Source organism: Equus caballus, chromosome 1 (genome assembly GCF_041296265.1).
Source record: "Equus caballus isolate H_3958 breed thoroughbred chromosome 1, TB-T2T, whole genome shotgun sequence".
NCBI lineage: Eukaryota > Metazoa > Chordata > Mammalia > Perissodactyla > Equidae > Equus > Equus caballus.
The window spans coordinates 145,075,764-145,219,942 of NC_091684.1; the positions used below are offsets into that span (position 1 = coordinate 145,075,764).

The following is a 144,179-nucleotide window of genomic DNA, read 5'->3' on the forward strand; positions in this document are numbered from 1 at the left end:
ATTCTTGGCACTTTTTTTTCATTTTGGAATATTTGAATTATTTAAAATTTTGTACATAAGGAGAGAGTCAACTTATATTTTTGCTCTATGTGATTTCAAATTAGTGTATTTCAAATTCACACAAAATGTGAACATGTTGTGCTTTTATACAGTTATATGCAGAGTGATTAAGAGAACGCACTTTGGAGCTAGTTAGCCTGGACTCAAATCTCAGCTCTGCTAATTACTCTCTGTATAATCTTGGGCAAATTACTTAACCCTTCCAAGCCTCAGTTTTCTCATCTGTAAAATGGGCACAGTACTTGTACCTATCCTAACGGATTGTTATGAGGACTAAGTGAGTTACCTCTTATAAAACATTTAGAACAGTGCCTGGCACAGCACAGGAAGTCATCTAGAAGGTTTTCTTAATTTCTTTTCTGTTGGTATTATTAAGCTTGAAGAGACTTTGATAAGTCGCCTGATTCAGCTTTTTTTTCCTTTTTTCTTTTTTTTTTTTTTCTGAGGAAGATTAGCCCTGAGTCCTCCTCTTTTTGCTGAGGAAGCCTAGCCCTGAGCTAACATCCGTGCCCATCTTCCTCTACTTTATATGTGGGACACCCACCACAGCATGGCTTGCCATGCGGTGCCATGTCCAAACCTGGGATCTGAACCAGCGAACCCCGGGCTGCCGGAGCGGAACGTGCGCACTTAACCACAGTGCCGCAGGGCCGGCCCCCAGATTCAGCTTTTTAAATCCTTCCTAAGCCAACTGATGAGACAGCAACATCAGCGACCAAGCTAAGGGAATAGATCGCAGCTACTTTTTGCAGTTTAAAAGCTAGTACGATACTTTGAGATGATTGTTTTAAAAGAAATCAAAATAACTTCGATGTGTTTGTGTCAGATTCCATCACTTAAAATGCTCCATTACAAATGACTGCGCTTCAACATTTTGACTCTACTGTGAAATCCATTCTTCTAGACAGGTGTCCCTCAAACTTTAATGTACGTGCAGAGAACCAGGGACTCTTGGTAAAATGCAGATTCCAATTCCGTAGGTCTGGGTGGTTCCTGAGATTTTTGCATTTCTTACAAACTCCCAAAGGATGCCAATGCTGTTGGCCTGCAGAGCACACTTTGAGTAGCAACGCTCTAAATCACTGAAATTCATTTCCATTTCCACTTCATTATTATCTTCCCCTGTCACTCAGCAGAACATGGTAAGTTAATTACAAGTCAGAGAAAAGCCATAGGCACCAAGATAATACCTTCCATAGTCTTGACTTTCTCTAGACAACTTAACCTTCTTCTTTCGTGATGGCAAAGACTGTCAATGTAAGGGAGGGATGAATGCTAACACAGAGCTGGGGAAAGCGTATAAGGAGCAAGTTTTATCACAGTTGTTGAGTTCTACCATCCAGAGAACTGGAAATGGTTTAGCTCACGTTTATACGGAAATGCCTCATACGAGAAAAGCAGAAGGGGCAGTGCAAAGCCCAGCAAAGTGTAAAACAGGGACGCCATCATCCTGGAGACCTCACAGGTGTGGGAATCACACAAGATGTATGTAACAGTGCTTTCTAAACCACTCAAAAGGAGATTAAGGGTTTTATTATTTTCAAAGCAATGCCAAAAATATTGTAACTTTAAAAATTCTTTGGAAATTTACATAAGCTTATCTAAAATCAGTTAGTTATGTCCCAGGCAAACCAGATGCACTTTTATTGTCAGAGTCAGAGATTAGAAAATTCCAGATCAAGGAACCTGGCATCATGGAAAAGACCCAAGAAACTGAGAACTTTGTGGGGAGTCTATTGTGAGGTTCTGACAGCATCAACTCACACCAAATAAACAGTTTAAATAATTTCCAGAAGCTAGAAACTTATCCTTAACCACATCTATGTGCTTTCCCCCACATATATATAAAACAGCTGCAATATTCTAAATTCAGTAAAATCACATGTTAGTAAAAGAAAATATTATAAATATATGTACAAAGAAAACTAGAAAGCTATACAATGAAATGTTGAGAACAATTAACTCTGATGGGTGATTTTTTTTCTTTCTTTTTTTTTCTTTTGGTAAAGAAGATTGGCCCTGAGTTAACATCTTTGCCAATCTTCCTCTTTTTGCTTTAGGAAGATGTCACTGAGCTAACATCTGTGCCAATCTTCCTCTATTTTATGTGGGACACCACCACAGCACGGCTTGACAAGTGGTGCTAGATGCTGCCACATGGCTTGATGAGTGGTGCTAGGTCCGCGCCCAGGACCTGAACCTGCGAACCCTGAGCCACCAAAGCAGAGTGTGCAGACTTAACCACTACACCACCAAGCTGGACCTCTGATTTTTATTTTCTTTTTGATTAACTGTACTTTGTCATGTTCCCTAATCAATGTATATTATTTTTGTAGTATCAGTGGGGGAAAAAACCCCAAATTTTACTTTAAAAAAGGGAATCATCTCCTGAATGTAAATAAAGTATTTTAAAAGTTTACTATTTAGCAACAGAAAACCATATATAATATGACTACAGCTCATGATACACCTTCCTACTCTCATTGCTGTTGGCTGAATCTCTGAAAATACAATTGAGCTCATTTTTAAAAAACAATAGAAGCATCCAAAATAGCACTTTAGAGTATTGAGAATTTTCCCTGCTAATAATTAATTCCGTGTGTTCACTGGGTTCTAAATTGCTATGAGGAAAATCTGAAGGAGAGAAAAACCCATTTTTGTTACTGTCAGGGTTCTTGTGGCTCCTGACCGTGTTTCCACTTCAAGCGCACTTGGACCTTCGAAAAGAAATTTCTTAACTTTTTTGACTCTAGAAACCTTTCTAAGGAGCACTTGCAAGAAAACTGCTTCCAATTGGAATCCTTCCGCTCCGGTACAATCATGCAAACAGCCGGCAGAATTTATTTAACCTTCAGCCAACTGCTCAACCAACTTGAAATTATTGATAGCCCATCAGCAATGATCAAGATGGAGAGGCTAAATGAAGAGGTGCTTTTTTTTTTTTTCCACAAGAGAACCATTGAGCTGGTAACAGGACTTGAAATGCCGTGTCAGCTCAGCCGCATGGTCAGGGAGCTCAGCTGCTGGAGGGAAATAAAACTGTTCAGTTCCGGGCGCCCTCCCATCCGTCACAGGGGTAATGGTGTTTGGCTTCAGTCAGGTTGTATGTCAGCAAATATACATCTCTTAGACAGCCCCTAAGAGTGCCTTAAGATCATGCTTATTGTTTTATATAGAGAGGGGTCGGATGCTGATAGATGGTGGTCATAGGCCACCGATATAAATTTTACCACATTCGGCAGGTAAAGTTAATCTCAATCCTGGAGAGTGAGAGCCATTTTGATAGAATATTCATTTCATGGACAGCAATGGGACATTTTTCCTCTGTTAATGTCTGGTGCGTGTCATATGAAAGTCGATGTCTCTCCTCCCCACTCCGCAGCCCCCATGGTATGAAGTCCACCTACGGAAAAGAGACCTCAGGCACCATTCGAGAGATTCACTAAGGTTGAACTTCAAAGACCAAGTTTGGTTGAAGGAGCTCTCCAGGGAACTGAACATACGCCCGCACTACCCTGCGATGGGCAGAGTGACACAAGAATCAAATATAGAATTAAAGAGCCACTGGCTGTTACACTAAACTGATACCGACCCTGATATCAGTTTCCCCACATTAAACCCAGCATATATGGGGTTAAAACCAAAACACGCATTCCCTGCTTACTTTCTGGCTTCCTGGCTTCAGAATCCACTATCCTCCATGGAGACAGATACTGTCAAGGACAATCACCTGGACTATCTCCTCCCACAAAGAGATAGGGCTGGTGGGAAAGCTGCTGACCAGCAAGGTCATGAGCTCCCTCCTCTCCGCAAGTGTCTCAAGGCCAAAGACAGGCTTGTGGGAGAGCTCCGACCAGCAAGGCCATATGCTCCCCCTCCCCTGCCTAACCCCCCCAAATAAAAACCCTCCCTTTTAGCTTTTCGGGGAGTTTGGGATTTCAGCGTTAGCTGCCCTCTCTCCTTGCTCAGCGCTGTGCAAAAATAAAATTCCTACTTTCTTCCGCCACACCCGGTGTCAGAGATTGGCTTGCTGCGCCAATGTGAACTCACTTCAGGTTCACTAAAAAACTACTCACGCCCTATCCTTAGTCCAAAAGAGGATTGGAAGCAGCATGAAGGGGTCTCCAAGTCATGGATGGAAATAAATGGCACAAGGGTGGCCACCCTCTCCCACAGCTGTCAAACAGCAGCCGTCAGCTACAGCACCCTTTCCCCACTGAGCCAGGTGAAACTCTGAATCTCAATCCAGTGTTTCAGGCACTCAGATTAAAACAAGCTTGCCACCATCCTACTAAGTCTTTGAAATCTCAAAACCTGCCTCCAAGCATTTGAAGAAATATAGTGAGTCCTCTAAAAGTTTCCTGAAGGGCAAGAAGAGGGTGACTCCATGTTAAAGCCTGTGAAAAACAGAGCATATGACAAGGTTCCTCAAAGACAATCTCTGTCTGCAAGAGATTTTCCTTGAGAATGATAAATGAGGCCCAGCAGAAGCAGGATGCCAGGGTATTCACTGGAGAAGTGAGAAGACTTTTTCAAAGGATTGGATCATCTTATCCCCAGACCAAGAGTCAGGGAGACTCAAGGATCTGCGTCAGGGTGCCCACAAGAGCCCCTCAGAGCCAATCTTCATTAGAAACTCTTAGAAAGTTCGAAGGGGGAGAAAGGAAAGAAAAAATATTAAAAGAATGTTAACCTTAGAGTGACTTCTTGCTTACACTATGGCAGGTATGCTTAAAGAAACCAACCCATCCAGCTGTGACTTGTAAGGTATGCTGTAGAATATGGGGCTTACCTCGTCTCCCCAGCCTATCGCTGTGTTTATCAGACTGGATTCCTCAGATGTTATGACTTAGAGCTTGCTTGGGGATGAAAAAAATAAGCCAGACTCTTACTTTCTTAATTTAGTGAGAGTAGGTCTTTATTTTACTAACTTGTTCGCCTTCTTGTTTTCCACCTTCTTGAGGGCAGGCTGTTGCTTACATATCTTGGTGTCTCCTAGTGGGCACCCAGTCCAGTAAAACCGGTGAATTCATCATTCAGCACCTCCCTTTCACTAAGAAGCCCTAAATTAGGCCACTGTCTGGATTTTTAAGCATAGTCTACCTTAAGTAGGCCAATTTCTGCATCTAGGCCAAAGTATGTATTTATACTAAGTTCATGTTCCCTAAAAACAAACAAACAAACAAAAAAAAACACCACGTGACTAGACTGCCCTAGAATTTGAAAAATCAATTTTTAATATTTTGATTCACAATTATTCTGTAAGACCAATTCTTTTTTAATAAGAAAAGTGTGCTACAGAATATAAAGGAAGGGCTGTTCTGAATTAGTGTCAACTATAGACTTTTTTTCAATGCCCTTTAAAATTTTTTCTAAATCATGAAAATTAATCCTTAATGAAGTCCTGCCAAACTGAGGTCCTAGAGGGCCTTCCTTTGATGAATAAATTAAGGATTTTTAATTCACTAATTTAATGGCTTCCTTGCTACTCCATGGGGAAGGAATTGGCATCTAATGCCACCCTATGTCACCAATAGTGCCCAGCAAGCTGTCTTGAACAAGGCTGACATTCAGGAACTAGCTACTGAATAGAATGGAAAGGGTGTGACAACCATTTGCTCTCTTCAGGAAACATTTCTTCTATAGTTTTCATTTTATGATGTAATTGCCACTTTTTTAGCCAGGGCAAAGTTCAGTTTTAGTACAATCCCTGAAAAAGTCATTATAAATTCCGTGTAAATGGACTCCAAGTTCATGTAGTTTTACTCGACTTTAAAATGTGGCACTATAAGTTGAGAGCCTTAAAAATATGCTTGCCTTCCATGCAGTAATTTTACTTTTAGGAATAGTAAATAATAATGGATTGTTACACACATTGTAACAATGGGTACAATGGATTGTAACCCACAATAAGGGTCCAGATGGAAGGATGTTCATTACTTGGAAGCAACATCAGTGTCCACGTATACACAGTGGAGTAATATTCAGCCTTTAAAAATGGTCTTGTAGATAATTATTTAGTGACTTGGAAAGACAATAATAATGTATTATTAACATGTTTTTTAAAAATTAAGTTAAAGGTGACCAGGAGAGGTTGAGAGATTGGCCACCTAAAGGCAGATTGAGCAGTGGATTAAGAGAACCAGGTTCCTTGCTGTCAGAGAAGAGAGTTACAAATATGAAAAAGGGAAGGATAGAATTAACCCTGCAGTGTTGGATTGGAATTGGAGAAGTTGTGAACTCACAGTTTTCAATATACGTAAACATAAAACCAAATATAAATATAAATGTATTTGTATTATATATAGGTATATATGTCTATTTTCTGACTGTCCACCCTGAGTGCCTGGGAGCATCAACACTCCAGGAGCGATAAGCACAGCACTGCTTAGGTCTTGGTGTCTACTTACGGCTCTCCATTAAAAAGAACCACTGGATCCTTGGAGAAAGAGCTTCCAAGGCTAGGGCAGGGAAAGTACACAATAAGCCTGGAACATCTTATTCCAGAAAATAAGGCAGTACTCAAAGAACAATGGAGACGTGTCAAAAGGACATGGAAGCTTGCTTGTAGGGGATCCCACTGGCCAAATCTGGGATAACTTAATTGTCAGAATAATTAATAATAGTAACAGATTATATTCCATGGAAAACAATAGAAATCTATGGACCCACACTGATATAGATAAATGAATGAATAAATGGAAGAAGAAAAATCTCTTCCTTACAGCAGGATGTCAGCTAACAAATGTAGAAGAAATAATGGATTTAGAAAATCACCATTTGGTGACTATCATAGTAATAACAAATTTAGTTAAGAAACATCAAGGAATGCTAAAACTAGTGGAAGAGAGTTGGATGAAGGATGGGATATATACACAGTTTCAGAGTATTTCCACCCAAAATAGTTACTAATTACAAAGGGAAAACAAGTAACTTCATAGTGGAAAAACCTGGCAGGCACTACCTTACTCAAGTAACAGAAGTTAACACCACCAGTAGTCGACAAATCAAATCGTGTGTCATCTTGTAAAACGCAGTAAGAGAGCACAACCTCCCTGTGTGATATTCCTGTTAAAGGGGCATGAGCTGAATCTAATCATGAGGAAACATCAGACAGAACCAAATAGAGGGACAGTCAACAAAACAACTAACCTGTAATCTTCAAAGGCATCAATGTCAGAAAAGTCAAGTTAGGACTGAGGAATGGTCCCAGAATGACGGAGACTAAAAAGACATGACAGTTAAGAGCAACATCTGTTTCTGAATTGGATCCTTTTGTGTAAAGAACATTTATTTGCACAGTTTCCAAAACTTGAACAGGATCTTTGGATGATGGGTTTAGGCAGTTCTTTGTACTGTACTTTGAAAATTTCTGTAAGTTTGAAATCATTTCAAAATAAAAAATCAGGATACAAAACAATATGTAAACTATAATCCCATTTTGCAGAAGTTGTACATTATGATATACATGATACATAGAGAGAGGTCAAAGAATATATATCAAAATATGGTTATCTCTGAGTCATGGGACTATGTTTATACTTTTTTAATTTATGTTTTTATTTATCTACATTTTAAAATTGTTAAAAAATAAATAGGTATTCTCTTTGCAATACCAAAAATTACTTTTGTTTTGTAATGTGTGTTCATGCACTTTGGTAGTTTCCAGCCTTAAACTGGTAAGATTATATTACAAAGAATAATTGTTTCATCTATAATTCAATTAGCCTCCAAAATATATAATATACTTCCAAGTCATTGCAAGATTGCCTTCCATTTCTAAAATGCGGAAAATAGTTGTATTTGGGAAATGCTATTTATCTTTTCTCCTTATTATATTACCTGTTGTTCATTGATCATAGTTCTGAAAAATAATCTACTGTAATTGAATCACTTCTTTTTTCATTTTTACAATAGAACCGTTAAAATAGATTAGCTCTTCTAACTACTACTTATCTAGATATAAAAAAATACTAAGATAACTGTCTTTTGCTATTGTGAGACTCAACATCTTTTTATTGCTTTTTTTAATTCATTCAGGATCATGTCATGATCATAAACTTCATTTTAAAGAATAATTAGAAATACTAACAAGACTGAAATAGTAGTAATGTTGCCAGAGTACACAATATCTCTTGTCTAGCAAATTCTTACTAAAATAATTTGAGGTTCTTGTTGAATTGAATTCATTGAAATGAAATATGTTCAATATTCTTATCATTTGCAAAGGCAAAACTCTTATGTATTTGCCTGGGCTCTCAGAACAAGAACCTGAAAAATGAATTTGCAAGTCATCCAACAAATGAGATTCTTCATCAGATTCGAATGAGTAAATTTGCAGTTACAGTCATTGGACACCTAATGCATAGAACACAGCGTTGCAAATGTACACTAAGAGCACCTTTTTGCATGAAAACTTATAAAAACATCCCCCGAGTCACTTTAGGTGATAAGAGAATAAATAGTGGGCCTTTCCGATCTATTCAACCCTGGACGCACACACATGTCTCTGATGAACTGGATCAGGAATTCCCGGCATGCTTTGAGTGACAAGGATATTCTTTAACCATGTCATTGTATTTTGGCAAGTATTTTTTTAATATGATTCTATTGATTTGTCACCTTGGAAAAGCCAGTATTATGGGCATAAAAATCCAATCAGTGGTTGCCACAGGCTAGGCTACAAAGGCACATGAGGGAACTTTTTGGAGTAATGGAAAAGTTCTATACGTCGATGGTGGCAGTGGTTCACAGGCGTATACATTTGCCAAAACTCCACAAACTGTACACTTTAAAAAAATGAATTTTACTGTATGTAAATTTTACCTCAGTGAACCTGGCCTAAAAAATTACACAAAAATCTTTATGAAATGATGGAAAATGATGAAGACTATCCTTGCCTCTTGCACCTACAGATTTGTATTCCCTCCTACTTCATTACCAGAAAACTCTTCAAAGAGAATGTCAGCAAGACTTGAGGAACTCAAAGGAGATTCCAGTATTGTTTTCATTACAGGGAACTTAGTAGTAATGAAAATAGGCAAGGAAAATAACTTACAACTAACCAGGATTTTGGCAAGTGTTTTTAACTACATAAGTCAAACTGTTATATAATGAGACCAGAAATTTAACAGCAGAACTGACTCAGAGACATAGAATTCTAATATCAACTTTAACACCCCCTCTCTGCAGAGGTCTCTACAGCACACTTTACCTTACTTCCCGGATCTGTAAAACAGAATCAATATTACCTGTGTGGTGGGAGAACCAATTGAGCTTGGTTTGTAAAAATTGTTATATTATATATATCATCTCATAACTCAGTAACACTCTATGATACTGTAGCTGCTTCTCAAGCCAAAGTTCCAATCAGAGAAAGATACTAGGTGAATGAAATTGGTCTTACAAATACCCAAGGCAAGAACAAATTAAGATAGTTAATTTAAAGATTATGTTTAAGTTTAGGATTATTTTACCTGCAAATACAGTGATGAACTAAAAATAAATAAGGTGACAAACAAAAGATCATTTACTATCTCACATAAAAAGAGGTTTAAAGGTAGCAGCTGCAGGAAAGACACAGGGAAAGTTAATTCAGTACCTCAACAGTGACATCAATGGCCCAAGCTGTTTCTGTCTTGATACTCAGTGATCTTCAATGTGTTGTCTGTCATCTTCAGGCTTATCCCCTCATTGTAGCAGGGTGGGTGCTGCTACTCCAGAAATCAAGTTAGCAACCATGTCAGAAGGCAGAAAAAGCAATGTTTCTCTTTTTACCAGGGAGGAAAACTTCACGGAACTTCACAAGTAGACTTCCCGTCAGGTCCACTGGCCAAGACTTATTGGGTCACACGCCAATGCCCTAGCTGCAAGGAAGCTAGGAAAGTACATTTCTGACATTTCAGCCTCTGAAATAAGAAGCAGCTCTGCCAGTAAGAAAAAAATAGGGGAAGATGGAATGGCTGTTGGGTGGGCAATCAATGGTGTCTACCGCTGGAAGACCAAGGACAAGATGAGACTTTAGTCTGAAAAGAAACTTCTCTAATCGGAGGTGAACAGATGAAGATTTCGCAATCAGGATCAAGGTAGAAATCTACATATAGACTTAAGACTCAAGAGTATACAGAAAATTTCAGCAAGTGCTCAATAAATTTTTATGAAGGAATGAGATACCAGACTTGTAGCAGAGGTGATTTGAGACTAAGTCATTGCATGTTGATCTAGAAGAACTTAGTGTTATTCCTAGGAACTGAGGGCCAACTGGATCTATAATAAGGGCTCAAAAGCACCATGTGGGAAATGGAAGGAGGAATGAAGCCAGTTGGGGATTTTACTAATTCAAAGTTTACTGAGAATAAAAATTATCTGGGAAACTTCCTAATTATGTGGATTCTCAGCCACCTCCCTTAGAAATTCTGATTCAGGGGGTCTTGTGTAGAGCACAGAAATTTTTAACAAGTACCCTAGGTGGTTCTGATGCTGTGGCCAATGGAATCATCTTATATTCCTAATCAAATAGTGAGCCCCTTAAGGATAAACAGCATGCTTTACATTCTTTCTGTATCCCCCATAGATTCTAACTATATGACGTAAATGCTCAAGATGCATGTCGATTGAAATCGCTCCCATTTTAAATTAGGTCACTGGAATTGACCACTTAGGATGATCATAGAGAGTCACTTGCTGGAGAAGTTAAGATTATTCAGCTTAATGCTAATTGATTACTCCACCTTTAAGGTGCTAGACATAGCAGGGGAAAGAGAGTGAGCAGAACACAGAGTCTGCATTTGAGGTCATTACAAACTAGGGGGGTAACAGATTTGTAGAGAAATAACTTAATACAAAGCAGAATTTGATGAGTGCTATGATAAAATAATGCTGGGAGAGTGAAATGATTAGGGAAAGTTAGCTGTGCCTCGAAGAACAAGTAAGATTTCAATAGATGGAAAAAAGAATGGTCATTGACACAATGACCTCCTATGTGCCAAGCACTGTTCTGGGAGTTAAGGATACAGCAATGTACAAAAGTAAGTCCCTGCATATGTTCTAGGGGAGAGGGGAGATAGTCAATAAACAAATAATAAATAACGATATATTATGCTGTACTTGATAAATACTGATGTTCTGTCTCTTGCATATGGCAGCCATATGAAAGCTGAATTGGAAAGGAGGAGAGATGGGAGCAGGAAGCCCATTTAGGAGACTAGGGTAAGAACAGAGGAAGACATGACAAGAATTCATCATACAGACAATAAGAATGGAAAGAAATAGATTCAAGAGACATTTTAGAGAGAAACTGTAGCAAGGGCATAAAAATGTCAGACTGTAAATCACTACAAGGATAGCAAGAAAAACAAATATGAGAAAGTTACAGTTTTGAGAACCTAAAGACCCAGGTCCTGACCCCGCTCTGCCGTCCATTTTCATCATCCCTAGAATGATGCTCCCCAGGACTCCCCTGTCCACCACACGGCCCTGGCGATGACAGTAGATGCTCCCTTCTCTCCAGGGGGCAATCTGCTTCCGTGGGGCCAATCCCTTTTGAGGGACACTTCTTTCTGTATCATTTCCTGATTATTTGTCTGTAGGGCAACCTGTAGAATAAAGCCTCAGGTCACTGACTCCGAGCATGGGGAGGGAGCATGGGAACTGGCATCTCACTAAGAAGAGCTACAAGGTTGAACTCGCCCAAAAGGAGATCCAGATGCCAAAGGGGGAGTGGAGGAGTGCTGGATAATTGTTGGCAAAAAAAATCCAGTCCAAAAATGTTCATCACGGAATTGTTTACCATACTTAAAACGGGGAGGGGCCTGGGAACAATATTGCCTGACAAAAAGATTTAGTTAAATTATGGTTTGGTGCATATAATGGAAAACCCCAAAGCTATGAAAACAACGTTAAGGAAGAATATTTAATGATCTGAGGAGATAGTTATTAAATATTGTTAAGAGCAAAAACAGATTATAAAGCAATATTTAAAAGAGGATCCTATTTTGAAAATAAGAACAATGGAAGGCTATGTACCCCAAAGTTAATAGTAGTCATCTCTGGGTAATAGAATTAGGAATGATGCTTATTTTCTTCTCAATGCTTATCCCTGCAATAGCATTTTCTTACTTTTAAATTTTTCAAAGCTAGTTTAATGTGCATATTCTTTCATTAAATAGGTAACTATTTATTTCCCGCTTAAATATTCGTATCCATTATTTGTGTTTGCTTTAACTTGTATATGTGTGTATGTGTATATATATATATGTATAAATGTATATACAAATATAGTGTGTGTGTATATATATATATATATAGTATGGGTGTGTGGGGGCATATATATATTCTATAACTTCATCCACTTTCTTCCTTCCAATATTTTACTAAATCTACTCAATTGTAAACTCCCAGAGGAGTGCAGCCATCTCTTTACACCTTTGTAGCCTACAAAGCGCTTCCCACACACATTGTACGTATTAAGCATTCAACTGTTAGTTATTGTTGAGGAAAAATCTTATTAGCCAGGAAAAGAGCACTGTGGAGATTTAGAAAAAGCACAAGTTATGCTTGAATTCTGGCTTCAGTGTTTAATAACTGTATATCCTTGAGTGAGTGACTTCACTTCTCTGAGCCCTTTTGTGGGTGAAATGGTACTGTGGTCAGAAATAACCCATACTCTTTGACCCAGGTACTCTAGTTCTCAGAATTTATCCTACGGGTAAACTTAAATTCTTAAGAAACGATGTATTTACAGGTTTATTCATTGCAGCATTGTTGGTAATCACAAAAGATTTAAAATAACCTAAAAGTCCATCAATAAAGAACTGATTGAACAAATTACAGTACATACATACAATATCATAAAAAAGATCAGGAAAGACCTTTTTGTATTGATATGGAACAATCTCTAAGATACATCACTAAATGCAGACCGTGTGTATAGTATACAACCATTTATCTTCAAAGGGTAGGGAAAATATGTATTTGTTTACACATATATGCATAAACTAGCTCTAAAGAAGATAACATTGAGTTCCTGTGGAATGAAGTATCACAAGAGACGGGTAACATTAGTTGCCTGTGAGAAGGGCAGCTGAGAGGCTGAGGGACAAAGGTGACAGGGAATATACAAATATACAAGTATACTCTTGCACTTTTAAAATTTTGAAACTTGTGAATATATTTTCTATTCAAAAATAAATAATATAATTTAAATTTAAGAGATTAAGAATCAGGAAATAATGTTGTGACACGTTGTAGCACGTGGCTGGCACTTGGATACCAGCCTCTGATCTCTCTCACTGCTGTGAGGGGTCGTGCAAGGCTACTTGCTTTTCTCTCCAAACATTACCCTCGCTCCCTCTGGTGGAGATGCCAAGGAGTCGCACTAAGCAGGAGAATAAAAAGTGAAACATGGAACTCAGGAGTAAACGCCAAGATTGGCTACCTACCCTTCTTAACCATCTAAGCATCTTCCCTAACCGCTCCAGTCCTTGCCTTTTCAAGGTAGCCCTCAACTGAGAGAGACTGGCACCAGAGTTCTTCCCCAAGGCACACAGAGAGTTAAAAACATATGGGATCACAGTGGCCAGGAGGAGTAGCTCAGTTTACAGAGACCTGTGGATGCACCTTATAAAACTTCGGGACAGTATATTTTCAAATAGACACCCTAGAAATAAACACCCAAATATTGTCCAATGACTGGGGCAACTCAACCGCTGCTATTCAACCACAAGTATGATTTTGAATGAAGATGAACAATAGCTTCCCCAATTCAAGATGTCCAAGGCAGTTGTATTATCATGTATTAGTTGATATTTGTGTTGCTGAAAGAAGGATATTCCATCTACACCAGAATTTTTCCTACTGTGGGCCCTAATGAAATCTCAGGAATGTTTAAATCCCATTAGCACTACCCCCACTGGAGGTGGAACTGATTTAATTAGGAGTCAACATTTTACACCTCTTTGGGGGGAAAAAAATCTCAAGACTTGGCTATGATTAACAGAAAAGGCTTTGTATGGCACAATGAGGCATAATTAAGCTATAAATTTTATCTTTACTTCCCAAATGAGGAACGCCTTTTTTTAAAAAACATGATCCACTCTTCACACCGCCCCCCCCCCCACCCCGCAACTTTATCTGCCTAGGTAAATATAATTAGGTAATGGATGATCATTTGTTAGCATTTTATTTCCTGTGTTTGCAAGGGCATTAACAGTAATCATAAAGCTCACAACAAATATGGTCAGTTTCTGATTTTCAGAGGCAAGAACGTGACTTTTGAGAATCAGAAGGGCCAGAAGCAGGCATTCTTGCAAATTAACTCTTCCTGCATTCTGAACAGGATCAAAGAGACTTTTGTCTTAGCTGATTTGCATGCACTAATTGCTAGTTCTAAGTAAATATGGAGTGATCACCTACACAATTACATTCATAAATTAATATTTTCACTTCACAGTTATTTACACATAGGAAGAAACAGTACAAATAATTTTAAGGCTGTGTCTACACTTACATAATGAAGTGGTTAATTAAAGTAATGAGCTAGTTAACGACAAGCCCAAAAATTTTTTCATGAAATATCTATGTAAGGGGGGAAGAAATGTCCTTGCCTGAATAATTCTCATAATTGCCTCAACATTTGATTTCACTTTCTATGCACAGAGATACGTCCTAAATGACGCTTTGGTTATCCATCTGAATTTTCCTTTGATTTCTCATGGGCAGTGTGGATGCCAAGGTAATAGGATTAAAGCAGAGGTATCATACAGAAAGAGGACAGCCCCAGCCCAGGACTGGAGACAGGCTGATTCAGGCAAGTAGGTGGCACTGACTATACAGAAACAGAGGCTTAAGCTGAGTCTAGAGTAAATGAGTCTTCGACTGGCAGTACCAAGGGCTCCTTTATCACTCCCAGCCCAGAATGACCCATTCCACTTTTACAGGGGCCCATCCTTTTAGGGAGGTCTGATCCTTTGGTCCAGTAGACTTGAACCTTAGTGTTGGAGACCAAATTCCCTCTAACCGCTTGCTTCCCATCCGGAGTCAAGGGGCCTACAGCAAACCCTAATCACCTGGGTTTGGACAATCATCTCACTCGTTCGGGAAAACATCCAGCTTTTTCCCTATTTCAGTGAATAGCACCCCATCCTCCCAGGTGCTCAAAGTGGAAGTCTGGCAGTCATTCTTGATTGTTTGCTTTCCCTTGTGTTAGTCTGAGCCACCCTCATCTCTGGCTTGGATCGTTACAACAGCCTCCTCACTGGTCTCCTTGCCTGCACTCCTGCCCCGCTCAACCATACCGCTGACCCCTAAAGCCTAGTCTCAATGCAGCAGCCAGAATAATTCTTTAAAACGTACGTCATTTAAAGTCAATCCTCTGCTCAAAACATTTAATTTAATTAAACTACAACATACTCCACCACATGACTATTAGATTGGCTCAAATCAGAACAAGCTGACAATACCAAGTGCTAACAAGGAGGCAGAGCAACTGGAACTGTCACGTGTTGCAGGGGGAACAAAAAATGGTATAGCCACTGTGGAACATGGTTTGGCAGTTTCTTATAAAGCTAAACATACTCTTACCATACAACCCAGAAATTTCACTCGTAGATATTTACCCAGGAAAAATAAAGATATATATACACACAAAACCCGTACTTAAATGTTTACAGGAGCTTTATTCAAAATCCTCAAAAAATAGAAACAACCCAAATATCCATCGACTGATGGAAAAATTATGATACATCCATACAATGGAATACTACTCAGCAATAAAACAGAACCAACTCCGATATATGCAACAACACGTATAAATCTCAAAAAAAGCCTTATAAGTGAAAGAAGCCAAACTCAAAAGACTGTATGATTCCATTTGTATGACATTCTCAAAATGGCAAACGATAGGAACAGAGTGGATCCGTAGTTACCAGGCGCTAGAATGGGTCGGATAAAAGGGAACTTCCCAGGATAACAGAAGTATTCTATATCTTGTTTGTGGTGGTGGTTGCAAGTCTACATTTGCCAAAATTCATGGAAATGTACATCTAAATGGGGTGAATTTTAATATATATGTTATACCTTGATAAGCCTCACTTAAGAAAAAAACATTACAATATACCAACAAGAATTTTGTAGTAGCTTCAATATCTGTCTAGTGAAATAGGCCCCCACACACATCTTTAGAGCTTTCAAAGGCTGGGGGTAAAGCATAGTATATAATATCCTCCCTTCTCTCGCCTCCCACTCCCTGACCTCTGCAAGAAATATATATGTATCAAATTAAGTAAAGTAATTTATTTTTACACAGAGAAATTTGACAAAAACAACAACAGCAATGGTTGTACTAAAGAGGGGAAAGAAGACAAGAAAATATTTCAACAGGTCATGTTCAAGGTGATGAAGAGATGTGAAAGCAAGGAGGGCCTGCCAAGCCCAGATAGCATATTTATGCAAATGTGTGTCTGGGCTTCCGGTCTGGTTTTAGCACCACCTGGTAGCATCCCTCCATCCTCCACTCTCTTTGGGGCCATGCACAGCAGCTTAAATGCCAGAAGAGTTTAGAACCACTCCAAACACAGGACGCCAAGCTATTTTATCCCTACTTTCCATATCTGAGAGAGGTCTCTGCCTGTAGGCCTACACAGGTATCAACCACAGGTAATGCCTTAGGAAGGTCTGTGGCAGTGTTCCCGTGTTCATACATCTATTGATATAAAATGCAGATACAACTGGTAATTTCCTGTTTATATTGGACCTGACTTGAATGTAATTTCCATATAAACAGAGCAAGTGGACTATTACAAGACCCATCTTTAATCTTAGGGAAAACGTGGATTTACCCTATTCTCTTCTTGCAGTTTCAGACACAAGCACACAAGACTTCCTCAGGCACACAAATGACACAGTTTAGGAAAGTGTGTGAAGTGAGAAGTTGGTGTCATGGTGGGGCAGGAAGGAACAGTAACAACAGTACTAGTATTTGTGAAAGCAGTAATACTAAGAGGACATCAGAAATAAAAGGCAAAGAGTTCTATTTTAGCACGATGGCACCTTATATGTTTAGGAAGACGTAGGCATTCCTGTTTTACTATATTGGTTGTCTTTCTTAAGTTTTATCTTTAAATTCAAGATAGGGGTATAAATTTTAAAAAATGATTAAGCACTGCTCCCTTTGAGAATAGAGGAATTTGAATTTAAGATTAACAGTATTTCCAATATGTTAAAAGTTAACTACATCCCATGTTCAATATTTTTTTAAATAACGATTGTCTGTAATGGGCCATTCTGAAGTATAATAAATGACGTCTTCTACATTCTAATAATGGCTGGCATTACTTATGACCCTTTCTGTAGCAATAGCCAATAAAAAAGATCATATTTTCAGTATATACATATCATTTTGAAGACCCTAACATTCAGAAGTGAGTAATTTATTTAATTTATAGGAATATGAAAACCCTTCTAGGAATAAGATTTTATGATTCTACTCTCATCAATATCTGATACTCTAAATTTTCTTTTTAAGCATCTCCATTTTCTATTGTCAAGTCTGAATTACTTTTATTATTGTATTTTACCTATTTCAATGTCCACTTATTTTCTTTTATAAATGAATTCACCAGTTGAAGCCAAAATGAGGCTAGAAACTCTTAAGATTTAAAACACACTTTAATTACCATATATCATGCCATTAAGAAAAATCAGATATCTCTCTCTGATAAGAATTATGTTTACATTTATCTCATCATTAAATTTGACTTATTAAAAATAATTTTCAACAGCAATAAAGATGAAAATAAATACTAAACACTGACTGTATTCTTATTTTATTATTTTAAAAATTTTCAACAATTTGAATGCTGGTGCAACTGTATTTCCATCATTCTCTCTGCTTGTTTTACTTAAAAAAAAAATTGTTACCCATTGAAAATGTACTTGTAACAGAACCTATACATAAACAAATATATGCAAAATAAATACATATACATACATATATAAGCAGACAAAACTGTAAAATGACTCTGTAAAATCTATACTATTAAAGATGCTTCAACACCAGTGATCAGAAAATTATCAGAGATTTCTTTAGTTTAGAGAACAGCATAATTAATTTCAGATAAGCCCTGTCTGGTCAATTAAGTCCATGAAAACTTTCCTCCGGTTTTTCATTCATCATTTATGTTTCCCCATTAGACATTTTACAATAAATCAGAAGAATAAATTCAATTTGTTATGATCCCAGGACTGTGAGTGTTTACAGTGTCTTAATTCACCCCCAAACTGTAAAAAGACCCACACATTTGCCTTCTATTTGAATGGATATTAAGAGAATTGAGAGAGAGAAAAAAAGAAATAAGTACAGCTTTCTTTCATAAAGACTAAATATCATGAAAAAGTTAGTTTATTGTCCATGGTTAAATATTTGGCCCTCATAAAGAAATTGCATGATATGCTTTTGAATCACTTTATATTATTAATTGCATTAAACCTTCAAGCTTTCACTTCTATATTTTCAATTCTCACTCATCCCTTCAATTACTTTTTCCCTTTTACTAGTTCATTTTCATTACCATGTTCACTTTTCTCAAATTTTGTATTTTCCATTATAAATTACGTATTTCCATAGAATAAATGAAATTATTCTTACCCTAATAACCTAAATATGTTACAAGAGTAGATATTATTAAATGTGTTGTGGAATTTTTATGATTAGATATCAGAGACAGATATCGATACCAAGTTTTAAGAATTTTACTGGAAAGTTTCATGGCACTATACTCTGGTCCCAATTTATGGCTTAGAAAATTAGAGCAAGATAACCCAATATATAGATCAACAAATATATAACTAAGCCTAATATAAACACCTTACTTATGAAAGTGTCTCATCCCCTTATTAGATGACCAGCCTCTCCAGCAGAGAGCCAAAGTGATGGCCCCAGCAGCTAGCATACGCCTGGTGAATATTAAGAAATAAATGTTTGAGTTGGTTTTGTAAAACCAATGAATCTTTGCTCTGTATATTTATTTATCCCAAAATGAAATGTTACACCATTTAAGCTGTACAGCTACTAAGTTATTTGCACATCATATAAGTTCTGGCCAAGTCTAACCAATCAATTAACTTCATTTTCTATTGCGAGTTCCTCCTGCATTTACATTTCTTCAGTAACCAATCACAAGGGATGGGGTTGCTTTTGTTGCCCTTTACTGAGATCGTATGACAATCCATGCTATCATGCAAAGCAGAACGTTCCTTTTGGAAAATAATTTTTGTTTCTGACTTACCTTTTTTTACTTTTGACATTGTTCCACATTTTAGACTGGTAGAAAAAAATAAAATTATTTTAAATGTGCAAGTGAAATAAAAGCCAACAAAAAACTGTTCTCTGCACTGGATAATACAGTTTTAATGTATTTCTGCTGTCGGGTTGGTGTATTTGTGTGATAATTTTATGTGACAGTGTAATTAAATTGTAAAACAATTCCCATTTCCTATGTATTTTATCTATTTATCATCATTTATTTCTTTACCTTCTTTTTCTGCAATAAATATTATTGTAAGGAGAGTTAAATAAGTTAAACCAATGCAATTACTTTTACAGATTGAAATTAACTTCATATATCAATTTGTACACATTTATACAAAGTACCTACAACTTGCCCGGTATAAATAAATGTGTTTATTGCAGTATATTTATGATGTCACTGTGGTTTCCATGTTTGCCTTCCCTTTGAGTAATGATCTATATGTTTAAAGTTGACATTTTAACAGTATTTTCAAACAATTTCATTCATTATCAAATAACCATTTATTACACTATGGCAATTTCATACCATTTACTGAACCCTTTAGACACTCCTAAACAATGATTTATCAACCAATATACAGATTTTAATGCTTATCACAGCAAATATTGAAAGTAACATTAAATAGTGACTTGACAAGAGATAACAATTATCTTTTAAAAAAATCTTGATGAGTCATGTTTAATAATAGCCAGTATATATTTATAGCTGTACTAGAAATTAAGAGTATAGTACATTGTTATACTCTTCATGTATTAAGATGGTTAATTATAAAATCTATGCAATCATCAACCATGTAACCCTAAACGTTCCTTTTAAAGGAAAGAAAAAAGAAAGGGTATTTTAAATGTTTTGGCTGCTGACCTGCTTGGTAGCTTTTTGTGTCTAGGCTTCTCCAGATGAGGGACAACATTCCTACTCAGAAAAGTCGCCTCAGGGTGACAAATCTGGGGTGACCCAGATGGATCATGTTGTGTGAAACCACTGGCTACTTACAATAATCCTATCTGCTGGCTGAATGCAAGACATATCCAGATCATCCTCATTAGATCTCACCATATGGTCCTCCTTGGAGCATCCCACAGAAGTTACATGTTTGTGAACTTTATTTAGGGAGAAAACTGGATTTCTCCACCCAAGGGACCCAAATCAGTGGCAGAATTTATCTTTGTAGGATCACACAGTTGATCCAGTGAAGACTATAGTCCTCAGAGAATTCTGAAAGTTTAGGTTTAAAAACAAACAATTAACGAGGATAGGGAGGAGGGAGAAACAAGACAAGCTTTCTTTCAAGTAGGATCATTTACATAAAACATTAAACCTGATAAAGGTTTCTGTCAGTGTGTGGGAGGGTCTGTATTTCTTTAGTTATCTACATCCAGAATGAATTAATTTGACACTAATTGCAGAAGGATTAAATTTATTCAATCTCTATAGACTACTCCTTGACTATTAAAATTAAATGAAGATAAAAATGAATTATTCTTTCCTAGATCAAAAATTAAACACCAAACCAATTTATGAGGATGTGGGGGAAGATGGGTAGTAAAGACCACAACACGTGACTATTTTTTTCTAAAATAGATTGAAACAAGAAGTTTATTTTTTGATAGATTTATTCATTTAACAAAAAGTTCCCTTATTTAGGAGGCCCATGGGACACCTTTAGAAAATATATTCTAGCTATAAAAGCTTAAAAATATATTCATTTTTATTAATATTTTAAAAATATATAGCTAAGCCAAGAAATTGGTTTGCTAGAGAATGGCTTTTTTAACAGTCGAAACACAAAAAGAATTATTAAAATGAAAAAGAGGAATGAGTTTCAAGTGATTTCATTTCAGCATGTGTCCCCTATACCTCCAGATGGGACACAGAACCGAGGCAAAAACTATTATAAGAAGAGGTAGTCTTATAAACTTAACTTTGAAGAAACTCCTCATTTTCAGAATGATCCTTAAACAAAAATTATCAATTCAAAGCAATGCCTGAAACTCCCTGAGACTGCCATCTGTACCTTCATTTGCTGTAGCCTGTTTCCTAGTCTTAGAGAATGCATATTGCACCTGGTGAGGAGGACCTACAAATTCAATGATGAAATTGGAATTTTAAAGGAAATTTGCTGATTCTGAGTTCAGGGCTCTATCTACCATATTGTGTAAACCTGAAAACTGTAAATATCAATATCACTGGTAAATATTCAGATTCTTTAAAGTATCTTTCCTATCATTTGGCATGGATTTTATGTATATATTTGGGTTGTCTTCTTTTTTATGTCACTTTTTTAAAAAAATAGATGATAGCATGTAAGATGTGTAATTTTCAGATGTTTGTACTTAAACATCCACATAATATTTTAGTGAATTACTAAAATTTAAAAAAATGAGAAGCCCAGCTTTAGGCAAAATGCTAAATTAGGTAAAATAAATCTTTGATACCTCATAAATTACTGACTGGGAAACTGAAGGTCTCGGGAAGATAGGACACTTGCCCAAGGTCACAGAGACTGTAGCAGAATAAGGACCAGAATGGCTCTCCTAATTCTAATCCAGACCCCACCTTCCATTTCAGCATAAGTTTCATATGTTAAACTCTTCTATGAAAAATAATTGCATTTTAACATGAATCAGTGTTATAAGCTAATTAAGGAAAAACTAATAATGTAATTTCAGGCATTAGTTATCTTATTGATTCAAATTTGCCCCCACACTCTCTCATATTCCAAACTATATACAAGGCATATTAGATTCAATTTTTGTAAATAGTGCCTAGGTAAGGTCATTGTCAGATGGAATAGTAGCTCACATTTATATATATATTACATACATATATATAATACAAACTATATATATTTATAATAAATATATGTAAAGTTCCTCATATTAATGGGTGACCTGCTGAAGAATTAGTACTCCATTTTTTAAAAAATCTAGAATTTTAGAGATTGTGTCTTTTAAAGATGATAGTTCATGCTAAACTTCTGTCATTTCATCTCTCCCCATTACATAAATACCTGAAACCGGAAAGTGTTCTTTTTATTAGTAAGTATAATCTAACAATTATATTAGAAGTATTGTCTTTAAGTATCTTAAGGGAACGATGTAAATGAAAAAATGTTACAATATTAATATTTTCGACTAATTTTTTCTACTCAATTGTACTGAAATTTATTAAAAAGAGTTGTTAGTACATTTTACCTATTTACAGTAATAGGTATTTTAAAAATATAATAGGTATTTTAGAATATAATCATCTAGATTCTCTCAGTTGAGGTAGTTACTTTTGGGAGGTAAAGTATTTTTGGAATTATATTTGTTGAACATTTGGCCGATTGCAATAGTGAATTAGATGATATTACCTCTTAATTTTTATATTTGTACTAAATAAAAATGTGTTTGCCTTACATAGCACTTTTTGTTAAATAGAATGAAACTCCAAGTTGAGCCAACAATTGTTCATGCATTTTGAAGTGTACTTGTTTTCTTGAAGCAAGTAAGATTGTACTTTGATTCTAAAGATGCAGAATAAACGATTAATGCTTTGGTGAAAGACAGTGTTATATCTAATTCAGGGTTAATCTGGATGCAGGGACTATAATTGACCTCAGAACAGTTCGCCTTAGCTGATCAATTCTCATTTTTATTTACCCAGCCCGGAAAGAATGAAAAAAGCATTATCACTGGTAAAAATCATCATCATCAATCAATCAATCAATCAAACTCATTTTTTTCTAGTTGGAAGCCATTACTTATTGGTATATTTTTAAATATAGATGGTCATACTGCTACTAACATTTCATATATTAAAGGAGAGAAGAAAGAGTGAAATTTACTCCCCTCTTCAAAATTAATCTTGATTTCAGTAATAAACCAAGCATGATGATACTATGTCTGCTACTTTTGCAAGAGCATTAATTATAAGTGCAGTGATTTTTTGTAATGACCCCTATTCAGGGTAGATGGGTCTCTGTCCATCATCTTTTTTCCAAATGAAACCATGATCTCCAATCTATTGGTTGCTATGATTTTGCCAAATTTTATCCTTTTCCATTATAAAATGTACACCCTCAGTTTTAAACTCATATTTGCCATTTCTTTTATGACATTGCAGAAACATCACACAGAACTTGAAATATGGATGCTAAGATTTGCTCACACTTAGTTTGGATGAGCAATCTAAAGTAATACTAGTCGTTCCTAACTTCTACTGAAGAAAATGCACATCTTCTCCCTCTCCACAAAAATGACTATGTGCAGATCTGAACTCTTGCTCTCACATGACTTCAACCCATAACCTACTTCCCTGAATGAATTGAATCCTTAAAGTCCTGGTGACTAAAGCTCTCTGGCAAATAAGCCTAGTTTTCCTCTTGAATGGCCATAATCTAACCCTGCATATGGAAACATTTCCTAGACATGTGTGCTGCTGCTGTCCTCTGTGTACTCGGTGGAATGTGGAAGCATCACGCAACGGTGATGTGTGATATATATATATATATGTGCAGTCCAGTTGGATTTTCTGAAATAGGGAAGCACAAATTCTGTCTGGAACAATTTCTTTTACTGGTTCATTGTAGAAAAGAAACTTGTCACCAAGTCAAAGATAAAGCTGCTGCTAGGTTTAGTTTTGAATTTTATAAAGTGAATAAGTGAAAAATATATACACATTCATTTCAGACTGAAGTTATGAATAATTAAATGAATATATAATTGTATCCAGTTTTACCCTCAAGCTTAACCAGCAAAGACATCTTCAGCCCATGTAAAAAGGATACTTATTTTTTCAAACATCATGAGTGAGCTGCCAAACATCACTGAATTTATATGCTCATTAGCGAGAATAACAATCTGTCTATAAAATTATACAGTGAAGAGTGAAGCAGCATTCAAGAGTTTTGTTTAATGTACATTATGCCTTCTGAAATTTGAACTTACACATTTTCTTAGTATTGTCTCAAATGTCTTAGCATCTCCCATCTTACTTCTAGTCCAAGGTTGGAGTAGGGGTGGGGAGCAAGTACAGACTCAACACCTCTTGGAGTGTTTTTGGCTTTTATTTTGATGTATGAAGTATGATGAAGTAATATGAATAATTTTAACACACATAGCAAAGTACATATTCAAATGAGTGTTGTCCCTCTCAGAGCTGTTCTCTTAGGAATCATCCTAATAATACAGTCATTGTGCAGGCCATGTTTCGAAGTCTTCTTTTGGAGTGCAACTATAAAGTAATAATTGATGGCTTTTCCATGTTGCTCGTTATATTGGCTCTTAACAAATTCCTAGCATTTAAAAGTTCCCTTTTTAATCTGGTCTTTGACTACCTATTCTTGTTATTGGCCACTCACACTCACTCATGTTCCCACTGCTTTCACCCGGTCACGATGAGCAATGTGCAGCTCCTAGAAGCCTCTGTGTATTTGCGTATGCCCTTCCCTCTGCTTGGAAGATCTTTCTCTTATTATTAAGCTTGAGATCACCTCCTTCAGAAAGTCTCCCTTTACTGACTCCGCCTCCCACCCTCCAATCTGTTGAGCTCCCTTCTATTTAGCTGCACCTTGGAAGGAAATTCACCAAATTATTGACTGTCTTTGCCCCTCTCCCTGACTAGTCTGTGAGCTCCTTGAAGGTATATACTGTGTCATTTTTATCTGTACCCTCAGGGCCCAACGCTATTGACTCACAATGCTGTTCAATAAAGAGTTGTCCAAGGACGGTTTGTGAACTGATACAAAGGTTTGTCAAAAGGTTTGTAAATGGATAGTTGAACAAAGTGAGTAACCCAGGATGACAACTTTGAAGGTAAAGATTCATTTGATTCGGTCCTAGTTGAGTTCAAGAATTTCTGGATTATTCAATAAATAATGTTAGGCAAACTATTTTGTCAGTTTAGCAAAATCAGATTCCCTACCTGATATCATAAGCATATAGACAAAATTCCGATTAGATTTAATGTTCATACTTTTTAAAGAGGAAACTATAAACAACTATGACTACTTGTACAATGCTGGGGTGAGGCGGGCCTATTTACACATAACACCAAAGCCAGAAACGACAAAGGAACAGACTGATGGTGGCTTTGAGCTAATGTATCACTTTCTAAATGATACCTTCTACTTAGGGTCTGGAAGCCACACTTTCTTTCCCTCTGAATTATTTTACAATTTTTAAGAGACTAAATATTCGCCTATTCAAAAAGGCACATAGAAAAAACAAGTAATTGCAAAAATACACTAAAGATTATCAGAAAAGTCTAGAAACACAGGGAAAATAGTGTCTTTTTTATATTTTTTTCAGATTAACAATTAGACTCATTGATTAGAGGTATTTCACCTAAAAATATACTGAGTGTATTATTTTACTGTGTAATTAGTATATCATTTGAAAATAAGTCAGTCCTATGTTTCTGTCTTTTTGGATACTCTAGGAAGTGTTGTTTTTAACTATCAAAAAAAAATGGGGCAACCTAACAGTTCAATAAGGAGCTAATAGTACATAAATTATTTATAATAAAAATGATTGTTAAAATAAACTTATTGACCTGAGGAGTTCATGATATATTTTAAATTAAAAGAAAAAAGTTATAAACTATTAGTTACATTCATTTTTATAAAAAACATTTATGTGCTATTTATATAGTTATATGTGTAAAAAATCTGAAAAGATATACACAAAGGTACTAAGTGATTATCTTTTTTTGCCTTATCTGTAGTTTCTAGTGTTTCACGGTAAGTATGGACAACTCACGAGACGGAGATAAAAAGACAAATACTAAATGGCTTACTCAAAACCAAAGCAAACATTGAACAAGCTTACCAAACAATAAAGTTAGTGAAATGAAACAGAAACTAAAGATTGCAAAAATCACACAATTGCCTATGATTTCAAATGATTTTCTGCCACCCTGTGGGGAATATTACTCATTGCAGGACTGAAACAAGCAAAATACGGAACCATGAAAAACCCGTAACTGAACATGAAATTGCTTACAGAAGCATGGCCCAAGAAGTTGTTCAGCTAAGGCTCTACTGGTCAGCTGTGTTTGTTTTCTCTACCAGTTATTTTTTAAATTGCTAGAATAGGAGGAAAAATAATAATACCTAACAACTCCATATGATTACAATATGCCAAGCGCTGTTCTAATACATACATGACTATCTCAAAAAACCCTACGAAGCATGTATTATTTTTTCCCATTTTATAGATGAGATACAGAGAGTTTAAACGCCACCCTCCCCTCGGGCGCCGCCCCCAACAGTGAGTAAATGTTGCCAAAGCAACGTAAACCTGGCAGCTGCACTTTGGGTCAATGATTTAAATTTTTGAGCTTTTGCGTTCCCCCTCAAGCCCCATCATTCCCTAATGCATTACCCAAATAGTTGACTGCTGGGCTGATTTCCTGGAGGGATTATGATGTTCTCCAAAGTAATCTTATTTCCTTCAAGCTGTAGAGCAGTCTTGCTATTCAAAAGTGTGATCCACAGACCTGGGCCCTTCGTATTACTGTTTGTTACTGGTCCACGAAACAAACACGGAAATTGAGAACGAACGTTTCGAAACCTTTACGGGTCATTTTACGGCGGTTGACTCCAATGATAAAATATTTCCAATATTTTTACTTTCCCTTACCAAAGCATGGTTCACAACTAACTGGAAATTTAAAAAAATAATTTGATCATTCCCTACATATAATTTGAGAAGCACTGTTGTAGAGTAAAGCTGTTCACTCGAGCATTTTACCAAACTCTAAGGATTCTTCTGAGGTTTCGTTCCCCCAAATGAGGCCTCGGATATTTTTCCTCCCCTACTTTCATCCACTTTATAACATATGATCATTGTAATGATCAATACAGCTAACATAAAGAATATAAAAATGGCTCTTTGAGACTCGAAGACCAAGTCCCAGGACACACACAAAATTACACCTGCACCCTCAGAGGCACCGCCCAGAAGCCATCGCGCCACGCCCGCCCAGCGGGAACGCAGGGCGGCGGTGCGGGCGCATGCGCGAGCGTCAGTCTGCGGCGGCCGAGGGGGCGGGGAGAGGGACTTCGGGGTTTCAAGAAGACGCCACGCCTCTGCCGTCTGCCGCGCCCGGAGAAGGTCGGGATGTGGTCACTTCCGCTGGGGCAGCTCTCTGCATCCGGGTCAGCTGCTGCCGCTGCCGGTACCGCTCTTGCTGCCGCTGCTGCTGTGGCCGGGAAACTGGGCCCGGGTCTCCACCGCCGTCCGAGGGGAGCGGGCTCCGCTCGGCACTACCTTCTACGACCTGGCCGTCAGCCCCACGTCGCCGGCCTGGAGGGGCGAAGAAGACGAGGGAGCCAAGGCTTCCTCCGGGGTGAGTGCGGCCCGGGAAGACTGGGCACGGCGGGTCCCGGCTGGGAACAGGCCTGGGGGAGGACGTCTGACGGGCGCGTGCCCCCGGACGGCCCGACAGAGGCAGCCCAGAGAGCTCTCTGTTGTAGGGGGCGCCAAAGAACCTGCCCGGGACGCGCTTCCCGGATCCCCGCCCAGCTCAGGCCCCCGCCCTTGGCTCGGCTCCTGTTTGCAGTTGCCATCCTTGCCCCCACTCCCACCCCCTTTTCCGTTTGTGGTGGTCGTGCTCGGGATGGAACCTGCTCCCCCTTCTCGGCCCTCCTGCACACACCCCGGTCTGGGCGCGCAGACTGGGCCACGCTGGTCCGGTATTTATGACCAGCGTCCGTCCTGGTGCAGAACAAAGAAACTTGGACGTCTGATGTGCTTCGTACCCTCTGGGAACAGACACGGAAGCGGCGTTTGTAATCAGAGCTTTCATAGACCTTCGTACGTGAAAAGCCGAGTTCCTTGGGTGGATTCAGACACTACCTTTTGCTTAAATGGTTTGGGTCTCCTGGATGCATCCGATGCCACCGGAGATGTACTAGATCAACTCATGTTAAATCAGACATTTATTTGGGTCTGTTGCCTTGCTTTAAACTTCCCTTGTGTGCCTGTTCCGGGAGCTCATTGAGAGCACAGCTTTTGTCGTGTTCATGCAGGTAGTCATAGTGCCTTCCATGTAGTTGGTTGAGTGAAGGGTGTGATTGCATTTTAGTGGTTTTTTTCATCCTCACCTTCTTTGGTTAGGATCTCTGTTTCTCCTAATGCTTAATCAATTAACTTTTTTTTTTAATTAAACGTATTCTTTTAAAAAAATTTGAGAAGAATTTTGCAATTTGTAAATGGATGTTTCCTCAAAATTATAACTGAAGTTTCCTGGTTTAGTTACCCTGCAGACCATTTTTTTGATGATCTTGCACATCTTCTTAGTTCTTGTCTTTTTACATTTTCTCTGAACTCTATTTTTAGTCTTCATGGTCGCCTCTGTTGCAGCCTAATATTGTTGGGCTTAGACAGGAAGTATGACAGATCCACTTCTGCAAACATGGAACTTGAAGTACATCACCATAAGTCAGTACTGTTATAATCTTTAGGCATTACAGGACCTTTGAAGGTAAGTAACCAAATCTGGCATTACAAGTTTATTCTGTATAAAGTTGCCAGCGAACTGGGGACAGTATGCTATATCAGAAACAGTCTAGGTCTAATCAGGTCTAACCAGGATATAGTGTCATTTGCCTCGTATATAAGATAAAATGGGGATAATAACACTAGTGTTTTATACTTCACATAATTGTTGGTTGGAACATACGAGATGATGAATATACAAGTGGCTGGTAAATGTGAAAAGCACTCTTTGGGGAAATGGTTCTGTTCATTCCACCTGGAATAGTGCTGGTAGGAGGAGCAGCGATGGAGGAAGGCTTCTAAGAAAGGAAGTGTATATAGCCAGGTCCAATAAATTAACCTTGGCTGACAGTGAATTGAAAGATGTCTTTTTAGCTTACATCCTATAAAGCAATACTAGTATAATATGATAGTATTATTCCAAAATTATAATTTTATATTACAACTAATATTTGTAACTCTATAACAAAGTGTTAGAGGTCAATTATTAGACTTCAACATTTTCAAAGATCTCAGAGCGTCTCCAGCATGTTCTGCATACTGATAATTTAATAAATGTACCTTTTATAAGTGGCATGATTATCCTTTGCTTTATTTTCACAATTTTGAGAAAAGTTGGCATCACTGTAATTTTTGTACGTAATTGACATATAACGTATTAGTTTCAGATATACAACATACTGATGCAATATTGCAAAGTGATCACCACAGTAAGTCTACTTAACATCCATCACACATAGTTATAAATTTTTTTGTGAGGAGAACTTTTAAGGTTTACTCTCTTAGCAACTTTCAAATATATAATACATATTCTTAACTGTACTCACCATGCTGTACATTACATCCCCATGACTTATTTATTTTATAACTGGAAGTTTATACATTTTGATCCCCTGCACCCATTTCACCCACCCTGCACCTCTGGCAACTACCAGTCTGTTTTCTGTTATCTATCAGCTTTCTTTCTTTCTTTCTTTCTTTCTTTTTTTTTGATTCCACATATGAGAGAGATTATATGGTATTTGCCTTTCTCTGTCTGACTTATTTCACTTAGCATGATGCCCTCAAGGTCCATCCATGTTGTCACAAATGGCAAGATATCATTCTTTTTTATGGCTGAATAATATTCATGTGTATGTTTGTGTGTGTGTATCACATTTTCTTTATCTGTTCACCCATCAAAGGATGCTTAGGTTGCTTCCATATCTTGGCTGTTGTGAATAGTGCTGCAGTGAACATGGGGTTGCATATCTCTTTTTAAGATAGTGATTTCACTTCCTTAAGATAAATACCCAGAAGTGGAATTCATATGGTAGTTCTATTTTTAGTTTTTTGAGGACCCTCCCTACTGTTTTCCACTGTGGCTGCACCACTTTACATTCCCACCAACAGTGCATGAGGGTTCCCTTTTCTCCACATCTTTGCTAGCACTTATTTCTTGTCTTGTTGATAATAGCCATTCTAACAGATGCTCTCAGGGAAGCAAGCCTATAGGATTTTTCTGTAGGTTTTCTGTAGTTATGTTTTTCATACAGGATTTTTCTTCATAGACACATAGGCCTAAATTATTTTCCTGTAGCGCGACCAATGTTGCCAACCTCATAGGAAAAAGTGAACACAAATATTTAGAATGAAGTCCTTTCTTTTAAATAGGGAAGTGAAAGGCTTGCCCGGGCATTTCCTTCAGCCAACTGTAATTGATTTCAGCATAGATGGTGGTTACTAAGTGCACCTATTCCAGTGGCATTGTTAAACTACATAATGGCAAAGTTGCCATGTAAAATTATGAGTTATAATTCAGACGGTTCTAAATGTGATCTTAATATTTAATTTTTGCTTATATTGCTAAGCTGCATAGGGAAATATCCTTCTTTATCTTGGTTGAATTTACCACCACACCTCCCTTCTGAAGATGTGTCAGGAGGAAATCCATTATCTCCTTGATTTTCACCCTCACTGAGGTCAGCAGCTGTTTTGAGTTTATCTCTATGACCTCCACTGATAATTGGCATAAATAATGATATGCCACCACTACCACAAGTCTATTGAGAAATCAGATTATTCCTGTTGCATTAGGTTGTTTTAACAAATAGCATGTTAAAGTGTTGTTTCCCCATTCTATTTTACCAAATCTATGAACAAAAAATGGGAAACAACCACCGTTAACTTGTAAGTCAGCAATATCCTGATTTCCTTCAAAGTGGTTGTGCTTATATTGCTCTTTCTTGTTCGTTTCCTGTTCTTACAGCTGCTGATGATAAAGTGCTTCCAAGAACAGTACTCTCTCAATTGTTTAAACTTTTTATCTACCTAGTGTACTTACAACATGATAGTCAAGTAAAAATTGAGTGAACCGGCTGAGAGGGCTGAAGGACTTGAGCTCTCTCTGTTTAGAGGAGCTATTTTCGAGTGACAGGCTTGTTCAAGTGTTAAAGCAGCTAAAAGACATAGTTTGTTTTCTAGAATTTCATAAGATAGATATTTTCTCTTAGAAACAAGGAATAATTTTACCAACAGAAATTGATGTTGCATGTATGTAGGTTGCCCCAAATATTTTCGTTATACTTTTTGAGGGGTAACACATAACAGGAAGTCTATTTAAGTAATTTAATAAGAAAAATAAGCCTAAGAGATTGAGCAAAACAAAGGCTTGCTATCCAGGGTTATACCTTTCAATTAAATATTTATTCATTTAACTAATATTTAAGGGCTGTTGTGTGCCAGGCACTGCTAGGTGTTGGAAATATAATGGGAGCAATTTGTAGTCACTGCTTTTATTTTTGAAATATTTTTCTGAGTCTGTGGGATATTTGAAAAAGACACCCAGAACTCCTATTTTTCCAACACCCAGTGAAAAGGTGAGACAAAATAATGGAAAGCTTTTCTGATTATTGAATTTAGGAAAATATATTAGTTCACTTTAGAGTGAGTATCAGAGACTTGAGAAAACATTGAGAAGTATAGTGAATCAAAAATTTGGAAGAGACTGTCAGTTTTCAACATTTAGTAATAGAATGCTTCAGTCTCACTTGAGCATTAATTCTAGAGTAAGAAGTATTAAGTATCTGAGACTTGTTGGCCATAATTTTGGGGTCTTTTCTAGTTCTATGTTCTAAATAGAAGAGATTGTTTGGTTATAGAGAAGACTGGTTGCTGTCAGGGAACAATCTGTGAAGTCATCATTGAGGGTGTGTGTTAATTACTTTAAAATGTAGGCTATGTGTTAAAAACAGAGAAGGTACTAAAGTCAAGATTATTGTATTTTAAGTGTTTTCCGTTAATTTCTCAAAATTGCCTGGCTCAGTGTTTTCCCAGAAAATTAAAAGTGCCTTGCTCATATATATAAATTAACTGACTTTCCAAGCAAATATGTTGGTAAGGAAAAGACAGCATTTGCCGTGTGCTTCTGTGATTGCAAGTGGGTCCTCAAAAATTTAAACCTTTCGAGAATGTTTGAAGCCTTCCCTTGAGCGTAAGTAAGAATTCACAGTGGCAAGAGCGCCTCCCAGTCTTGGTGGAGATAGGAATTTAGTTTACCATATGAAATCTAACGCTTTAGAAGATTTAATGTAGTTTTGTTGTTGTTTCTGTTCTGGAACATAATGTGTTTTTTGTACAACTTTGTGCATCTTTTGAGTGTTGTAATAACGTAGCAGATAAGACAACCATAAAATATGACCACGTCTTTGTTTTAGGAGACTAATTGAAGTGAATGAATGGCTGGCACCATTTGTTTTATTTGATAAATATTTTTAAAGTTATACATACATGGTTTTAAAAGTCAGATAAGTTAGAAGGATTTACTATGAAAAGCATCAGGGTCCCCATCCCACCCTCTTTCTTCTTCCACTGGTGTCAACCACTTTTAACTTTATTTTTAATACTTCTGGTGATATCTAGTGATACTTTCTATCTCTTAAGAAATATATATCTTACCTCTTTTAAAAAAAATAACTTTAGTCATCTATTGACTTACTCTAATGTAGGTGAACTAAATTCTCATTTGTACCTCTTGCCCCCTAAAGTTGTCACAGTTTTTATTGCACTATTAACCAGTTCATCTTCATGGCTTCTTAAATAATATACTTAAGCCTCTCTTTTTTTTTTTTTTAAATAGGTGTTTTTTTTTTAAAGATTTTATTTTTCCTTTTTCTCCTAAAGCCCCTTGGTACATAGTTGTATATTTTCAGTTGTGGGTCCTTCTAGTTGTGGCATGGGGGACACCGCCTCAGCCTGGCCTGACGAGCGGTGCTATGTCTGCACCCAGGATTCCAACCGGCAAAACCCTGGGCCACCAAAGCAGAGCGCGAGAACTTACCACTCGGCCGCAGAGCCGTTCCCAAACCTCTGTTTCTTATTCCATCAACCAAACCAACCTCTAGATTCCTCATTTTGTAAAATGAGGATATTGGCAACCACACCCTTCCTTGGAAAAACTAAAACTAAAATTTATAGCCTAAAACATGTAGTTGCATGAATAGAAATAATCTCTAAGTTCTGTGTCTGAACACTTATGTTGAACTATATGAGAAAAGCTTGGTATAGATATGAAGCAAATCAAAATTTAGCATAATTATTTTATTGGACAGTTACTAAATAGCCTTCTTCAAGTGGCTCAGGAATTATGGCTTTGAAACTATACAGAAGGGAGTATAAAAGACAGTACACCACTTGCCTCTGCTGAATCGTGAGAGTGTAAAGGTATTGTTTTCTAGTGTTCAGTTTCTAGAATCAACATCTATCCAGAGGACAGATAATTTAATTATGGATCTAGAGTAGAGAATATATTTATTTACTTTTATTCCTTGTGCCCTAATTGTTTTTTTGTTTGTTTTTTCGGTGAGGAAGATTGGCTCTGAGCTAACATCTGTGCCAATCTTCCTGTATTTTTGTATGTGAGTTGCTGCCACAGCATGGCTTGATGAGTGCTGCAGGTCCGTGCCGAGGATCTGAACCTGTGAACCCCAGGCCACCGAAGTGGAGCATGCAAACTTAACCATTACGCCACCTGGCTGCACCCCCCTAATTGTTTTTATATGATTCACAATACCTAATAAATTTTAAATCACAACCTGGGACACACATGCATATATGCAACTGAAACAGATATTTTCACTGCACAATAACCTTACAGCAAATAGTACTTACTTTACTAGAATTTGTACTCTATTTTCTATTTTAATTCTTTAAAAAAAAAAATGGTAGTTGCAACTCAGTAAATTGATTTCATGTCCAAGGTAGAGGTGTGAACGAAGGTATAACATTATTGCTCCTTTTCAGCAGATAAAAAGTAAGGTGGAAAATAAGTGGGTATAAATTTTTCTCTTTTCACAGGACATTGGCTCTCTGGATTCCCAGGAGTTTGTAGTTGACATTGAATCCAAGCTGAGAATGGAAGGTGTGGAACTTAAGGAGGAATGGCAAGATGAAGATTTTCCAATGTGAGCAATGCTTTTAAATGAAAACAAAATTTCAAAATTCCTTTGTTGAGATATCATTTATCAAATGATTATTTGGCTTCTTAAAAAAACCCAGTATTGCAAGGTGTTCATTTGATACTAGGAAATGGAAGTTCTTTTCCAACAGTTAGACTAATTCTCTTGTATTTTACTTTCCAACCAAATATATGTGTGTTCTTCTATAATCTTTCTTTCATTTTTGTTTTGAACATTTAAGTTTCAAAACTTTGCTGTTATAAACAATGCTTTTATGTCGTATTTTTTAAACTAGAATGTGAAGGGTTCCTGGGAGAAGGGAGTCTTTATAAGAATTGTTAAATTTCCTGCTTTTAAAAAACGACTTATTAAATAAGCAAGAATTTTCTATATCATGTGGCCAGCTACCTTGACACGTTTGCATTTGTATTTACAATTGTATTGGCAGCAGTCGAGTTAAGAGAGAAAGAGCAAAGGCAGACCTTATATTTAAATGATGCTGCCATGCCATCATGGTCAGAAGACCATCTCAGTACACAGGAAGATCCCTTAGCAGTTGGAATATGAACAGCTGGTGGGAGTAATGAGTCATTACATAGCACATGTTGATAGTAGTAATATAGAAATGCTGAGCTCAAAAGAATTGTAGTCATCGTTACCATAGTCCCATTGTGAGTAACAATTTAGCTTCATCATACATTGTGTCATACATCACATTAAAGTCATATAAGCAATTATATTTGTTTTGTAGGTTGTTTATACTTTTTACATTTTATAGTTGTATTTAAGAGCAGTTACATAAGGAGTTTATATCTACTTTTATGTGTTGCTTATATAAATATGTAAGTCAATTCTGACAGTCTGAAAATTTTTTCTTTAAAAGTGGTTTGTAAATTGCTAAAACTTAAGAAACACTGCTTTATTCAGTTTTCCTCATCATTGTTTCTATAAGTTATTTTTAATAGATCTTTGAACTTGAAAAAAATTTTTTTTAATTTCTGGGTTAAAAATTATGTCTGTGTCTTCTAGACCTTTACCAGAAGATGATACTATTGAAGCAGATATATTAGCTGTAACTGGACCAGAGAGCCAGCCTGGTAAGAACTTGACACCTTTACTTTCAGTGAAATGATAGATTTTGTGTTGTTTTTGAACACGTTTCTTTGTCAAGGAAAAAAATATGCTCAGTTTTTGTTTCATCATAGGGAGTCAAAGGATAAATTGAGTGTTTAGGAAAGCATTTTTGGAATGCTTTGGAAGTTTAACTTTCCAAAAACATACCCTTGGTTTTTGTAAATTTCTACGATAAAGGGATGAGAGGAAATCATTTTTAGTAGTAAGAAGTGGCTATAAAGTCTGCCTCTCTTATTTAAGAAGATGTATCCTTGCTGGGAAATGTCATCTTGCCATGATGTAGAAGCAATAGTGATCATTGGTGCTTTGGGATTGTATTCAATTAATGTTATTTTTCCCAAGAATGAAGTGGTTAAAATTTTTCTCTTGTTCAGTTTGAACATCTAAGCATTCCTTCTAATATCTTTCACTTTGGTTATCCATTCCAGGCTCACTAGAAGTTAATGGAAATAAAGTAAGAAAGAAACTAATGGCCCCAGACATTAGCCTGACCCTGGATCCTAGTGATGGCTCTGTGTTGTCCGATGATTTGGATGAAAGTGGGGAGATTGACTTAGATGACTTAGACACACCGTCAGAGAACAGTAATGAATTTGAGTGGGAAGGTAAGTGTTTGATTGTTTTCATCTGACCTTTAATGAATGGTTGTCTTTATATACATACATGTTTTTACAATGGCATTCTCATATTAGGAGAACTGGAAAAACTTAAAACTGGATCATGAAACCAACTGGCATCAATGCTTAAGGGGTTTTGTTGAAATATGATATTCTTTCTAAAGTTCATATATTGATTACTAAGATACGACATTCTGCTAACACTGAATATTCTCATGGCTTTCAAAACCATGTATAGTAGATTACATAGGTGGCTTTATTTTTTTTTCTTAATTTCTCAGTGCTGTGAAGGTATGGTCTTTTCATGTTGCTCCCAAAATATTGCTTAATAATTATGGCATGTACTTTTATTTAGTTGATCAGCTAAGAAAAAGAACTTTGAAGAGATAATTTAGGGAATGTGCTAAAAGTAGTTGAGTCTGCAGAGAGGAACTTCTAGAGGGAGTTTTTTGAGGGTGATCTTTTAAATAGGTTTGCCTGAGGGTGCTGCACTTTGTAAACAGCCAACATGAGTGAATGTATACTCTGGCCCCCAAACCTTGTATTTCTTATCATTAGTTATTTAGAATCCGAAGTTCTGCCTGCTTTCTTTAATTAGATATTACTATCTGCAGTATCTTTACATAGTTGTTAATAGTTTATTTATATTCCATCTTTAAAATGATTTTTACTTCAAAGCAGTGTTTAGCTCTAGGTATCTTATCTGCAGTAAAGGGTAAGATGCTTGATATACTGTATCTTTTGTTCCTTTTTTCTTTCCTGTTTTGCTGGTTCAATAAGCAGTCCAGTAATAAGCAGTATTTTATAAAGATATTGAAATAGTTTTCTGCCTATGTGTTTTGTCTCTTCTTTCTTTAATGCTGCTGTAGTCATTTCCTGGAAGGATATTTTCCGTTAACAGCTTTGTCTTGGAAACAAACAACTAACATGCAGTAGGTTCCCCCTCCCCCCATCTTTTGGTAAGGACTATCATACTAAAATTTTGAAAATCATTACTTCATTAAAAATCAGCTAAAATGCAATCTTAAAATATAAATTATACCTAATCATTGGTGCTTATGCTTTGGCTAATGTTAATTTAAAATAGACTTTTGCATGTACACTTCAGAATATTATCAATACATTTCTGCTTTATAAAACTGATCAAATGAGAAATAATCATTGACTAGTTAACCACTTTCTATCTGGTATTATAATGTTTGGGGAATAATTTAAGTGATCAACAGTAACAAAAAACAATTGGCTCCTAGATAGTTACTTTAAGTAACCTATAGTGGTAACTGTCAAGGACAATGTTGTTATAAATAGAATCTGGAAGGGCATTGTAGGGCCAATGTACTAAGATTTGATGGCTCTGTAAATTATCTTTTCTGAAGTTATGGATATACATTGCACTGTGATTAGGTGATTTCTGAATTAGGCAATACAAAAAACTTTAAAGAACCATGATTTCCAAATACAAAATGGCCCTTATATCAAGAGCAAGCCTTTTCCTATACTGTGGAAGAAATATTTGAAATCCCACAGAAGGTGTAATGAAAAATTCTCTGAACAATCTAATTAGATAGTAAAGTGGTTAACATGTAATTTGATTTTTATTGTACAAATAACAATTTGTGATTCAAAAACCTTTTATTTTGACAGATGATCTTCCAAAACCCAAAACTACTGAAGTTATTAGGAAAGGCTCAATTACTGAATACACATCAGCAGAGGAAAAAGAAGATGGACGACGCTGGCGTATGTTCAGAATTGGAGAACAGGACCACAGGGTTGATATGAAGGCAATTGAACCTTACAAAAAAGTTATCAGCCATGGAGGTAAGAGTTACCAAAGATTATTCCAATTTTTTAAAGCAATATCAGAAATCTAAATGCTTAAACTCCCTTGAGATGGTACATAATTTTGAAAGCGTGATAAAATTTACCATGTCATTTTAGAAACATAATAGATTTCAAGAAAAAGGATAAAACCAACGTTCAAAAATAGTTAACATATGCATACAGTAAATTCAAAAGGTACATGAGTGTGCAGTGAAAACTGTCTCCCTCTTACCCCTGTCCCTAGGCCCCCCCCAACACTGAGACTTTACTTTCTCCCCTGTTGACCCACTTAGAGTTTATATAGAGTGAAATGCTATAATCTTTTTTTTGGTAGCATTTGCAAATTTTTTTTTCAGCTTTATTGAGATATAATTGACATATAACATTGTGCAAGTTTAAGGTGTAAAACATATTGAACTGGTACATTATATAATGCAAAGTGATGACCACCATAGCATTAGCTACCATCTGCATCACGTCACATAATTACAGTTTCTTTTTTTGTGGTGAGAACGTTTAAGATCTACTGTCTTAGCAACTTTCAAGTACATAATACAACATTATTAACTCTAGTCACCAAGCTTTAGACTAGATCTCCAGAACTTGCAAGTTTGTACTTTTTGACCAGTGTCTTTCCTTATTCCCCACCCCGCAGCCCCTGGTAACCACCATTCTAGTCTCTGTTTCTCTGAGTTCAGCTTTTTAAAATTCCACATATAAGTGATATCATATAGTATTTGTGTTTCTTCTGACTTAATTCACTTAGAAATGCTCTAATCTTAAGTGTTTTGACAAATGCCCATGCAGTCATATATTCCCATATAACCTGCACCCCTAGACATATGGAACATTTCATTTGCCCCAGAAAATTCTCTTAATACTCCCAATGAATACCCCCTCTCCAGCAACTACTACTCTAATGTCTACACTGGTGATTAGTTTTGCCGCTTCTAGAATTTCATGTAACTGGAATCATATGGTATACACTCTTTCGTCTACTTCTCTGGATTCATCCATGTTGTTGCATGTATCTGTAGTTTATTCCTTTCTATTGCTGAGTGGTATTGCATTATATGGATAAACTGTAATTTGCCTGTCCATTCTTCTTTTGGTGGACATGTGAGTTGGTTCCAGTTTGGGCTTTTATGATTAAAACTGCCGTGAACATTGTCATACAAGTCTTTTGTGGATATAAGTAAATCCTGGCTTTTTAAACTATGATTCTTAATTTACCTTAAAACCCTGAAAAAATCATATAGCTTTACCACAAGTAGAGAACTGGTTCATTCTACATTTTTATGGAGCACCTACTTTGCGTATTTGTGGGATATACAAAAATATAAGGCTTTGTCCCTTCCCTTAAAAAACTTACAAGTCAAATAGGAAAAGCTGTGAAGTACAGTTATAACTTATATCAGTCTGACTGTGGCATATATAGAAGTTTACCTGGGCACTCTGTAAATAGTGCCAGAATGTTAGTGGTAGTCAAAATGCAACTCATTCTGTAGAGCATGTCAAATTACCTGAAATCCTCCTAGTACAGGACAGAGGGCCACATATGTCAAGCAGATAGAGTCATTTCCACTTAATTAACTCTGCCAAATGCATTCCCTGGCTTATTTCTATAGTCTTCATTCATCTGAAAGCAAATCACTTGAATATTTGCAGTTATGTTGTTCTGCTTAATTTAGTCTTATTCAGATGAAGAAAACAGAATAATCTGGATCGGGAAGTCCATAGACATACATTAATTCAGCTAGGACATAGGAGGCAAGTTGTGAGACCTGCCTCATGGTTTAAACCTAATATCTTTCAGAAATAGCTCTTCATTTTTCTTAGGGGAAAATAATTAGGACCATTTTATCCTGTTGAATTATCACAGTGTGCTATGTGACTTAAGGGATTAAGAAAGGTGGTGAAGATTCTTTTCAAACGTTCAGACCTTTTAGTGCATGTTTATAAACAATAGAAATGAAAGTTAAAGCAAAAATACTTGTTACTGAATACAGTTTAATATCTAGAGCTTATAATTGAAACATCACATTTTAGTACTGTTTTCCCTTCACTTAGAATTGTGTCAGGAATGTAATCTTTTTTTTAGTACCCTAAAATCTACAAAATGCTAGGCATCATTGAATGTAAAAACTTTTTTAAAAAGCACCCATTTTAACTGTAAGATGCATAAAAATATTTTATTGTAGTTCTTCATCTTGGATTATATTCACTATATTTGTCTACTTGCTAAAATAAGGTTGGCTTTCTGATTATGCTACTTTAAGTGGGCTTCTTGTTTTTATGCTTACCCTTTACTCTTAAAATTTTATTGTTCTCTTTTTGAGAAGAGGAGATTTAAAGACATATATAAGACTATATAAAGTAACAAAAACAAAAAAAATACTTTTTGATCCAGAATTTTGTGAAAGGTAAACCATTATAATCTATCAACCATACAGATGTCCTCTGAAAAATCTTCAGAGTGAAATCATGCTGGTGATTTTATCTTTGGTTTCTTTTTCAGGATATTATGGGGATGGATTAAATGCCATTGTTGTGTTTGCTGTCTGTTTTATGCCTGAAAGTGGTCAACCTAACTATAGGTACCTGATGGACAATCTCTTTAAGTAAGCATATCTTCACAAAAATGTTTGCACAGAATTTTGAGTTAATTAGATCCCCAATTTACGGAAGTGAACTTTGGCTGGGTAAAAATTATAAATATCCCAGCTCTGGTTCTTTAAGTCCTCATTCTTTGGTATTATGAAACTATCCATTTTCCACCCCGACAGAAAAATTGTCATTTTAAAACTAGAAAGGATATTTCAGGTTATCTGTTCTAACTTCTTTATTTTATATTGGAGGACACATTAAGTGTAAAGAAGTGACTTTTATCTCAAAATCATATGGCTAAATTATATTTACCCCCCAGAAGCCAAATGTAACTGAGCTTGACTCAGTTCTGCCATATTTCCACGGAGTCATTTTATTTCTCAACTTAGTCCAGTTTTTTAAGACTTTATTGTGGGAAATTTCAGACATATACAAAGAAATATATTGAATGTTTGTGTACTATCGCCCACTCTCCCAATCATCAATTTATACTTCATTCTCGCAATTTGTACTCCCCCACTTTATAACTTTGAAGCAAATCCCAGACATCATGTCATTTCATCTATAAACATTTCAATATGTATTTATAAAAGATAAGAATTTTTTTTCTTTAATCATACTACCAAGTAATGCAGTATTAAAATTTTCATTGTTTTTGCTCATTGAAGGAGAGGGAAGGGAGTATATAATTTGGATAACCTAGTTTGGTTATGCAAAGCAATCTTTAAGGCTTAAACTTAATTTGTTTTTACAGATATGTTATTGGCACTTTGGAGCTGTTAGTAGCAGAAAACTACATGATAGTTTATTTAAATGGTGCAACAACTCGAAGAAAAATGCCCAGTCTGGGATGGCTCAGGAAATGCTATCAGCAAATTGATAGAAGGTATTGTAAATACAAGTTGAAAGCTAGTCTGAATGATTTTTATAATGGCCTTATTAGATAAAATTTTATTTTCTGTTGCCATTTAAAGGCATCATGTATCCACTTTCTAAATTACATTTGTTAATTTCCTGACAAGTTTCTATTTTCTCAAGACAGTATTTTAGAATATCATGAAGGAAATCAGTTTTGATGTGTTTTATAAAGAATAACTTTAATTCCCTAAAACAAACTTATAAAATGGTTCTTTATTTCTCCTTTTTTATACCACATTGAACATTTTCCTATAATTTACATTTGGGAAAAGATGAAGAACTTAGTACAATTCCTATTTTATTACATTCTGAATTTTGCCTGCTTTATAGTGCTTAGCATATTTTATGTTCTTAAGATGCTTGTTTAGCTGTAGCCTTTCTTTGAAATGAGCTCTGGAAGTGTATTCTCCTAGGAATCAGTCATCCATGCCAGTGGAAGGAACTTTGATCCTCCCATTGGTTTGCTTTGACCATAGCTAATGTGAACTAGTCTAATCAACTCAGACCCATTAATAGATTTCTCTTCATACCTAAACATAGTATTGGCTAGTTCTTGTGATTTAAACAAAAATCCTAATACCAGTTTAATGTGAAATATGCATGATAAAACGCCAGTTTTTAAGGGTCATTTTAAGTTGTCTATGTTAATGCCTTTAATTTTAATCTAAATTTTAGACTTCATAAGAATGTGTTAGACTTGATTCATGTTGTCTATTCCTGTGGCGATCTCCACTCCCACCTTTTTGTCTGCACAGTGCCTTTCATGGTGTTGAAGAAGTTCATACCAGTTTCCCCCAACCCTGAAAAATGAAAACAGTTTACTTCTGTATTCACTATTGGCCTCTACCCCAGGTTAACAGAATCCTGAAGACAAGCGAATGTATGCTAGGAGACATTTAGTAACAGGCTAAACTGTGGATCTAAATTTAGTCATTCCATAGCAGTAGGAGGGACCATCAGAATTCAAGAGTGCATTTTCTTGTCTTTAGATGTGCATCACATCTAAATGAGAACTCTTGGATGAGGGATTTTCAATTAATTTTTTGTATAAACTTGCACATACTGATGTCTTAACTTTTCTTCTGGCATTAGAGTTTGTAGAGCTTTTTAAATTCTATTTCTTTTTTTTTCAACTCCAGGTTACGGAAAAATCTAAAATCTCTAATCATTGTTCACCCCTCTTGGTTTATCAGAACACTTCTGGCTGTTACAAGACCATTTATTAGGTAATGTTCTGAGAGCCATTGACTTCAAAAAAAACCCACAAACTCCTTGTGTGAATTTCTTGTCAGTTCTGTTGGTTAGAAATAACTGAGATAATTATTTTTATTTTCTTCCGTAGCTCAAAATTCAGCCAAAAAATTAGATACGTCTTTAATTTGGCAGAACTAGCGGAACTTGTCCCCATGGAATATGTTGGCATACCAGAATGCATAAAACAGTATGTTTTGTTTTATTTCTTTAATTGTATTGGATCTTTATATTTTGATATGCAAAAGGTAAATATTTTTCAATATTCATCGTTTCTCACTTCATATATTATAAATATTTTGTAAGTGCTCTTGTCTTTGTAACAAAGAAAAAGGGGAAGAAGCCATTTTTCATCACTTTCCCCATAAGTCACCATTTTCTTCAGGTTGTCAGTTGAAGAAGTGGGAGGAATTATTTCTGGTTGTGATTCATTTATATTTTTAAAGACTAGTTATAATCTAAGAGATGATTTCCCAATTGGTCAGTACTAAAGAATATTCTCCAAACTTGAACGTACTACTCTCCAAATTTGAGTAAGTTCATCATGGCATTGAATAATCATATTAAATATTATTTATATCAGCCTAACCTTTATACTTTCCAGGGGCTAGAATTTGTTCTCTTTACCAAATTCACTTACTTCCATCTAACCTTTAAAAGGACTTGGTAGAAGGCTATTAACATAAATACTTGAGTATCACAGTGCTATAATATAGAAAAAACTTTCTTTGTTCTGTTAATCTAAGATTTTAGTCTGTTTGTGTCAAAGTCAGATTTCTTAAGTCAGTTTTGACTTTCTACGTAGTGTGTTAAATATTTTTGAGTTTGCCTGAAAATTTATGAGTTTATTTTTAGTGCCTTTTTTTGTTTTTGTTCATCTTAATAACATGTATATTTACTGAAATAACTCTTCCCTACCAAGGTATGAAGAAGAAAAGTTAAAAAAGAAACAAAAAAGGTATATGCACACCTTGACTGGTTGCATCTAGACTAGTCCATTTGCATTGCACAGACTAACTTTTCCTTATTGGTTGGTTAGCTTGTAGACAAAGATAATAGCATTTGTAAATATAAACACACCACAGAATCCAAATACAGAGTGAATCCAAAGTTCCAGATGCTGAATATGGCTTGAATTCACCCTGTTTTATCACCATATATAATACCAATTAGGAATTAAGACCACAGCCCCTCCTCTCTCCTATTTGGTATAAATACCAATGGTAAAACCAGAGGAATTACTAAGAATACTGTTTGAAAGACCGATTACTTTTAAGACTTTATCTGTTTCACCGTATTCTTTAAATCTCTGACTTCTGCTTTTGAAATATTTGTGTACTTTTAAGGAATCAATTGATTTCCTTGGGATTGATGGTTATATTTACAATGCACGTATTCTTTGGCTAACCAACATTGATTTCCTTGTACGCTTAAATGGCCTGCTAACCAGTCAGATACTACATGTCGATAAAATACCTGGAACTTCAATGTACCATTTAATAGTTAAACACTCTGCTTTCCATCTTAAATTTAATTTTGAATACTTCTGCTTTGAGCATAACAAATATTATCTGTTAATATCTTTGCATAGAAGATGAAAGGCAAAGGTATAAAATAGTTACCATTTTATATAGTAATTTAGAAAAGTGTAGGATTTGGATTTAACTTGTTAATGGATTTCTAAAATATTGACAAATTAGCAAAACAGTTTAATACAATCTTACTTTCTTTAGAGTTAAGGTGAGAGATTTATATGTAATTATTTTGACCATTCTAAGGAACCTATTTAAAGGAACTGGAACTGAAAACATTCTTAACTTTGAACATGTTTTAGCTCTGTTGATGAGCAAGAATTCAGTTGACCGCACAATGGAATCATTGCTTTGCATTTCTGTATGAGACTTTACAGTTTAACAAACTAATTTGAACATAGAGATATGGACAGTGATTTTAGATCTTGCTGATTTCTCGTTCCTTTTTAGGCATTGGTGTGCATTTTCCAGACACTGGCTGAAATTAAAAGTAAAATCTGTAATTGTAGAATACTTTGAAGCCAGCTACTTCATGGATTTCAAAATGAATTGCCTTTGTTGATGTAATTTGCTGTATTGTGCCTTTTTACAAAGTTCTTATATTTAATTACCTGTTAGGTAATTTAGGTATTAGAAAAAAAGTGGACCTATAGTTTTATTTAAAATTATTGTTTGAAACCTACCACTACTATTTTATCTTGATTTTTTTTTTCCTTTTTTTTTTTTACTTTTGTTTAACCTTAGAATCATTTCATGTATCTTTCAGGCACTTCTTAGTTTTTGTAGAAAGTTTCTTTAGCCTTAAAAATCAATAAATCCTTGTCAGCTTGAAAATAACATTCAAGTTTTAAAAATAGAAGGACATGTTTTTCAAACCAATACTTAATAGAGGCGACATATGGGGAGCTTACTTAAGGTGAAATCTCTGTGATGAGTACTGGTGATACGGAGAATACAAAACTGAGTGTGGAAGTGCAGCAGTTTTTAAAATGTTTTAGATGTTTCCTTCAAACAACTGAGTGCAAGAGTGGCCAGGCAGATAATGATTGTTAAAATGTTTGAACGGAGTTTAAAAATAAAGTAATTATGAAATTAGTTCATAGGGATATTCACGTGTTGAAAGGATTGAATGTATATTGCATGCCTTATCAAGAATATGTACCTTTCAGATTTTCGATACCAGTATAAAAAATATTTTTAAATGTTGTTTATCTTGGCTTTACCACAGGCCAGGGCTGTGAGATCTGATTCACTAATGTTCAAGTGATTATAGTAATGGAAACAAGTGTGAAAAGTATCTTCATGTATCATACCAAATTGTTTTAAACTCCCCTCCATCAGTAATTGAAACTGCTACAAATATAATAGTAATAGACCATTGTACGTTATCTTTGAAAAGTTGTATGTAATTGTTGTGTGGTGATTACGTAATTCTTTTAATCCCCACTTGCCTAAATTTTGATAGGATCTCTGTGCAACCCACTACTAATCCTGTCAGATTTTTAAACTACATCTAGATATTTCTGATTATTAAATTCTATGGCTTCTTACTATTAAAATAAGTGAAAGCCATTCGTATTTTAAGTGTACCAATAAATTTTGGAGAATAATTATGGTTTCTATAAATATGCATTTTTATCACTGAATTTAACAATATTAATTGATCAGTTGGTTTCATTAGTTGCATTTTAATGTTTCAGTTAACAAAATCATTTTTGAGGGAGTTGTTTTTCCTGCTTATCTCACTTATCACTTAGATCCCTGCCAGAATACTACAATTTGACATTTTAGTATGCCTGTGTGCATCTGTATGTAGCGTGTTTTATAATCTTTAAAGAAACGACAGTCATGTTTCTTGCCAGTGCCCTCTTGCCTTTAAAAATTATCTTTCCTGGTTGGGGAAATGTTTGGTAACCTTTTTACTATGTCTGCTTCTTTGCAAAGCTTTGTTTTTAACAGAATAATATTCTGTGCTAAAAATAGTCATTATTTTTAGAAAGAAAATTATTCACTTGCTCGTGTCTTATTATCTATATTGTTTTTCATTAAACAGAGTTGATCAAGAGCTTAATGGAAAGCAAGATGAACCGAAAAGTGAACAGTAAGTTTGGCGTCCAGTCCAAACCAGACTGAAGAATGTGCTGATGAAGCAGTGCTCTTTTTTGCATTTATAATGCATTTATTGGCCCTGATTTTTATGTAACCTGTTACAAAATTGACTTGACATTTTCTTCATGGACTTTTGTATAAGGGACTGTTCACTGCTGTATTGGTTTGCGAATCTTTTGAATTTAGCTCTTTACTAGCTAATTATATTGCAATCATTTTATATTTTATATTACTAAATAGCAAAGAACCACACTTTATATAAAGCAGTTTTTGCATCTGTTTATTGAATGATGCATCTTCTTCAGTAAAATATTTATATGCCTAACTGGTAAAGGAAAGAGATAATATATATTTTTATGTTTTTGAGTAATATTTTTTAATGTATACCTGTCTTGTGGAAGAGTATGCAGGTAAATAAGACCATGAATTTGTAAAGTGCATGTTAGAATTTTTGTTTTTGTAAATGGTTAAATACGTTTCCTGGGTAGCTTAGAAAATAAAGTTGCCCTTAAGATGAGGGACAGTTAAACTGGTTCTCATGAATACCCAAAGGTCATGTACATAATCTAAGTAAATTAGTACCATCCTAAGTGTTTTCCTCACTTAATGTGTTCTGTTTCTTAATTCAGAAGTGCAAATACAAGTGTGTTACACACGTTTTCCTTTTTAAACTTAAAGACAAGTCAAAAAGCCATCTTTAGAACTAGAGAATGTAAGAGGCTAAGAATTGGGGTTTGTATATATGTATATGTGGGACATTTTGTCTTCTGGCCGAAAGTCAGAACTTTATAAAAATCTTAGGTTTGTTCACTAATGTGAAATAAGCTCTGTGTCCAGGGTATCACTCTCCTGAGTCTGTGTGAGTGCAGTGTAGTATTCAGAGAATGTGAGGAGTTATTCACTGTCACTACTTTTCTGTAGAAAACAGGAGCTGCTTTTTTAACTGCTCTCAATGTGGGCACTTTACTAAAATGCTTTCATATCAGTTATTTGAACTTGGTAGGTGTTTGACCTAGTCAGATATGTTTTCACATTTTCTGTTCAATCATGTTGACAGTACTGTAAATTAAGTTGTTTTGTAAGACTTAGAGCATCATTATATTACATGGTCTTGAATGACACATTTGATGTAAGCATATAAACTTTCTTGTTCACTTTGGTAAGTATCTTGACTCTACATTGAAATAAATACTACTTAGGCCTCAAAACAGGACTTAATTACCCACAAAATCATCCTAAAACAACAAATTGGTCTGGTATTTTGTCGCATATTTGCGTGACTCATATATATTTGGTAAACTTAGGACCCTCCTGATAGGACAGTCACACCATGCTCCAGCCTTTCCTTTAAGGTAATTTACAAAAGAGTGTCCTGGAGTAGCAAAATTGAAGTGGATGAGAGCTAAGCTTTAGTATTCTGTCTTAGACTGAACACACATGTGGCTTTTACTATTTTCATTTATTATGGAGTTTCTATTGCAAAAGAGAATTTTCCTTCACTTTTTGTCCGCCTCAGTCTTAAACTTGGCATGCTAACCTAAGTCCAATTATGGGAGGTGCTGGAAGATTCCCAGGATGAGGCCTTCTCCTTGACTTAACTTGGATCCAGGAGATGTAGGCAAATCCTGAACTAATGTCATTGTGGTGAAGAAAGCCAAAACCATCATTGCTTGCTCAAATCATAGAAACACTTTGTGTTGAAAAAGGAAACTAACAATAACAACGTAGGCATTCCTTCTGAATTTACCATATGAGGATTATGAGTAAAGGATCATATGGAATTTAGCTGTGATCAGAGTCGGTGTTTGTACAGTGTTTTAGGGAGTCTTTCCTCTGTCTATAAGTCTTTATCTCACTCAGAATACGCTGAGCTTTTTAAATAGGTGGTTTTCCTCCACATTAAGTACCCAGTTCTTCAGTTTCAATGCTTTCGGTGTTTATTGACTTTTGCTTTTGCAAGCATTGTTCCTAACTATGGATACAACTTGTTGCAAAAGTGGTACATTTTCCTAAATAGTTTTAAGGAGAAGTGGCCTGTATTCTATTAGAACATTAAAACTCAGAAGGAACAGCGATAACACTTGGGATATGATGAAAGGGATGTGTTGTGGATCACTAGATAAAAAGGATAGCTGCTCTAACTTAGATTTTAATGGGATCTGGTATAGGGAAGTGCCCCATAATAAATGTTTCATAACTATAACACTTAAGATCCTAACTGGTAGGTTTGAGGGAAAGTGTTTATTAAATTTGTTATTTGTAATTGGTAGCCATGTGACGTTTACCCTGTATCAGTCAATTTGAATTTTCCATTACTGATTGAAGCGAAAGTACATATAATTGTATTAGTTTATCTTTCTGCTGGGGTCATGAATCTAACTTAACTGGTTTAATTTGATGCTTCTGTCACTATTATTTTGTTATAGTTGGGCTCTGAGTGCCTCTTTTAAGTCAAAAGTTTCTTGTATAAAGTAGTTTGATTGTGTTCTGCTTGATTATATTCCTCAGTAGCACCGAGGAAAATCACTATGTTGACCCCACAGTTTAAGCTTAATAGTCTTTAACTTGAGGAGAGGAGTATAAAGAAATGATTCTAAGTAGGGCCTAGGAGGATAGTTGGAAAGGAAGATAACAAAACAAGGAAGAGAAAGAAAACTATGAGGGGGTCAAGAGCTGTTACCTAAGATGCCACTGAATGTGTCTTGTTAAGGGAAGTAGTGTGTATGGCAGCTGCCATTACGAGTTTTGTATCCAGCAGGACAGCCTGCAGGTGACACACAGAATTTGTGAATAAGGAGACTGAGGAGTGAAAGGGGAAAAGGCTGATGATACCTGGAATGAGAATTGATATTTTCTTCTGCTTTGTCCCCTCATACAGAAGCAAGTTTCAACAGAGAGGGTCAGCAATTACAGTGCTGGATTAAAGTTTAGGACCAGGTTATTTTTCATATTTCATGGTTGGTAAACATTAAAGCAGCCTTCCAAAATGGGCATCACTATTTGGTAACTGCACTGAATTCTGAAATTTGCTGATTGACAAGTATATATTGGCAGCTAGAATTTCTTCAACTGCGATTTCAGAGTTTAAAAAGGTAAGGAATCTGCTTTTGGCGAGAAGACTTGTAAATGACTGTACAGCATTACTATTTGGCTGTTTTAGGAGTGCTCAGGGAATTTGGGAGTGTTTGATTTAATACAGAAGTGGCTTTTTAGATTTCTTCAGTTGATAGAGAAACTAGTAATTAGGATATATTGGGTAGAACAGGCCAGTTTCCTGATGAGATTAGTAACGTAGATAAGGTGACAGTAGCTTCTTTTTCCCGTGTTATATGTGTAAAATTGCTGACGTTGCAATTGCTCAATCAGAAGGGAGGAAGGCAGGCTGGAAATAATTAATTAATTGCTACCCCATTCTATTTTTTCCCCATCCTGTATGGATATTTGAGAAATGGATTACAAATCTCAGAAGAATGAGATAGACAGGAATTAATGTACTTATTAGTTAGACTGACTATTCTGTTAGAGTTTATCTTGTCATAGGGAACAGGAAATGTATAACTTGAGTTGCTGGGAGAGTGAGTCAGAAACTTAGACTTGCATGGGAAAGTGAGCTGGAAAGGAAAGTGGGAGGTTATCTATTCAGTGTTCTAATAGCCCAGAAAAATTGCCTAGGGAGCCTTTCACCCCCTTTTCCTGTCCCAAGATTCTAAATGAATTAGACTCAGATCAATGGTGAGTCCCAGTAACGTAACTTTTCTTTAAAGTTCTAAGTGGTGACTGAAAATAAGGTGATGAGTTGAACAGTAAAGAGTGGCACTAAAATTTGAACGGAACTATTATTTTGTTGCAGCTATATATGATAGATCTACTTAATTTCGTATGTTTTGAGAACTACTTGGAAAATGCTAGGAAAGTTCACATAAAGCACTTAATAACTAATCTAACACCAGATGAAAATATAGGGTTTAATGCTTCCAAATTAATATATTAAGCTGTTTGCTTCAGATTGCTATCTGATTCTATCTTATAAGACATGCTCCAAGAGGTTTAAACATTTGCATTTTGAAGTTTTTATGCATTTTCACATTCAGTGTGGCTAAGGAGGAACTTGGAAAATAATATTAGCTACTCCACTGCAGTTTTTGTATACGGACTTCTAAAATTATGCCCCTTAAACAGTTTATTTTCATGAACCCAGCTGGTAAATATTGGTGGTGTTCAGGGCCACTGACTTGCACAGCCCTTGGAGCACCACCCACACAGAACACAACTCAGAGTTTGTTCCACACTAACGCACTTTGATATGTATTTCAAAACTTCAAACATTTTTCTTACCATAAATCGCATGTTGCCATTTAGACACAACTACCATACTGTGGTCATTTCACTCCTATTCAGATGATATTGCTTAACCCAGTGCTGTCATTTTCCAGTGTGAGGAATTCAGTTCTGATGACTGTGTGCAAGATGTTAATGTGGTCCCTGTAAGAAATACTAGAGTTGGTCTTGACTTCTTGAGGAGATGTAATATTTTATTTTCCTTTCACTTGTTAGGAGTACAGTAACTTGTATTGTTGCACATCGTATTCTTGCAACGTTAATGAATTTAAATAAATTAATTGGAAAATTTGGTTTTGACTCATTTTATCACATTTTTCTATCTTCCATTTTCCCACTAAATTTTTATGCTCAGTGATCTTGTAAGCTTTTCAAATCGTTTTAGACCCTTGCTCTTGTTTCTCTTTCTGTAGTCTGGATGCTGCTTCCTGTTCTTCAAGGGGGTGAAGAGTTCACCCTGCTTTAATTTTAAACATCATCTTATCTATAATCAAACTTCGTATTTCATAGTTTAGAATTATTTTAGTTAGTGGGGAATCCAGTGGTGAAATCAGTAAGTGGCTGAAAACATGTGTAAATGAGAACTTGTTTAGCTGATAGACCTGCTCAGAGATTCCAGTTGGTAGCACTTGTTTTTGCATTTATGCCTTAATCACTGTTCAGTTGCTTCGTGGCAAACAGCTGTACACATTACTTCTGCCTTTAATCAACAGTTAGGATACCATTTGGGATTATGTAAACTCAAATATATATTGAAGTATTTGCCTTGCATTAGCCACACATTTTAAATACAAATTCTCCCTAATTAAAGTTATTCATGAATCACAGACTGAACGCTTTCTGGGCTAAATGAATTGCAGCCCTGTTTTGAATGGTAAAGAAATACCTGGTATAATCTTTGCAGAATTTGTCTTCAATTTAGTATTGCAGGGTCTTCAGCAGTATTACCCTAAACACGCCTCAGGCTTAAAATGTGACTGCCCTGTATTTGCTAATTGTGCATCTAACAGTGGAGAAGATGAGTCTCTAAAAATTATAATTCCCTTATGAACGATTTACTAAACCTGGTGAACTACTCGGAAAGTAAGCGTGTCCACCCGTCTAGGGCTTGAAAGCTCCGGGCCCCATGCCCCTCCTCTCTCCACGCCCCCGCCCTCCCCTCGCAAGGTTTGAATGGCGTGCGGGAGCCGGGGGTGGGCGGGGCCTTCCCGCCCTCCCGCGTGGTGTCACTTCCAGGTTCTGCGAGCGCTTCCGGGTCGTCCGCCCAGTTCTGCGGTTTTTGCGGCGGCTGAAGAAGTGATAGGGGAAGTAGGTACCTCCCGCTGGGCTGCTGGCCGCGCCGCTTCTGTCGGCTTCGCGGCGGGAAGCGCCTTACCCACAGGTACTGGGTGAGCCGGGCCCGCGCTCCTGGTCGGAGCTGGGGTCACGGTCTGTCGGGTCTTCTCCAAGGGCTGCATGGAGGGTGAGGGCCCTTCCCGCCCGGGGCCCGGGGGCAGCCCGTTACCGACTTTGCTGCCGGGATGACGCCGCAGCGGGTACCCAGGAAGGGAAGGGAGGCGGCTGGAGGCTTCTTGTCCATAGGGCGAAGGCTGGACGGTCCTAGGGGCAGGTCCTCAGGCCAGCACCGTCTTTTGGGTGAATGTCTAGAGCGTCCAGGGTGATTTGATTTTTGTTTTGTTTTGTTTTGTTGGCCGAATATGGGGGAGCGCATACCTTGAGTGTCTCCAGTCTTGTGCTCCGTCCCTTGGTTGAAGTCTGCCTTCCAACTTCATGCGAACTCTGATGAGGGAATGAATTTAGACCGGATGATTTGATCGAGAAGGACTAGGACTATTGAGTTACTTCCGAATGTGGAGCCTTCTAATTTAATTTTCTAAACTGCAAAATGAAGGAGTACTGAATTTGTGTGGCTGATACATCTAAAAGATTTGAACACTTCACGACGAACTTTTAAGAATCTCAGAGCATTAAAGCAAGTAATTTTAACTAAGTTTAAATAACATAGCTATTTTTAAATTATTTTTATTGCGGTTTAATTGATTTGTAACATTAGTTTCAGGTGTACAACATAATGATTCGATATTTGTATGCATTGCGGAATGATCACCGCAATAAGTCTAGTTAACGTCCCTCACACGAAATTTTTTTTCTTGTGATGAAGACTTTGAAGATATCTTAGCAACTTCCAAATATACTATGCAGTATTCTTAACTGTAGTCACGATGTTGTACATTACATCCCCAGGACTTACTTATTTTGTAACTGAAAGTTTATACCCCCTTCACCCGTCTCCATCCCAACCACCAATCTGTTCTCTGGATCTGTGAGCTGTTTTTCTGTTTGTTTTGTTTTTTGGATTCCACATGTAACTGAGATCATAGGGTGTTTGTCTTTCTCTGACTTCTTTCAGTTAGCATACTGCCCTCAAGGTCCCTTCATGTTGTCGAAAATAGCAAGATTTCATTCTTTTGTACTGGCTGAATAATAATCCATTGTGTATGTATGTATACACCATAATTTATTATCCATTCATCCGTCCCTGGACACTTAGGTTGTTTCCATATCTTGGCTGTTTTAAGTAATGCTGCAGTGAACCTGGGGGTGCATATATCTTTTTGAATTAGTGTTATCGTTTTCTTCAGATGAATAGCCAGAAGTGGAATTACTGGATCAGATGATAGTTCTGTTTTTAACTTTTTGAGGAGTCTCCGTACTGTTTTCCATAGTGGCTGCACCTTTTACTTTCCTACCACAACGCACAAGGGTTCCCTTGCCTCCACATCCTTGCCAAAGCTTGTTTCTTGTCTTTTAATAAAACCATTCTAACAGGTGTGAGGTGATAACTCATTGTGGTTTTGATTTGCATTTCCCTGATGATTAGTAATGTTGAGCATCTTTTCATGTGCCTCTTGGCTGTGTGTATGTCTTCTTTGGAAAATATCTATTTAGATCCCCTACCCATTTTTAAATCTGGTTGCTTTTTGCTCTTGTGTCATTTCTTTTTATATTTTGGATATTAACTCCTTATCAGATATATAATTTGCAAATATTTTCTCCCATTCTGTAGGTTGCGTTTTCATTTTGTTTGTTTTGTTTTTTACTTATAACTATTATTTATATATTATATCATTTTGAACCCCTTTACAGTATTTGGTTATATTCATTGTGTTCAGCATTCTAGTTCACTTATCTTCTCATCAGCTCGATTTAGTTTAATATTTAACTCATATATTGTGTGTCTTTTTAACACATATAAACATATATGTTTATATATAAAGTCAATATTATGAATATGATTCAAAATTTCTATGTCTGTTTTACATCGACTGCATTTGTTTTCTTTTTACCTCTTGACCCCCTCTACCAATTTTCTCCCCTCAATCCCTTGCCTCTGGCAACCACCAATCTGTTCTCAGTCTGTGAGCTTGGTTTTTTTTCAGATTCCACTCCACATATGAGAGAGATCATACAGTATTTGTCGTTCTCTACCTGACTTATTTCACTTAGCATAATGCCCTCAAGATTCATCCATGTTGTCGCAGATGTCAAGATAGCATTCCTTTTTTTTTTTTTTTTTTTTTCCTTTTTCTCCCCAAAGCCCCCGGTACATAGTTGTATATTCTTTGTTGTGGGTCCTTCTAGTTGTGGCATGTGGGACGCTGCCTCAGCGTGGCTTGATGAGCAGTGCCATGTCCGCACCCAGGATTCGAACCAATGAAGCACTGGGCCGCCTGCAGCGGAGCACGCGAACTTAACCACTCGGCCACGGGGCCAGCCCCAGATAGCATTCTTTTTTAATGGCTGAATGGTATCCCATTGTATATGTATATACATCACAATTTCTTTATCCATTCATCCATCCATGGACACATAGGTTGTTTCCATATCTTGGCTATTGAAAATAATGCTGCAATGAATATGGGGTACATGTATCTTTTCGAGTTAGTGTTTTTGTTTTCTTCGGATAAATGCCCAAAAGTGGAATTGCTGGATCATGTGGTAGTTCTATTTTTAATTTTTTGAGGAACCTCCGTACTGTTTTCCATAGTGGGTGCACCAGTTTACATTCCCACCACCAGTGCAGAAGGATTCCCTTTTCTCCACATCCTCACCAACACTTGTTATTTCTTGTCTTTTTGTTAACAGCCATTCTAACAGGTAAGAGATGGCTCATTGTGGTTTTGATTTGCATTTCCCTGATGGTTAGTGATGTTGAGCATCTTTTAATGTACTTGTTGGCCATCCGTATGTCGTCTTTGGAAAAATGTCTATTCAGGTCTTCTGCCCATTTTTTAATCAGTTTATTTATTCTTTTGCTATCAGCTTGTATGAATTCTTTATATATTTAGGATATTAAACCCTTATCAGTTATGTGATTTGCAGATATTTTCTTCTGTTTTGTAGGTTGTCTTTTCATTTAGTTGATGGTTCTCTTTGCTGTACAGAAGCTTTTTAGTATGATGTAGTCACACTTATTTGTTTTTGCTTTTGTTGCTTTTGCTTTTGGTGTCAGATTCAAAAAATCACCAAGACCTATGTCAAGGAGTTTACTGCCTATGTTTTCTTCTAGGAGTTTTATAGTTTCTGGTCTTACATTCATGTCTTTAATCCATTTGAATTAATTGTTCTGTATGGTGTAAGATAGTAGTCCAGTCTCATTCTTTTGCCTGTAGCTGTCCAGTTTTCCCATCACCATTTATTGAAGAGACTGTCTGTTCCCCATTATATATTCTTTGCTCCTTTGTAGTAAACTAACTGACCGTATATGCCTAGGTTTATTTCTGGGCTCTTGATTCTGTTCCATTGATCTATGTATCTTGTTTTATGCCAATATCATGCTATTTTAATTACTGTAGCTTTGCAATATAGTTTGAAATGAGGGAGCCTGATGCCTCCAGCTTTGTTCTTTCCCAAGATTGCTTTGGCTATTGGGGTTTTTTTGTGGTTCCATACAAATTTTAGGATTATTTGTTCTGTTTCTTTGAAAAATATCATTAGAATTTTGATAGGGATTGCATTGAATCTGTAGATTGCCTTGGGCGGTTTGAACATTTTAACAATACTGACTTCCAGTCCATGAGCACAGAATATCTTTTCATTTGTTTCTGTCTTCAATTTCTTTCATTAATGTCTTGTAGTTTTCAATATACGGGTCTTTCACTTCCTTGGTTGAATTTATTCCTAGGTATTTTATTCTTTTTGATGCAGTTGTAAATGGGATTGTCTTCCTTATTTCTCTTTCTAGCAGTTCATTATTGGTGTTCAGAAACACAACAAATTTTTGTGTATTGGTTTTGTATCCTACAGCTTTACTGTATTTGCTTATTAGTTCTAACAGTTTTTTGATGGAGTTGTTAGGGTTTTTTATATATACGATCATGTCATTTACAAATAGTGACAGTTTTACTACTTCCTTTCCAATTTGGATGCCTTTTATTTCTTTTTCTTGCCTAATTGTTCTGGCTAGGACTTCCAATACTATGTTGAATAGAAGTGGCAAGAGTGAGCATCCTTCCTTTTCTTTTCCTGATCGTAGAGGAAAGGCTTTCAGCATTTCACCATTGAGTATGATGTTAGCTGTGGGCTTGTCATGTGTGGGCTTTATTGTGTTGAGGTACTTTTTTTCTCTCTGTATCCACTTTGTTGAGAGTTTTCTCATAAATGGATGTTTAATTTTGTTATGCTTTTTCTGTACCTATTGTGATGATCATATGATTTTTGTCCTTCATTGTGTTAATGTGGTGTTATATCACATTGATTTTTTTTGTGTGGATGTTGAACCATTCTTGCATCCCTGGAATAAATCCCATTTGATCGTGGTATATGATCCTTTTAATGTAGTGTTGAATTTGATTTGCTAGTATTTTGTTGAGGATTTTTGCATCTATGTTCATTGGTGATATTGGCCTGTCATTTTTTTTTCAAGTGGCATCCTTATTTGGTTTTGGTATCAGGGTAATGCTAGTGCCATAAAATGGGTTTGGAAGAGTTTTCTCATCTTCTGTTTTTTGGAAGAGTTTGAGAAACATTGGTATTAATTCTTCTTTCAATCTTTAGTAGAATTCACCAGTGAAGCTGTCTGGTCCTGGACTTTTGTTAGGAGGTTTTTTTGGGTTTTTTTGTTTGTTTTTGTTTGCTGAGGAAAATTCACCCTGAGCTAACATCTGTTGCCAATCTTCCTCTTTTTCTTGAGGAAAATTCACCCTGAGCTAAAATCTGTGCCAGTCTTCCTCTATTTTTTATGTGGGTTGCCACCACAGCGTGGCCACCTACAAGTGGTGTAGGTCTGTGCCCAGGAACCAAACCCGGACCACTGAAACAGAGCGTGCTGAACTCAACCACAGGGCTGGCCCCTGTGTTGGGAGGTTTTTGATTACTGATTCCATCTCTTTCTTAGTAATTGGTTTGTTCAGATTTTCTATTTTGTTGTAGTCAGTCTTGGTAAGTCGTATGTTTCTAGGAGCTTATTCATTCCTTCTAGTTTGTCCAATTTGTTGGTGTATAATTGTTCATAGTAGTCTCTTATGATCCTTTGTATTTTTGTGGTGTCAGTTGTAACATTTTCTCTTTCATTTCTGATTTTATTTGGGTCCTCTTTTTTTCCTGGTGAGTCTAAGGCTTGTCAATTTTGTTTATCTTTTCAGAGAACCAGCTCTTATTTTCATTGATCTTCTCCATTGTCTTTATAGTCTCTATTTCATTTATTTCTGCTCTAATCTTTGTTATCTCCTTCCCTCTGCTAACTTTGGGCTTTGTTCTTTTTCTGATTTCTTGCAGTGTAAAGTTATGTTGTTTGAGACTTTTGTTTCTTGAGGTGGGCATTTATTGCTATGAATTTCCATCTTAGAACTGCTTTTGTTATATCCCACAAATTTTGGTACCTTTCCGTTTTCATTTGTCTCAAGGTATTTTTTGATTGTCTTTTGATTTCCTCTTTGACCCATTAGTTGTTTGGTATCATGTTTAATTTCCACATATTTGTGTATGTTCCAGTTTTCTTCATGTAATTAATTTCTTGTTTCATACCATCATGGTTGGAAAAGATGCTTGATATGATTTCAGTTCTCTTAAATTTCCTAAGACTTGTTTTGTGTCCTAACATAGGATCTATCCTGGATAATGTTCCATGTGCACTTGAGAAGAATATGTATTCTATTGCTTTTGGAGGGAATGTTCTGTGTATATCTGTTAAGTCCATCTGGTCTAATGTGTCTTGTAAGCTGATGTTTCCTTATTGATTTTCTGGATGATATATTTACTGATGAAAGTGGAGTATTAGAATCCCCTACTGTTGTTGTCTTGTCTATTTCTCCCTTTAGGTCTATTAATATTTGCTTTATATATTTAGGTGCTCCTATGTTGGGTGGATAAATATTTACAAATGTTATGTCCTCTTGGTGGATTGACCCCTTTATCATTATGTAACGCCCATCTTTCTCTCTTATTACAGTCTTTGGTTTAATCTATTTTTTCTGATGTAGGTATAACTACTCCAGCTCTCTTTTGGTTTCCATTTTCATGGAATATCTTTTTGCATCCCTTCACTTTCAGTCTGTATGTGTCCTTGCATCTAAAGTGAGTCTCTTATAGACAGCTTATAGATGGGTCTTGTTTTTTTATCCATTCAGCTGCTCTATGTGTTTTGGTTGGAGAATTCAATACAGTTATATTTGAGTAATTATTGATAGGTATGTGCTTATTGCCCTTTTGTTAATTGTTTACTGGCTATTTTTGTAGTTCCTCTCTGTTCCTTTCTTCTTTTGCTCTCTTCCTTTGTAGTTTGAGGACATTCTTTAGTGGTATACTTATATTTCTTTTTCCTTATCTTTGGTGTATTTACTGTAGGTTTTTGCTTTGTGGTTACCATGAGGCTTACGTACAACAACATGTAACAGTCTATTTTTGATGATGATTTCCTTTGCTCTGCAGAAACTATTTAGTTTGGTGTAATCCCACTTGTTTATTTTTGCTTTTGTTGCCTTTGCTTTTGGAGTCAGATCCAAAAAATCATTGCCCAAGACCAATGTCAAGTAGCTGGCACCTGTGTTTTTCTAGGAGTTTTATAGTTTCAGGTCCTAGATTCAAGTCTTCAATCCATTTTGAGTTAATTTTTGTGTATGATGTAAGTTAGTATGGCATGTGTCACTTGACAGAGGTACATTCTGAGAAATGCATCATTAGGCAATTTCATCATTGTGCAAACATCATAGAGTGTGCTGAAGAGGAACAAAATTTGCCACACCGAATGTGTGTGTCTTAAACATGAGGATTATTTTAGGCTGGTGTTTTTTTGTTTTGTTTTGTTTTTTTGAGGAAAATTAGCCCTGCGCTAACTACTGCCAATCCTCCTCTTTTTGCTGAGGGAGACTGGCCCTGAGCTAACATCCATGCCCATCTTCCTCTACTTTATACGTGGGACGCCTACCACAGTATGGCTTTTGCCAAGTGGTGCCATGTCTGCACCCGGGATCCGAACCAGCAACCCCCAGGCTGCCGAGAAGCAGAACATGAGAACTTAACCGCTGCGCCACCGGGTCGGCCCCCTAGGCTGGTTATTTTTAAGGAAAAAAAAGACTGTTAAAAGTTTTTCTTGTTACCTCCCCCTTAACTTTCTAAAAGAATTCAGATGAAGAAAGCTATCCCAGGAAGTGAACCATCACCTTAGTATAACATGGACAAGGCAGTAGACAGGGAGGAACCTAGAGAAGCCTGTTTGTTGGGCTCCCCTCTGTGTTCTTCTGTTTCTGTGTGGCCAAACACTTGTTTTCCAAACATTTGCTCCTTTTCACCCACCTGTGAATTGCCTTCCTTCCCTTTGAAGTCCCTGACTCTCCTCACTCCCAACATCTTCCTTTGTCTTTAGCTGAGGATAGTATTTAAGGTGAGGGCTGTGGCCATTTCAGCAAGTTACTCAGTTTTCTTGGGTTTTTCCTATGTGTACATATTGCTAGACTTTTGTCATTCTCTTGTTAATCTGTCACAAACCTAGATGGTATAGCCTACTACACACTAGGCTATATGGTACTAATCTCATGGGACCACCATCATATATGTGGTCCATCATTGACCAAACATCGTTATGTGGCATGAGACTGTAGTCTAGTTTCATTCTTTCACATGTGGCTGTCCAGTTTCCCCATCTCCATTTATTGAAGAGACTGTTTCTTCCCCCTGTGTATTCTTGGCTCCTTTGTCATAAATTGAGCATATACGCGTGTGTTTATTTCTGGGCTCTCAATTCCGTTCCATTGATCTGTATATCTGTTTTATGCTGATATCATACTGTTTTGAGTACTATAGCTTTGTAGTATTGTGGGAAATCAGGAAATGTGATACCTCCAGCTTTATTCTTCTTTCTGAAGATTGCTTTAGCTATTGGGTTCTGTTGTGGTTCCATATGAATTTTAAATTGTTTGTTCTAGTTCTGTGAAAAATGCCATTGGAATTTTGATAGGGATTGCATTGAATCTGTAGATTGCTTTGGGTAGTGTGGACATTTTAACAATGTTAATTCTTCCAGTCCATGAGCATGAAATAGCTTTCCATTTATTTGTGTCATCTTTGGTTTCTTTCATCGGTGTCATAGTTTTCAGTGTAGAGGTCTTTTACCTCCTTGGTTTAATTTATTCCTGGGTATTTTATTCTTTTTGATCAATTGTAAGTGGGACTGTTGTTTTTTTTTTTAAAGATTTTATTTTTTTTCCTTTTTCTCCCCAAACCCCCCAGTACATAGTTGTATATTCTTCGTTGTGGGTCCTTCTAGTTGTGGCATGTGGGATGCTGCCTCAGTGTGGCTTGATGAGCAGTGCCATGTCTGCACCCAGGATTCGAACCAATGAAACGCTGGGCCGCCTGCAGCAGAGCGCGCGAACTTAACCACTCGGCCACGGGGCCAGCCCCGGGACTGTTTTCTTAATTTCTCTTTCTGATAGTTCATTGTTAACTTATGGCTGTTTTCTAGATAACTCAAACTTTTGTCAAATGGGCTGACAAGATTCTGTACTCCTGCTTTTGTCAAGTTTATATCTCCCTTATTGGGAACTCTTCTTGCCCTTTTTAATTCCCTCTCCCTTTACTTACTTACTGATTTATTTACTTATACTTCTAGATTTTTTTGCCTTCATTCATTTATTGAACAGTATTTATTTGGCTCCTATTATGTGTCAGGTACTATTCTAGATGCCTCATTTATTTCACTGAACAAAACAGAGAGAAGTCCCTGCCCTGATGCATCATACATTCTATTGAAGGATGCAGAAAAGAAACCTAAAATAAGTAAATTATATAATGTGTTAGAAGGTGATAGTGCCATCAAAAAAAACCATTGGAGGAGGGGTCAGCTAGTGGCATAATGTTAAGTTCACGCACTCCACTTTGGCGGCCTGGGGTTTGCCAGTTCAGATCCTGGGTATGGACCTATGCCCTGCTTATCAAGCCATGCTGTGGCAAGTGTCTCACATATAAAATAGAGAAAGATGGGCACAGATGTTAGCTCAGGGCCAGTCTTCCTCAGCAAAAAGAGGATTGGTGGCAGATGTTAGCTCAGGGCTAACCTTCCTCACAAAAAAATAAAAAACCTTGGAGGATAAAGGGAGATTGGGAAGTTCCAGAGTGGAGTTGGGAGTGGTATTTTCAATATGGTGGTCAGCTTTGGCCTCATTAAGTATGTGCTGTTCTTGAAGGAATTAAGAGAACCAAGTGGATATCTGGGGGAAGAACATTCCAGATAGAAAGAACAGCCTTCACAAAGGCTTGCATAAACAGCAATATGTCTGTCGTGTTCTAAGAAGAACCAGGCAGTATGTCTAGAGAAGGGCGAGAGCGAGGGAGGTGGTAGATCAGAGAGATAATAGGCAACCAGATTATTGTAAGGACTGAGTGAAATGGAAGCCATGGGAGGTTTTGAGCAGAGAAGTGAGATGTTCTAACCTGTGTTTTAAAAGATCATCTGGCTGCTGAGTTGGGATTAGAGTGTAGGGGGAGCATGGAAGCAGGGAAACCAGTTAGGAAGCTGTTCCAGGTAATCTAAATGACAGATGATAGTGGCACAGACCAGGATGATAACAATGGAAATGGTGAGAAATGGTTGGATTCTGAATGCGTTTTGAAGGTAGAGTTTACAAGATTTGCTGGGTATTAAATGTGGAGGTGAGAAAGGAGGGAGGGAAAGGGGGATGACTTCAAGGGTTTTGCCTCTGCCCCTAGAAGTATGGAGGTATATCACCTGAGATGGGAAAGACAACAAGGAGAGATGTTGAGTAGGCAGTTGGATCCAGGAGTGAGTTACTGGGCAAGGTCTGTGCTAGTATATGAATTTGGGAATCTTCAGCAATGGTATTTAAAGCCATGAGACTGAATGTTATTACTAAGCAATGAGCATAGACAGAAAGCAGCAGAGGACCAAGGACAGTGTCTTGTAACATTGAGAGTTCAGGAAGAGGGTCAGCCAACAAATGATGCTAAGAAAGATCAACAGTGAATTTAAGAGAGCAACCCAAAAAGTATGTTGTCCGAGAAGCTAAGCCAAGATCCTTTATCAAAGAGGAGGCAGTAATCAGCTGTGTCAAATGCTTAAGTCTAGTGAGGACTGAGAATTGAGGATTAGCTTTAGCAATGGCTGTTGGTGACCTTCACCATGTGTTTCATTTGAGTGCTGGAGGCAAAAGCCTATGAGGAGTGAATTTAAGAGAAAAGGAATGACAGATAGTAAGTAGAGACAACTCTTAGGAGTTTTGCTACAAAGAAGAGCAGAGAAAGCGTGTAGCTGGTGAGGGAAGTGGGTTGAGACTTTTTTGTTAAAGATGGGAGAAGTAGCCACCTGTTTGTTTGCTGACGGGAATGATCCATAGAGATGGGAAATTGATGGTGAAGGAGAGAAGGAATGACTAAATTGTTGGGACAGTATCCTTGAGTGTACTGGAGGCTAGGACCTGATGCACTGGTAGAAGGATTGTACTCAGATAACAGTGTGGATGGTTCAACTATAGTGACAGGCAGGAAGGCATAGTCTAGGCACACAGATATTGGTAGGTGGTTAGATGTAGTTTTGAGAGTCTAGAAGTTTCCATTGCTTCAGTTTCCTCAGTAAAGTAGAAAACTTTGTATCTCACTTAGGTACTTTTATATTTGATATTAACATTTTGACATACGACCGAGTTATTTATTCACTAACAAATACTTATTGAATACATACGTTATACTAGGCATTGTTCCAGATGATAAATATATAACTGTGAGCAAAAGTCCCTACCATCATGGAACGTCTATTTTAGTGGCTGGAAACAGAATAAGCATATATATGTCAGCTTCAATTAATGGTATGAATGAAAATAAAGCATTGTAAGGGGGAAGGAGGGCAGATCTTTTTTATAGCTTTGTCACAGAAGTCCTTTCTGATGAAGTCATGTTTGAGCAGAGATATGAGTCAAATGTAGTGAACCATGCAGGTATCTGGGAAGAACATTCAAAGCAAGAACAGCCGGTGCAAAGGCCCTAAAGCAAGAACATCTTGCCATATCGAAGAGCAGCAAGGGACCAGTATGACTGGAGCAGAGTGAATGAGGGAGTAAGTGGAAAAAGATACATTCAGAGAGGTAGTGGGGGGCCCAGATCATGTAGGCCTTGCAAACCACTAGAAGGACTTTGTTTTTTACTCTGAGATAGGATGCTGCCATCTGAGGTTTTGAATAAATGGGTGATGTGGTTTGATTTATGTTTAAAAGGCTTAGTGTGGCTGGGGTGGGGGTTGGGTAGGCAAGGGTAGAAAGCTATCACAGTAATCTTAGTGACAGATGATGGGCTGATGGTAACTTAGTGCTAGCGGTGGAGATGGTAAAAGTTGTCAGATTCTGGCAATATATAGAAGGAAGCACTGACAGGATAGGCTGACAGATTGGATGCAGGGTGAGAGAAAAGTTAAAACTAGAAGGTCTGAGGGCTGTCTTACTGGAAGACTAGATTTACTGTTTAATGTGGTGGCAAACTGAGGGCAGAAAAAGTTTGGAGGGGTGGTGCAAAGGGTTTCTGGACTCAATTCCAGTGTGTGGGTGTGGAAACTTCCCCACACCAACAAGCAGTTCTTGGACACCAGCAGGGTGTCGGAGAATTCAGCTCAATTCTGACCCAGAGATAGAATCAGATTCCACAGGTAAAGGGCTCAGTCCCACAAGACCACCTCCCACTTCAGGCATCACTTGCAAGTCCCCGGTTGTCACCTGTACTTCTGGCCAGCTGGCTATAAGTCAGAGGTTTCCACGACCCCCTTTCCTCAGGTTCCATTAATTTGCCTGAGCGGCTCACAGAACTCAGAGAAAGGTTACTTAATAGATCACCAGTTTATTGTAAAAGGATATTAAAGTATACAATAGTCAGATGAAGAGATATGTAGGGCAACGTTCAGAACAAAAGAGCTGCTGTCATCATGGAGCTTGGGGCCCGGCAAGGTGGCAAGAGGAAGCATTCTGGTTCCCCAACATGCAAGCTCTCTAAAGAAAGATTGACAGGCTGTCCTTTTGGGTTTTTATGGAGTCTTCATTACATAGTCATGATTGACCAACTAAGTCTTTGGCCATTGGCAATTGATGCAACCTTAAGTTCCCCCTTCCTGGAAATGTGGGGGTGGAACTGAAAGTCTCAATCCTCTGATCACAGGGCTTGTTCTCCTGGCAACCAGCCCCCGCCCTTGGGTGGAGTCCAGAAGTCACCTTCATTAACATAAACAAGAAATTCCAAGGGTTTTGGGAGCTGAGAGCCAGGAATTATGGACAAAGATCAGATATATAAGAAAAACATATTTTGGTCATCTGACCAAATATATATTTCTTAAAAATCACAATATCACAGGTAGTATCAGGAGTTGGTGTTTGACAAATTTGATTTGAGCTACCTACTTGATATTTCTGTCCACTGTCGAGTAGACAATTTTATATATGGCAACAAGGGGAGAAGTCAGGACTGGAGGTATAAATTTGAGAGTCATCAACAGATACGTAGTATTTAAAGCTATAAGTCTGGGTGAAGTAACTACAGGAGTAAAGCGTATAAAGGGCAGGCATCGGAAGCCTTAGGGCACTCAAGTAATTAGAAGTCCGGTTGCTGAGGAGGAACCAGCAAAAGACAAACAAGAAAAATGGTAGTATCCAGTGATGTGGGAGGAGAGTGGGGTCCCAAAAGCCCAAGAAAAGGTTTCACGAGGCAGAAGTGATCTAGTGCATCAAATGCTCACAAGGTGTGTAATGTGACGACTGCTACCTGACCATTATTTTTGCTGAGCTTTGCCTGATGATTGCTCCTTGAATCTATCTCCTCCTGTCCACCTCTAAACTGAAAGTGCCGTGGTCAGGGATCTTGTACGTGACACGTAGTAGCTCAGTGTTTGTTGACTCTGTACTACTGCTGCCCTCCTCTCTCCCTAATCTTGCTCTCAAGTTCGTTCTTCCCCTTGCTACCCATATGTCTCACCTTTCCTGCCTGGAATGCTTCACTGGCTCCGCATCGCCTGCGCTGTAAACCCTGGCACTTCTCCTGATGGAACATATCCCTCCGTACCATCTTTTACAGCCTCATCTCCCACCGCTTCCTATTCATACTTACCCCCTAATAATACAAAACAAATTGTATTATTTCATCCTTCTATGGCTTTACTCATTCTATCCTTTCAGCTTAGGATGACTTTCCTCCTTTGCTTGGCTAAGTCTAGCTTGAAGAATCAGGAAGCTTTTGGGAGCTGACTCATTCAAGTCCACAGACAGCCTCCATAGTACACTGTGTATATCTCTATCACAGGTCTCATTCTCTCTTGAATTTAACTTTTTTGTATGTCTGTTACCCTGTGTAGAGTATACATTTTTTAGGGTTAGGAGTGTATCTTTATTCCTCTTCCTCTCCTATCACAGTGCTGTGCTGTCTTCTTGGTAGGCACTCTAGAAATCCCAAATTTTAAGAGAACAGGAAAATGAAGGGGAAGGCATGGAGTTGCGAGCTGAAGATTGTCTGGATCAGTGACTTGACACTAAGTAGAAAGGAATGGTACGTGGTAAATTCTAGACTAGGTCAAAAGGCAGACTTTTGAAAGAAATAGTAAAGATGTACATTTTAATAAATATAATATCTGTACTTTGTATAAAGGAGTATAAATGCGTATGTCAAAATAACAATTATATAGTAATTTGCAATTACAAGAGTTCTGATAGTTTGTATTAGAATATGTGAAGTAGACTATATTACATACATGATTTATAATATTTTCTTTTTTTAATGCTTTCATATGAAACTTATAGGACATCAATGCAAGCCTGAATAAGAAAAACAATTGCTTCCTCCTAAGCCATGGCATATCAGTTATACAGAAATACCACTTTGGGAAACAGTCTTCAGGAGAGCCTCGATGAGCTCATACAGGTGGGAGACTGAACATTGACATGTTAATTTAGATGGGTTTGTAATAATTCTTGTTACATCCCTTGCCCCAGGCAAAGAGATATGAGGTCAATTATCTTAGACTGTTCAGCCTGGCAAGTCAGTGTTCAGCTGAATGACTTCAAATTCCTGAGCATTATACCGTCCTGACGACAGGGTATAAAACAGTGATTAAATGATACAGTTGAATATATCTAAATTTTCAAAGATTTTTGTTAACATAAAAATTGAGATTGTTGGCTTTCTCCTATTTATAAGACAGGCATATTCTATGTAGCTTTAAGATAATTTTGGACAATTTGATAAAGTCATTTTGAGATTTAAATAAGAATTTTGAATTTATATTTCAATTTTAAGAGAATAACCTTTTTATATAAACCTCTCATCTAAGAACATAAGTATTTCTATGTTTTCATATATTTTATGAGCTTTGATAAAGTGTATTTGAATTTTTTTAATACATTGTTGTCCTTTGTTTTTTATTTAAAAGAAACTTGGTTCCTTCAATTTATTGAATGCCTCTTTCCAGACAGTCTTGAAGGAATGACAGAGTTTTGTCCTGGCGTTGTAACATCACTGCATGTTTTCTTTTCAAAATTATGTTTGTGTCAACACAGTGCAAGAAAATATTGTCAGCCTTTGCTTCTTAATTGTCAGTTATAGCAAAGAAAAATAAGGAATTCTAGTTTAGAGGCTCTGGTTAACCTCAGTTAAATTTTAGATGATAATTCATATATTTTTGTTTATTTTGTCTTTAACGTTCTTCCCTAAGAGGATGTGTGACCTTTACTTTTTCTCAGTCTCAACAGATCACCCCGCAGCTTGCCCTTCAAGTCCTCCTTCAGTTTGATAAGGCTATAAATTCAGCGTTGGCTCAGAGGGTCAGGAACAGAGTCAATTTCAGGGTAAGGATATTTTCCTAAATCTAGAAGCCTGTACCAGTGGTTGTTACAACAGTGCTTTTTAGGACCCCCTCAATATTTATTAATCATAAAAGGAAGAGATGGCTTCATCAAATTTTGGAACTTGTTTTATAGTAACTAAATTATACTTTACTTTTTATACTAAATTCATCCCACTTAATGTGAGATACAAAGTTGTTTTTAGATTTTTATTCCATTGTTTCACAAATCAGCCTATGTGTATTTGGCTACCTTCCCTGAAGAGTTACTGAGTTTTCCAACGCCTGAAACGTTATCTGCAGGACTGAAGATAAGTGACAGAGTAATCCCTAAGTTCTGTTCTGTTTTTCAAACTCTGACCTTCAACCATTCTGGGAAAGTACAGTTATTTCTAGAAACTTCAGGTTGCCTCCCATCTACTCTTAGATAACATAGCTTATAAAGACCTGAACTGGTGGTAGATAACAGTCTGTTCTGATAGCTTCATTTCATTTGAGTTATTTATACTTTGAACAGTAATCCCAAACTGAACAAAATTATCTTTCTCAATTTGATGGTGAATCAGATTAAAAGGCCCAATGAAAGTATCATAGTGAATAGAAATAATTTACCACGTTATGATATTGATGGAGTTATATAATATAGGGTACAATACTTGGTTATTATATTTATCTAATAGGTATGCTTATGTTATAAGACATAACCATAAAGTAGAAATTAAAAAGTTGAAATATATGAAAATCAATACATGAAAAGAACATACAAATTAATTTTTATTTAAGAGAACTTTAGTGTTTGGGGGTTTTGGTTTTTGCTCATGATGACAAACACAAAAGAAAAATTTATCATTTATTCAGCGAACATTTCAGAGCCTACTACGTACCAGGCATTGTTCTGGATATTGAATATACAGAAGAGAACAAGACAGACAAGGCCTTGTATGACTTAGATTTTAATGAAGGGATAAAATCTGCACATATTGTATATTCGTATAAATAAGTCTGTTAATTTCACATGCCTAAAAATTATCTGGAGTAAAATGCATCTTTAAAACTATAAAATTTTATCAGATTTTTTAACATTGGCGATTCTGACAAAATTAGTTTGCTTTTGTTTTTGTATAAATAAACCTAAAACTTTGCCCGGTTTGTCATTCAAAGCATGATGCTTTCATTCTAAATTGATCCATGCTAATATATAAACTTTTGCCCATGTAGGAATTTTGTTTGACTGCTTATCAGACTTGGTAGGGTTCACAAGGTCTGAATAGTCTTCTAGTTGTATTGTGGTAGGCTTCTAGTTTGGATCTGTTTAGCTAAAGTTAAAGTAGTCTGACATTTGCATTTCTCTTAGAAAGTGTTTTGTAAATTTGTCTGTTTTCCAGAAGCTATAAATAATTACTCATATTTTGATCAGATCTGATTTTTCATTCCTACTGCAACTGCTCAGGCTTTCATCACCCCCCCACCACCACCATCATTACCACAAACTTGATCAATTTTAAGTCCAGAATGTTTGCAAATAGCCTTCTGTTAAGCTTGAGTGGGCATATGGCAAAGACAAAAGAAATAATATATTGGTAATACCTAATTTTTAAAGCCATATTGCTAGATCACATTTAAATATATATTTTTTACTGGCCTAGCAGTAAGATCAAGGACCCATTGAAAGAATAGGATAATATGCTACATGCTAAATTTGCTTTAAATCCTCATGAATTTCATATAACAGATCATTTAATAGAATGTTATATGTTGACATTTATTAATAAAAAAGTCAAAATATGTTTACCAAGGACCTTGAACTGAATTAATTTTTAGGGATAAAATTCAGCTTGAACTAGTATGCTTTTGCAAGCATTACTCTCACTGGCAGATGAGAGTAATGATTAAACATTATTATAATACTAAACTTCAAACAGTAATTAAGCAAGGATTAAAAGACTTAATGGTCAAGGAAAAATAGCCCTTCTATTGACACTGACAATTTCTTTTTCCCTGTTATTTGATGTTTCTACAATGAACATGTATTATATAACTTTTTAAGATGATGTTTTAACTTGAGAAAAGTGTTGCCTAGTTGTAGATACACGTAAAAAAAATTAGAGGTGTTTTGAAGATAGTTTGGCCAAATGAGTGTTAAAATCAGTTACTGGACCAAGGCCAAACATTATATAGAAGGAAGTTTTTGAATATAAAGAATAAATCCAAAATCTTATTTTTAAAACAATAATCATTCTTTGAGTCCCTATATTTGAGATGCTAAATAGATTCTGACTTTCCAATAAAGACAGTGAAGATACTTAAAAACTAAATTAAATACAGGAAAGGTCTTTTAAACTTTTCTAAAAAGATTACGTTTAAACACAGGAAGAGATTAGGTAAAATAAACTTTTTTAAGCATTTGTTAGTTCTAAAGTTATCTAAGTAATATACACTCTTAATCATCAATTTGTTTTAATCTAAATATTGGAAATCATTTAATAACTTTTAATATATAAAATTAACAGCTTTCACAGTCAATCTCTTGTAGCATTTTACTTTCACAATAAAACAGTAGAATTTCAACATATATTTGAAAGTGAATGTTCACATACTAACCATAAATCCCAGTAACATGCCTGTTCAAATTACCTACACAGCTACCGCCAGTTGGATATGACAGTAACCTACACATTCATAGGATCATTGATGACACACAAGTTCAGGGGTGCCGGAAATGAACGTTGAGTTTGGCTTTTGGCTGTTTAGCCTTCCAGAAACTCAGACTGTAGCCAAGGAGCAGATCTAATTTTTAAATTTGTTTTTTTACATTTACAATCCTGTGTCCTTTTTTTCCACTTACCAGTGTGTCATAGCACTGTTATACTGTGTTTTTACTTGTTGTGATGATCTCCCCTGCTAACCGAAGCTCACTGATGGCAGGGACCGTATTTCCATTGCTTCCATTGTACCCTCAGAGCCAAGCATGGTCTACAAATAGTAATTATTCATGTTTACTAAACTCATTAATTCCTTCATAGCCATCATAGTTTCTCTAATCCTTTTCATTAGATAAAATATTTAGATACAATCCAGTTTTTGCTATTACAAGTAACACTGCAGGGAACATTTTTGTGCTGAATGCCTTTTTTCTGAGTTGAAGGTTGTAGGCATACAAATGTCTTAGATACTCAGATTCATATGTGAGTATGCGTGTATGTGTATCTCAGGTTTTGACTGTATTCTTTTGGTGTCTATACTTGCACTTCTACCATATTCTACAAAAATTTACTTATAATATTCAAGTACATATTCCTGCTCCTAAAAAGAAGAGAGAACTTTTAATTAATGGAAGAATGTCAGTTGCACAGGACAGTAATGGCTACTACAGTAATTCATCTGAGCTAAGTCACAGGATTAAAATTGAATGTTTCTAGGAAATCCCTGTTTTTGTACAAGTTCAGAGAATTTACACAATAAAATGTTGCATTTAAAAAGTGTTTACATAAAAATTCTAATGAACTTTCATAATTTAGCCACATGAGGGCAGTAGAAATTCAAATTTCCATTCTGCTTTCCTTCAGATTTAAGGTAAGTAATTTTCAGACTGTTACAGCACTGAAAATAGTCTGCTAAGATTTTTTTTAATGCTTCCCTTAGGAAATTTATCTAAGTTTTTTAAGTGGTAGGATGAAAATTAAGAAAAATCTTAAGCAACTAAGTATTGAATAATCATACTGTTTTAAGAATTGTATACTTGGTAGCTGAGTTCTCTTGAAAAATAAGAGGGAAAAAAATGACTCTTCATGGTATGTCTAAATTTTTTGTTTTTAAAGGGCTCTCTTAATACATACAGATTCTGCGATAATGTGTGGACTTTTGTATTGAATGATGTTGAATTCAGAGAGGTGACAGAACTTATTAAAGTGGATAAAGTGAAAATTGTAGCCTGTGATGGTAAAAGTAAGTATTCATCTAATTACTGTGAAAGCAAAGCTACTTCAAATCTTGTATTCTGTTGGTGTCTGTATGAGTCTTTAGAAAAGTCTTCATCTGAAATTAAGGTGGAAAATGGCCAATGATCCACTCCCAGATAGAGACCTGGCTTCTAGCTCAGCTAGAGTCTGAATTCCAGATCTTAAATAGTCCTCTTACTGACTTTAGGTATAAACATTTCATATTACATGTAGACTTACTTCCAGCAGATTGAATTTGTGTGGGGAAAAAAATAAGCAAACTAAAAACTTTTCTTCCCTATTTCAGTTGCAAATTTGAAGTATTTGTCAGGCTTTCCAAAACCACCTTTTTCTTTAAGGAAGTTTATCCTCTGGTTCCTGTTTTGCTGGATACCTATGGATTTTGTATTTTAAAAGTGGTTATTTAAAAGAACCACTTTTACCAGTCATAATGGTAAATATCCATTCCTCGGATGTGTTACCTCTGTGCGGGTGGATTTTCCACAGCAGACCTAAGAACTTGTTCAGGTCCTTAAATGTTTCAAAAACTATGCATCTTGGTTTTCTATTCCATGATTAGTTATCTCCATTTTGCTAATTGTATTTTAAATATATACTTACTTTACTTTATGATCTGAACCATTTGTATTTAAAGCAGCTATTCCTGAAATGAATAGAGAATACTGTTACTCTCCCAGAAGGGGAATTTTGAAAAGCAAGAGAAAGAGAAATGTAGAAAGTAATAACCTACATTTCTCAGGTTATGGGGTTGGGTGGTTTTTTTTTTAATATGTATTTCGGATTTTGAAAGAAATAGTCTAATTGCTGGAAAATGTAGAGAAGACAGAAAAGCACACAGAAGAAAAACATTTGTAACGCCATCTGGAGATAACATCACTTGTAATATTTTATTATGTAACCTTCTAGTCTTTACTTATGTATATATTTTATAGTAATATATGTATGCATATATACACATTTCCAAATATATCATTTTTTACACATAAATCATTAACTGTTCTGTTAAACGTGCTTTTTAAAGGCTACATAAAATGATACCTTCAGCCCTTTTTAAAGAAATAGTCTCTTCCAGATGTCAGAAAGTCTTTGAAACTAGCAATGTTACAATGACTTATACCTTCTGGAAGGTTATCTAGGAATGATCATTCCAGGAACTCTAAGCATAGATGACTTTTTAATGTAGTCATCACATACTGTGTTCCTTGCTGTCATGACAGAAAAAGATCCATGTTATTTTATAGTTCCTGGATCACAAGATGATAATATTTCTATACGTCAGATAATGTATACTTTTTTCATATTTTTTCTTATAATTTAGGCTAATAGCATCCTTATAACCCTTAGGTTTTTAAGTTTTTACTAGACTGTAGAATTTGGGCATTAACTTATAAAGTCTTAGACCTCTATCGAAATGAGTTAATCTTGTAGACCAGTACTGTTCAGTAAAACTTTTATACTAATGGAAATGTTCTCTGTCTGCACTTGAGGTATATTAGGGCAACTGAGAAATTTAAGGTTTTAATTTTTATTTATCAGTTAACTTTAGGTAATTTAAATAGCCACGTGCCTAGCCAGTGGCTACCATACTGGACAACACGTGTGTCAGTTTCAATAATTTGAAATATAACTAAGAACCAAAGAGTCCATGCAAACGTGTATTTTACTCATAGGAGCTTCTGTCTGATGATCCTTAGAGTTTATTACTCTTGCTTAAAGATACAAGGTTATCTGTTTTTTCAAATTTCAGTGGATGAAAAAATAGCAAATCAGCCTTACCTGTTGGCAGTGGCGCCTGAGGAGCTTGCCCCACTTACAGCACAGTGTAGTAATTGATCTTCAAAGAAAAATTGTTGAGTATTCAAGAAGAGCTTAGATTGTGTCCCATATACTCTGTGTCAGCAAAAAAGTACACAGTCTTAGAAATTTTTTTCCAAAATTAAAATACAGAGGCAGAAGTTTAAGTAATTAAGAAAATAGCATTCTTTAGTGACCAGATAAATGCAGTGCTGCTATCAAATAAGCCCATTCTTTCTAAAAGTCAACTTTGTGAAACAGAGTTGAGTTCCTAATATAGAAGCAGAGAAAAAGTTTTTGTGGCTAGAATTTTGATCTGTTTCTCACCAGGAGTTAAATACATTTCTCTTCTGATTGTATGTTACAGTCTTTGTGGTCTAATTTGCAACATAGAGAACCTGAGAAAAATATGGTTATGCAGCAGTTATAAGAACCAAATGTAGTATAACTTGGTTTTTCTCTAGCATAAATATGGAGAGCTAAGCATTGTCTTTTTACCTCTGCCTTGAAAGGAAAGTTATTTAAGTTCTTAAGGTATTTTCACGGTCAGCTTCCCTCTTCAACCTTGCCTCTCCTTCCCCACTCCTCAAACCAGCACCACCGTTAGTTCCTGCTTTATTTTTTTAAAAGATATTCTTAAAGTATTTAAATTTAATAAGAAATCCCTCGAGACGGAAAGTAGATTAGTAGTTTGCAGGAGCCTAGGGGAGGGAGGAGTGGAGAGTGACTGCTCATGGGTACAGGGTTTCTTTTTGGGGTGACTGTGGGAAGCATTCCCCCAATCTAGCTGCCATTGTATTGTGACAAGGTCTGGCAATGGAAGGAGAATCGTGCAAGGCACTTCTCCAGGGAACATAATTCTTTAAGCAGAATCCTTTGTCCTCCTTTCTAAAGCCTATTACTGATTAACGTCTTCCCTCTGTCCTGGAAGCCTTGTAAAAACAGGCAGAACTAGCAATAAACATATCTCAAAGAACAAACAGCAGCCCCCAAGGATGAGGGGGTCTATATTCCGTTAATTATATACTCGCTGCCCTCCTAACTTCTTTGAAGACCCTGAAACTATGTAACCTCTTCCTAAACAATCGATATGTATGCTGCACATCTGGTATGTAGATAACCACCTTTGATTATTACCTTTAGTCACGCACTGCCCCTCACCTGTTGTTCCCATGACGACAATAGTTAGACCACCTCGTGTGATTTTTTCCTATATAAGTGTACCCTGTCCCTGAAATAAATTGGACTTGCTTGCAACTGCTTCGAGTCTCACGTCAAGCACTTACACTTTCGCCAACGCCATCTCTCCCGCGGGAACCTGGACTCTGCCGAGGCTGGACCCCGGCAGGTGACGACAATGTTCTGGAATTAGCTAGCGGTGATTGTTGCACAACTCTGTGCATATATATTAAAATCTACTAAACTTACACTTTAAAAGGGTAAATTTTATGATATGTGGAAAAGGAAGGAAGGAAGGAAGAAAACATAAAACTTTGAGAGAGAAGGGAAGGAAATTAAGGAATTAATTTGGCTCTTTATTTTCTCAATGAACAGTCATTCATTCCACAAAATATATATGTACATATTGATTTAAAATTAAGTTGTTCCTTGAATTTACTCTTTTTCTCCTCTTATTTCCTAGATACTGGCTCCAATACTACAGAATGACTAGAAAAAAAATGGCTTTTTTATGCCATCTTCTGTTACTATTCATCGCTTTTTGAAGAGAAGCATAGAAGAGACTTTTTTTATTTATTCTAGCATTGCAGACATGACTACACTGTGCTGTACTACCAGAATTGAGTAGAAAAAGCTTATACCTCTGTAGCCTCTTACATTACCTTTACTATACAGCATGAAGAAACAACTTTTTTAATGACAAATCAAACATTGTTGCCTTCCTAAGAACATTCTTTAATAAACTCATTTTAAAACTCAATGTGAGTAATAACTAGTAGAGCTATTAAGCTAGCAATGTGAAGATACTAGATAAGCATTTTGAAAGAGGACCATGTTCCTTGCAAACGAAATTAGAAAATGCATTCATTTCAATAAAGTCTAATTAGTTTTATCAGTTGTAACTTTAGCTGATGAAAGCATCAGCAGGGGCAAAACCAAATTCTAGATTGGAATTTTACTTAGAAAATCTCTATTTTAAAAGTTCAAAACCAAAGGTAATTGATATGAAAAATCTAAGTGCAACTCAACTAGAAAAAGTTAGACAATCTTTATATAGCTTTATATAGCTTCCAAAACAAAACCAAAAATCATATTTCCAACAACATAGTCTCCACCTGACATGTAAATGATTTCTTGAACTGGCCATGTTGGAAAAGTTTCATACACTCTTTCTTTTCCCCCCCCAGGATTTTTTTAAAGTAATTTACTTACTGCAGTAACATTGGATTATAACATTATGTAAGTTTCAGATGTACATCGTAATATATTTCAAATTCTGTGTAGATTACATCATGTTCACCACCCAAAGACTAATTATAATCCATCACCCCTTTTGCCCTCCCCCCTCCACCCTTCCTGTCTGGTAATCACCAATCCAATCTCTGTTGCTGTGTATTTGTTTGTCATTGTTTTTATCTTCTACTTATGAGTGAGATCATGTAGTATTTGACTTTCTCCCTCTGACTTACTTCACTTATCATAATACTCCCAAGGTCCATCCATGTTGTCACAAATGGCCTGATTTCATCATTTCTTATGGCTGAGTAGTATTCCATTGTGCGTATATGCCACATCTTCTTTATCTGTTTGTCCCTTGATGGGTACCTGGGTTGCTTCCAAGTCTTGGCTATTGTGAATAATGCTGCGATGAACATGGGAGTGCATGTATCTTTATGCATTAGTGTTTTCATGTTCTTTGGATAAATACCCAGCTGTGGGTATTTATTTATAAGCTGGATCATATTGTAGATCTATTCTTAATTTTCTGAGGGAACTGGATACTGTTTTCCATAGTGGCTGCACCAGTTTATCCTCTCACCAGCAGTGTACAAGGGTTCCCTTCTCTCCACATCCTCTCCAACACTTGTTTCCTGTCTTGTTAGTTGTAGCCCTTCTGACTGGAGTGAGGTGATATCTCATTGTAGTTTTGATTTGCATTTCCCTGATAGTTAATGATGTTGAGCATCTTTTCATGTGCCTGTGGCCATACGAATATCTTCTTTGGAGAAATTTATCTTCAGATCTTTTGCCCATTTTTTAATTGCATTGTTGGTTTCTTTGTTGTTGAGACATTTGAGTTCCTTATATATTTTGGATATTAACCCCTTATCTGATATATGCTTTGCAAATATCTTCTCCCAGTTGTTAGGTTGTCTTTTCATTTTGTTGGTGGTTTCCCTTGCTGTGCAGAAGCTTTTTGGTTTGCTGTAGTCCCATTTGTTTATTTTTTCTTTGGTTTCCCTTGCCTGGTCAGACATGGTACTTGAAAATATGCTGCTAAGACCAGTGTCAAAGAGCGTGCTGCCTATGTTTTCTTCTAGAAATTTCATGGTTTCAGGTCTTACATTCAAGTCTTTAATCCATTTTGCGTTGATTTTTGTGCATGGTGTAAGATAATGGTCTACTTTCATTCTTTTGCATGGGGCTGTCCAGTTTTCCCAATATCATTTATTGAAGAGACTTTCCTTTCTCCATTGTATGCTCTTGGCTCCCTTGTCAAAAATTAGCTGTTCACATATGTTTGGGTTTATTTCTGGGCTCTCAATTCTATTCCATTGATCTATATGTCTGTTTTGTGCCAGTACCATGCTGTTTTGGTTACTATAGCTTTGTAGTATATTTTGAAATCAGGGAATGCGATACCTCCAGCTTTGTTCATTTTCCTCAGGATTGCTTTGGCTATTCAGGGTCTTTTGTTGTTCCACATACATTTTAGGATTCTTTGTTCTATTTCTGTGAAAAATGTTATTGGAACTTTGATCGGGATTGGGTCGAATCTATAGATTGCTTTAGGAAGTATGGACATTTTAACAATGTTAATTCTTCCAATCCAAGAGCACGGAATATCTTTCCATTTCTTTGTGTCTTCTCCAATTTCTTTTAACAATGTATTACAGTTTTCAGTGTACAGATCTTTCACCTCTTTGGTTAAGTTTATTCCTAGGTATTTTATTCTTTTTGTTGCAATGGTAAATGGGATTGTATAGTTAATTTCTCTTTCTGCTACTTTGTTGTTAGTGTATAGAAACAACTGATTTTTGTATGTTGACTTGGCATCCTGTGACTTGACTGTATTCATTTATTATTTCTAAAAGTTTTTTAGTGGATTCTTTAGGGTTTTCTATATATAAAATCATGCCATCTGCAAATAGTGACAGTTTCCATTCTTTTTTTCCAATTTAAATCTCTTTTATTTATTTTTCTTGCCTGATTGCTCTGGCTAGGACTTCCAGTACTATGTTAAATAAGAGTGGTGAAAGTGGGCATCCTTGTCTGGTTCTTGTTCTTACAGGGATAGATTTCAGTTTTTCTCCATTGAGAATGATGTTAGCTGTGGCTTTATCATATATGGCCTTTATTATGTTGAGGTGTTTTCCCTCTATACCCATTTTATTTAGCGTTTTTATCGTAAATGGATGCTGTATCTTGTCAAATGCTTTCTCTGCATCTATTGAGATGATCATGTGATTTTTATTCTTCATTTTGTTAACATGGTGTATCACGTTGATTGATTTGCAGATGTTGAACTATCCCTGCATCCCTGGAATGAAACCTAGTTGATCATGATGTATGATCTTTTTAAGGTATTGTTGTATTTGATTTGCTAGTATTTCGTTGAGGATTTTTGCATTGATGTTCATCAGTGATATTGGCCTATAGTTTTCTTTTTGTGTGTTGTCCTTCTCTGGTTTTGGTATCAGGATAGTGTTGGTTTCATAGAATGAGTTAGGAAGCCTCCCCTCCTCTTCAGTTTTTGGAACAGTTTGAGAAGGATAGGTTTAAGTCTTCTTTGAATGTTTGGTAGAATTCACCAGGGAAGCCATCTAGTCCTGGACTTTTATTTTTGGGGAGGTTTTTGATTACTGTTTTGATGTCCTTACTGGTGATTGGTCTATTCAAATTCTCTACTTCTTCTTGATCCAGTTTTGGAAGGTTGTATGATTCTAAGAATTTATCCGTTTCTTCTAGATTATCCAATTTGTTGGCATATAGCTTTTCATAGTATTCTTATAATGTTTTGTATTTCTCAGGTGTCTGTTGTAATTTCTTCTCTTTTATTGCTGATTTTATTTTTTTGAGCCTTCTCTCTTTTTTTCTGGGTGAGTCTAGCTAAAGGTTTGTCAGTTTTGTTTATTTTTTCAGAGAACCGGCCCTTGGTTTCATTAATTTTTTGTTTTTTGTGGGTTTTTTTAGCCTCTATTTCATTTATTTCTGCTCTGATTTTTATTGTTTCCTTCCTTCTGCTGATTTTGGGCTTTCTTTGTTGTTCTTTTTCCAGTTCCTTTAGGTGCACTGTTAGATTGTTTATTTGGGATTTTTCTTGTTTGTTGAGGTAGGCCTGAATTGCTATAAACTTCCCTCTTAGAACTGCTTTTGCTGTATCCTATAGATTTTGGCATGTCACATTTTCATTTTCATTTGTCTCCAGGTATTTTTTTATTTCTCCTTTGATTTCTTCATTGACCCAATCGTTTAGTAGCATTTTATTTAATCTCCACATATTTGTGTCTTTTCTGGTTTTCTTCCTGTGGTTGATTTTTAGTTTTGTACCTTTGTGGTCAGAAAAGATGCTTGGCATTATTTTGATCTTCTTAAATTTATTGAGACTAGTTTTGTGGCCTGTTATGTGATCAATCCTGGAGAATGTTCCACATCCATTTGAAAAGAATGTGTGTTCTGCGGTTTTTGCATGGAATGTTCTATATATATCTAAGTCCATCTGGTCTAATGTGTCGCTTAAGACCAATGTTTCCTTATTGATCTTCTGTTTGGATGATCTATCCATTGGTGTAAGTGGAGTGTTAAAGTCCCTTACTATTATTGTGTTACTGTCTGTTTCTCCTTTTAAGTCTGTTAATAATTGCTTTATATATTTAGGTGCTCCTGTGTTGGGTGCATAGATATTTACAAGTGTTATATCCTCGTGTTGGATTGTTCCCTTTTTCATTAGGTGATGCCCTTCTTTGTCTTGTTAGTTTTTGTTTTAAAGTCTATTTTGTCTAAGTATTGCTACCCCCACTTTCTTTTCTTTGCCATTTGCTTGGAATATCTTTTTCCATCCATTCACTTTCAGTTTGTGAGTGTCTTTAGGTCTGAAGTGTGTCTCCTGTATGCAGCATATATATCAGTCTTGTTTTTTTATCCAATTGACCACCCTATGTCTTTTGATTGGAGCATTTAGTCCATTGACATTTAAAGTAGCTATTGATAAATATGTATTTATTGCCATTTTGTTACATTTTTTTCTGAGTGTTTTAGTAATTCTTCTTTGTTCCTTTCTTCTTCTCTTGCTCTCTTCCCTTGTGATTTGATGCCTTTCTTTAATAATATGTTTGATTTCTTTCCTCTTACTTGCTTACTTATTATAGGTTTCTGGTTTGTGATTACCATGAGCATTCTATGTATATAGCAATCTGTATTGAGTTGATAATCTCTTTAGCTTCACTCTTTTCTAAAAGCTGTACTCTTTTGATCCCCTCCTCGAACACTTTGTTTTTGAAATCATATCTAATCTCTTGGTTTGTGTGTGTCTATCCATTACCCTCTTATCATTGAAATAGGTAATTTTAGTACTTTTGTCTTTTAACTTACATATTATCTTCATAGGTGGTTAATCTGCTACCTTTACTGTATTTTTGCCTTTGCCAGTGATTTTTATTGCCTGGTTGGGTTTTGTTTTTTGGGGGGTTTTTTTGGATAATTTTCTTATCCTTATTTGTGGTCTGCTCTTTCCCACTTAAATAAGTCCCTTCAGCATTTCTCGTAGAACTGGTTTCTTGGTGATAAACTCCTTTAATTTTTGCTTGTCTAGGAAGCTCTTTATCTCTCCTTCCATTTTGAATGATAACCTTGCTGGATAAAGTATTCTTGGCTGTCGTTTTTTTTCCTTTCAGCACTTTAAATATGTCATGCCACTCTCTTCCAGCTTGTAGGGTTTTGACTGAGAAGTCCACTGATAGCCTTATGGGCTTTCCTTTGTATGTCTTTTGTTGCCTTTCTCTTGCCACTTTTAGGATTCTCTCTTTAATTTTGGACATTTTAATTATAATGTGTCTCAGTGTGGGCCTGCTGGTGTTCATCTTCTTTGGTGCTCTCTGTGCTTCCTGTACTTGGACGTCTGTTTCCTTCCTTAGGAAAGTTTTCAACTATTATTTCTTCAAATAGAGTCTCTGCCCCTTTGTCTCTCTCTTCTCCTTCTGGGACGCCTATACTATGAATGTTAGTACACTTGATATTGTCCCAGAGTTCTCTTAGACTGTTCTCATTCTGTCTAAATCTTTTTTCTTTTATCTCTTCAGCTTAGGTGATTTTCTCTAGTCTTTCTTCCAGCTTGCTGATCCGTTCTTCTGTATTATCTATTCTGCTATTTGAGTCCCTCTAGGGAATTTTTCATTTCCAGTATTGTATTCTTCATTTCTGATTGTTTTCTTGTTTTTCGTATTTTCTAATTCTTTGTTGACATTCTCACTGTGTTCATCCAGTCTTCTCCCAGTATCAGTGAGCATCCTTATGAGTTTTTGTTTGAACTCTTTGTCAGGTAGATTGCTTGTTTCTGTTTCATTTAGTTCTTTTTCTGGGGTTTTGTCCTCTTCCCTTGCTTGAGATATATTCCTTTGCCTCCTCATTATGCCTCTTTCTCTGTAGTTATATCTGTGTATTAGGTGAGTCACCTATGTCTCCTGATGTTGGAGAAGTGGCCTTATGTAAGAGATGCCTTTTGAGGCCCAGCACTGTGCTTCTCTCGTCACCAGTCTAAATGATCCAGGAGTGACCCCTGTTTGGGCTATTTCTGTCCTTCTGCTGTGGCAGGGTTGCTGTTATTGAAGGTACCCAGGGAGTTCAGTCTTTCCCTCCCTGGCAGGCTGTTTGTAGATCTGGTTTAGGAGCCCCAGCACCATTGGCTGCAACGTCTAATAGCACACTCCTGTTGCAGTTTTCCTGATAATTGGGTAGGTACCCAGTGTAGTTGGTTGCTAGGCTCAGGGGCTTACAGTTGCTGTAGTCCTCAGGCCTACAAGGCTGTTGTCAGCTCTCTTAGGAGTGCAGCTGAGTGGGACTGGCCCTAGGCACAGGAGCACCCACTTGTTTCAGGCTTTGCAAGGTGGGACTGATCCTCTTTGTGGCTGTTTGTGAAGCACAGGTCTTCTGCCGCTGATAAGCCTCTTCCCCCACAGGTCCACACATAATGTCACCACAGCCCTGGTCTGTGCACACTTCTTGACCCCCTGGAGTGTACCCAGTTGCCCCACTGCAGAGGCCCCCACCTCTCCACCAATGTCCCCCACCGTTCATCTGGCCCTCACACAGACCCTGCTCCACAGAGGTGGACACACTTGCCTGCCTGTAGAGGATCAAGGCACCCAGTCTCTGCAGGGTGACGAGAAGCCTAAGGGCTTGCTGTTGGGTGGGGTTGGTCCCTAAGGTGGGCTGCCTGGCCTGGCTGAACTGGATTAAGTCTGCTGCCTGCTCTAGTGGTTGTGGCAGACCCCCCAGGCTATCAGGGCAGGGAAAGAACTTCAATGGTGTCTGCCAGCATCTCTGTCAGCATGCCTGTAGTTAGTCACAACAATGGCTACTGCCAATGTTTCAGTCTCCAGAGAGGTCTCACCTCTCACCAAGATGCACCCAGATCCTACCAAGTGAGTCTCTTTTTACCAAAAGACTGTGCAGCTTTCTTTTTGGAGATTTTAGGTTGCTCTGAGAGGGGTGAATTTGTGCATGGGCCCTTTAAGACATGGGTTTTTTTCAGCTTTCCTCCGATAGCTTTTCTGGGGGTATTCACCATTGCAGTTAATAGCCAGTGAAGCCAGATAGTAGGACACTCATCTCAGTTGGGCCAAGTCTGAAGGATGCTTATAGTGGTAATGGGCCCCTGCTAAGCTCCCAACTTCTCCAGGGAGGGCTGCGTACCTTAGGTTTGCTCCCGCCTGGCCGGCGGTGAAGGTCTGTGGCTCCCAAAGGTGGCTTTTTCCTCTCCAGAGGGAATTTCCGCCTCTTCTGCCTCAGTCACGACTGTCTCTTGTTGTGGGGGTTCTTTTTATCCCGTTTTCAGTTTTCTCTCCAGGGTAATTTTTCCAAGAATAGTTGTAACCTGTTTGTGTTTGTGGGAGGAGGTGAGTTCAGAGTCTGCCTACACCACCATCTTGACGAGATTGCCTCATACACTCTTAAATGATCTACATCTTACCACTTATTAGACTTTCAGTAGAAGTCCTACTAAATGTATGCCATATCTTTGTGTACTTGAAGAAAGTTTCCCTCGTTTGTCAGTCTCAGAGTGTATAATGAAGAATGTGGCATTTGTAAAATATAACGAGGGAGAATGTCAGGCACCATGTAATTGAGTAACTGGAATTTAGCAGCTGACTATAGATGAATTAAGACCAACTCTTTTTAGTAAGAACTTGGTCCAGTTTATCATTTAGTAAGAGTAGGCTCTTGACAGCCCCATCCTGTAGTCAACCCCAATTCAGCCCTAGTTCACTGTGCTGAAGCTGCCCCATAGGTGCAAAAAGTCACCTTTCTCCATCTGCTGAGAGGTAATAGACTTGGCAGTAATCCTCAGTAAAATAGCTTCTCATGAACTTATTAAAATGTTAAATAGTTCTTCGTATGGCACAGTCCCTCTTCTTTCAGATGTAGAAACCTGTTATACAATAGGTGTCATCATTTGTAAGGAGCCAGTGCTCAAGTCTGATCTCTAGCAGCAGAGAAATGAGACTTTTTGTTTGTAAGATGATAGCCAAAATAACTAACTTTATTATGGGTGAGGCTACATGTGGTACATCTGCTCTCCTGGATAAGCCTTGTAACAGGCCTGGAACAACTTTCCCCTCTTTTTACAGCTTAAGAAATTAAGACTTCCTCTCTCTAAATTACTAGAAGTTATATAATTAAGATTTTTCTTAATTGCAGTTAGTCAAAATCAAGGCCTTTTTACTTTGGAGGTTCAGCATAGTGGTTAGTAGACAAATATGTTGATAGTCAACTTAAAATGGTTGTAGAATTTCTGCTTCTAAGGAGTAAGTTATGATTTAAACTTCTTTCCTGTTAACAGTCACTTAGATCCTACAGAAAGAAATATAGGGCTGGAGTTGTACCCACTTGTGAATTTAGAATCCTGTAAATGATGTCAATAGATGGTGCTTGCAAGAGTCAGAAGCAGCATATTGATCCTAGGTGAGGAGTTTCTTGTAAGATATGGTTGACAGGCTTGACCTGCTAATTGGTGTAATAATGACTTAAGCCATTCTCTGGGTGCTCCTACAGTGTTACCTCAGCAGTCAGTATAGTCCTCGATGCTCACGTTAAAACTAACTTTCATCCTTGCAGTCCATTCTGTGTAATCTGTTCTAGTGTTCTCTTCCTCACCATGCTACCAACCATCACAGTCTGTTCCGCTTAAGTTTGAGAAAGAAACAAAGTCAGATCTAACATTTCTCTCATCTTTGGTTCTGCTGTTTCCTCCATTTCTCGTGCCTTTCCTTTCAGAATCAAAATTCTATACATCCTTCAAAACTTCAGCCCAGTTGTATCTGAGTGTAACCCATATTGAGCTCCTCTTCGGACCTCTTACAAAGGAGCCATTTAAATACATGAAAAAAAACAACAGCAAAGGACAGGAAGAACTTGGGTCAGTTCCAGTACTCACTCAGCTACTCATCCAGGTAACTGACGTGGAATGCCTCAGGTTTATGCTTCATTCCATCAGTCAAAACGAGTTCTCATACTTAGGTTAACCGCTATACACACCTCTGCTTTTGCCTGGGCGGGAGTGCAGAAGTCACAGCCTGATATTTGCTCCTGTCAGTTCTAATGACTTGCATACACATCACACGGCTGACACTGGCATTGTGGTATGGCGGTTCTAACTTTCCCATAGTGGGAACTCTTCCCACAGTGATATCACCACACCTGTTAGAATGGCTATCATCAAAAAGACAAGAAATAACAAGTGTTGGTGAGGATGTGGAGAAAAGGGAACACTTGTGGGGGCTGGCCCCGTGGTCGAGTGGTTAAGTTCGCACGCTCTGCTGCAGGCGGCCCAGTGTTTCGTTAGTTCGAATCCTGGGCGCGGACGTGGCACTGCTCATCAGACCACGCTGAGGCAGCGTCCCACATGCCACAACTAGAAGAACCCACAACGAAGAATACACAACTATGTACCGGGGGGCTTTGGGGAGAAAAAGGAAAAAATAAAATCTTTAAAAAAAAAAAAAAAAAAGGGAACACTTGTGCACTGTTGGTGGGAATGTAATTTGGTGCAGCCTCTATTGAGAACAGTATAGAGGTTCCTCAAAAGATGAAGACTGGAGCTGCCATATGACCCAGCAATACCACTTCCAGCTGTATACCCAAAAGAATTGGAAGCAGAGACTCAAAGAAATACTTGTACACCCTCGTTCATAGCAGCATTATTCACAAAAGCTGAAAGGTGGAAGCAACCCAAGTGTCTATCAAAGGATGAATGGGTAAACAAAATGTTATATACACATACAATGGACTATCATTCAGCCTTAAATACAAAAAAGTTTCTGACACATGCTACAACATAGACGGACCTTGAGGACAATATGCTAAGTAAAATAAGTACAAATACTGTATGGTTCTACTTCTGTGAGGTACTTAGAGCGGTCACATTTATAGAGACTGAAAGTAGAATGGTGGTTGCCAGGGGCTGGGAGGATGAGTTGTTGTTTAATGGGTATAGGCATACCTAGTTTTATTGTGCTTTTTATTGCACTTTAGAGATTTTGTGTTCTTTCAAGACCGTGCACCAGCAAAAAAGATTACCACTCACTGAAGGCTCAGATGATAGTCAGCTTTTTTTAGCAATAAAGTATTTCTAAATTAAGGTATGTACATTTTTTAGACATAATGCTATTGCACACTTAATAGACTGCAGTATAGGGTAAACATAACTTTTATATGCACTGGGAAACTGAAAAAGTTCCTGTGACTTGCTTTATTGTGATATTCACTTTATTGCAGTGGTGCAGAACCGAACTCACATCTTTGAGGTATGCCTATATATAAAGTTTGGTTGCACAACAGTGTGAACCACAATGAACTGTACACTTAAAAATGATTACAATGATAAATTTAATGTTATGAATTTCTTTTTTTGGAGGGGGGAACATGCTTTTTGGTGAGGAAGATTGGCCCTGAGCTAGCATCTGTTGCCCATCTTCCTCTTTTTTTTTCTCCCCAAAGCCTCAGTACATAGTTGTATATCCTAGTTGTAAGTCCTTCTAACTCTTCTATGTGGGATGCCACCACAGCATGGCTTGATGAGCAGTGTGTAGGTCCACACCCAGGATCAGAACTGGCAAACCCCAGGCCACTGAAGTGGAGCACGTGAACTTAATCACTACACCATAGGGCTGGCCCCTGTTATGCATATCTTACCACAATGTTTTTTAAATCTTTAAAAAAACAATGCTAAGGAAGAAGTCTGCTGTCTTCTCCCTGCCTGTCCCAGATCTGTCTCCTCCACTCAAGCCCCACCACTTCTAAGAAGCTTTCCCTCACCCTATCTATTTCCGGTGTTTCTTAACTTTCCCTGGACTCCTGTGTCACCCTACTTAATACTGAATTATCTACCCATCTTGACACTTAAATATGTAGGACCCTTGAAGAAAAGAACTATGTCTTCAGCTTGCTTGGGGGCTCTATAGTGCCTACCTTAGAGGGAGTGTATCAGTCAGTTTCCAATCAGGGAAATAGAAACCACCACGTATGTATTTCAAACAGAAGGAATTTAATACAGGGAGTTTCTTAGAAAGGTGTTCAAAGGGCTGGAGGAGCAAAAGAGGAAAGGTAAGTGTATCTAAATAGTAACGAAGGAAGCAGCTAACATCCCTGTTGCTGGAGGGAGCAAAAGAAAACAGCATAACCCAGAGGCCACAGTCACTGTGCCACTGAGGCTGCTGCTGTTGAACCAAGCTGCCTGATACAGCCATCAGTTGGCCTACACTAGCCAGCCACAGCTGCCATTGTGCTGTTGCTGTCACTGCTGCTGCCACTGCACCTGTTGCTTCTGCTGCTGTCACTGTTGTTGGTGGTGACACTACCAGAAGGTATAAGAAAAACGGTTTCTCCTTTCCTCTCACCTTCCAGTATCCCAGTAGTGCCTCTCCAAGGTAGAACTAAACAGAAATCCAGCTGCAGGGAGTCTGGGAAATGTAGCTTGTGGATCTCCTGCCACAACAGTGAAGAGGGAAATACGGAAGAGTTAATATGGAGCTGAGAGGACAGAAAATAGCCAGCACCCTCCTTTGACTACTGTGCATATACGCCCAGCCTTTTCCCCATTTTGAGATTTACATACAACAACAAATTATTTCTTGTACAAAATATGCTTAATCTCTCCCCCAAAAGAAAGACACAAAGGCCCACCAGTCTGGATGATGTTAATTCCTCTTCTAGTTAAGTTAACTCCTCTGGATGTTCTGTAATCTTAAAACTAAGTTGTAAAATTACTTAACACAGAAACTTTTATATATAACGACAGAAGAAAGAGAGGGGGAAGTGATTAACATGTAAAAATATGTATATAAGAAAGAAACATAGCTGGCATAGTCCTCATTTGTATAAATCAAATGGCTGTCATGGATCTTTCTTTTTTTCACAGCCCTCATCATCTTCCAGGTGCCCTGAGTCAGTACCTCAGCTGACTGGGGTTCTTTACCTGGTGGGAAGACCCTATATTCCATCCCTGAAGTATCGAAGTCCTCAGTGAACCCTCCTTTAGTGAGTTGCTGTAGCCTTCCATTAACTTGAACATGGGGACATCAGGAGGCAGTCCAGAGAGTCCCCTCCATTGTTTAGCAGCAGCCATATTTCCCTTGATAATTGGAATCAAGCATCCCAGTCAATACAATAACCCCCCTTCTCTTCCCATTGGTCCAGTGGCACAAGAACCCTAAATGCCCAAGTGGGAATCTCAATTTCCAGTTCAGTAAAAGCATTGTTGGTTTCCTAGTGGACACATTGCTCCCTTGGGACCCAACAAGCAGAGCCCAAAGTTGCAGGCACAGGAAGCAAAAATTCTGTGAGTGTGCTATTAGATGTAATATTGAGAAGTCATTCTCACTTACCCCCTTGATTCCTGGACCCCTTGATTCAATGATAACCCGTTAGCAAAGAACATCCCTAATGCCCAAACTGTGGTTTATAAATACCATTCGTACTTAAAAAAAGAAAAAGGAAAAGAAAAAAGTTCCCTGGAGAGTGGCTGGTTAAAGGTAAGAGATAAGAAATGTAATAAGCCTGGAAAGGCTTCTTGTATCAAAAGGTAAGGAATTTATCTGAAATAACTGGAGTCAGGTCAAAGGACACAGGAACCAACTTCAAAGGGTTCTCACTAGCTGTGGTAGGCCGAATAATGGCCCCCACAGACATCAGGTCCTAGTCCCTGGAATATGTAAATATTTCCTTATATGGCAAAGACTTTGCATATATGATTAAGTTAAGGATGTTGAGATGGGGAGAGTATAAGATAAGAGGCGTGTGTCCTAAATGCAATCACACGTATCTCTATAAGAGGGATGCAGAAGGTGATTTGACACACACAAGAGAAAGCAATGTGACCATGGAGGCAGAGATGGGAGTGATCCAGCTACAAGCCAAGGAACGCTGGCAGCCACCAGAAGCTAGAGGAGGCAAGGAGCAGTTTCTCCCCTGAGCCTCCAGAGGGAGCGTGGCCCTGCCAATACCTTGATTTCGGCCTCGTGAAACTGATTTTGGGTTTCTGGCCTCCAGAACTGTGCAATAATACATTTCTGTTGTCTTAAGCCAGCAAGTTTGTGATAATTTGGTACAGCAGCCATAGGAAAATAATACATGAGCCAAAGATGGGGCATTTTGAGCATCATCATCATAATCGTAGTGAATCACAGCATAGAAATTATGTTTTTAAACAATTTGTGCGTCCAAAGTGATATAAACACCACTTCTACATACACAAACTCATTTGTCACTAGGTAACCAATTCAAGGAAAGTGACTGTACTTCAGAGTAACAATACAGTTGATAAGGAAGTTTGGCTTTATGGAAAAATTAAAAAGGATTTTTAGAATTAGGATATCACCATTTTGCAATCCATTATGAAATAACAGACCCAAGCTATGATCAATGGCTACTAAAATGGTTACCTGACAAGGTCATGGGAAATTTATAATCAGGCTGACAACTTCCAAACCTCACAGTTCAATCCCAACATTAAAAAGAACATCTACCTCCTGAGATGATGCAGTCGACACCAACAATGAAATTTTTCTGACAAAAATTCAAACCTGAATCAGATCAAGTTTCTGGATCTAAGTACCAGTTTAACAAGAAATACTGGGGACAGAGGAATATGTTAAATGATATTGCTAAGATCCTATTAGCAGAATCCAAAATATGGGGACTTGTAGAGGAAACAGACCTAAATTGTTCAACAAATAAATTGCTAAAATAAAAAAGGTAGAGGGAGAAATCTATAATTAGATTTAAGAGATTTATGAACCAAATGGGTTCTGATTCAAATAACCCCAGTATAAAACATAATTGTGTGGGGAAACCATGACAGTGGGGGAAATTAAAACATTTGGTATTTGATTAAATTAAGGAATTATTGTTACTATCTTAGGTATGATATATTTGGTTGTGTTTTAAAAACATCTGTTACCTATCCTAATTGTGAGAGACATACTGAAGAATGAATGAATGGAATAATATGATATTTGGGATTTACTTCAAAATAGCTCAGTTGGGGTGGAAAGTTAGAGTGCAGATAAAACAGGATTGGTCAGGAGTTGATAATTGTTGAAGCTGGATAATGGGTACATGGAAGTTTCACTATGCCATTCTCTCTACTTTTTTAATATGGAAATTTGAAGATGTCCATATTAAAGGTTTCTTTTAAAAATATCTAATGCAGATCCTCATTACTTCCAGATAAAGTCCAAACTCCTCGCCAGTAGCAGAACACCAAGTCTTCTGCAATCCGGCCGTCTTCACCAGCCCTCATTCCCAGCTGCCTCCTCTTTAGCTACCAGGAAGTACATTCAGGTCTCCGAACATACCCCGTATTTTCATATATTTGGTAATCAATTTGCCTATCTGCAAAGCTCTTTATCACTTTCATTATTTGGTGAACTCCATGGCCCAGTTCAAATGTCCCTGTTTCTATAAACTTTAATAGTCTCCTTGAAATAGAAGTAACCCCTCACTTCAAAGCAATCCCAACACGTCATGGACATGACACTCCACCATACCCTATCACATTATCCCAGCATCATCCCCTCCTCTCCCAGCTTACTCTGACTAAATCCCATGGTCCATCATTATGATCACTCCCTTGCACATAATCTCAACTCTTTTGCCCCTTTCTCATACTTACTTGAATAATTACAAACCTGGGTAAGTCCTACTCTGCCTACTCTAACGCCTGTACTCTTTAGCTGAGTGTGGGTGAGTGGCTGATTTCTTTTTAAACTCAATTTCCCTAATGTCAATGAGTCCTTAATGCTGCCTATCATGCTTTTTTCTTTGGTCTGGCTTCTTTTCTAATTTCCCATCTGAAACAATTATTTATACCTTCTCTTTCCAAACCTCCAGTATCTCCTCCCCTATCCTCATCTCAAAATCATCTTGCTCTTCATTTCACTGAAAATAAAGATAATCAAAAGAAAACTTCTAGGATATCCAAAAGGCTAATAAGCATATTAAAAGCTTCTTAACATCATTAGTCATTAGGAAATGCAAATTAAAACCACAATCTGATATAACCACCACCCACAAGAATGGTTACAATGACAGATAGGAATAGTCATACATCACTACTGGCATACGTCATTAGGCAATTTCATCATTGTGTGGACATCAGAAAGCATACTTACACAAGCCTAGATGATATAGCCTACTACACACCTAGGCCAAATGATACTACTCTTATGGGACTACCATCATATATGCGATCTGTCATTGACCAAAACGTCATTATGCAGAGCATGACTGTATTAGCAAGTGGAGCAAATGGAACTCTCACACCTTGCTAGTGGGAGTTAAATTGGCAGATCATGCTGTAAAACTATGTGGCAGTATTCACTAAAGGTGAACATATGCACACCTTATGACCCAGCTATTTCACTTCTAAATACATACCCAATTGAAATGTATACGTATGTTCCCTATAAAACATGTTCAGGAAAGTTCATAGGAGCATAGGTCATAATAGACAATAGCTGGAAACAAATGTTCATCAACAATAGAACGGATCAACTATGGTATATTTGTATAATGGAATATTACGTAGCAGTGACAATCATTGAACTACTGCCACACACAACAACATAGATGAAACTCAATGTTGAGTCTAAGGAGCCATAAAGGAAAGAGAACATAGTATTTACAAAAAAAATTCAAAAACAGGCAAAATATGGTGTCAGGACAGTGGTTATCTTTGCAGCAGCTTGGGTAGTAATTGGAAAGGGACATGGGCGCTCTGGGTTGCTGGTAATGTTCTGTTTCTTGATCTGGGTTCTAGTTACACGGGTGTGTTCACTTTGTAAGAACTGAGCTATATATTTGGGATTTTTATACATTTCTATATATATATTATACCTCAGATAAAAATATTACAAAGTGAAAGATAGACCTCCACAAACTCCTAGCATGACATTGAGCCATCTGAGTCCATCCACCCTGCCTGCTCTCCTGTTACTGTGGGTGAATCCATGCTTCCTTCAGAGAGAGGCCCTTGTTCCTGTGCACTACACAATTACCCCGCTTCTTCATACGGATGTCACTCTGGGAAGTCTCCCGTCTCATTCCTATTCCTCTTAGCTAGATCTTTCCTGTCAATCTACAAACACTCCATAACTTTTCTAATTTTTAAAACAACTTCCTCTTCACCTTCATTTCTTGTACTGTTTTTCTCCTTCTCTTGGCTTAAAGCAAAACTCAAGATTTATCTACACTTGCTGAATCCAGATTTGTTCTAACGTTCTCGTTGAACCACCTCCAATCATGTTCTCACCTCCACTCCACAAAAATTGATCTTACCAAGGTCACCTCCACATTGTTAAATTCAATAGTCCCTTCTTCATCCTCATCTTCCATGACTTTCAGCAGCTTTAGGCGCTGTCATCCACTCCCTCTTTCCTGAATCACTTTCCCCTCTAGGCTTCCAGAGCACTCCACACCCAGTTTTCCTTCTACCACACCAGCTGCTCCTTTTCAACCTTCTTGTGTTTGTTCCTCCTTATCTCTCTGACCTCTGCATTTTGGAAAGCCCCAAAACTCATTTGGGGGCCTCTTTTCTATCTATGTTCACTCTGTTGGGACTCTCATCCAGTTTTATGACTTTACACAATTCATAAACTCATGAACAGCAGATGTGTCTCCAGTCCAGAGCTCTCTTCTGAATTCAGATTCCCGTCACATCCATCTCTTCAACTCAGATGTCTAATAGACATCTCCAATTTTATATGTTCAAAATCAAACTCCTGATCTTCCCCTAAAAACCCACTCCTTTACAGGTTTCCTGTCTCAATTAGTGATAACTCTATCCTTCCAACTTATCATCAGGACCAATTCCTTGGAGTCATTCCTGACTCCTCCATTTCTCTCGTAAACAAACTCAATCTGTCAGCAAATCCTCGAATTGAAACTCAAAATATTTCCAGAATCTGACCACTTTCACCACTTCTACTGCTGCTACCCTGGTCCAAGCCATTATTGCTAGCGCCCAGATTCCTGCCACAGCCTCCTAACTGGCCTCCCTCCTTCCACCCTCGTCTCCCAACCGGTCTGTTCCCAATGCAGCAGCTAGGGTCATCCTAAAATGTTAATCAGGTCATGTCAGTCCTCTACTCAGAACCCCTCAATGCCCTCCTATTCACTCAGAGGAGAAGACAAAATCCATGTAATGGCTTACAAAGGCCTTCAAAATATACCCTCGTCCCCTGTACTCTTAACTTCTTCTTCCCCTCCTTTTCTCTGCTCCATTTACACTAGCTTCCTTGCTGTTCCTCCAACATGGCAGGTGCGTTCCTGCTTCAGGGCCCTAACAGTCTTTCTTCTTGGCCCAGATGCTTTTCCCCCAGTTATCCTCATGGGTCATTCCTTCATCTCCTTCAGATATTTGCTAAATGTCATCTTCTCATTAAGGGCTTCCCTGACCACACTGTTTAAAATTTGAAGCATCCTCCCTCCCCACTCCACTCTCCTAAGGTCTCTATCACTTCCTTCATTTTCTTTCTAGTACTTGTCTCCTTCTAGTGTACATATGTATTACTTATCTGTTCAGAGTCAGTTTCCCACTGGTACGTGAACAACATGAGCATGGGGATTTTTGTCTCTTTTGTTGACTGCCATATCCCCAGTGTCAAGAACAATGCCTGGTAAATAGTAAAAGCTTAGTTAATATTGGTGAAGTGAATGAATGAGTTATTTCATTGCGTGTCATACACTCAAGCTTCATAGAGACAGGAACCATATCTTAATCATCTATGTAATAAATGACTGACTAAATGGAAGAAGTAAGACCAGATCTGCAGCTCAGTTAAGGTACTTAAGGCAGGCAATATACTTAATTGTTCTTTTCATCTTTAATCCAAATACTTGATCTCCCCAAATAAATTATGTCACCTGTTCCCAAACAAGGTTATTATCAATTGCCTTTTCCTCTTTTCTTAAAAAATTTTCACTCCATCAAGAGAACAGCAAAGATCAGAATAAGCAGAGTGTGCAGCAAAAGTATAGTTATTAAGACAATGCTTACCAATTGTCTACAAATCAAGAATAAAGAGGAAATCCAAACCTCTAGAGGTAATACAAACATAGTTGCTCAATTCACTTATACGATTTTTCCCTCCCAGAGAAATGTTAAAGAAACAGATATGACTCCAAGGGAAGGAAAAATCAACAGATGTGTTGGTTTAACTGTTTGAATTCTAAAATACACTAAACACTTGAGGGAGAAATTTGATCCTTCTGATATGAAGACCTGATGTTAATAAAGAAAAGAGCACTTCCTATTCAGCTGAATATATTTTTAGAGAAAATTTCAACGCTTGGAAAATTCCAGACTTATTCCCTCCAAAATAAATTCACATTTTAATCTTTTTACTTTACTTATATAAAATTTAATAATTTATTTCACATGAAATCTTACAGAGGAAGTTGGCTATGAGGCCAAAGACCTAAGTCTTTTTCTCAGAAAACGTGTGCTCAGGGAAGCTTTCCGGCCCACCTCCCACAGCAGCAGTGCACCCCCATCCAGCCCCCTCAGAGGAAGACCAAGGACAGTCACAAAGGCTAGTAGGTGGACAGGTCCACGATCACCACTGTTGGGAGCAGACGCTACACGGTTCATCTGCTGAGCACGTGACTATTCATCAGTCATCTCCTTGGTGGGGTGAGGAGCGAAGAAAACTCAATAGTATGGCACAGGTGAGTTGGTGGTGGCAATGCCTACGCCCAAGGGAGTACAACCTCACAAAAAGCAATCACTAACTTATGAGAAAAGTCACTGTGTCAGCCACAGTGCTAATGATGTCAGAGTACAGGGGTTGCAGGGAAAGTTCATAGAGAAAATTTGATTAACTGAGTCACAATCAGAACACGGTAATGACATCATGACATATTAATGGGAACATCATTCTAATTACACCAATTAATTTGTATATAAATCACTTTTCCAGAGCATAGCGTCTGCCAAAGATCAGCTGTAGTATATACAAGACAGGCCTATCTTTCTGTATAGTAACCTTTGCCCATCAGATCAGCTGTCGTATATACAAGATACGCCTATCGTTTTTATAGTCACCCTTGACCATCACAGAAGAGCATAACTAACGGCCAATTGTCTGATAATTATCTCTGGAGCTTTGGAAAGCAAAGTGTTTCACTGGGTAACATTAGGGGGTGAGCAAATACACACACACACAACTGTCTCTCCACAAGGAAATGTATAAGCCACAGAACCACAAATAGTGACACTTCCATCACATACTTAAATAATAGAGTTTTGACTCAAGAGACCTAAACGTTGAACAACCAGCCTTCCTGGTTCAACTAGACAGCCCTAGTTTATTCTTGTTTCCCAACATTGTTTTAATAGTGCAGACCCCCCACCCCAACTAAAATATGTTCCAGTTTAGACAGTAAATTATACAATGACCTTACGTAAATAGCATTATCTTTGCTACGGAATGTTAAGCTTTAGCTGTGAAGCTGGCAAAAGGAGTGCTGTAATTTTCCCATAAGGATATGGGTAGTCAAATTGGTTAAATCACCCTGCCTTTTCTCTTACAGAAAAGTCATGGATCTGGCAATGTAAACAAAATGAGGAGGGCTTTCAATAATAAAAGAATCAGCTCTGTTCCTCTATATTCTTTCGATTTGCTATTTATACAGCCTGCCATGCGCATTTTAGAATAGTGGGGATTCTCTTAGCCAGCCCCCAGGGATTTTAAATATCATCAACAGTTATCAGAAAAAGTCTCACACTTTTATTTCTGGCTTACTAGACAAAAAGCAAAGGTAGAGTTTTGGACCAGCAGCTATTTATTTTTAAGTTAATGGTACAAAAGAGAAGCCCTTTTTCCATCAAAGTCCCCCTCCCCACTACCAAGCCTAAAATTATCAGGAACGGCATCTCCACAGAGTGGAAAAACTGACACCAAACATTCAAGTGAAATCCAGGGTCCCCTGCCACACTTCTCCTCCCTTAATCTCCCAAAGAACTCATTCTCATTCTCACTCTGTGAGAAGGTCAGTGGAGGAGCTGTTGAGAGAACAGTCAGGGTTCACCCAGGGCAGCAACGTGCATGGAAACAGACCCACTCACCCACACTCCAGAGCAGCCCACTTACCCTGGGGGACGCCATGGATTTCAGAGCCCTGATCTCCCACCCACACTGTCCCGGCACATTCTGGGCATGTTTGCACATGTTCCTGCCCTCACCCAGGTAGCAATTCTCTCACAGGGTATCTCAGAGTTCAGTCCCGTAGACAGCCTTATAACGTAAGTACTCTTCTAAGCACTGAAGAACATTATCATCCACCTTTGGGTCAAACTTGTTGGCCAACAGGTGATGGTTCTGAAGAATCCAAGGCAGGTCTCCAGTTCCATAAATACAGATAGCCCGCTGGTGGATTCCAGAGCAAGGTTCATAAGGTGCCCCCATACTGATGTTTCCCTCATGGCCCTGCCACTTGACCAGCCTAGCAATGGCAGTCATGTCTGAGATGTGAAACTTGGGGTGATAGGGAACAGAGCCAGGCATCCATGGTGCACGCTGAAGGGTGGCCCAGAGGTGTTCATCGGGGCTATAGGTGTCTTTTACCCATTCAATCAGCTGTCGTGATTTGGGGTTCTCTAAGACATGTTCAATAAAGCTTCGAGAAGCCACAATATAGGCATTACCTGTGAACATAGGTAAATTGTCAGGAGGAGGGTCCTTCATTCTGCTGGTTCTGTGCAGTGTGTCTGTCACTTCATAGTGATATTTCCAGCGAGATTTTTTGTACTCAGTAGGTATCTCTGACTCCATACTGTTCTTCCCATTCAACATCTTGAGGGCCAGGACCATCTCAGCATTGGTCTTTATAGGAAAGTCTGTCCCGCATGTATTTAGGAAGTATTTCCATGGAACTGAGCTCCGGAGCAAGTCTTCCATGCAGTTCAAGTCAGCCTGCACCCTGGACCAGGAGGCATAAACCACCCGAACCAACTTACTGGCCAAGAAGACATTAGGGAAGCATGAAATAATTGCTTTGACTGCCTCCTTGAAAGTCTCTGGGGACTTCTCATCCACGTGGATACAGTATATGTTCTGAGGGGCATACACAGCTCGCAGAAGCCTTTCAAAGTTTTCAATCTTCTCATGGACCACCATAGAGTATGCAATAGGGAAATCTAACTCTTCCTTGCTCAGTGGGAACTGTATGAACTTCCTTTCGGCCTTAAAGTGTTCACAGTCTCTGGTCATGTTGAGGTAGTCGGTGTCTGTGAAAGGCTCCCGCTTCTTCTTCGTGTCCAGCTTGTCCAGGAGAGCCTCTCCCAATGCTGTGCGGTCCCCACGGATGATCCCAGAACAGTTGATGGGTCTCCTTGCTGGCAGCTTCAGGGCCTTGTACAAGATATCCCGACAGCGCTGGCTCTGAAAGTCCCTGGACTCCAGACCCAGGGAATTAAAGTCACATTTCAATCTGAGAGAAAATCTCAGAGCAACAATGGCCAGCAGCATATAGCAGCCCAGGGCCAACAGACAACGCTGCCGGAAGAGTGTCTTCTTCCACCGAAGCATCTTCATGGCATAGCAGACTGGCAGGGTTTAGGCACACGGAAGGAGGAGGAGGAATCCTTGGACAGAACAAAATGCCTTCAGTTACAAACTAACCCTGAACACGCTCATAGGAACATCAAGTTCAACTCCAAAGTGATGGCAAAAATCTATTTCTTTAGACACAAATCCTCAGTCAAGACCTGCCTAGGAAAGTCTTACACCAGCATACTGATAGAGGTCTACAACCTGACCCTACAAACTAGCTGATCATGCCGGGACCAGGAGCTGGCACCACTACCCTGCGAGAGAGACAGGGAAGCAGATCTGAGCACCTGCTGACGCAGAGGTGTAATTAGTAAGAGGAAGTCCCCACCCTTCATTCCTCATGCTGCCCCCAACGCCTTACCACCCTGTTTCTAACCTAGCTCTTATCAGGGGCCTAGAATTTCTGCTCAGTCTAGAGAGAAAAGCCATGAAACTCAGACTCTCGCTATCAATTCTAGAAATCCAAAGGTCCTTTTAAAATAAAAAGTACATTTGTTTCTCTCATGGGCAGTTTATATATTGGGACACTGTCACCACATATGATACATTGGTCAGATGTGCTGTCTAGCCACCCTTTAAAAAAAATGCTCTTAAAGAAGTACAAAAAATTGGATATAATCCAAAAAATGCATTGTAATCGTTCATAGAGATAAGTCTTAGTGTATCAAAATTTAAAATCTATCTACACAGGGAGACACACAGAGCTATACATATACAATATCTATTGAGTGCTTTCTATGGGCCAGAAATATTTCTTTACATTGTCCCATTGAATCTTCACAACATACCTGATATGTAGTATTAGGCCTCTTTTATATATAGGAAAACATAAGCTAAATAACTTGCCAAATATCACATATATTCTAAGAAGCAAATCTGAGACTCCTCTCCACTCCCCCTTCCCCCTAATTTTTCTGTCTGTAAACCTAATACTTGTTCCTCCAAACACAGCTACCTTTTAAATACAATACAGGGTACCGAGTACCATCAAAGAAAACCAGATAGTAAAGGGGGAAGAAACAAAATGTGACAGCAATGATTGTTTTCCCTTGTTACATCCTCTTTCTAAACATAAGATTGTATCCTCTTTAGTAATAACTTTCATGGGACTCTAGAAGGAAGAAAAAACGAGAAATTAAGAAAACTCTCACCTTTAATAGCTTCTTGCCTGTTCAGGGAAGCTCTCTTGTCAGAGTGTGTTTCTGTTTCCAAGGGAAGATCGCTTGGGTTCCATGGAAGCAAATGTGTACACTATATCCCCTGGTCTTCTTTTAGCCCCTCCAAAATATATTTTCTGATATCCGCAGGATGTCCAAGAAACTGTCTCAGCCTCTTCCTTAATCCCTGGAAAGTAGAGAGCAGCAGGTGGCTCCATCACTAACCTTTCAGCTTCCTGTCCTCAGGTACAAGAGCAAGCTCAGATATAACATTCAGGAGCATATTCTCAAGTGCGAGTCATTCAGTGCGGTGAGCGAGGCAGGAAAAAAACGCTGGCAGTATCTGAGAGGGCAAGCAGGTATTTCAACTAGAACAGCCCAGTTTGTACCTCTGCCCTCCTGCCACACCATTCATAAAAACCTGTCAACTCTCATACATGAACTTGAAAGCTTTTTTCCACCTTAACAAGGAACTGTAGAAACACACAAGTATGCCCCTGTCTTCTACTGGCCTGGAGTCCAAATGTCACGCCTCTTATGTTCTCCGAATATGACAAGAGTGGAGCAATAAAAATACCCTTCAAGGATTGTTTTCATTTTTTTACTTAAAAAAAAAAAAGTCAATGAAATCCGAGTTTATTCTTCAAATGGCACCTGCTCAAACAAATCCATTTGCCTGACTTTCCATGACAATCTATAGGTTGTAGAAACATCCACAGGGTTCCAGAGTATAGATCTCTCTCACTAATGTCTGTGAGTCTGGGGTTCTTGGAAGTCTGAAGAATGGCTAACACCACATGTGCCTGGACTTGAGTGACAGGCGCAGGGGGTGGGTTTGGCAATACAGTGTGGGAAATGCCTTCTTCAAAGCTGCTGACATTGTTTGCTACTCCTGGCCTCTCTTCCTCCCTCACCCCCAAGCCAGCTCTCCAAAAACGCAGCATTCCTGGGCAAATATTTGAAATAGCAAATTTAATATAAAGAACTAGATATAGAGTTGTTAAACAAGTAACTAAAAGGGGGAGGGGGGAGGTGGGGGGAGGTTGGGGATAGACGACACCAAATTATTGGGGAAGTAGCAATTGCTGGAAGTAGCCACCACTCTTAGGCTGAAGGAATGAAGAAAAGATTCGGGAGTTTTTAAATTTAGAATTTGGGACGGGGGGTGCCAACCAGCTGAAACTTGGACCTCTGAGATGGGGACGCTACTCAGACGGGGCTGGGGCGTCTGGGCTCGGAGGAGGGCCGCAGGCTGAAGTCCAGACCTCTTATACAGGTAGCTGGTGTCTCTGTCCTCCGTTACTGTAAACTGGATTTAACGCAGCTACATAAAGTAACCACCACTGCACTGCGAGGTAAGCGGACGTTGTCATGGTGATGCTCACAGAAGCAGGAAGTAGAGAGGAAGCAGACAGGAAGTCCCGCTGCGGCCTTGCTGTCTCCTTCCAGCGCCCCCTGTTGGCAGAGCCTAATAGGACGCCCTTAGCAAAACGCAAAACGTGATTTATAGTCTCCTCTGGCGTCGCAGTTCTGAGTCCCGCGGGGGTGGGCTTCGTCTGAAGACAAAAGCGAGTTAACGGAGATCAGTGTGATCTTCCTACAAGGCTTGCTTACACAGCCGCCAATATAGCATAGGGAATTTAGGTCTTTTCTTTTTGGGGGACCTCCTCTGCCTGTTTCTGACTCTAGATGAAGAAAGGCCAATGGCAGGGAGTCATGCAGAGTCACCTGCGCCCCCACTTTTGTTGGTCCCGCTCCACGGCTCTGTCTTCTGCAGCTTCGGTCACTCCAGGTCTGACTCTGTTGTTGAGCTGTAAAATCTATGAGGCAAAAATGATTAAAGGATAAACACTTGCTCCAGTACCTGAAGGTAGAAAAATGTCCCCAGTTGGTCTTTATGTGACTTTTTTGATGGCTCCCTCAGAGTCCCACCTTCTTTCCCCCAAAAAATGAAAGTCTCTCAATAGGAAACATTTTGAATATTTTTTAAGGTGACCAAACGAGTATACACTCTTAATTGTTAAATATTCGATAATATAACTAACAAATTGTAGATATATTTTGTTGAGACAGTCTATGTATTAGGAATACTAAATGGGTGGCAGTTACGGGCACACCTGGGCTTTGGCAGGACACAGCTAGGTCTCAATCTTGGCTTTGCCACTTTCTAGCCATGTGACCTTGGGCAAATTCTGTAATCTCTCTGTGCTTCATTGACGTCTTTTGTGCAACTGGGGCTAAAACCTATGTGGTAGGCTTGTTGTGAAACTTCAACAAAATAACACATATGAGAGACTTGGGTTAACACCTGGCATATGCAGCGCCTCGATGAAGGTTATTGTTACGTAGGCTCCAGTGCCAGCCCGCAAAGGTCCTATTTCACTCACAGAATAGCTCAAAGAGGGTACAAATAGCATTCTTGAACTCTGGACCATGCAGAAGTATTGATGCTGGTGATGCGGGCAGATGAGTAAACCAAGGGAAAGACCTGGTATTGCCCCTTCTCTGTGCTCCTGAAAGAGACCCCACCCAATTCTAAGTGGTCAGTGTTAGCACCACAGAGACCAGGGATGAGCTGCAGCTGACCCCAGGGAAGTGCAGGAGAGAGAACAGAATGGCTGAGAGGGGCCCAGGAAGATCAGGAGTGGGCAACCTCTAGAGATCAGATGCATGTTCGGAAATACAGTCAGCCAGTTCCACTCCTTAAGTCCATGTTGGCCTTGAGGAGCTGATGGGGCACTGGCAAAGAGAGGAAGGGCCGAGTCCCAGAGTGCCTGAGAACCCAGACCCAGGGTATGAGGCACTTCCTTGGGGTTTCTTTTACCCCTGCTGAGGCCCAATGGCAGAGCCAGATGAGCTTCGAGGCAAATCCTGGAGCCAAGGGTCCAGGATTACACGAAGATATTTAGAAGTCCCAAGCATGGAAAATGATGAGGGCACTCACCTCCCTCAAGTATCCAACATAAAAGCAACATTAAACCAGATAATAGGTGCAAGGAAGTCCAACACAGTCGTGAGTTTCCCCGTAATGACTACCACTATGGTGCTGTTTGTGAAACAGCAGACTCTTCCCACCCAACCCCTCCATCCTTTTCTCCTAATCATGAATTTAGCCTGCCTGTTGGGCAAATAGCAATGCCTGCATCCCCTGAGTTTTGAATTATACATCCTTGTATGTTTGTGGGAGGGTCTAAGAGTTCCAGCAGTAGTGATAAATAAACGGCAAGCAATAGGATATACTGGAGTATATAAGGAAGCCATTTGGTGTAAAACTAATTCGGCCTAACCTTGTTTTTCCAAAAGGGGCTGACGTGGCCGTTGAGCATGCATTGTACATCTGCTTTAAGCATTTGCTATGTCCCAAAGACAAGAACAAATGCCCTTAAGATAAAGGTACAACTTCTCCCATGTTGGCATTTCCTTAGGATAAGCATCTCTCCCTAGACTAGGGATTGATTGCTGTGCTCACCCTGTGACCACCCAGCTCCAGACAACAGACCTGCTACCTGCTGTGTCCACTGAGACAGCAGACCTGCTACCTGCTGTGTGAATAACTGTGCTGTACTGGCTAGGCAATTTTATGAGTGTTGTAAAAGGATGTTCCTAGCATATGTGATGTGTGCTCTTTGTTCCAAGATGGTATATAACCACTCTGTACACCCTACTTCTTTAGCGCCCTTCCTTCCCCCAGGAAGCCCTCAGATCTGGCTCATAATAAACTCACCCCAATTTTGATTTATAGATTGGTTATGGATTATTTGCATTGACAGTGGGAAAGAGAAAAATTAAGCCAGGATCATCAGGGTGGATCTAGAAGAATCCAGTGAAGTTTAGTATTAACTTTGATGGAGGTTCAGGGGACCCTACAGTCCCAACAATAGGGTCAGAGGAGGGCCCAGGCAGCAGGAATCCAACCATTTCAAGGCGAATTTACAAATTGACAACTGTACTCCTTTACTTATTTTCCTATGGTGGCATTTACCTCTGGTAAGTGTTAGCTTTGTCTTCTCATTAGACTGGAAGCTCCTGGAAGTCATGTTTTTATCCCTCCTAACACCTAACGTAGTAGACATTACCAGAACTCCAAGGCTGGCCAGAAGAGAAAGCTTGCGTGTGATCACAGAGATCAAGGGTAGCCATTGACCAACAAAGAAGAGACCACAAGGCAGAGAGGCAGGAAGTGAGACTAGATAAGCAGACACAAGCCAAGTTAATGTGTCACTGGATGGGCTGGAGCTGAGGTTTGAAAGAGACTGAAGGTACTGAGGAAGATGGGGGCGGGGGGTGCTTTGACCCCGTTAATGTTGTGTGTCAGTGAGCTTTTGGCCCAAATGGGCTAAGATCTCTGGCCACAGAGAAGTGGTTAAAAGACCCAATACGATCACCTTTGTCTCTAATCAGGGTTGTAAAATGAATCTCACGCCCAGCAGTAGTTTGCTGGCTGGAGGAGCACCCTGCAGTCTCTCCTAGAGCTCCATTTCCTCTATGCGCCCAGTGCCATGCCTCCCCTGGGACACACTCCACATGACCTGGAGGGAAAGAGAAGAGAGTCAAAAAAGAAAAAAGAAAGAAACCCCACAGAACTCAATAAGCGCTTATTCACTGAATGCAGAGGAAACTTCTGAAAGCAGGAAAGAAAACCATCTTCTTAGGTGAAAGAAGCCAACTTGCTCCTCCTTTCTACTCACATTCCCAAGGCAGACCATTTGCTAGGTTGTAAAGGAGGCCTTGAGTCCTTACCCCACCCCCCAACACACAACACACACACACAACTTTGTGGTGTCCCACTCTCTACCAAGGCCGGGCTGCCTGGTCCTCAGCACCACAGATGGAAAGGGCAGAAAGGAGTGTGATTTTTCTATCCCCTCAGCTCAAGAACTGGTCCAGATGCACTCGTGCTCATCGCGGTGTCATGAGCTCTTGCGGGCAGGGACCACGACTGACTCAGCTTTGCCTCCGGAGAGCAGCTTGCACGAGAACGTGCAGAGGGCAGATTCCCCAAGAACATTTCCTGAATGAATAGCTTCCACAGTGTCCCCGGGAGGGGCCCCTACGTCCTGGAGTCTTGGAACTATGGCTTGCTAGTAGTTACTGGAATGAATGGACAGAGGCTTCCTGCAGTAATCTAAGGCAGAAATGTAACGCCACAGAGCCAAAGCTAATTGAAATCCAAATGGCATTAGAGGAATTAACCTTCCTTAGGAAACTTTCTCAGAAGTAACCTTCTAAAAGTGAGATTTGGAGGGGTGGTAAGAATGAGATTAAGGTACGTCCTATTGGGTCCTTAGGAGATCCCTTCTAAAGGGAACCAATAAAAAATGGTGTGTCACCATAACATGGCAGTGTTTCATTGATTCACTCCATTTAACACCTGTTGACTGAGGCAGCTGCTAAGTTTCAAACTCTGGAGATGCACAGTTGATTAAGACAGGCCCTACTCTCAAGGAGCTCATAGTCTTGTGTGGCAGAAAGACTTGAACATAGATTATAATTCCTTGTATAAGTGCGAAAAGAGATAGGCATTGGGGTTAATGGAAGCCCAGAGGCTGACACAAAAAAGGGAACAGTTAGAAACACAAGTACAAACACTCAGTGTAGGTCTTAACGAAATGTAGAAGAAGAAGAAGAAGAATTTGTCTGGGTGCCTCCCATCTTGTTTAGTGGCCACAAAAGTAACAGATACATGGGTTAAAGATGTCCCCTTAAAGCAGCCATTTGGAAAAAGAAAATTAGATCCATACTCCACACTATAAACATAGATAAATTTCAGATTTAATGTTTTTTAAAAAAAGACATTTCTAAAATTTCCAGAAAATATATAGAATATTTTATGATACCTAGGTTGGGAAGGTCTCTTTCATATTACACCAAGACCAGAAAGTTATAAGCAAAGAAGAGAGATATTTGACTATATGAGGACAATAAACAAAAATATAATCGAAAGAGTGAAATGGTCTTTCTGGGAAAGCGCCTTAAAATCAAGGGCTAAGCCCCTCTTCTCTTCCTTCTTTCATTATTGTGAATGCAGTGTAATGCTTGGAGCTCCCGAGGCTATTTAGGACCTAGAGGCAACATTGAGAATCGAAGCCATGAGCCAAAAGATACTAATACCATGGGGCCTCTTCACCAGTTCTGGACTGCCCACTTCTTGGCTTCATTTATATGAGAGAAAAAGAAATTTCTACCTTATTTAGCCACTACTTTTTCAGTTCTCTGACATGAGCATTATTCACAAATTGCGAACTCATACAGAAGCTGTTTCCTAAATCAGGGACATTTCGAGTCATAGGTATGAAAAAGGCACATGTGTCAGGGGAGTAAAGAGAAGCTGGTCGAAGCCTGCAGGGTGCAGAACAGAAGCTCTGCCTCCTGCTCTTTCGACCACCACCACCATCTTTTGTTTCTTATTTAAAAACACATTTCAGAAAAAATTCTGGAAAGGAATGTGCTCAAAGTTAACCCACGTTCTGTGGTGCACACTTAGCCGTGGATTTCAGTTTCCCCTTTTTGTTTCTTTGGTTTTCTAATTTATCAAGAATGCACTTCGTTATGTATTTTTTAAAAAATTTATTTTAGAATCATCTTAGGAAACAAAACAAAACAGTGCTCTCTTTGATTGCAGAAGTCCACCATGCTTTTTCTGTATTTCACTTCTTTGCAGGCCTGTGTGAACAGATCTAGTCTTTATTTTATCTGGGAGAGTAGGATTGGGCGTGTGTGCGTGTCTCTATGTCTAACTGGATACCAGCAGAAACACCTTTTCATGAATGTAAAATCGGATGTTTTTATGAGAGCAACTTAATTTAAACAAGATAATTCAAACACTTGCATCACCTAACACTCACAGAAGACTTCGATGACTCATAGTATCTTTTAAAGGAAAATGACCACTATGCCAACTACTCTATGAAAATATAAAGATGCATTAAGTGACAAAACGATATGCAATACATTTTAGCTCTGTTTCCTTGATCTTAAAAAACAAAACAAAAACAAAAAAGCTACTGTCTCTGCACGCCATCCTTTTTGGTAGCAAATGAGGAAAGTATTTCTGGGGCCCCCTCTACGCCATCCTAGCGCATGAGGTCTTATCAACTGCACACTCTGGGCCCCTGGAAAGTTCCATGTGTTTAGTTACGGTCATTGTCACCTTTCAGGTGTGAATCATTGAGACGTTGAACTGGGCCCTGGGCAGAGACGGGCTCTACCTTCCCAGGTGGGCAGCAGAAGGAAAGGTGAGGAGGGGAGCGCAGGCCTGTAGGAGCCAGGGGTGAGTCTCTGACTTCTCTCCCACCCACGCTGACCTGTCAGGAAGGCACAGAGTGGATACCTGAACAGGTGGCAGGCCAAACAGACTGAATCTGGTCCTCAGTACCTCCCAGCCCTCAAATACTGTAGTTCCAGGTCACTAGAGACAACTGAGTGATGTTTCCTGTGATGGCCCTGGCCAGGGGAGTTCTCCAGCTGCAGCCGGTCTGGCCTGGGTGTGCACCTGCTTCAGATCATTGGCAGTGGACTGGAGCCCCTGGCGGAATGGTTGTGAAATTCAAAAACCTGAGTGAAAATTCCAGCTCCCTTTAACCTCGGGAAGCTCTTGGATCCTGTCCCTGTCTCTGTCACTCATCTAGATCTTAAGTATACTACTAGGTATGCATTGGTAAACAACTGCCATGCAAACGGGATCATGTAGGAGCTCAGAGTTTAGTAGAGAAGAGGAACAGACAAGTAGTAACAATAAAGTGTGAAAAGTTTCAAGGGTACCTATAGCAGGCAGACCTGGAGCTGTGTAGGAAGGAGGAATTCCTGGAAGACGTCCTAGAGGAGGTGGCATTTAGGCTATTACCTGACAAATGAATAGCTCAGTCAGGCAAATAGTAGGGCTCGAGGAAACAGCCAGGCTGAAGGGCCAGCAGAGTTGCCACATCCTCCAGAGCACAGTACCTCTCCCTGCCCCATGTGTGCTTAGGTATTTCTCCTGCTTTTCTGTCAGTTCCTGGAACTAACCAGGCTCTCTCTCTCACCTCTGGACTTTGACTCAGGCTCTTCCCTCCACCCAGAGAGAATGCTACCCCTGCCTCCTCAAGTCTCAGCTTGGCTCTGACTGCCCCTGGGCAGCCTCCCCTGACCATCTAGCCTCTTCCTTGTTCTCGTAGCATCCTGAAACACTTCCTCATCGTGGCATCTCCCACACTCCATTCTCCACTCTGTCTTCGGTCCAGCACAAGATAGAAAGCTCGCTCAGCCACCTTTTAATCCCTAGTGCCTCACAAATGATAATAACCAACATATACTGACACTTATTGTGTGCCAGGCACTGTTCTAAGCACTTTCCATTTAATCCCCATGACAGATCCTATAAGGCATAGAGACACTGGGTAACCTCCTCAGGATTATACAATTAGTAGGTGGCAGAGCCAGAATCTGTACCCTGGCAGTCTGGCCCGGCTCCCAACCCCTTACCACCCCACTCCGCTCCAGCTGCCCGTGCCGAGAGCACTGGATTCCTAGGCAGGCCGCCTCTCCTGGTACGCTCTAGGTCAGCCTCTGCTACCCCCTGGCTGGGAAGCCACCCAGGATGCAGCCTTTCTCTTCCTTGGGGCTCAGTTTCTCCACCCATAATGGGACATAGAGCGGATCATGTGTAAGGGAAGAAAGTAACAAGGCCAAGATAAGAGTTCCACGAGGTGGGTTCGCAATCACGCCATCCAGCCTCGGAGTGAGTTTCCCTAACCTCCCACTCTCTGCCTCAAGGGCATGCAGCGAATGCCTGCAGGATGAGTGAGCGAGCAGGTGCTTGACTGCATGAACTCTGCCCAGCTCTGAAGGGAGGGAGGGTTGCTGGATTCTAAGAAATAGTAATCTAGCACCCTCATGACTGACTCACAGTATCCCTATAGGAAACTTCCAGAAGAACTGGACTATAGTTTATAACCCTGCTCCTTTGAAACTTGCTTTTCCTCTTTACAATCCAGGCATTGAAAGTCATCCCATGTTAGTATTTTTATCATTGGAAATGAAGTTATTTCCAATGTATTTCTAATTACAAAAAATTGCTGTGTTAAAAAAATTACATATATCTTTGTGCGTTTGTACAACTATTTTTATAGAATTATTAGACGTCTAATTTCTGGGTCCAAGATTATGTAACTTTAAACATTTTTAATTGACACTACCCAAAAAGTTTTACCTACTCACTACAAAAACACCCATTTCCCGCTTGTCATCACCTGGTATTGACTTTTGTTTTTGTCTTTTCCACAATTTATAGATGGACAATGATATCTCACTGTGGTTTTCATCTATATTTCTTTGCATATTAGTAAGTTTGAGCCTCTCTTCATATGTTTTTGGCCACTCGCATTTCTTAAATTTCTTTCATGATTTTTCTACCCATTTTTCTATTGGACTCTTAGTTTCTTACTCATTTGTAACAGCTCTTTGAATTTATCAATTATTTGCCCTTCATTCTGGTTTTGTGACTATTTCATCCCGGTGTGTGGTTTGACTTTGACTATGGTTTATGGGCTTCTTTCCTTCCTAGGTACAACACTTGGTATCTGGATGTCGGCAATTATTTTATGTCGTCAAATTTATCTATATCTTCATTTTGGCTTCTGAGATCCATATAATGCTGAGAAAGCTCATTTCTGCTCCAGGGTCATACAAATATTCACTCACACTTTCTTTTAATAATTTTTATGGGGGTTTTTATGTTTAAAATTTGGATCCGTCTGGAATATATTTTGATAAATGGAATGAAGTAGGGAAGGCAATGATTATGCTAGAACCAAAGAGCTATGCCTTGAAATAAACCTTTTAACCTTCTGACTTGACACTTCAGGAAAATGGTAAATACCAGTGAGCTGGGGGAGGAGGAGGCTAGGGATCTAAGGGGACAGAGCAGCCTGGGAGAGGAGGTGTCATGAACTTCAAAAATACATTTGATTTGGGATATGTAAACACCAGCCAGATTTTGAAAAACTGCATGATACTGGTGAATTTTGGGGAAATCGGAATCTAATTTATAAAAGAAAAGGCAAACCAGCCAAATGTTAATTGGCATTACACATGGAATTTATTACTTCTATTAGGAGGTATCTAATCTTGGCCACATTCTGAGTGACAGAGTCCACATACTTTGGTGGCTATTTAAATAAGGTACTTTTGAGCTCTAATCAAGTTCCCATTCACAAGCAAGCAGATATGATGCATATCGTGGTCTGCGCAATTGGGCAAAGATAAATGGTGTACAACACCAAGCTGATCCAATTACATGTGTGGGCAAAAAATTTTTAATTAAGGGACTAATTCACTTGTTGGTTCTCTGAGGACCAAAAAAAAAGAGGAGAGGTTAGAAGGTGTTGTTCACGAAGCAAGACGGAAGTGCCACTGGGAGGCCAGAGAACTGGAAAGAAAGCAGAAATACACAGTGAAAAGCAAACAGAATTAGTTATGGGAGTATCAGGAAAAACCAGCCACACAATCAAATGAGTGGCAGAATGAGAAAGCCAGACCATCTTGTGAGGCAAGAGACTAATGCCAAAGGAAAGCACATCACGACTGCTCTGGGAGGTGTTGACTGAGGCCAGAAAAGCTGGAATTGGCACGCTTTCTCTATGCCCATTAATGGAAACATTTCTGTCCTGTACTTCTCAATGGAAAGGAAGGGGGATTAGGATAATGTCTGGGATTTATGCAAAAAGTCAATTTCCAGGGACTGTCCAGGGCACAGTCAAACGGATTACCAACCTCTTTAAAGATATGCCCCTCCCTCACTGTGTGACTTTAATCAGCTACCTGGCTTCTCTGGGCCTCAGTTTCCTCACTGTGTAGAAACCCTAACCCTAAGCCCTAATCCTGAATCTCAAAGACCAGCTCTTGCAATTCAGAAATCCTATGATCCTATTGCCTGGCATCTTTGCCCTGGGAGCAACACGTCAGAGCCATGGTTCAAGAATCCTCATTGGGCAGCAGAGCTCACCAGGGATGGAAAGAAGGAACAGTAGGCCGGAAGTGAGGAGGCCACCTGGGAAGATATTGCAGTGGTCCAAGCGGAAATGATGAGGACCCAACCAGGTCAGTGACAATGGGGATAAGAAGAGGAGAGGGCTGCAAGAGACAGGAAGAATTTAAAAGCACCCCAGAGACAGATTTGAGAAGGCTTACAAATCAACTCTGAGAGCTAGGAGGCTTCTGACCCAAAGTTCACAATGGTGACCCAGGTCATGCCAGCCCGGAAAGGAAAAGTCAATCGTGCTAAATTATAAGTTTCACAAAAGTATCTTTATCTCCACAAAGATATGTTGAACATACATCAAAAACTTACTTAACTCACTAAGTAATGAGAGAAGCAAAAAGATGATAAAGCTGGTTCAAAGAACATCTTGAGAAACTGGATAACTGTAGACATGTATAAAAAAAATGTTAGGAGCCAGCCCTGATGGCCCAGTGGTTAAAGTTCAGCGTTCACCGCTTCAGAGGGTCAGGTTCACTTCCTGGTCACAGAACCACACCAGTCATCTGCCAGTAGCCATGCTGTGGCAGCGGCTCACGTAGCAAAAATAGAGTGACTTACAGCTAGAATGGAAAACTGTGTAGTGGGGCTTGGGGGAGGAAAAAAGAGGAAGATTGGCAACAGATGTTAGCTCAGGGCGAATCTCTCCCTGCAAAAAAAAAAAAGAAAGAAAGAAAACAGTATTTTTTTTAAAATGTCAGAATGAAGGGCCTAGGTTAGATACAAAACTGTGTTAATGCCATACAAGATGATACAAAATCATAACATTTGGGATATCTCTTCTACTATGCAGAAATTATTTGTATCTCTATAAAATGAGATCTGCAAATTCGTAAGTAACTTTACTGAGTCTGAGACTTTAATTAATAGCAAATAGCAAAGTTAAACAATTCTCATTCTTCTGAATCAGTGGTTCTCAATCAGGGCTCATTTTGCCTCCCAGGGGACATTTGGCATTATCTGCCAAAATGCTGGTGAACATCCTACAGTGCATAGGACAGCCCCACCACAAAGAAGGATCCTGCCCACAATGTCAACAGGGTGAAGGCTAGATAATTACCCCTTGGGTGGGCTTGTTAGAGAATGCCCTTATATGACAACGTCATCATTGTAAGGATATACTGCCCACCTTTATTTTCTTATTTCCAAGTTTTAAATAATTTTTCTTAATGGTAACTGTCAACCACCTGCCTTCAAAGGAAAGTAGGCTTCTCTTCTTTACAAATATTTCATCTGAGCATTTTTAAAAAGATTTTCTACTTGACCTGATGGACATCAGAAAAACTCAATTACAGAGAATACCCCTCCCCACTTACTGAGCATTTGTCTCATTAAGATCTTACTGCAGTTGCTGTTCAAAGACTATGGGATTTTTCCAGGGAGCATGAAAGTGCTTGTAAATTGTTTTAAAAAAAAAGAATATTCAACAAAAAAGAAAGCAAAAACCAAAAAGATGTTCTGATATAATTGGGGGGAATCTGGCAGAAAGGCATAGGTATAGGACCCAAGAAGGACAGAACGGGAAGAAGACAGGTGCCGACGACCACCTCAGCTGACCCATCTGAATGCATCTTGCCTCTTATTCCTGCTCCGGCCCTGTAGTTCCCAAATCGCTGCCAATCCACCATCCACCGCGGCAGCCAGGCCAGACTGTGCAATGACGTCTCAGGTTCTTCTTTCCTTCCCATCTATGTGAATTCCCTCATTCTGTAAAATGTTTCTGGAGCAATTATTGCCAGGCACCGAGCAGATACAGAGCAAAACTGTCTCTCAGCTGATTGCCAAGGCCCACGGGTTCCTCCTCGATTCGCTCTCCATCCTCTCCACCCTCCTTTCTCTGCTCAGGTAAGGTTCTGCAGCCACAGCTGCTTAACTTATTCCCCGGCCCCAGGTTACTCTCTGGTTTTAGATTATGGCCCTGAAGCACAGCTCTGCCCACGTAACTCCCCTGCCGAAAACACATCCCCAAGAGCTTCCCTTTACATGGGCTCAGAGAATAAAGTCCAGATACCCTCGCTCAGCAATCAGGCTCCTTCACACTTAACTCCCAGCCTACCTGGCTCAAAGATATCACCCGCTGACAGCACCCTTCACAGCTCCCAGGACAGACGGCAGGCTCTCCCACACCCGTGCGTTCCTGCATCCTCATTTTTGACAACCTCCTCTTCGACAGGTGTCAAAGGCATCAACCAATATATCTGTCATGCTAAATAAGTATTTGGCAGCCCCAAAAGAAACTTTCCTAGCTTGAGAAGACAATTTCCAATAATCTACAGCATGTCTTCTGTAACACGTTTTTAATAGATTTTTTGTTGCTTTTTCACTTAAAAAATGAATTTTGTTACTTTCAAACATTTAAAGGTATAGGTTTAAAAACATAAATTTGAAGCCTTAAGTTCTTTGGAACAAAGATTCCTCAAGAGAAGTGCTATATTCTTTTTATGCCATCCTCACAAAGGACATTTATCATTCATTCAACCTGTGCTGGACACAAGGATATTGTTGGTGGACCAAATGTGGGCCCTTACCTCAAAGAATTTAACAGGCTCCTGGAGAACCCAGGTATTGGACTGTGTGTTAAATGCTGTGATAAGGGGCTTTTGGAAGCAAATATGGGCGGGGGGTGCTCCTGAAAGAGATCATATCTAGACTGAGACCTGATATTTGTGCCTATTAGTTTTTCTCATTCTGTTTTATAAGCAGAAACCTTATATACCAGGATTGTTCAGTTCACAACTTGAATCTCCTTTAGCACTTGTCACAATGTGGTATAGATGGTCATTTAATCTCTGTGCTTGCACCCCACCACCTCCCTCCTTTGGCCTGCCACTTTCTTGCAGATACTGTATCTTACTCATTATGTATCCCCAGGACCTAGGATAGTGACTAGCATTTGTGCCCAACCAGTTTTTGGAATGGAACGGAAGAAAATGGGAATAAAATATTTTAATTACGGAATATCCTCATGCAGCTGCAAGACAAATCATCTGGTTGTATTGATGAGCAAATTCAACTAATATCTGTTCAATTCAGTCCAATTATTGCTTTTACTTCTTTTTCTCCACTGAATCGATCTTACCAAGGTAACCTTTCCACAGGCAACTGCCACTAAAAACTCTCTACAGCCCAGATGCCCGGAGTGGAGAGGGTTAAATGAACCTACGTATCTACCATCTCTTTCTTAAGTGCTGTGCATAAGTCCAGAAATGAGCAGGGAGGCAGTAAATACTCATTGGTGGGCGAGTGAGCTTGAACTCTTACACAGCAGTTGAAAGGTATGAAGGGCTGGGCATTTAACTTTTCTTCTCTCATTTCAGGAAAAAAACCCATAAAATGTTCCAAAGTTCTCAGACAATGAAGATTTGTGCCTACGCAAAGTAAACAAGGAAGTCTCAGCCACAAGTGTCTTATTCATTCTGGTGAACCATTGTTTTCCTCTACCTATACAAGGCAGGCAAGAAAGTCCCACAGAAGAGAACAGATTAAGACAAAGGGAAACTTAGGTCTGAAGTAAATAGTTGAAATACATTTGAAATATATCAGCTTGGATTAGTCATAATATATAAACAGGACTCTCTCGGTCTGGTCAACCAGACGGATGTTCAGACCAGATGGGCTTCCAACCTGTGTTGGCTCTGGCCATGCTTCTCATAAGACCATGGGTCAAGGAGACAAGTGCATCTCAAGGAGATGACAACCAGAAACATCTCACTTAGAACCTTGAAACTACTTTTCATGTCTTTTCCTAATCATCACATTACTTCTAATCTAAGATGCTGTTGATCATAAGATGCATCATTATATTCCAAGCCACTAAGGAAGAACAGATGCTGCCAACTAAATCTGGACACAGAGCTTTGTGATCATTTAGAATGTTTACCTGAGGCTCACTGAAAGAGCTCCTTCAGATTATTTAGACACAAATGACCTGTAACCTGTGTCCACGATCTTCTCTCTTGAACTTATAGCATCAACAGTATAATTTTGAGGATGTTGAGAAACTCTGGGATTTAGCCACCATTTCATATTTGCCTATGTTCGTAGTTCCATTTTTGGCTCAACTGAATCACCTGTCTCTGGAAAGTGAGCATCTTCTGTTCAAACTCAGTAGAAAGTTTCTAACAAATTAATGATTAACCCCATAATGGTAGTTGAGCACGATGCATGAATCCATCACACAGACGTGTCATGTCTTTGAAATTTGTTCTGAGGAATTTGACAGTTCTTCCTGCCTTCAGTTGTACTGCTTAGCCTGGGAAAGTATCAATAATAAAGTACAGGTTTTTACACCCTCATAGCTAACTTCCTTCTTATCACTCATAAAATACTTGGCTGCTGGCTTTCAAGAAAATGTAGGATTTGGGTCATTCCTCCAAAAGCGAACATTTGCTTCCCTTATAATCTATGCCCTTTTGTACTTTTCATTTTAATGCCGTATCATAAAGTGATTTTTTTATTGTGATGATGGTTTTATATATATATATATACACACACACACATATATATACACACACGTATATATACATATATGTATACATATACATAGAGAGAATACTTGAAATATGTGCAGTCTACTATATGTCAATTATACCTCAATCAAGCTGTTTTTTAAAAAGTGGTGTAAATCATTGATGGATGAATGGATAAAACAAAATGTGGTGTATACATACAATGGAACATTATTCAGCCTTACAATGAAGGAAATTCTGACATGCTGCAACATGGGTGAAACTTGAAGACATTATGTGCAGTGAATTCAGTCTCAAAAGGACAAACACTGTATGATTCCACTTATATGAAGTACCTAGAATAGTCAAATTCACAGAGACGGAAAGTAGAACAGTGGTTACCGGGAATGGAGAGAGGGCAGAATGGGAGTTTATTGTTTAATGGATACAGAGTTTCAGTTTGGGATGATGGAAAAGTTCTGGAGATGGATGGTGGTGATGGTTACACAACAATGCAAATTCTAATTTTATAACCATTTAAAATAACACTGCTAATGCCACTGAAACGTACACTTAAAAATGGTTAAAATGATAAATTCATTGAACTCAACACATATCATTCCAATAATGCAGCTAACTCAGTGGAAGGGACAACTTGCACAGTGACGGCCATGTTCCCCTGCATATGTAAACAGTGACAACTACATCAGGACTGCAGCCAGGCCAACAGGGATCAACACATGCTGCATATGGTTAGAGATCTCAACCTAGGAACAAACATGATCTTCGAATTAATGAAATGATTTTTAAAGGGCAATGGTCAATCTGTCTTGTGTGAAAGAACTGTTGACCACCAACTGTTTAAATATTCCTGTAAGACCTGGCCCAGCCCCTTGCATCCAGTGTGCATTTAATTCTTATTGGTCAAATGAAAAAATGAAAACTTATTAGCATTGCCTGAACAAAATCTTACACTCTCAGCTTCTTTTTCCTAAAATTTTGATCCATTTCCCAGTTCAGTACCACAAATAGTTACTGACAGCTTCAGGCTATGTGAAGAAGGCAACGTTTCTGCCTTTAATCTGATGCTTAATACCAGATAAATATAATATACATCCTATTATGTTTTCATAAAGATCCCCAAATTAATAATGACAGTTTCTCATAGTACCCCTGCTCCCCATACTTGTCTAGGAACCAGAGAAGGAGGTTGCCTCTTGAGAGGAAGAAATCAATCCCTCTGAAATAACATAATAATTAGCGCAATTAAGAGTAGAGAGTGGCTAGAAAAAGCAAGATCAACTTTTAGAAACGTAATAGATTCTTAACGATTTATTTGGCTAACACTGGACTCTTTTTCAAATGCACGTTGACTTCTTTTTCGTAGAGTCCTTTTGAAGTTTGCTAACTTAGAATTACAGGGCCACCCTTTCCCTCCTTATGGGTATCACAAATTCTACTTGCCTCACCTCAGTGTCATATGTCTTCCTCCTCTGATGATACAAAGCAACACTCAGATAGGCTCTTGGGTCATAATCATCCACCAAATAAGTTCTGTGATTTTCTTTTCCATTCTTCTTCTTCTTTTTTTTTTTTTGAGGAAGGCTGGCCCTGAGCTAACATCCATGCCCGTCTCCTTCCACTTTATATGTGGGATGCCTATCACAGCATGGCTTGCCAAGCAGCACGTAGGTCTGGCCCCAGGATCCAAACCAGTGAATCCCCAGGCTGGTGAGGCAGAACGAGCGAACTTAACTGCTTTGCCACCGGGGCAGCCCCATAAGTTCTGTAATTTTGATGTGGTGAGAAACTGATCTGTAGTGGTTGGTTGCTCAACTATCTAATCACTCCTCTCCATCTTTCCTGCAATGCAGTTCTTATAATCTCAGAATATTGTAACACTCTGAGTCTGCAGTCTTGTCCCCCAGCAAAACATGGCACGGGCAGACCTACTTTTTGTCACAAAATTGTGCAGAGTGCGATAGTCAGTGGCTCTCTTCCTTTGTTTTTTTTTTAAGATTTTATTTTTTTCCTTTTTCTCCCCAAATCCCCCCAGCACATAGTTCTATATTCTTCATTGTGGGTCCTTCTAGTTGTGGCGTGTGGGACGCTGCCTCAGCGAGGTTTGATGAGCAGCGCCATGTCCACGCCCAGGATTCGAACCAGCGAAACTCTGGGCCGCCTGCAGCGGAGCGCTCGAACTTAACCACTCGGCCCCGGGGCCAGCCCCCAGCGGCTCCCTTCTTTTGCTTACACAGGCTCTTGCGGCTCGTGTGGCCATTGCTCACCCTGGAGAGACCACTGCTGATGGCCTCCAGACTGGGTTCTCTTTTTCTCTGGTAAACATCAGGAAGTCAGAGTTTCTATCTGGTATCTCTCACGAGCAGTCCGCCTCTGAAAAGTGCTTCAGCACGGCTCCCGGCTCAGCTGTGGCCTGGCCCTCCTCGCCTATCCGCCACTGCCTGGTGCTCCACTTCCTGTGGGAAGATGGCGCCTCTCCTCAGGCACAAGGAGGAAAGTGGATCCCGTCGTCCTCCAAGAGACCAACCCTCAACGTTGTCCACGTATATCAGACTTTACTGAAGGATTTGGAAGAAACTCAAGGGAATTCTCCCAGGAAATTGAACCCTTCCCAAAGCTCTCGCCAACTCCTAATGGGGATCTCTCGCTCAACTCATATCCCCACTGCCTTCTGTCCAAAATACTCAGGCCCTCTACCCGTAGGAATTCATCTTACTCCAGTATCCCCTGCCCTCTACTTGCTGGACATTTTCCAGAGTCTGAATCTGGAGCCGCACCTCCAAGAGTATGAGGTGGGGCGTGCTGAGGTTCACTGCTCACAGGATAGTCAATGTACTTGCTATTACCCCCAATCTTTCAGGGTAGACCCCACAGTTGTAATTTTCAGGCACTCCACTCTCTTCTCCCAACAGTCCAGCAGGGAGCAACACAGAGAAATAATAGTTCTGAGATGAGGCAGCATAAATCCCAAAGGAGGACAAGAATCTGTCTGCCAATTGTCTCACACCTTGCAAGGTACCTCCCCTCACGATGTAGCCAACAGCTCACATTAATAGCAAAGCGGCTTTAGTTCTTTTTCTTTGGTCCCTGCTTTCCAAAAGGGGCATAATTCCGTTAGGATAATGTCCTATCTCTTGCAAATTTGAAAGTCAAAGCTTTCAGATTTTTACCACAAGAATGTGATTATATTTTTAGTCCAATATCGTCTCTATATTTTCTGAGGGTGTGTTTGGGGGGAGCAGTGAAGGAAGACCATTTTATTCTTCAGTTACCCTTTGAGTAGTTAGACCATATTATTGCACTTTTAATTTAAGGTTTTTGTTACTTTTCTCTTAGGATATGAAGAGAAAAAAGAGAAAAGGAACGTTTGTGAAAATTCTATAAAGATGTCTTTCCACACTATATACGGGGTATGTATTTTATATGCAACTAAATCACACATATATGAATTACATATATCACAATTACATTTATATTTGTGTGTATATATGTGTAAGTATATATGTGTGTATCTATATGTAGAAGTATACATCTGTATATGTATAACATTGTGTGGCTGTTCAAGAATGTAAGCTGTTTGTAAGTCAGAGTATACCACCTAGGGTAGACCCCTAAGTCTGCATAATTGCACTGCTTCCTGAAAGAATAATTTAGGAACTCTAATTTCTAGGAAATAGCAGTTTCCCTGAGCTTATTTTTTGAATTCTTCCTCTCAGTAACTGAGTCCTCTGAGATAAGGCTCCTGTGACTGGTGCAACATGGCTTCTTCATCTGGGGTCTCAGGGGAGCCCACACTGCGTCCACTCTGAGGTGCTGATCCATCTGGGCTTGTCTGGAGGAGGAGTGCTAAGGATCAATCAGGAGTCTGTTTGAATCACTGAAGGGCCTGGGGAAGGGGGATAATTATCCTCATGGAAGTTGGAGAGCGAGACAGTGATGCTTAGGGAAGAAAGGGTGAAACCTGACATTGCCGCCAGGCCCTAGGGGAGGGGCAACTTCAAATACAGAAGAGAATCAGTTGCTCAGTTTCAGCAATGCAAAGGGTCAGTTCAGGTCCTCTGAGCTGCAGGCACTACAGTGGGACGGAACGTGCCAGACAATTATTGGGAAAGTGCCCGTGAAGAACAAAGGGAGAGCGCGCAGAAGTAGGCAGGGGTGCTTTCAGACAGCAATCTAGGTCCCACACTTGCCAACAGGGAATGGGAGAGGAGGATTATGTAGGAATCGTCAGCCCACAGTGCAGTTCTGAGAAACTGCTGGCCTGGGCGGTGGGGAATCCCCAAGCCGAAGTCGCCTGTTTGAGAAGTCCTGCACAGGCTGGAATGCGTGCACCACCGGGAGAAGTCACAGGCAAGTGTAGTCGCAACGTTCACAGGGCAGCGTCTGGGGCTGCCAGTCAACCATGTCCCCCACAGCTTCTCCTTAAAGGTGATATGGGTGGGGTGCTCCAGGGCCAACACACAGCCACTTCTTAAAGTTGTTCAGGGAACAGTTCTTCCAAGGTTACTGAGAGGAAACTTAGAAGAGAAAGATGGGTGGGATGAATTATAGCTCCGTCTGGTGTCTGGACCGATACCCTGTCCCTTACCCACAGTCTGTTCTAAATTCCCTTCAACCTCATCTATCACATCAGAAGCCTTGGTGGCTTCTGGTGGTATAACCCAAACCTTCACTTTCAAGGGTCTGTGCCCTTGGTAATCAGACCCTTCTGATTGCTGCACATGTTGGTTCTAGTTACAAGGAGGCAAGGGAGCACGAGAGGTCCCACACATGTTCCTCCCTGCCGCCATTGTGTGAAAGCAGCCCTGACTCCTGATGCTACAGTCAACACCCCTGCTAAGATGAAGATTCCTCTTCTCACCTGCTGTCCTTGGATGCAAGTAGCTCAAAGTGTCCTGGTGACACATATAAATCATAGGCACTGTCCCCTGGCCAGAATGTATCCCCATTGGGAACCAGGACCTACAGCCCTGCAGAACCCAGAGTTATGGGAATGGAAGCACAAAGTCCCCCCATGGGTCACTGGTCACTTCTGTTTCCACCTTTGTCAGTTCAAGGCCTCCAAGAAACAGAAACAAGACAAGATTAGACCTACAAGAGCTTTATTGGGGAAAATGCCTGTGAGCAAGAAAGGGGGACAAGGCAGAAGTAGGCAGGGCGAGCCTTCAGACCACAAAGCAGGTCTGACACCTTTGAAAAGAGAGAGGGTGATGGAAGTGTTCTGTGTCTTAATATGCAGTCATCAAAGCTGATAGAATGATACGCTTAGGAACTAAGCATTTTACTATACATAAATTATACTTCGATAAAAATATTTTTAAAATATGAGATGTAATTTTAAAGAAATGAAACTGTACAAATGGTAGACGATAACATGGATGAATTCTTGTAGAATCTGGGTATGGGGAAAGGCTTTCTAATGATGACTCAAAATCCAGATGCGATAAAAGACAAGACTGATACATTTACATGAATATAAGAAGCTTTGCATAGAAAAATAAGATCAAAAGCAAAGTAAAAAGATGTTTGGAACATATATCACAATTAAAGGACTAATATCCGTAAGATTGCTTTTAAATAGAAGGAAAAAGGGCCAAAAATCCTATGGAAAAATACACAAAAGACATGAATAGAAAGTCCCAAAAAGATATTAAAATGCCTCTTAAATATGTGAAAAGATATTAAGCTTCACGCGTAAGAAAAATGCTGATTAACAGTTCCAAACCTTGGAAATATCTATGTTGGTGAGGCTATGGGGATACGGGCCCTCTCTAACATTTCTGGTGGGAATGCAAAATGGTGTAACCTCTGTGGAGGGGAACTTGGTGATATCTAACACGACTACACAGACATATATCCTTTGATCCAACGATTCCACTACTAGGAATTTGCCCTGAAGTTACACACTCAGTAGTTCAAAAATACAAATGTACAAGGGTATTCAGTGCAGTATTATTTATAATTGCAAAACACTTAAAACTAAATAAATGGCCAGACATAGGAGCTGTTTGTAGAGCGAGCCATCAATAAGATGCGGTCCTCTGCAGCTGTACAGAGAAATGAGGACGATCTCCCAAAACTGTTATGGAGTGATTTTCAGGATATATAGTCAAGTGAAAAAAGCAAAGTACGAAAGAGTATATATGGCATATTATCTTTTCTTTGTAAGAAAGAAAGGGAAATTAAAATTACGTATGTGCTTTTTTTTTTTTTTGCAAAGAAATATGGAAAAGACAAGCCAGAAAATAATGAAATTGGTTAACCTACAAAGGAATTGGGAGGAGGAAAAAGATGGAAGTGATTTTGGAGGAAAGGAAACGTCTCTGAGTATATCTTTCTAGACAGTTTTGACTGTTAGAACCATGATAACGTTCCATATGTTCAAAAAATAAAATTAAATAGCCAGGCAGGGGATAAAACTAAACACAAACAGAAAAAAAATAAACCCCATTGTATTTCAAACAAATAACAGAGCCACACTGAAAGCGGTGATGGGGAGGACTAATTCCAGTGACTTGAATGCAGTACGTTGACAACGTACCTTTAGGCTAAAGACAAAAGAACTGCAAATAAATCTTGAATTGTGTTTAGGAAGTTTGCTCTTCACAGTGGTTGAGCATGCAAATCTAAAACTTCCTTATGCAAACTGTAGGTTTGAGCAAATGAGCAATATGAAAAATATGTTGCTTTTGTCGGGAGCCAGGGTTCTCTCTGTGGAAGAAGGGAAATAGAAATGTGAAATGAGAAAAGACAAAGAACCCTGTGGGGTAAAATTGGAATTGAAGGTATCAAAGTGAACTCACGGCCTCTAAAATTGTATACAGTGGTCCCTCGGTATCCACAGGGGATTGGTTTCAGGACCCCCAGCAGATACCAAAATCTGTGGATGCTCTGGTCCCTTGGGTGGGCCCTCCATATCCTCAGGGTCCACATCCCCAGACACAAGCAACCATGAATTGTAACCAGTACGTGGAGGGCTGACTGTGTGTGTACACATATATGTAAATTATACATTTTATATATAATATATAAATTATAAATTATTATATATATCTTATAGTATATAAATTATATATTATGTATAAATAAATATAATGAGGGTCCCCAACTTACAATGGTTCGACTTACAATTTTTCCACTTTTTGATGATGCAAAAGCAATACTCATTCAGTAGAAACCATACTTCAGATTTTGAAGGTTTTTCTCAGGCTAGCCACGTGCCATAGGATATCCCCTCATGATGCTGGGCAGTGGCAGCAAGCGCAGCTCCCAGTCAGCCACACGATCATGAGGGTAAGAACTGATACACTTACAACCATCTGTACCCATAACCCTTCTGTTTTTCACTTTCAGTACAGTATTCAATAAATTACATGAGATATTCAACAATTTATTATAAAATAGGTTTTGTTTTAGATGATTTTGCCCAACTGTAGGCTAATGTAAGTATTCTGAGCACATTTAAGTTAGGCTGGGCTAACCTATGATGTTTGGTAGATTAGGTATATTAAAGGAATTTTCAGCTTATGATATTTTCAACTAACCATGGGTTTATCGGGACATAACCCCATCGTAAGTCAAGGAAGATCTGTATATAGAAAATTTGAGAAACCACGAATCAAATATTTTATATATAAAATATAAATCCACTGACAGAGCCTAGAAACAATGACACTCCAAGAACTATGAGCACACGTAGTCCCCAGATCTTGGCTTCTAAATGTCATTCTCCTCTAAAAGGAATCAGGGCCCCTTGGAGAAGTAGATGATTCGAGGGCTGGGTTAAGGAGGTACAAGATGAGACTGGAATATCTTGCTGTGCCAGAAAGTAAGAAAGTGCTAAAAAAAAAATGATGGAGCGTGTTAAAAGGACACAGGAACCAGCTTGAAGGGACTTATCTGAAACAACTGAGCATTAAAATCTATTAGAACAGTAATAGATTATAACAATAATTAAAATAGGAATCCATGGGTTCATACTGATAAAATAGATGGATGATATGACAGATATATAGATCAATAGATGCTGGGTGGATGGATGGATTGCCAGGTAAGAGCACCCTCTCCCTTACGGTAGAAGACCAGCTGATAAATGTGAAGGGCGTGGTAGAGTTGGAAAATCATCATTTTGCGACCGTAATAGTAAAGATTGCTTCATGCATGGATCATCAATGCATTCTAAATACAGAGTGGAAAGTTTGAAGAGGAGCAAGTTATCTGCGTGATCTTAAAGTGCTCCCACAGATTATTAATTGCAAGAGGTAACATATTAACAACACCGTGGAGAAACCAGACAACACCTCAACCTGGTTCATTATCATCACCAGTTCGGGGCAGACAGACATTTTGTGCCTCCAGATGCCACACCCTGAGGACACACTCTCATATAGGGTTCCAGCCAGACTTGAATCTAATGATGAGGAAACATCAGGCAATGCCAAATTGAGAAACATTCTATAACGTAAATAGCCTGTGTCCTTAAAAAACTGTCAACGTCTTGAAAGGCTGAGTGAGTGTTTCAGATCAAAGCAGGCTGAAGAGATCTGACAAGTAAATGCAACACATGCTCCTGCACTGGGTCAGGAAAAATACTGGATAGAAATATGTGCTACATATAAAAATATGCCATAAAAACACTTGAAAAAATATATATGGGCTATAGTTTGGATAAAAGTATAGTATCAAGGTAAACTTTCCTGAATTTGGTACTGTACTGTGGCCATCTAAGAGAATATTCTTATTACAAAATGCACACTGAGGTCTTAAGGGGTAGGGGTTAAGGGGTATAAGTGTGTAACCTACTCTCAAATGATGCAGGAGAAAAATCTGTGTGTTTGTGTGTGTCAAGGGGGTTGGGGAGAGGGAGGGAGAGAGAGAAAACGATAAAGCAAAAGTGGTGAAATGTTAACATTTAGGAAATCCAAGTGAAACATACATGGGATTTTTTTTTTAGTACTTTTTTTTTTTTAAAGATTGGCAGCTGAGCTAACATCTGTTGCCAATCTTCTTTTTTTTTTTTTTTCTTCTTCATCTTCTCCCCAAAGACCCCCGGTACATAGATGTATATTCTAGTTGTAGGTCCTTCTGGCGCCACCTCAGCATGGCTTGATGAGCAGTGCCATGTCCACGCCCAGGATCCAAACCGGTGAAACCCTGGGCCACCAAAGCGGAGCACGCGAACTTCAAAACTCGGCCACGGGGCTGGCCCCTATATGGGATTTTTTTGGTGCTATTTTTTTTCAATTATTTTATTGAAATCATAAAGGTTTATAACATTGTATAATTTTTGCAACTCTTCTGTTAGTCTGAACATACTTTATTAAAAAATAAAAGTAGTCTGTATGTATTTATTACAATATAAAAATTTTTTGAATCCGGTAAGTATTATACAAAGGAAAGAGAAGAGGAGGCGGAGAGAGGAAATGACGCAAACCTCTGCCACTGAGAAAGATGAAGAGAATGGAGAGACCTCCTCCACGTCCCTTCTTCCCACACTTTCACTGAGGCACAGGGGAACGTGTGTGTGATCACAGGCCAGGGGAAAAGGGAAGCCACACGTTAATTTGATTTGATGATACCAGGGTTAATTTCTATAGAAAGAGAAAAGTGATTATGGCGTTCAAGTGAACTATGCATGAATTTTTACAAAACCCTTCACTGCTTGAAAAAGTATAGTGCTCAGTGAGGGCTCCTTCTGTCTGAGCTGTGGAACCCTAGGGTTGTCCAACCTTGCTCCCCTGATACAAGAACATATAAAGGACACGAGCAAGGCCAGTGCATAGAGCAGAGGATAGAACCAAAAGATTTTGGAGCAGGGATTTTCCATTCCTAGAATTTACGCCAGAGGTAATTTTTTTTTTAATTCCTTTTGCTCCCCAAAGCCCCCCTGTACATAGTTGTATATTCTTCATTGTGGGTCCTTCTAGTTGTGGCATGTGGGACACTGCCTCAGCGTGGTTTGATGAGCAGTGCCATGTCCACGCCCAGGATTCCAACCAAGGAAAGACTGGGCCGCCTGCAGCAGAGCGCGCAAACTTAAACACTCAGCCACGGGGCCAGCCCCAATGCCAAAGGTAATTTTGTAGACAGACTTGGGCCACCAGGTCCTGGCCAGTCTTAGAAAAGCTACTGAGCATGGCTTCTCTGGGTCAGAGCAGCTAGCTCTTTGCCTCACTGCTTCAATCCTAGATTGCTCCATGGGTTTCACAAACCCCCTGTCTCTCTCCTGTCTACCCGCTTTTCCTAGGAATAGTGAAATTCTTCCTGAGGGAATTTATCAATGCCTTCTGGATGGCAGGTTAGGCAATCAGAACAACCCCTTCCATGCATTCCGTGTTTTGGCTGCTTTCCAGATTCCCATAATCCTGTGGGGCAGGTTGGGATCCCTAGGTTATGGTGAGGCCACCAAGGTGCAGAGTGGATAAATGCCACATCACTGGAGGGCTGGGCTGCCAGCACTCAAGGATATTCTGGTTCCAAGTTCAGTGGCTTTGACCTCTAAGGTCCCTTTTAGTCCTTTCAACCTCTGTTACTATTTTTGGAGCACCCTACTTTTCCTGTTTTTACAGAGGCCAGCAGGGCGGTGCTTGCAAGCAATTTTCACTTTCTGCATCAACGCCTCTTCCTCCTTTTTGGTTTTGCCTACCCATTCCTGGAACTTCACTTGTCTCTGTCACTCCTACACAAAGCTGCAGCCTTCTAGAACAACAAAACATTGGCAATAACCGAAATACTTATATTAGAGAAAGAGGTGAATAAAGTAGGCCACTTGATTTGATGATACTACTGATTTGATGATATTATGAAATATTAAACAACTCAAAATGATCTTTGTGAGAACTAGACTCATAGGGAAGTGTATATGATAGTAATTAGAAAATAAAGACAGATTATAGATAGAAAAGATACAGATTAAAAGATCATATGCACACTATAATTATAAGAATGTAAATTGGAAGAGAGCCTGAAAAAATGAGAATATTTACCTGGTGCTTGCCATGTGACAGGCCTTGTCCTACTAAGGGGACTTAGAAACATTACTTTCCTAATCCTCAAAACAACCTATAAGGTGGGTACTATCATTTCCCATTTTGTGGATGAGGACACAGAGGTTAAGTTGTGGAAGGTTACAGAGCTGCCTAGTGATAGAACCAGGCCTTGACCCCATGTAATCTGGCCCCATGTCTCCCTTATACCATTTTACTGCTCCTACACTACTGGACCAGTTCCCTTCCACCCCTCCCCTACTCTCATGCTACGAGCAGTCCCCTTATACTACTCCAGTCTATCTCAAGATAAGGAACTACAGATCATTTCCTATTTTGGTTCCCCCCCCCCCCACTATAACCCTTATTCTTTATTGTCTAAAAATTTAACGCAAACAAAAGAATTAAAATCAATGTGACCACTTTGATCATATTACATGTGTATGTAATGTATGGTTTTAAGGTCAGATCGATTTTTAGTGAATCTTTGCTAGGCAATGTTCTTAATGACCATGAGAGAATATTTTCACATTGTGTCAACTGAGAAAAGGACAGACATTCAGCTTCATCTAAGAAAAGTCACTTAGTATGTGATTGTGATTATTTGATCCGTTGACAAGCAGCTTCAATAGATTTAGCCCAAAATAATGACGCAATTAAGAACTCAGTGTTTTGCTTATGTGTCCTAATTTAAGAAAACATTTATAGGTGAGAGGATATGTCCGGGAATGCTTCAAATTAGTAATGAACAGAAGTATAGATAGGGCAAGACTGGCCGATGGATTGATAATTATTAAATCTGTATAATGAGTTCAGAGAGATTCATTTTACCATCCTGGCTACTTTTGTGTATACTCAAAACTCTTCATAATGAAGGTTTTTTAAATTACACTTACTATGAAAAAATGATGACATCCAACGTTATTGATGCACTACTGATGTGATTACAATCCTCAAAGACTGTTTCTTGGGACTTTATAATCATATGTACCATAGAATAGAATAGTAATTAACAAATCTGATTTTTTAAGGTAGTTGCATTTTTGAATATCCAAAATTTAACTTATTCCAAGGGAAATTTTAGTAACATAGGTTTGAACTATCAAATTATAAATTTCAAAAAGTTTAAAACATGAATCATATAAATTTGTAGTGAGCACCTGTCAAAGATGTATTTAGTCCATTAATAAGAGTATCAGCAGGATATTAGAGCTGGTTCAAAGGAGGATAGGAAAGATTGGTAAATATATAACTAGTGGAAAAAAGAACATCAAAATACACCTTCTGGTCAATTTTCTACAAGATAAATAAATTGTAAGCTTTCAGGTTATCTTTTCTAACAAACAAAATCATTTTCCTCTAAATCCACAAGTTAAGATTAAATTTATGGAGTCTGGGGCCAGCCCCAGTGGTTAAGGTCAGCGTGCTCACCTCTGGTGGCCTGGGTTCAGTTCCGGCACAGACCTACATCACTTGTCTGTCAGTGGCTATGCTGTCGTGGCGGCTCACATACAAAAAGAGGAAGATTCCCAGCAGATTTTAGCTCAGGGCAAATCTTCCTCAGGAAAAAAATAAATAAAAATAAATTTATGGAGTCTGGGCCCTAATCAATAGTAAATAATAGGCTAAAAGCACATCTCTTAGAATCGGATGACTTACCAGGTGTGTTAGACAATGCTGTAGTGTCTAATGTGGTTTGAAAGGGCATGTAGCACTCTTATTGTCTCATTTCTAGGTTCTGGATAGTTTTTCTTAATAGGACTTCACTCCCCAACAACTATTGCAGTTTTTTTTTTTTATCGTCAAGTCTCAACCAGAAAATTATGTACTGGATTCCACGTGTCATCATTTCACTTTGAGTTCAGTGAAATTGGCAAGGGTTTATTAAATGCCTTCTTTGTGCCCAGGTTTCTATACTGGGTTCCAGGTTGCCAGAATAAAGACAGCACTTTCCTAACTAGTCTGGAGAAGCCAGAATATAGACCACCGCCTTGCAACTGCAGTGTTCCAGTATGCGGCCAGTATGCGGTCAGTATGATGTCTTCAGTCTCAGTTTTTCCTTCTGTGAAGTGGGAATTCCTACCTGACCTATCTCATAGGTTTGTTCTCTTGCTCATTTAAATCAAAATATGTGAAAACACTTTGAAATAATAATGGCATGTTAGCATAAATGAATATCATTATTAGTTTGGGCCTAGAGTCTAGGCCTATGCTTATCCTCACTACAAATACAGGCATTGGATCTTAGGGTTCCCTTTTTCTAGGGTTTCACCTCAGCTGCAGAATTTGGCGAACAGATCTATATTGCAATCTACACTTTTCATGTAAAACCCTTGTTTTCCCATGCTGCACCAATCTTGAGGTAAAAGTGAGAATTTTAGAAATCTATCTCTGGCTCCAACCCCCACAGGCTTTCTTGTCCAGGACCAGCTCTCTCTGTCCTTTAAAGTCACCTCCTGGAGTGTCTCCTGTACTCACTGGGATGCCATATCCTCCTTTTCTTAACTCTCTTTTGAACCCTCCACTGGCTAAAGAGCTGTCTGAGAGAAGCTCACAGCTGCCATTGCAGATGGTGTCTGCTGTTAATGACATTGTTGCCCACACCAAGACCCTGTCACCCACTGCCCTTGAAGTTACTTGTGCCTCTTAAAACCATAGATGCCTTGGTGATGCTGAGCTGAGACCATGCTGAACCAGCCCTACCAGGGGACCCTGCGGTGACACCTGCAAGTGGAACCTCTAAGGTTCCACCAAGACAGCTCATTTTAGCTACTGTCGGCAGATGGAGTAGCGACAGTGCTGGCCCCATCTCTTATCTCTTATTGACACCCAGAACTGACTACATAATTTGCATGGCCCAGTACAAAATGAAAATACAGAGCCCTTTGTCAAAAAATTAAGAATTTCAAGATGGCGACAGAGGACACTAAGTCAAATGCAGGGCCCTTTTGAGTGTTGGGCTCTGTGCACGCCACAGGTCACATGCCCACGTAGCTGGTCCTGCTGACACTCTGAGACTGTCTTGAAGATGCTTCCCAGAAAATAAATTGCTTCTTTCACCTTTGTGCCACACAGTGTTAAATTGGGCTTAATACGAGCCCAGCGTCTTTGAGATTGTGTGTCTAACAAAAAAAATGAGCTCTTTGGGTTTGGTTGTTACTGTTGCTGTTGTTGTAGTTGCTGCTGTTTACTCCCATGGCCCTCTCCACTGGACCCAGGCATGATGACCCGTGCTCTACTCTCAGTTCCCACCTTCTACCCCCACCCCATGCCTGGCCACGGTCCTGCACCTGAACTTCTTTCCTTGGGATGAGTTCTAGTCAGCACATTTCCTCAGCCTCATGCAAGTGGGCTAATGGTGATGGCCTGCTCTGAGCCCCCCTTCAGACAAATCAAGCAGCTGAGGCACCCACACAGTGATTGAGGCACCCAACAATTCTGGCAACTTGATAGCTAGAAGCCGAGAAACCCCTATGTCAAAACTGCTAGCAGTTTTCTGTTTAAAGGAGAGGCAGTGTTCAACCTTAGTGCTCAAGTTAATCTTTCTTTTGGAATATTTGTGGCTGTTTTGGACTTGCACAGGAAACAGATCCTGCCCCAGAATAGGAAGGTTGAATCTGAAGGGGTGCCATTCTTAAGGGTGAGCTACATGCCCACAGGGATGCTGAGGAGGGGAGAGGAGGATTTCTGCCTTCCTGCGTGTGATATTGTGATAAGAAATATATATTTGGTCTTCATCCCCATATCTGGGACCAAGTTCCTAAAACCGTTGGAATTTTCTAATTGTTGACAGCAGCAAAGGTGTCTTTTGCTACATTAATGAAGTCACTTTTGGAATGCACCTAAGATTGGGGGCTGGTTGCCAGGAGAACAAAACAGGTGATTAGCAGACTGGAACTTCCTGTCCCACCTGCCTGAGGTCCACAGAGGGCAGAGGGGCTGAAGGTTGACTCAGTGGCCAATGACCGAATCAATCATGCCTATGTAATGAAGCCTCCATAAAAACCCAAAAGGACAGGGTTTGAAGAGCTCCTAGGTTGGTGAACACAGAGGGATTCAGGAAAAATGGCTTTCTCAGAGAGGGCATGGAACCCTCGGCCCTTTCCTCATACCTTGTCCTACATATCTCTTCCATCTAGTTGTTTCCGAGTTATATCCTTTTATAATACACTGCTAATCTAGTGAGCAAAATGTTTCTCTGAATTCTGTGAGCCCCTCTAGCAAGTTAACCAAGCCCAAGGAGGGGGGTCATTGTGTAGCCACAGGCCCTCCAGGACCAATTCAACCGACTCGACCTCATCAACAGAGTAATTAAGGAATTGTCTTTCCGAAAATTTGCAGTCACCAGCCAGAGCATGCACGGAAGAAGAAATCTTGACCTGAAATGACCACAGAAGCAAAGATTCTTCTTCCCACAGAACCAAAGGACCATTACATGACCCGAACTTAAAAGTCAGACTCTTATCAGAAGCGAAGGGTCCATCATTCAGGAAGATTTGGTATTAAACTTCCTTCCCCACCTTACCATGTTTAGAGCCTCATCGTAAATGTTTAGAACCTCATCATAAATGTTTAGAATCTCATCATAAATGTTTAGAACCTCACCATAAATGCTCAAAGCACACCAATCAAAAGCTGTCCCGCCAGCGTTTCCATGCACCATCCTGTTCTCCCTAACCTCTTAAATTTTGCCCCAAATCCTGAATCAGGGAGACAGATCTGAGGGCACACACTCCATCTCCCTGCAGATCTGTTCCACAGAATAAAGCTGATCTCTCTTCCCAAAGGCTGATGCCGTAATTAATTGGCCTGTTTGTGTGCATTGGGCAGAGAACCACAATTTTGTGCAGTAACGATTGGAACCTCCAGTCTATAGCCAGTCAGTCAGAGGAACAGGTGACCCGCAATTGGTGTCTGAAGGCAGGTGGGGGACAGTCTTGTAGGACTGAGCCCTTAACCTGTGGAATCTGACAGTATCTCTGGGTAAATAGTGTCAGAATTCTGTTGAATTGTAGGACACCCAGCCAGTGTCTGAGAATTGCTTGTAGTTTGGGGGGAAAACCACACATTGGAAACTGGTATTTCTGGGCAAAGGAGTGATAAGGGACTGGATCAAAGGAAGAGAGTTAGCCTATGTAACAAGGTAAACAGTAGGAGGCAAAGGAGAGCGTGAACCTTCAGGTGACTCTTCCTGTTACTCCCAGCCGTTGTTTAATCGGGGAAGAGGCTGTGTGCTTGCTTGTGGCAGGGATAGCACTGTTTGGAAAGGCTGTTAAGTGATGGCAAGAGTATCCTTCCAGGGAGCATCTGGAGACAAAATCATGGCTGAGGCAAGCACAACCTCAGGACAGACAGGGAGACAGGTTCAAATCATCTGGGCAGTGTCTGAAACACTTGTGGAAGAGAACTCAGTGAAAGTCTATCTCCCATATAAAGGTGTAGACTGTGTCATTGGGTAAAAATGGAAGGGTGACCCCTGCCAGCTGGAGAGGTTGACAACATCTGGTTCCATGTGTTTTGCCATCTCAGACATGCCCCTTCAAGTTGGTGCCTGTACCCTGTCCTAGGATTTCTGGCCCTGGTGCCCTTACCTTTCCCATTACATGACATCTGTCCAGCAAAGTTAGGAGAGACTTCAAGGGCAATGGCAAGTAAATAAGTTTCAGCTGACTCATCTCTTGATAGCCTGTTGAAATTTTCATATCTGTTTCTAAGACAAAAAACTCTACCCACAGCACTTGAAAATAATGAAAAGATTACTTTGAGAGGAGATGTTACAACTGATACCAGGGAATTACTCAAAGGATCATAAGAGACTGCTATGAACAATTATATGCTAACAAACTGAACAACCTAGAAGAAATGGATACATTCCTAGAACATACAACCTACTAAGACTGAATCATGAAGCAACAGAAAATATGAACAGACCGATTACTAGTAAGGAGATTGAATCAATAATCAAAAACCTTCCAACAAAGAAAAGTCCAGGACCAGATGGCCTCACTAGTGAATTCCACCAAACATTTAAAGAAAAATTAATGCCAATCTTTCTCAAACTCTTCCAAAAAATAGAACAGGAGGGAACACTTCCAAACTCATTTTACAAGGCTATCATTACCCTGATTCCAAAATCTGAGAAAGACACTACAAGGAAGAAAAAAAAGTGTAACAGGCCAATATTCCTGATGAACATAGATGCAAAAATCCTCAACAAAATACTAGCAAGCCAAATTCAACAGTACATTAAAAGGATCATACACCATGATCAAGTGGGATTTATTCTGTGGATGCAAGAATGGTTCAACACCCACAAAAAATCAATGTGATACACCACAATAACAAAATGAAGGATAAAAATCATATGATCATCTCAATAGATGCAGAAAAAGCATTTGACAAAATTCAACATCCGTTTATTATAACAACTCTCAATTAACTGAGTATAGAGGGAACGTACCTCAACATAATAAAGGCCATATATGACAAGCCCACAGCTAACATCATACTTAACAGTGAAAAGCTGAAATCTTTTCCTCTAAAATCAGGAACAAGACAAGGATGTCCACTCTTGCCACTTTTATTCAGCATAGTGTTGGAAGTCCTAGCCAGAGCAATTAGGCAAGAAAAATAAAAGGCATCCAAATCAGAAAGGAAGAAGTAAAACTGTCTCTATTTACAGGTGGCATTATATATAGATAACCCTAAAGACTCCACCAAAAAGCTATTAGAAATAATAAACTAATTTAGTAAAGTTGCAGGATACAAAATCAATATATGAGAATTAGTTACAGTTCTATACACTAATAATGAACTATCAGAAAGAGAAATTTCTTTAAATCCAATTTACAATCCTGTCCTAAGTCATTCAGGCTAATGATCCCATCCCTGGGCGGCGGACATGCTGGGCTGCCTTCCTCTCCGATTCATAGCCTTCCGGCGGGTCCAGGTCAAGCCCTTCCGATGCAATTTCCTCAGCCCAAAATGGCATCTGATTCAGGCAATTGCTGGGGAATAACTTATCTGAGCTTCAGCTTCTTACTCTATAAAATGGGAAGAATATTACTAAATCATACGGTTACAGGGATTTGGAAATAACGTTCACTTCTGCCAGAAGGAGAAGTAAAGATCATGAGAAGACGACATTTCCACACAGAAGTGACTCTGAGACTCTCAAGTGAAGGAAGTTGGTGTTTCCTGTCACACTGTAGTTTCAGTAAACTCTGCCTTACAAAGTGGAGATAACGACATTGGACCACTAAGAAGCCATTCTGCGTTATCTAGTACTCTGCATCAACTAGTGTTAGGGGTGACTACAGTCCAGTGAGGAAGGAGCCCACTTCTGATGCAACAACTGTGGTAGACGCAGAGCCCTGGGCGCACGCTCTGCTTGCTCAGTACAATGCGGTGTTACAGGCACCAGAGCGCAAGCAGAACACCTGGGTTAAAAGCCCAACTTTGCTACTTTTTAGCTGCATGATTTCATTGGACTAACGACTTCACCTCTCTGGGCCTTGGTTTCCTCATCAAAAATGAGTTCCTACTTCATAGAGTTATAATAAAAAAGAAATATACCTAAAGCTCTTAGGACAGTACAACCAGGACCTGGACAAAATAAGTGATCTATAGATGTTAGTTATTATTAATCAGACATTGTGTTGAGATCTGACCCAACTTTTTAATTTTCTTGAGGAAGATTCGCCCTGAGCTAACATCTGTTGCCAATCCTCCTCTTTATTCACTTAAGGAAGATTAGCCCTGAGCTAACACCTGTGCCAGTCTTGCTTTTTTTTTTTTTTTTTTTTTTGTATGTAGGCTGCCTCCACAGTGTGGCTGGTGAGTGGACTGCCCGAGATCTGAACCCATGAACCTGGATCACCAAGGTGGAGTGCGGGGAACTTTAACCACTCGGCCACCAGGCCAGGCCCCTAACTCAGCTTTTTTCCTTTCCTTTTGAAGAAACTTCAGATGCTGGAGAAGCAGCAGTGGGTAATCCATCGTCCCAGAGAAACCACCTTTCATTTGGTCATTCCACAAGTCATTACTGAGTGCTGACTAACTGCTATCAAAATCTGAGAACATGGAGGGGCTCTGGAGGGGACTACTGTCCTGCTCATAAATAACCTGCTCGAAGGGTTAGCTAACTCACACTTGTTTGTGCTTTTTATGGGCTAGACTTGGCTCAATATTTTGCTCATTTAGTTCCATAGCAATCCAATAAAGTCATTTTTGTTCTTATTATTCCCATTTTACAGATGAGAAAACAGAGGCTTATAGTCATTAGGTAACTTGCCCAGACCAGCAAAGGAGGGGAGGAAGAGGCACCACTCAGAGGTACGGACCCCATCTTTCACAGAGGGAAACACACTGCATCCTTGTTTGTATCATTCACGGAGCCTGGCATTCAGCTCTCAAAGGTATTTTTGGAGTGATTCACTTATCAGTGTGTAGCTAGCTTGACCTTGAAGGAAACCCAAACTTCATTATTTTTCACTTTTGAATAATATATATCGATAGATCCAGCCAGAGACATTTAATAAACAGCTTTGGCATAATTGGCTATCCATCTGAAAGACAAAGTTAGATCTATGCCTCATGCTATGTACAAATCCAAATTGATTAACATCTATTTTTAATATAAATTATTAAATAAATTAAAATATTAATGAAACATAAAAAATATATTCAAAAAATATTAGAAAAGTGGAGGATAATATTTGTATTGCTTAAGAGGAAAAGTGATCTTTTAAAGCAAAACAAGAAACACAGATGCTATAAGTAAAGTGAACAGACACACTCGAGATGTAACACTCTAAACATTTCAGTGTGGCAAAAGACAGGGAGCTGCTTCTATGTGACAATTACAGGCTGCTGTGTCCCACTGAGATTTGCAGAAATATGTCTTGTCACCTGCCCACGATGTCTCATTAGCTGGGTACAGGGGTAGTGGGACAACAGTCTCTTACTTTAGTGGATATGTAAGATAAACGGAATAAATCAACTCTATATTAATTAATTACCTTCATAAGTTAATTCTATTTAAATCCTTTGAGCAACAACTGGAACTTTCACAATGCTTTCACACACACGATGTCTTTAGCCTGGCCGATGGGCCCAAATGTCCCATCTCTGGCTGTATCTGGAACAACATTCTTCCTCTTCCTCATTCTGCTCCTTGCTCACTAGTCTCCTTACTATTCCTCAAACATTCTAGCATTTCCTGCCTCAGGACCTTTGCATGTACAGTTTCCTTCCTTTGGCTAATCTTGCCCCACATATGCTCATGCTCGAACCCTTATTACATTTAGGTCTCTTCTCATCTGTCCCCTCCTCAGCCAGGCCTTCCCTGACCATAAGGGCAGGAACTCTATTTTCCTCCAGCTGTGTACCAAGTGCCCAGAGCAGTGCCCTGCCTGTAACAGGAAATCAAATAAAAATCTGTTGAATCTTAGAAGTCATTAATTACATCACTTGATTCTCACAATAAAGAAGACATATTTATCCAGGATATTTACATTTCTTTATTTGAAAGCAACACCCATCCTGTATTTTTTTTTACATCCCTCCAGCTCAACATACCTGCCTCCCTGAAGCGTTTAAAGGTTCATCCTTTCCAAATGTGCTAATGTGAGCCAGTCCCCCTACAGAGATTCCTCTGTCTAAATGACTCTTGTGAATACTTGCAACCAATACTACTGCAATATGACTCATTCTTCTTTCCTCTGGCTGAGTTAAAGAGCAGTCAGCATAGAAATGCTAGCAAACTGACATGTTTGTCCTGTGATGATTCCAGGGTAAAGTGGCACTTCATTGCAGTTTCCTGCAATAATTTCCACAAAACACGAAGCTGTCCTGCCACTATCCTGTGCTGGCCCATTGTCACACAATGGGCAGGTCTCAGGTCTGACTTCAGCAGGTTCCAGCAGGTCTCAGTGACCTGATTGTTTTACATCAGTACCACACTCAATGGGCCAGTGATTCATAGAGAAGAATAAATGCTATTTCCATCATCTAATCTGGGGAGGAGGAGGTAAATGTACAAGATGGATTAAAAATTCTTATGCTTGAGAAGTTAAAATATAATAGGAGATTCAAGTCATGAAACCAGATTATCATAAAAGAATGAAACAAATGCTAAATTGAAGTCCAAGCAATGTGCTGTGGAAAGGCACATGGAGGGGAGAAGGAGAGAAATAGGTTTTGTTTGTGTTTAAGGATGAGGATGCTTAGGTTAAATTGTGGTAGACCTAAGCATGTGGGGAGGAATGTAAAACACAGTAGAGAATGGATGATTGTTGGTGAAGAGGATGCTGATGAGTACTTGGGTAGAAAGGACAGTCTCAGGCAAGAAAAGGGATTACTTCCTCCTCTGATACATGGAGGCATGAGTTGAAGAGACTATACGAGGATGTGGCAAAATCTTATTGAGGGACAGGAAAGTTTATGCCACAGTCTTCTCAGAGAGGTGGATGGCTAGGTCACCGAGTAAGTGATGGCACAAGGAAGAACGAGGTTGCAAGAATGAGGATGCAAATGAAAATAATTCAGAACAGCTGGGGAGAATAAGATAGACGGTAACTAGGAGTCAATAAAAGAACCAAACAGTATTTAGCGTCCAGCTTAAGGTTGACTACATAACTTCCAAGCAACGTGGTTCTTTGTCTTTGGTTTTTTGTTTCACCAGCACTATTTAAACAGCTTGTGGGCACGTGTACAGAAAATTCTCAGCTAGGTTTACCTAAGGTGGGAAATTGACTAGGCTCCTGAAAAGAAAATCAAGGGTGAGAAGAAAGGGGGAAGAGTTTGTGAGAGCAGAGAGATGGTTCAACACAAGGTCCATGCTGGACAGGAAAACAAATGAAGCCAGCAGGGACTGAGGCATTGGGAGAATAAGGATGAGTTGAGGAACCAGAAGTTGAAGTGGGGGAAGGAGGATATAGAAAAGGGAAAAGGTGTTCATTGGAGAAAGGAACTTCGGGGTTTATAATTTCAGGTTCTGTAAGAGGACCTGTGTCAGTGGGTTGCTAAAATAAAGAGGAGAAAGACCCAGTGAGGCCAGATGCTGGATGAGTCACTCATCCGGACACAGGGGACACCCTAGATGGCCATGAGGGACTGAGTGCTGGGCAAGCCTGAGATCCAGGGGCCAAGATGCTTAAGGCATCAGGAGGAGATCTGGAGGTTTAAGCAGCAGGCAATATGGCTGGCCAATGGTGGTTTAAGAGGGGATGGTCATACCACTGTCTGAAAGCAGAAATGGAGAGCAGAGAAGTGTTGCTGTCTCCTGGCTCCAGCACACAGGGACTGTGAGGCTGTGGGGAGGGAAGTTAAAAAAAAACGGCTGAGCCCCCCGGGGAAGAGTGAGGACAACGACAATAGCAAAGGCTTCCCAGTGCAAGGGGTAGGAGCATCAGGTTGGGTGAGGGAGCCAGCCCACTCCAGCAAAGGCCCTCACCGTCACCACCTCCAAGCCTCATAGAGCCTACTCCCCATCACCAACCTTCGGCTAGCTCACTGACACTTCAGTTGCATCATGGGATTTCTTCCTCAAGTTATGGGCTCAGTGGTGGTATCATTCTATTTGCGCAAAGGATCCCCAGCACGCAGCTTCTGGGTCAAAGTACTAACAGATTTGAACTCTACAGAAGAACTATCAAGTAATTACAGCCATCTGATAAGGAATGGACTTCCCCTAAGTAATAATTGGGGGTAATGGGCAGTCGCTCCTGGACCAGCAGCCCCTCTGTCGGGCAAAGTCCTTAATAAGTTAACCATGAACAAGGAAATGTTGGTGAGGAAAAAGCATAGACAGAAAAGAATCTAAGAAGAAAGTGTCCTCAACCACCTCACTCATTTTTCTTCCTTGCTCTTCCTCATTCCTCTTCTCTCCCTCCCCCACCTCTGTGTGTCCCTGTAACCAAGGCTTGGAGGCCTCCTAGTTGAGGGGCTCACAGACTGTAAGGAGGCCATGTCGGGTATCATTTACAAACACCAGTTTGGGTCTCAGACGCAGTTGTGCTCTGTCCTGGCTCTGTCACTCCCCAGCTCTTGAGCAAATTACATCATTTCTATAAGCTTCAACATCTGCACCTCTAAAATGGGATGATGATACCATTTACTTTGTATACAATTTTTGTAGCTATTAAGTGAAGTGTAGTTCCAGAGTCTGGCATATGGTAAGAGTTTACTAAATGTTAGCTAGTATTGCTGATACTAACCATATTAATATCAGCACTGTTAATATTAAAATACCATGCAAAACACATATTATTATACATATATCTATATGCATTAATATAGATATATGTACATATACCACATAACAGGTCCTCAGGGAATATCTGTTGAATGAATGAATGCCTGTGCACTTCTCCAGGGATGCAATAATCTAGTTATAGACATTAGAAGTGCTGAGAAATTTGGTTCCCTCCTTGCATATGAAAATTAAGAGAGCTTCCCTATGGACACGACATTTCTCCGCTGGATGGAAGAGTCAACTAGGTCGCCTCTGTTCGCCCTTACCACTACGATTTAGAAAGTCTACCACAGTTGCCTGCTGCCTGGTTTTCATCACCTTTGGACCAGCCACCATTCAGTTCACCCTCTACTCTGCACAGGCACCAGAGCTCTTTTCTGAAATGGCAGTGCTCTCCGATACTTCTTGCCTCAGGATTTTCTGTCTTCTCACCCGGCCAGCTTCTGGCCATTCTCTCTTCTTTCTTTCTTTCTTTACCAAGCTTCTCCATCGTGTTTTCTTCATCCACTGTCTCCATTTCTCCACTTTTTATTCTTTCTACACTTCCTGAAACCTGGTGCCTAAGTTCACCAATTTGCTGACACTGTTCCTTATAAGGGTAGCCCTGATAAATCCACTAAGTACTTCCTGGGTCTGGATTCCAAACAGCAGTGCGCTCCTGCTCCATTCCTCCTGAGACCTCTCGTTGGACTACAGCCATTGCAACCCGGATCTCATATTCTTCTTCCTGCTTCTGTTGTCATCTGGCCAATCTGTGCTAGTGTGACAAAGAAGCTAGGGACCTGTTTAAGTTATCTATGGCTGTGTATCGAATAACTCCAAAGCTTAGTATTTTAGAACAATTATTTAGTATCTCTAATAACATTGAACATTTTTTCATGGGCCTACTTGCCATTTCTGTAATTTGTTCAGTGAACTTTCTAAATTTTTTGCCCATTTTTTTTAGCTGTTTTCTTACTATTGATTTGAAAGTTCTTTATATTCTGCATATAAATTTTTTCAGATATGTGATTTGCAAATATTCTGTTAGTCGGTGGCTTATCTTTTTATTCTCATATCAATGTCATTCAGACAGCAATTTTTAATTCTCGTGAAGTCCAATTTATCTTTTCTTTTCTTTTATGGATTATATATCTTGGGCTGTATCTAAGAAATCTTTGCCTAACCTTCGGTTACATGGATTTTCTTCTAGATTTCTAGGTTTAGACTTTAGATCTATGGTCCATTTGAATCAATGTTATCCTATGGTGCAAGATTGAAGTTCTTTTTTGCATATGGATGTTCAGTTGTCCCAGCAACTGAAAAAACTTTGTTGAAAGACTTTCTCCTCTGAATTGCCTTTGCTTTGCAAAAGGTCAATTGATCATATATGTATGGGTCTATTCTGTTCTATTGATCTATTTGTCTATCTTTAGTCGGTATCACACTATCTTTGTTACTACAGCTTTACAGTAAGTCTTGAAATTAGGTAGGTAACACTATTACCCTTTTGTTCTTCTTTCTGAAGCAGTTTCAGCTACTCTACATTCTTTGTATTTCCGTACGAATTTTATAAACAACTTGTCAATCTGCAAATAAAGTTCTACATCTTTTTCATGTTTTCTTTGTACTGGCTAAAATCTCCAGTACAATGTTGAACAAAACTGCTAAAAGCAGGGACCCTTGACTTGAGAGGGAAGCAGTCAATCTTCCACCGTTGAATATGATGGTAGCTACAGGTTTTTTGTAGACATCCTTTATCAGATTGGGGATAACTAGTCTGCTGAGAGTTTTTTCTTTTTAGCGAAAATGGATGTTAGATTTTGTCAAATGCATTTTCTGCATCTATTGAAATTATGCTTTTTCTTTTTTAGTCTTTTAATACAGTGAAACACATTGATATCCAAATGTTAAACCAACATTCAATTCCTAGATAAATCTCACGTGGTCACAATGTATTGTCCTTACTATGTACTGTTGGATTTGTTTTGCTAACATTTTGTTACACATTTTTGCATCTATATTCATGTGAGATATTGCTGTGTTTTTTCCTATAATTTCTTTGTCTTGTTTTGGTATCACAGAAATGCTAGCCTTATAGAAATAGCAAGTATTGCCTCCTTTTCAACTTCTGAACGAGCGTGTTTAGAGGTGTTATTTCCTTAAGTGTCTGGTAGGATTCACCAGTGAGGCCATCTGGGCTTAGAGATTGCTTTTGTGTGTGTGGGAAGGTTTTTAACTACAAATTCATTTTCTTTAATAGATTTAGGGCGATTCAGGTTGTTTCTTCTTGGGTGAGATTTAGTATTTTGTATCTTTCAAGCCATTTGTTCATTTAGTCTAAGTTGTCAACTTTATTGGCAAGAAGTTGTTCATAATATTCCTTTATTATCCCTTTACTATCTGTTGAATTTGTACTGATGCCACATTTCTCATTCCTGTTATTGGTAATTTGTCTTTTTCCTGGTCAGTCTAGAAGTTTATCAATTTTATCAATCTTCTCAAAGAACCGGTTTTGGACTTTTATTGATTTTCTATGTTGTTTTTCTGCTTTTTTATTTCAAGGCCTTATGTTCTATCTTTGATTCTTATGCGGATTTGGGGTTTCATTTCCTCCTCTTTTTAGTTTAAGGGAGAAGCTAAAGTAATTGATTTGAGACTTCTTTTCTAATATCGATGTTCAGTGCTACAAATTTTCTTTAAGTACTACTTTAATTACATTCCAAATATATCGATATGCTGTGTTTTCATTTTTGTTTACTTCAAAAGTTTATAATTTCAATTAGATTTCCTCTTTGGTACAAGTGTTATTTAGAAGTGTGTCCTTTAGTTTCTAAGTATATACAGATTTACCCGTTATCTTTCTGTTAATTTCTAATTTAATTTCACTGTGGTCAGAAAACATACTTTGTAATACTTGAATTCTTTTAAGTTTGTTGAGAACTGTTTTATGGTCTAGAATACGGTCTTGGTAAATGTTCCATGCGCACTTAAGAAGAGTGTATTTCATGCTGTCGTTGGGAAGAGTATTCTGTAATCATCAGTTACATCGAGTTAGTTGATGGTTTTGTGGCAGGGAAGGGAGAGCTGTAGGATCCCATACCAGTTCTCAAATGCTTCAACATTAACTTAATCAGCTCATTGGCCAGAATTGGTCACATGGCCCTAACTAACATCACAGGGCTGGGAAATGTTGGGGAACACATGGATGTAACTGCAGCCTGGCATGTTTCTTAGAACGGAGGCAGAAGTGATCTCTGAATAACATACACCCAGGAGATGAGATCTGGAATCATATGTAAAGGCACAATCTCCTGAAACTCTCACTGAGTCAAAGGGCACCTAGGTTTGCTAGAAAGGATGACTCCTAGGAGTGAGTAATGTCAGTTCTTTTTCACTTTAGTTGCCATTCCACTCCTTCCTAGCTGTATGATATTTAGTCCAGATTCAGTAAAAAATTTTTTTGGTGAGGAGGATTCACCCTGAGCTAACATCTGTGCCAATCTTCCTCCACTTTATATGTGGATTGCTGCTACAGCATGGCTGACGAGTGGCATAGGTCCACACCTGGGATCTGAACCTGCAAACCTGGACTGCCGAAGCAGAGCGTGCCAAACTTAACCAGCACACCACGAGGCTGGCCCTTTAGTAAGAATATTTTGCATTTGATTTCATCTATTGGGTGTGTGTTTGTGTTTTGTAGTCCCATCTGTGTGTGGGAAATTCCAGGTATTAACCATGAAGTGTATTGACTGAGTTAGAGGCAGCAAAAATAACAGATGAGCAGAGATCACTGCTGTTCACTGGTTTTACTTTACATAAGGATTTCTAATCATTTTGAGGAGATTTTGTAATCCTTTCTGGTAAATCTTTCAACATATTTGCATATGGTCACTTTGAGACAATATTCAGGGACCTAGGTTCCTGATACAGACTGAGATCCTGCTGTGCGTGACTTGCAAAGTCAAGATACATGGCAACTGCTAGGAACCTACCAATAAGTCTTGCTCCTGTCATTGTCTCCCTTTAACTCTCCCAAAGGGCATCCTGGGCCTCATTACAGAGCCAAGGATGCAGGTAAGGACATAAGGCTGCCCCACAAAACCTCTACCCTGGTGCTAAATCCCTGAAGACCCATCTAATGAGGAACAATTGACATTGACCGGGGTTTCCCATTCTTCATTTCATGACACTCACATAAACCCATCCCAAATGTTCTGCGATGGAGTGAGAGACATTTCAACTCCCAGCCCCTCTCCTCTGGAATTCAGATCTGTATATTCCTCTCCCCTGAGAGGTCTCATGCACTCAGACTTAAAATGTCTAAAGTTAGACTCGCTATCACCTCCATTAACCAGCCCCTCTCCCAACCAAATGAGCTTCTCCTCCAGGTCTCCCTTCAGTAAATGGTACCAATGGCTTCTATGAGAAACCCAAGAGACATTCTTAGCACCAACTTTTTCCTCACGCCAATATCACACGAGGTCCTATCAATAGCAATGTCACATTTCCTCAACACTTAGACCTTCCCCAAAGCAGAAGTATTGTGCGGATTAAACTTAATAATATAGGGAAATCGCTTAACACAAAGTAGATACTCAATATCGATTAATATTGTCTTCTTACAACCTATATCAAATGGCTGGTAGGCAAAGGGGTGGGTTGTGACACAGACAGCTGTCACTAGTCTGCATGTGTAAACTTGGCTGGTCAGCACAGTGTCCCTACATCTGTCACATTGGTGGAACCCCTCACAGTGGAATTTTAATTTTAATATGGATTCTTCATTCTTTCCTAAAATATCATCAAAAAGATTACATCATAATGCAGTTTTTTTCCTTTTAACTTTTTATTTTAACACAATTTCAGACTTACAGAAAAGTTGCAAAAATGGTACAAAGAATTCTCTTATACCCTTCACTGAGATTTCCCAATTTTAGTATTTTGCTTGCTTTCTAAACCATGTGAAAGTTAGTTACATGACTGGTGACATGGTGCCTCTTTATCCCTAAATACTTCTATTTCCTAAAAAGAACACTCTTAAATTGCCACAGTCTGATGACAAAGATCTGAAGATTAACATTGATACAATGCTATTATCTAATCCACAGATCTTATTCACATTTTGCCAATTGTCCTGATTAAGTCCTTAGCAAAGAAAATTCTGGATCATGCACTGCATTTAGTTGTCACAGCTCTTTCACCTCCTTTCATCTTAAACATTTCCTCAGTCTTTGTACTTAATAACACGTATTGGAAAAGTGCAGGCCAGTTATTTCACAGAATGTCCCTCACCTCGGATTTGTCTGCTGTTTCCTGGTGACTGGATTCACTCAAGCGCTTGTGTTAGGAAGGGCACAGAAGTGTGGTATGTCCGTCTCGGTAATGATACAGTTTTGAAATGAAAATCTATTGGATACATGGAAGATTACCGACCAGTGCAAATAGCACAAAACTGCCTATTCTCTCCAGACTGGAGAAGTTGGAAATATTGCTCATGGATCTTGAAGGACTGTCACTTAGGGCTGAGCACTCTTTAAAGAATTCAAGTGACCTTCAAGAGGAGCCATTTAATTTTCAGTATTACATAATTCAATTAGGGATAAAAACCAAATCTATGAGTTAAATCAAATAGAAAATGCAGATGATATCTCCCATACTTTTCATTATCCCTTAAAATTAAGCTTGCAATTCATAATGGTGTTAAAGAGATCAAGATTAATGGCTGAAAGTGATTCAGAAGCATCTTTAGGCTCTGAATGTTTCAAAATCTTAGAGTCAAACTTTGATACTTAAGGAAGAAAAAAGTTGTAATTATGTGAATAATTGTATGCTATTGTCAATTAATTTAGAATTGATTCATTTAGGAGTTACGTCCAAGCAAGGAAACCAGTATACTTATGTAAAATGCACGTTTATACACACATACACCTAGTCAGTAAAAGATATATCTATCATTACTATACAATGGCAGGTGACTTTTGAGTGATTTTTGTACCTAGTTAACAAATAGTAAGAATATTAGGTAAGGTTGGCACTTTTTCTTAAGTTCGGACAATTGACATCCTTAGCTGAACAACAACAAAAAGTAGTAGAAAAAAAATCCCATGTTTGTCTTTATTGAACCAGGAAAGGTTACCTCCCTAAGGTTCTCATTTGAAATGTTTCCACTATGGAAAGCAATGGTTTGTTTTCCAACTTTCAGGAAGTTGCTGAGTTCAAAGTTTATGAAATTTGGAGTTTATTTTACATCAGTGATGTCAGCAGCACAGCAATAATCAATTTTATCTTGAAGTTCATTATCATCTCAGCAGCAAAGTCTTGGATTTAAGTTGGAACGTTCTCATTTACCTAGAATAAAAGGTGACATTTCTTTCCACGCCACCACCCCCCCCCTCACATAATCATGTTCTCTATTCTTTTAAGATACAAATGAGAAGGTGAAATAGTAACTTTTCTATGAATTTAAAAAATTCAGGCATGTAATTAGATCAGAACTCATTCAGCCCTGTCTCCTACACCCTTTTTAGCTACAGCTTGTACAATGATAGTTGATGTTAATCATCAGGATTATAATGCGTAATCAAGCTCAAAGAAAGATAAATTATGTGCCATTGATTTTAATATAATAGTCTGTAGTTATGTGTTCACTACTTTAAAAAATCACCTGGGGCCGGCCTGGTGGTACAGCAGTTAAGTGCGCACATTTCACTTTGGCAGCCCGGGGTTCACCGGTTCGGATCCCAGGTGCGGACATGGCACCATTTGGCAAGCCATGCTGTGGTAGGCGTCCCACATGTAAAGTAGAGGAAGATGGGCACGGATGTTAGCTCAGGGCTAGTCTTCCTCAGCAAAAAGAGAAGGATTGGCAGCAGATGTTAGCTCAGGGCTAATCTTCCTCAAAAAATAAATAAATAAATAAATAAATAAATAAATAAATAAAAATTACCCATGTGTAGTAAACATAGAATATCTCCATTAAATAGAATTTTCACTTAACCAGACCATATCTGGTTCCTAACCTTTTGGATATACAGATTAGCATATTAATGCTATGTACCAAATAGAAAGTAATAAAGGAATGCCTAATTTATACCAGGTAAATTGGCAAACACTATAAATACTTCTATCATGCCCCATTTTGAGTTATCAATGGTTTAACAATCAGCTCACAAATTTCCTTCACACAAAATTTAATAAAAGGTTCTCATAAGCTTCAGGACACCAACAGTCCTGAAGAAAATATCTACATCGAAGCACAGAGAGCCAAAGGATAGAAAATTCAAATGAGAGGTAAGAGAAATAAAAGATACAGTGAACAGGTCTCATATGTTTCATTGTAGTCCCAGAAGGAGAAGAGAAAATCGGGTAGAACTTTGACAAGATATTACCTGGGAATCCTCTAAAACTGATAAAAGGCATTACAGTCATGTGTCACTTAACAATGGCAATATGTTCTGGGAAATGCATCTTAGGTGATTTCATCATTGTGTGAACATCACAGAGGGCACTTACACAAACCTATATATAACCTATATAACTACACACCTAGGTTATATGGTACTGATCTTATGAGACCATGTTGTATGTGCGGTCCGTTGTTGACTGAAATCTCATCATGCGGTACGTGACAATAATCTACAAATTTGAGAAGCCTTATAAACTACAAGCAGAATAAATAAAAAGAAACCCTTACCTAGAGACAAGATAGGATAACTGCAGAGAACCAAAGGCAAAGAGAAAATCCTAAAATCTAGACGCAGCCAGAGGAAAAAGGCTTACTGCTTTCCAAACGGAAGACTAAGAGCTAACCTTTCAACCTAAATGATAGAAAGCAGAGAATAATGGAAAGCTATCAAACTTATGAAAGAAAATAACTGCCAACCTAGAATTCTATAACTACTGAAATTATCTTTCAAGAATGAAAGCAAAATAATTTTTAGACAAAAACTAAGAATGTTACTGGCCAACTACGCTAAAGGAAACATTGAAGAGTGATCTTCAGGCTAGAGAAACTGATCCCAGGTGGAAGCACAGAAATGAAGGAACAAGGAAGAACAGAAACAGTAAATCTAGGGGCCAGCCTGGTGGCACGGCAGTTAAGTTCACATACTCCACTTCCGT

The 144,179-nt window shown here is 38.8% G+C and overlaps 3 protein-coding genes and 1 long non-coding RNA gene across 10 annotated transcripts; 2 read left to right on the forward strand and 2 right to left on the reverse strand.

Annotated features, from left to right (window-relative positions):
* Positions 1-27,486: 27,486 nt before the first annotated feature.
* Positions 27,487-66,016, forward strand: BNIP2 (BCL2 interacting protein 2). Of its 6 annotated transcripts, XM_023616465.2 has the most exons (13): positions 27,562-27,701; positions 28,718-28,838; positions 34,187-34,293; positions 35,317-35,384; positions 35,850-36,026; positions 37,683-37,859; positions 40,381-40,483; positions 41,224-41,355; positions 42,527-42,613; positions 42,730-42,828; positions 43,561-43,596; positions 46,224-46,271; positions 65,896-66,016. In XM_023616465.2, exons 3-13 carry the CDS (start codon positions 34,244-34,246, stop codon positions 65,912-65,914), a joined length of 996 nt encoding a protein of 331 aa, XP_023472233.1. In that variant the 5' UTR covers positions 27,562-27,701; positions 28,718-28,838; positions 34,187-34,243; the 3' UTR covers positions 65,915-66,016. The 6 variants fall into 6 exon arrangements, with proteins under 6 accessions (XP_023472238.1, XP_023472241.1, XP_070127001.1 ...); XM_070270885.1 differs by lacking the exon at positions 28,718-28,838 and having other exon boundaries at positions 27,568-27,701; XM_023616470.2 differs by lacking the exons at positions 28,718-28,838; positions 65,896-66,016 and having other exon boundaries at positions 27,487-27,701; positions 46,224-50,910.
* On the forward strand, positions 65,896-74,627 carry GTF2A2 (general transcription factor IIA subunit 2). The gene is made up of 4 exons (XM_003363670.5): positions 65,896-66,016; positions 66,835-66,939; positions 70,754-70,880; positions 74,331-74,627. The coding sequence occupies exons 1-4, from the start codon at positions 65,945-65,947 to the stop codon at positions 74,354-74,356; spliced, it is 330 nt and encodes a 109-aa protein (XP_003363718.1). The 5' UTR covers positions 65,896-65,944; the 3' UTR covers positions 74,357-74,627.
* Positions 67,692-114,420, reverse strand: LOC138924762 (uncharacterized). The gene is made up of 5 exons (XR_011439962.1): positions 114,284-114,420; positions 85,981-86,068; positions 72,671-72,784; positions 71,495-71,537; positions 67,692-69,908 (listed from the first exon to the last, which is right to left on the reverse strand). It is a non-coding gene; the product is annotated as an uncharacterized lncRNA (long non-coding RNA).
* On the reverse strand, positions 94,349-98,753 carry GCNT3 (glucosaminyl (N-acetyl) transferase 3, mucin type). Of its 2 annotated transcripts, XM_070270880.1 has the most exons (3): positions 98,618-98,753; positions 97,347-97,539; positions 94,349-96,227 (listed from the first exon to the last, which is right to left on the reverse strand). In XM_070270880.1, exon 3 carries the CDS (start codon positions 96,175-96,177, stop codon positions 94,855-94,857), a length of 1,323 nt encoding a protein of 440 aa, XP_070126981.1. In that variant the 5' UTR covers positions 96,178-96,227; positions 97,347-97,539; positions 98,618-98,753; the 3' UTR covers positions 94,349-94,854. The 2 variants fall into 2 exon arrangements, with proteins under 2 accessions (XP_070126981.1, XP_023472226.1); XM_023616458.2 differs by lacking the exon at positions 98,618-98,753 and having other exon boundaries at positions 97,347-97,866.
* Positions 114,421-144,179: the final 29,759 nt, after the last annotated feature.

Excerpts from the sequence above, each read along its gene's own strand:
- BNIP2 (XM_023616465.2), top strand. The coding sequence starts at position 34,244 with ATGGAAGGTGTGGAACTTAAGGAGGAATGGCAAGATGAAGATTTTCCA. Across the intron at positions 37,860-40,380 it reads AAAAGTTATCAGCCATGGAG|GATATTATGGGGATGGATTA; the intron begins GTAAGAGTTACC and ends TTTCTTTTTCAG. Across the intron at positions 41,356-42,526 it reads TATCAGCAAATTGATAGAAG|GTTACGGAAAAATCTAAAAT; the intron begins GTATTGTAAATA and ends TTTCAACTCCAG.
- GTF2A2 (XM_003363670.5), top strand. The coding sequence starts at position 65,945 with ATGGCATATCAGTTATACAGAAATACCACTTTGGGAAACAGTCTTCAG. Across the intron at positions 66,017-66,834 it reads GCCTCGATGAGCTCATACAG|TCTCAACAGATCACCCCGCA; the intron begins GTGGGAGACTGA and ends ACTTTTTCTCAG. Across the intron at positions 66,940-70,753 it reads GGAACAGAGTCAATTTCAGG|GGCTCTCTTAATACATACAG; the intron begins GTAAGGATATTT and ends TTGTTTTTAAAG.
- GCNT3 (XM_070270880.1), bottom strand. The coding sequence starts at position 96,177 with ATGAAGATGCTTCGGTGGAAGAAGACACTCTTCCGGCAGCGTTGTCTG.